Source organism: Muntiacus reevesi, chromosome 5, assembly GCF_963930625.1.
Source record: "Muntiacus reevesi chromosome 5, mMunRee1.1, whole genome shotgun sequence".
Taxonomy (NCBI): domain Eukaryota; kingdom Metazoa; phylum Chordata; class Mammalia; order Artiodactyla; family Cervidae; genus Muntiacus; species Muntiacus reevesi.
The window spans coordinates 70,458,366-70,580,261 of NC_089253.1; the positions used below are offsets into that span (position 1 = coordinate 70,458,366).

General features: G+C 40.1%; 3 protein-coding genes across 4 annotated transcripts; 1 reads left to right on the top strand and 2 right to left on the bottom strand.

Annotated features, from left to right (window-relative positions):
• Positions 1-14,427: 14,427 nt before the first annotated feature.
• Positions 14,428-48,816, bottom strand: SLC30A10 (solute carrier family 30 member 10). 2 transcript variants are annotated; one of them, XM_065938315.1, is made up of 4 exons: positions 48,366-48,816; positions 25,558-25,635; positions 17,326-17,565; positions 14,428-14,915 (listed from the first exon to the last, which is right to left on the bottom strand). In XM_065938315.1, exons 1-4 carry the CDS (start codon positions 48,814-48,816, stop codon positions 14,428-14,430), a joined length of 1,257 nt encoding a protein of 418 aa, XP_065794387.1. The 2 variants fall into 2 exon arrangements, with proteins under 2 accessions (XP_065794387.1, XP_065794386.1); XM_065938314.1 differs by lacking the exon at positions 48,366-48,816 and adding an exon at positions 26,283-26,937.
• On the top strand, positions 38,225-38,818 carry LOC136169518 (NTF2-related export protein 2-like). Its single transcript, XM_065937304.1, has one exon. The coding sequence runs from the start codon at positions 38,225-38,227 to the stop codon at positions 38,816-38,818; it is 594 nt and encodes a 197-aa protein (XP_065793376.1).
• Positions 48,817-58,898: 10,082 nt separating the features above from the next.
• On the bottom strand, positions 58,899-119,874 carry EPRS1 (glutamyl-prolyl-tRNA synthetase 1). The gene is made up of 32 exons (XM_065938349.1): positions 119,682-119,874; positions 115,617-115,701; positions 112,276-112,375; positions 111,278-111,434; positions 109,822-109,961; positions 108,459-108,553; positions 104,676-104,802; positions 103,770-103,962; positions 102,171-102,342; positions 101,536-101,769; positions 100,557-100,641; positions 100,093-100,152; positions 95,207-95,317; positions 91,911-92,047; positions 90,701-90,908; positions 90,131-90,243; positions 88,943-89,060; positions 87,592-87,948; positions 80,886-81,119; positions 76,277-76,539; positions 74,297-74,348; positions 73,617-73,826; positions 73,089-73,161; positions 71,771-71,850; positions 71,288-71,389; positions 70,094-70,249; positions 69,399-69,596; positions 68,767-68,940; positions 66,090-66,250; positions 63,395-63,473; positions 60,056-60,120; positions 58,899-59,261 (listed from the first exon to the last, which is right to left on the bottom strand). Exons 1-32 carry the CDS (start codon positions 119,725-119,727, stop codon positions 59,111-59,113), a joined length of 4,536 nt encoding a protein of 1,511 aa, XP_065794421.1. The 5' UTR covers positions 119,728-119,874; the 3' UTR covers positions 58,899-59,110.
• Positions 119,875-121,896: the final 2,022 nt, after the last annotated feature.

Consider the following 121,896-nt stretch of genomic DNA (forward strand, 5'->3'; position numbering starts at 1 on the left):
TTCATGCAAAATTGGGCTCAATAAAGGACAGAATTGGGCTCAATAAAGGACAGAAATGGTATGGACCTAACAGAAGCAGAAGATATTAAGAAGAGGTGGCAAGAATACACAGAAGAACTGTACAAAAAAAAGATCTTCATGACCCAGATAATCACGATGGTGTGATCACTCACCTAGAGCCAGACATCCTGGAATGTGAAGTCAAAGTGGGCCTTAGAAAGCATCACTACGAACAAAGCTAGTGGAGGTGATGGAATTCCAGTTGAGCTATTTCAAATCCTGAAAGATGATGCTGTGAAAGTGCTACACTCAATATGCCAGCAAATTTGGAAAAAAGCAGTGGCCACAGGAGTGGAAAAGGTCAGTTTTCATTCCAATCCCTAAGAAAGGCAATCCCAAAGAATGCTCAAACTACCGCACAATTGTACTCATCTCTCACGCTAGTAAAGTAATGCTCAAAATTCTCCAAGCCAGGCTTCAGCAATACATGAACCGAGAACTTCCAGATGTTCAAGCTGGTTTTAGAAAAGGCAGAGGAACCAGAGATCAAATTGCCAATATCCGCTGGATCATTGAAAAAGCAAGAGAATTCCAGAAAAACATCTATTTTTGCTTTATTGACTATGCAAAAGACTTCAACTATGTGGATCACAATAAACTGTGAAAAATTCTGAAAGAGATGGGAATACCAGACCACCTGACCTGCCTCTTGAGAAATCTGTATGCAGATCAGGAAGCAACAGTTAGAACTGGATATGGAACAACAGACTGGTTCCAAATAGGAAAAGGAGTACGTCAAGGCTGTGTATAGTCACCCTGCTTATTTAACTTATATGCAGAGTACATCATGAGAAATGCTGGACTGGAAGAAGCACAAGCTGGAATCAAGATTGCTGGGAGAAATATCAATAACCTCAGATATGCAGATGACACCACCCTTATGGCAGAAAGTGAAGAGGAACTAAAAAGCCTCTTGATGAAAGTGAAAGAGGAGAGTGAAAAAGTTGGCTTAGAGCTTAACATTCAGAAAACTAAGATCATGGCATCTGGTCCCATCACCTCATGGGAAATAGATGGGGAGACAGTGGAAACAGTGGCAGACTATTTTTTTGGGCTCCAAAATCACTGCAGATGGTGATTGCAGCCATGAAAATAAAAGACACTTACTCCTTGGAAGGAAAGTGATGACCAACCTGGATAGCATATTAAAAAGCAGAGACATTACTTTGCCAATAAAGGTCCATCTGGTCAAGGCTATGGTTTTTCTAGTGGTCATGTATGGATGTGAGAGTTGGACTGTGAAGAAAGCTGAGTGCCAAAAAATTGATGCTTTTGAACTGTGGTATTGAAGAAGACTCTCGAGAGTCCCTTGGACTGCAAGGAGATCCAACCAGTCCATCCTAAAGATCAGTCCCAGGTGTTCATTGGAAGGACTGATGCTGAAGCTGAAACGCCAGTACTTTGGCCACCTCATGCAAAGAGTTGACTCATTGGAAAAGACCCTGATGCTGGGAGGGATTGGGGGCAGGAGGAGAAGGGGATGAGAGAGGATGAGATGGCCGGATGGCATCACCCACCGACTCAATGGGCATGAGTTTGAGTAAACTCCGGGAGTTGGTGACGGACAGGGAGGCCTGGCATGCTGCGATTCATGGGGTCGCAAAGAGTCATACACGACTGAGAGACTGAACTGAACTGTATTGCACAAGGAACTCTACTCAGTACTCTGTAATAACCTATGCGGGAAAAGAATCTAAAAGAGCGTGGATATATGTGTACATGTAACTAATGCACCTTGCTATACAGCAGAAACTAATACAATTCTGTAAATCAACTCTTGGACAACAAATTTTTTTTAAAAAAAAAGAACCCCCAAATAACAAAGGACACTATCTTAGGATGTGAGCATTGAGGCTCCAAACATCTGTTTCAAACCTGATGGCCTGAAGTACGTGGGTGTGAAAGTGCAAGTTCAGAACACTGTAAGGAGGAGATAGGAGGCCAACACCGTTGACTCTTGGAAACCACAGATATCTCAGCCAGCTCATTCTTTGCCTGGAAGCACTGAGCACTGAAGTAACCTGCAAACTGTATAGCAGAACCTCATTTGAATGTTGGTGTCAAAGGATAAAGAAAATATCTGCTTGATGGGGTGAAAGGTGAACCACACTTCATCATGTACATCCTCTCATTCATTCATGTGTTGAGGATTGACAGATAGATAGATACCTGGGTTTTTTGATAATAGTCTGGCCACTCACAAGCCATGGGACCTTTAGGTCACACACGAGCCAGACGCTCTCTAGGCCCGATTATTTGATACCATGGTCTTGTTAACAGCGGAAGTGATGGTGCCAGTGACATGAGAGTATTTCCTAGCAGTAAACACAAAGGAAGAAATACCCGTAAACATCTGGCAAGTCTTCTAATCATGATTTTTAAAGAATCTTTTTTACAGTAGGTCCCTGTTGATTAACTATTTTAAATAAAACAGCGTGTACATGTCAATCCCAACCTCCCAATTTATCCCTTCCCCTCACCATTTGCCAGTAGTAATCAGATGTTCATTCCTAAGTCTGTGAGTCCGTTTTTTGCAAATAAGTTCATTTGTATCATTTTTATTAGACCCTGCATATAAGCAATATCATATGTTTGTCTTTGGTTTACTTCACTTACTATAATAATCTCTAGGTGCATTCACATTGGCACAAATGGCATCATTTCATTCTTTTCAATGAGTGTGTAATATTCCATTGTGTGTGTGTGTATGTATATATACATACATACAGACACAACATCTTCTTTATCCATTTTTCTGTTGATGGGCATTTAGGTTGCTTCCATGTCCTGGCTATTGTAAATAGTGCTGTAATGAGCATTGGGATGTGTGTATCTTTTTGAACCATGTTTTCTCTGGATATATGCCCAAGAGTGGGATTATTGGATCATATGGTAGCTCTATTTTTAGTTTTCTAAGAAATCTCTGTATTGTTCTCCTTAGTGGCTGTACCAGTTTACATTCCCACCAACAGTGTAGGAGGATTTTTTAATAGTCCCGTGATGCAAGGAAATAAAATGGTGCAAAAGGAGAAAGCGCATTTGACTCATGTCCTAAAATGAGGCAGTCTTGGAGGCAGACATAGAGGGGCTCAATAAAAACAACTAACATTTTAAAATGTTAGCCCAGTTCTTTGCTGGGCTTTCCAGGTGGCGCAGGTGTTAAGTATCTACCCCACAACAAAAGACACCAAGGTTCAATCCCTGGATTGGGAAGGAAATGGCAACCCACTCCAGTATTCTTGCCTGGAGAATCCCACAGACAGAGGAGCCTGGCGGGCTACAGTTCACGGGACCACAGAGGGATCACTTTTTGCCAGGAACACACAAGATCTCAATTAAGTTTCACAACTCCCATAGGAGTAGGTGTCACACCTCACATCAAAAAGTAGGGAGGATACTGACACTCCAAGAGGTGAATAACTTGCCCAGGGTCATACAGCGTCTCAAGGACCTGCTAACCGGGATTTAAAGGCTCACAACCTGCTTCATTAAAATGCACCAACAAATATACCAAGTACTGAAAACACGAAAAAGAGACAAGCAGGTCCCCTGACATCTGGAACTGACACAGCTCAGCCCTGGTGTTGCTAGGACTGGCCGGACCCTCCTCACAGCTAAGTTGGAGTGTTCTGCTGAACACCATCTCTCAGGATATCAGCACCAGACAAGGGGCCGCTCTGCACTCTTGTCTGGGTGCATGCTCAGATGCTGTCATGTCTGACTGTTTGCGACCCCGTGGACTATACCCCACCAGGCTCCTCTGTCCTTGGAATTCTCCAAGCAAGAATACTGGAGTGGATTGCCGTTCCCTCCTCCAGGGGATCTTTCAGACCCAGGATCAAACCCGAGTCTCCTGCATCGGCAGGCAGATTCTTTGCATTCTTGTTGTAGCTCAGATAAAAACAAGAACACTCTGCTGGCCATAGAGATACCATTCTTCCCCCTGCCCAGGATTATGAGTGGCTGCTCTTCTTTACCAATGAAACCTGAAGCCTGACTTCATTCCTCCCATCTTACAGACAGAATATATTGACAGCCAGTGATAGAATTATCCCCCTTGCTGGCAGCAAAGCCCCAATTCCTTGAATCCTTCCCCAGATCACCTAACAACCCAGGCGCTGTAACAAATCCTTGTGAACAGTCTCTTGCTAAGATGCCTCATTGTTTCCCCATGGTGGAAGTTCTCCCTGCACTGAGCATTAAAACCCATTTGTTTTATGATTTATCCCTAGGTGTGTCTATGGCTGAAAGGCAGTGACAGACCTGGAGAGGGAGTCCTCACTGCCTTTGAATGGAACCTGGACCCAAGACCCGCCATAATGTTCCTGCTGAAGATGCCGCCTTATTTGGGAGGTGAGGTCCTGTGGAACTGGGCCCCGGTATTCCACTGAAGTCCTTCAGCATTGGGTCAGTTTCGCTTTCTTAGGAATAATGTGCCTTGGGATTTTTCAGTCATGTAATCAAGTCTATATGGTTCTCTGGTGAAATAGTGGAATCTGGCCTCTGCCCTCGAGACATTTAACATCTAATTGGGTGCAGACACCCAAGGTCAGTCTACACTATACATTTTGGCATTTCCACTATGAACAGTGAGTTAAAATAGAACTAAATCTTGAAACCTTACTTATTAAAGTTGGTAGTTTAAGAAGGCCTAGCATTCCTAAGAGCATTTACAGATCTGGGCCCTGTGCCGGGCACTCCGCAGGGACCACCATCTCCTTTAATCCTCCCAACAATCTCATGAGGCAGGAATTATGACTTTCTCCACTTTTACGGTGCATGAGTGTGCACGTTCAGTCGTGTCCGACTCTTTGCAACCGCATGGTCTGTAGACCGCCAGGCTTCTCCTTCCACGGGATTTCCCAGGCAAGAATACTGGAGTGGGCTGCGGTGCTGCCCTCTTCCAGGGGCTCTTCCCGAGCCAGGAATCAAACCCCAGTTTCTTGTGTCTCCTGCTTTGGCCGTCAGATTCTTTACCACTGCCCCACCTGGGAAGCCCCAAAGAGAAGGGGGCGACTGAGGATGAGATGGTTAGATAGCATCATTGACTCAATGGACATGAATTTGAGCAAACTTTAGAAGATAGTGGAGCACAGAGGAGCCTGTCTTGCTGCAGTCCATCGGGTCACAAAGAGTCAGATATGACTTAGCAACTGAACAACAACAACTGCTATTACAGATGGTAAAAATGAGGCTCAGAACACTTTTTAAATTCACAGACCATGTGCTTTCTGAGGTTAAGCAGCTGGTGGAACAGGGTTTTGATAGCAGGCAGACCTCAGAGCCAGAATGCTCAAACTCCAAGCTATACTTCATAGTATACATTAATTTCTATAATAAAATCTCTCTGTAAAGCCCGTTTCTACAACCTAGATTGGGTCAGGCCATGGGCCAGATCGTGTTTCCACAGTTAGGGCTCTGTAGTGCAAGTTTTGAAGATAGAAACCAAAAGCTATAAAGCAAAGCTTCGTGCATCGCTCCTTCTAAAAGCATCATATTTGTTTTTTCTGAATACCTTTGACCACCAGATTGCAGTCATGCACTCATAGCCCAGCTCGGGTCCCAGTTTTCTGAGGCAGATAGGAGACCTGGTTATTATCACGGCTGCAAGACTCACCACTGGCCACTCTGAGAATTTACTCCTCCCTCCCTTGAGAAAACGCAGGCAAAAAACACCCAGCCGTGTGGTTATAAATCCCATGAAAAGTGACACTTACATCCTCAAGCCTAAAAGAATGGGTAAAACGTGCCAAATATTTTGGCTCTATATTGGAGCTTATTATTATGGCCTCTGTGACCTCTGTGACCATGTGGCTCAAGCGTGAGACAAAGGAAAGTCCACCACCTTTTGTGTCACCAAAAAATAAAAATAAGTGAGATCATGGCTGTACTTCCTCTACACAGGATATATTCATTCCAGAGTGTGCTCCTGAATCAGGAGACTAGGAATGGAAAGGTGGCCGTCTGCCATCCACAGAGAATCACTCTTTGGGGTAAAGTGACGAACTAATATAGCAAAGGGAGGAACCGGAAAAAAAGAGAGAGAGAAATCAAGGAGATAGCTTGACAGGCCTAATTCAAATCTCAAAAAAAGTGAAAATGTCTTTTTAGGATGAACAGAGCAGGCTACCGGGTGATATTCACTCCTCAACTCATACAGACTTCCATTTACTAGTCCACACGGAACCACCCTCACCCTCTCTCATGCTCTAACTTCCTTAGTTTATCTTGGTGCTCTTCTGGTCTGCTGAAGAAGATAAAGCTTGCCAGGGGCCCAGGGGATAGAGGGGCTTCAGTGACAAGCTAAGGAGTTGGTCCTCCTCCTGGAGCAGAGAGAAGGCGAGAGGGTCACGGGAAGTTCAAGGTGCCAGGAGGCTGGTCAAGAGCCTTTTCCACCAGCACAGGTGTGAAGGGATAAAGTCATATCCAAGAATCAGGACAGGAATACAAAAGGAGGGCTGTGTCGAGCCCTTTGAAGGGTACAGAAACTGAGCATATAGACTGGTTAGACACGGGGTGAAAGGGAGGGCAGCGTCCAATGCGGCAGCGAGGTTCCAGCTGGTTTAGGGGAAGGAGCATGGGGGAGGCAGGGATCGAGGGCAGAATGCTCCCGCTAAAACCAACAGAAGAGCTGACTGTAGAACTGGGATAAACTCGCAGATAAAGAAGCTGTGGTGGACTGCTACTCAGCCGTGAAAAAGAATGAGATAAGGCCATTTGCAGCAACATGGAGGCAACTAGAGATTATTATACTAAGTGAAGTCAGAGACAAGCATCATATGATGTCACTTATTTGTGGAATCTCAGATATGACACAATGGAACCAATCTATGAAACAGAAGCAGATTCACAAACATATAGAGAACAGACTTGAGGTTGCAGGGGGAGGGGGTTGGGGGAGGGGTGGAGTGGGAGGTTGGGGTCAGCAGATGCTAACTATCATATATAGAATGGATAAACAACAAGGTCCTACTGCATAGCACAGGGCACTATATTTAGTATTCCATGATAAACCATAATGGAAAAGAACATTTAAAAAAAAGTGTATATGGGTATATAACTGAATCACTTTGCTGTACTGCAGAAATTAACACAACATTGTAAATCAACTATACTTCATTAAGGAAAATAGAACTGAGATAAACTCCCAGTAAATGTGGAGCGTCTGCAGATTCCCAGAGAACATGCCCAGGGAGCCCTCAGCAACAGCTCCCAGGGCTTAAGATCCTGGCCGGGGCAGGAGATAAGGTAGCAGGCCCTTTGAACCCTGAACACAGAACAGTATTGAGCATGGTGGGGAAGATGTCTGCATAAAATCCCTTCTCCAAATTCTGTTCCTGTCGTTTCCCCAATCTGCCACCCTCAGCCTCCCTGCTGTAAAAGTTCAGAGCCAGTTGCCTAGAGAATAAAGTCTCAGTTCTCCAGATGTGTGGTCCTCTCCCTCTTTCTCTACGCGCTGAACTACTCCAAGGCCAATTTCAGGTGGACATCTTCTGAGCAGTTGCCCTGGACTCTTCATTCTCTCTTCTTCACTTTTATCCATGTTGATTGTACCACTGTTGAGTGCCATTTAGCTTTAAATGATGTTTAACTGACAAAATGGGATAACAGAGAAGAGAAGAGGTGGGATAAGAGAAGGAAGGGTATGAACTCCTACTTGAAAGCATAACAAAATAAAATCCATTGACATTTAACTCTGTTCTTACCCACTTGATCTCCTAGGACTCCTATAACAACCCTGTGAGGAAGGTAATACAGGCCTTCCTCATTAACCTCACTTATAGATAAGAAAACTGGAGGGCAGTGAAGCTAAATGATTTGTCCAAAGCCTCCAACCGGGAACACCAAGTGTTGAACCTATTCATTCAGATGCTTATTCACGTATTTATATATTTACTTATTTACTCATTCGTGTGCCAGGTACTGAGGCACTGTTCTAAGCACTGGCAAAAAGGGTGAAAAGCACAGTGGTGGGTTATACAAAGCCTTATTCTAGTTGGAGAGACAGAAAATAAAAAAGTAATATGATGTTACTAAGTGACAGTACTATGAAAAAGCATTAAGGAGGGTAAGAGAGACAGAGAGAGGTGGGGTCCTCTTTTAAACGGAGTGGTCAGACCTTAACCCTGGTGGCCCAGTGGTTAAGAATCCACATTCCAATGCAAGGGGGTACAGGTTGGATCCCTGGCTGGGGAGCTAAGATCCCACAGGCTATGCTGCCAAAACACTAATTTTTAAAAAAAGCTTTAATGAAGTAGTCAGAGATTCTATAGCCTGAGCCCTAGAGTACTGAGTACTCTCACCTCTGCTCCATACTGCAGACTCTTGTTGCTGAAGGAAGCTGATGGTCATGCAATGTTCTATAAGCCTCCCATTTTATAAATGTTGCCCAGGGCTTAGCATGTCCACATCTGAGTACCAGAACCCCTCCAGCACAAGATCCCCCCACCCCCCAGACATCCAGGCTATAAGGCAGCTCTCTTTAAAAGTCCACAAAGTTGGACTGCCTGTTTTGGCTTCACATATAGACTATAACCTCCTTAGAAGCAAGAAGAACTTACACATGGTTTATAATAAGTATATGCTGGTTAATCAGTTGATTGATTGATAACATAAAAGCAATTGAAAGAAGTGGAAGACTGCTTCCCTTATTCAACAGTCATATAGTTGTCAGTCAATTCACTGGAGAGATTTTCAGATCGATAAAGGTCTCTCCCCAGAAAGCCTAACCTCTCACCATTCCCTGAATCACAGGAGTCCCCCTCCTACACAAACCCATTGGGTGGTCAGGGTCAAATACTAAAAAACCAGATCAGTCCAGGTTACCAAACTAAGGTAGTTGGGTCAATTGGTGACATTTCTGCCAAGAGTGGAGGGTAGCAGAGGGGTGTGAAGAAGAGAACAGAGAAATGGAGACAAAGAACTAGTCCCAAATTATTGCAATCAATCCAACAAGCTACTGTGTGGGAAACGGACTTGGGTAAGTGACAAAGACAAAATGATTCAGGTACTTTGAGTTGTCTGCTTTTCACAAACATATCTCGGTCCTGTGTTTATTTTAAAACCTTTTTATTGACAGCACCATTGAACGTCTTTTGCTTTCAAAGGTCTGCACCTGTGCATACATCCCTGGGGGACTTCACATGCAATTAGCAATGACTTATTGAACCTGTATATCTTAGAGTTTTAATAACTCCCCCAAATGTGACAATTATACTTTGGCAAAATCACCTGTGAGGACAGAAGGAAGACTTCAAGCAACAGAACTCCACAATACTGTAACATAGTTTCAGACCTCTAGGAAGGAGTCATTCTCCCCTGAAAATCCATGTCCTTTCCGGATTATTCCCATCAGAATTCAGAGCAGGTTCAGTGTCTTGGCTTTGTACCGAAAGGAGACCACTGATCCATCTAGCAATATGCAAGAAAGTTCCATGTAAACAAAAAAAAGTCCAGAAAGAAATACCTGAAAAGTTCCACTAAAAAATGATACATCTTCATTAGCTAAATTCCAAATTCCTAAGAACATTCAGATGACAGTGAAGACTAGAGGCTGATGCAAGTTTCATTTGAGCAGCCAGTTTCCAGATTCAACAACTTCATTTCTGTTTTATTCCTGTGGCTAATCACATGCAAATACACTCAGAAGCACAGATAGGTGATAATTTATCAAGTCAACAACAGGGCTATACAATAGGCATGCTTACTCAGTCTTAAATAAAAACCCAAACTAGGTCATGTTTCATCATTGCTTTTAAACCAGTCTTTTTTCACAATCTTTAATTGCAAGAGTGTGAAGATACATTAGATCTGGGAAAATTTAAATCAGGAGATGTATTTTGTCCTCTTGGGGGAAAAAATGGATATGATTTGGCAAAGGAGTAAATGAGTCATGAACAACAAAACAAATTGTTTTTCGCCTGAATTTGTCATTAGCCCTAAGACGAGCTGTTTGTCAGGGACCAATAACAAAAAATATCAGGTTTAAAATCAGTGGAAAACTAAGCACGTTAACTGCAAGAATCAATCATGCTGATGTGCCCTTCTCATTTGGCAGTGAGTCCATCAAATTGAGGATAGTCAAAAGTTGAAGAGATCATCACAGAATAGTGAGCGCATTTTATTCACTGTTAAATGGTATGAACTGTATAATCAGATAGGTAAAGGCTTTATTTTTTCCAAGTTGTATTTTTCTTTAAATATCCAAATTCCTATATAAAAATGACTGTATTTTTACAGTTTGGTCTCATTTTTTAAAATTATTTTTTTAAAGAGCAAATTCTGTAGAGTGATTATATTAAAAGGATTGTTGGACCCTCGAAGGTCTTTCATCCACAATATCCCTCAAGAACCCTTAGGTTAAGTCAAAGGCTCGTAGAACTAGGGGCTATTCTGCTTCCTGGGAGGCCTGTGGCATTGTCTGGGAGCATTGTTGGTTGTCACAACTCAGGGGGACATTACTGGCATCTAGTGGGTAGAGGTCAAGGGATGTTGCTAAAAATCCTACAAGGCACCAGACAGCCCCACACAACACAAGAGTTATCCAGTTCAGAAGGTCAAGATTGGCACAGCTTAATAGGGACTTCCCTGGGAAGTCCAGTGGTTAACTCTGCATTCCCAGTGCAGGAAGCACGATTGGATCCCTGGTCCGGAAACTAAGATCTGGCATAAAAAAAATTAAAAAAAAAAAAAAAAAAACTCTTACTACCTCGAAAGGCAGCTGCCTTATTATAATCCAAATCTATCTCAGTGATCTCTTTGACATTCAAAGTACTCCTTCCAACTGAACTTTTCAGTTCCTGATTTACCTCCACTAAAGACTGGCCAGTTGGTGGCCAAAAAGAGAAGTAAGGAAAAAAAAAAAACAAAAAGTAGCTAAGTATGGAGAACATTCTAAGTTCTTCCTCAATGTCTCCTTATTTTATTGAACAAAAAATTAAAGGGATAATATTTTTTTCTGTCAACAATGGAGCCTGATAGCCCAATGAACATTCATAGTGGCCAAATACAAGAAAAAAATCAACCTGTTTTCAAAGAGTTGAAATTTGGGAAACAAAAGCAGACATGGTATTTCCTACAACTAGTGCTGAAATAATGTGGGAAGGACTCTTTCCATAGAAATAGGAGGCAATGGTTAAGTATTGCCTTGTGTCCCCAGGTTAGTGGGCCTGATCGCTGGTTCTGATCTGATACCCAAAGGATTCCTTAGACGCTTAAAAAGTTATTTTCAGTTCCTAGGGACAAAGAGGGAATTTTTCTGGAACTAACCTAAACACACAGCAATGCTAAACTGGGTAGCAGGATTTTTCTAATCTCAGAAAAAAAAGAGTGTTGTTTAAATTCACTGTTCCTCGGGCACCATGGCCAATAAGCAAAGGGAAAAAGAAAACTCTTGCATTGCCTTGGGAGAAGTTAAATGTAGGCTAAAAGGGAGAGTAAAGCCCAAGTAAAAATACCATAGAGCAAGCATCACATGCCTGAGGCGGCAAATGCTAACACTTAACCCAATACAAAAATATTGCACTTAATTAGCTTGTTTGGACATTATTAAACACACCAAGCCAAACTGTATTCCATAATTTGGTATGTTCGTAAGTGTCCATCAAGATAATTTCCTGAGGTTAGATTTAATTATGTTGGAATTAAGAGCCTTTTCCTTTGCAGACAAATACTTTAGAGATTAATTAAAGAATATTACTTGAATGTAAACTAACATGCATTCCTTTATCCAGCTGCACAAAAACTATAAAGTGATATTTTTCTCTTTTTCATGAAAGCAGAATGATATGAAATCAAATTAGACCTTCAAATCTGGAAGTGAAAGACAAATTTCTTCTTTGACTCCAATTAATGTATTCCAACCAACATTTACACGAGAGAATTTGATCCACATACTACTGTGGTGAGTTTCACAAAGAATCCTCGTTTTGTGTGAGTACATGCCATACTTTTAACATTAAAAATAAAGATGTCTTATATTTACTCTCGTTTTAGCTACTAAGTCTACATACACTACAATATATACTATGTGCGTGTGTATGTGCTATGTCACTTCAGTCGTGTCCAACTCATTGCAACCCTATAAACTGTAGCCTGCCAGGCTACTCTATATAATACCACTAAGTATATATGCTTAATAAACTTCTAGGGATAAAAACATATTTAGGCATTTTTATATTTATGTAATTCATGGCCAATTTAAACTCAGATAATGAATTTAACAGGAATAAAAAATTTCCTGTTCTACTGACCACAGTTGCTTCTTTACTTCACCTTTAGAATTTAAAACAAAGACAGATTTTTAATGGTGTTTGTGCTGAAAAATGTGGGGGCCTTTTCTGTTTCCAACCCATAACTTCTTACAAGAACTGTGCAGATTCCAGACCATGCAGACTCAACGCTTACAGTCTAAAGGATGATCTTTCTCAGTCAATTTTGCAACCCATCAAAGAAGATTCTAGTTCTCTAGTAAGGCACCTCCCATTTACTTATACCTATTTTGAGACTGTTGGTTAAAACACTGCTGCCTAAACAATTTGTTAAACATGTGACAGATGTTTCTCCAATACTAATATAGGTCGACTTCGGAAGCAAATCAGATTGTAATAAATGTATTTGAAGCTTGGTAATATGGGTCAGAGAAAGAAAGATGTATCCTCCTTGAAACACATTAAAGGCAGCAATTTAATAAATGCTTGTTTCTCCCTTGGACACACACTTTTTAATCAAATTGTTAGTTGACAACTATAATAAATATCCTAAAATATATCCAATTAGAAGAAAGTCAATCTAGCTTATTTGGGGGGTGAGAATGCACACTCAAGTGTCATATATTCTTCTATCCTGAGAATGCTCATTTTCTCATGATAAATGCTACATAGATCAATGTGATCATATAAAAGAAAACACAAGGGAAATTTGGGTAAATAAGCAAATCAACAAGCAATAAATATCAGTCCCCACTGGACTGACTCTAAAAGACAGTATTTAAGTATTGTGTCATACTTAAAGAAGTAGAGATATTCCCATACTTCCAAGTGAAAAACACAAGCATCTTATATACTTAAACATTTGAAGCAACCTATAGTTGTAGTTTATTTTCTCGGGCTCCAAAATCACTGCAGATGGTGCATGAAATTAAAAGACGCTTACTCCTTGGAAGAAAAGCTATGACCAACCTAGACAGCATATTAAAAAGCAGAGACATTACTTTGCCAACAAAGGTCCATCTAGTCAAAGCTATGGTTTTTCCAGTGGTCATGTATGGATGTGAGAGTTGGACCATGAAGAAAACTGAGTGCAGAAGAATTGATGCTTTTGAACTGTGGTGTTGGAGAAGACTTTTGAGAGTCCCTTGGACTGCAAGGAGATCAAACCAGTCAATCCTAAAAGAAATCAGTCCTGAATATTCATTGGAAGGACTGGTGTGAAGCTGAAGCTCCAATACTTTGGCCACCTGATGTGAGGAACTGACTCATTGGAAATAACTCTGATGCTGGGAAAGATTGAAGGCAGGAAAAGAAGGGGACAACAGAGGATGAGATGGTTGGACGGCATCACCGACTCGATGGACATGAGTTTGAGCAGGCTCCAGGAGTTGGTGATGCACAGGGAAGCCTGGCATGCTGCAGTCAATGGGGTCGCAAAGAGTCGGACATGACTGAGCGACTGAACTGAACTGAACTGAACTGAACTGAATAGTTGTAGTTCACAGCAGAAAGTCTTTTTCTCACCACTTCCTGAAATGAAGAAATCATCAAATTCATTTTCTTCCCGACTTTCCACATCCTCCGTAAACTCAACATATTCTAAAGCTCTGAGAATATTTTCTACCTTACTAGGTATTCATTTTACATTCATTCAAAAATGAGTCAAAGAAAAAAAACTTCTGCCATGACAGGATTACCTAACTTTTCTCTTTTATGGTCTCCCAGTGGAATGGAAAAGAATATAGCTGTTATGGTTCTTAAATTGTTTTTGACGTACTTGGCTATGAGCTCACCTGAGAGTCAGCTAGAAGTTCTAGTCAATTTAAAACAAAAAGCTAGTTTGAATCCTGCGTCCACAATCATTGAGTCCCAGCCTTCAATGTCCCTGATGTGTGCACTAGTTCATTTGCTTCAGAAAATAAATGTTCAAACAAAACTGTTGAAGAGCAGCATGAAACACCTAGGATAATGTAAAGGAGTTCTCGGTCACATAACAATTAACAGACCAGTTCAACTAGCATCCCAAACCACCAGCCGCTTACGGAGCGTGCTCACTTCGAGTCTGGCCAGTGCCTACAGCCGTCAAAGCTCTTCCTACAAGCCAAGCGAGTGGTTCCAAAGTGTCTCGTCTATATAGTCTTACTGATTGGGCACTAGATTAAAAATGTGTGCTGTTGACATAATGTGAGTCCTCCTGAGGTTTGCCAAGAGCTTGTCCATGATCTTCCAAAGATACTTCAATAGCCACTTCGGTGGTCTGTAGTCTACCAAGGCCATCACTCTGGGACATGTCCAACGGGGGACAGCCATTGTGCTCCGCACAGCCATTGACATGGGCCAGTGGCAGGGCCCCAGGGGGACAGCACAATTGCTTGGCGCAGCTGTTGGCGATGCAAGGGAAGCTGCAGAGCAACTGCAAGTCCTTCTGCTCCAAGGGCTCCTTCAGGTCCGCCTTCTCAAACTGCATGGTCACATTGTGGATTCCGGCATTGTGGAAGATTTCTCGAATTTTTCTGTTGGCATCATGATCTCCCCCATCCTGCTGATACTTGATGTGCAGAGTGGCAATGATCTTCCCACTTATAAGCTCCCAGATGTGGACTTCATGGACACTGCTAATTCCAGGCACAGCAGAGAGCTTACTCACTAGAATAAGGAAGAGAAAACAATAGCCTAGGTGAGGGCTGTAATTGGACATGGAACCACTGTGGGACAGGTAGGGTCCCTTTACAAAAGCCTTCTCACCAGCATGATGTCATTATTACGAATAAAGAAAGGAAAATAGCTGTACCTATATGAGTACATTTCCCCATAATCTTCTTCTTCCTCTCTTGAGTTCCTCCAACATACAGGGTTAGCCCATAAAAGGCAATTCAAGAAAATAAGTTTCACAACAGCCCTCCCAAAATGCCCAGGTTGTTGAGGGTACAAGGCATTAAGTGCTCTGATGGACTGGTATGGGAATATAAAATAGGATGCCTTTTTTAAAGGGAATTTGGCAATATAGATCAAAAACTTTTAGCAGCAATTCTAATACTAGGAACTTAACTGAAAGGAAACAACCAAATATTTACATATGAGAATGGTGTGGGCAATACTTTTTGTGTTAATGAAAAAAAAAATGGAAACAGCAAGGAAATAGTTAGCCAATTATGTGACAGATGGTGACATAGTTGTGAAAAAGTAAACTGCATATTTAAGGATATGAGGAAAGGTTTATAAGGTATTTTTAAGTGAAAAAGCCAATAGCTGGACTGTATATGTGGCATGATCTTTTCCCCTTTTTTTAATGAAACTGTGTATATACAAATACAAAAATTTTTAGACAGATAAAGTCTTGTTTCAGTGAATGACTGACACAAAAATATTGAGTGTTAATTTTTGGGTGGTAGGTTATGAACGATTTCTATTTTCTTATTTAGGCTCTTCTATATTTTTCATACTTTCTAGCAGTTAGAAACATGGTATTGAACAGTGAATCCAAGCAACCTATAGCCAGCTAGTCTGAATCCCAGTTTAGTCATTTACTACCTACAGAACCTGCATGACCTTACCCAGTCCCTCTGTGCCTCAGTTTCCTTATCCGGAAATTAAGATAATCACAGTACCTCATAGGATTATTTTAAGATTAAAATGAGTTAATATAAGCAAAGCACCTCGACAATATTACCTAGCATGTAATCAGTGCCATTAAAGTGTTGCTATTGTTATTACAGTCTAATTTTAATATTAATATCTGCTTTATATATATACATATATATGTGTATGTGTGTGAAAGTCGCTCAGTCACGTACAACTCTTTGTGATCCCATAGACTACATGGTCCATGGTATTCTGCAGGCCAGAATACTGGAGTGGGTAGCCTTTCCCTTCTCCAGGGATATATACAGACACATATACATATACATATACATATACATATATATATATACAACTTTGTTAAAAGGCAATAAAAGAATATATATCATAAATTGCCATTGAGTTGGCCAAAAGTTCGTTCAGGTTTTTCCAAGAGATGTTATGGAAGAACCCCAAAGAACTTTTTGGTCAACCCAATATAGGTTTATTTTGCTTTACCCATGAGGAAACAAGCCCCTGGAAAGAGCCTCCTTCACCTCTGTCCTCCCCAGCCTGCAGCACTGCGCGAAGATTAGGCATGCAGAACAGTCACACTGTAAATCATGCCTCTGGAGGGAAAGCCTAGCCATGGCAATACAGTGTATTAAGACCCATCAAATCTAATTTCAGCTAGTTGTCATGAAATAAGATCTTCCAATTCTCAGCCACATAGTGGGCCTGGGCTTTAGTTCATGTCCACTGTCTCACTGATGAAGTAATGATAGAAAAATAGCAAAGATTCATGAAAAAAAATTATTTTCCTATAAAAACATTCTTTCTATTTAGAAACACTAGAACTAAAGCTGTACATTCAGTTTCTCACCAACACCTGGAGAGCTCCCATTTAGACATTCTACAAGATCTCTAAAAATGTTATTCTCAGATGCACATAAACTGAAGTGAGAGCTTGACCTTCTGTTTGAGCAAAGCAAAGAAACATATTTCACTACTGAATGAGTGGATTGAAACATGATCCATTTTCCTGTGTTTTAAGACACACACTGACTTGCATGCCCACAAAAATCAACTAACTAGAAAGCAGGATCTAGAATATGAGGGAATGATTCATATTTTCAGAATAGGGGGAATAAAAACCAAGTCCTGGGCAGAGTGGCCTTATCTGAGTTAGAATAAATCCCGGACATGAAGGTCAATAAATAGCCCAGGAATGTTAATAGGGACTGCCCAAGGAACACGTTCTCAAAAACTCGTGGTAAGTTCAGAGAACGATGGGCTAAAAAGGACCTCTGGTTCTCAGAGCTGCGAGTCATCTTAGTAGCTGAAGTCACCTACGAAACATAGAAGGATATCTCAATTGCATAGTGATTTAAAATATTTCAAGATACATAAATCAAACACTGCTCTGAAATAATGCTGGCGCTTTGGCCTGAAGAACATTCAGTGGGCAGCAGTTTGAGATCAGAATGGCATGACTTACTCAGCTCTTCCATGTTGACGCCTTTGGGGACCATCTGCAACAGAATGGCAGCGGTCTCCTTGATGAGTGGGAAGGCAGATGATAAAATGATGATGACCATGACGACAGTCAGGCTGGGGTCAATGTAGCACTGCCAGTTACATGGGTCCTCACGTTTCAGGGGAAGCACATAGAATATGATGGCCGTGATCACCACCACCACTGACCCCAGGGCATCCCCCATCACATGCAAAAGTACCCCTGCGGGGAAGAAAGAAAGATCAGTCAAGCCCAGATCCACGTTTGGGAGCCTCGTGACACTCAGTGACTTGGCTTCCCAGCTCTATGAATACCTGTTGCTACTTTTTTTCTGTTCTGTTAGAACAGCAGGTTAGATTAGAAAGCAAACACAATGACCATTGCATCACAGAAAAACAAAACCCCAGACCACCTTCCCATGACCCAAAGAACCCGGAATAGCCTAGGAAGATTCTGAGCTGCAAACACCTGCGGGAAGACAGACTGGGTTAGTTCAAAGTGCCACATTCCCTTCCTTAAATGCATTTGCCTACTTTTCACTTAGCCTGTGGTCACTTAAACTGCATTGGGTCTAAGAGATCCTCCGGAATGTCCCCACTAAAGAACTCTTTATCTCAATAAAATAACATTTAAATTCTACAGATAACAAAAATTGGGGTTGCCTTTACTTAAGGGAACCACTAAGAAAAGCTTTAATTATGATACAGAAAACATGTCATCCCAGCAAAGAAGATCTAAGTGTCCAATCGTTTGTTGGACACCGACTAAATAAACTATGCTTAGTCACTCAGTCCTATCTGACTCTTTGCGACCCCATGGACTACAGCCTGCCAGGCACCTCTGTCCATGGGGATTCTCCAGGCAAGGAAACCAGAGTAGGCTGCCATACTTTCCTCCAGAGGATCTTCCCAACCCAGGGATCGAACCCAGGTCTCCCACATTGCAGGTGGATTCTTTACTGTCTGAGCGACCAGGGAAGCCCAGACCAAATTGGAATTTAGTGAATTAGGTGAAGATTTGTCAGAAGGATTATACAGTATAAACATAACATTTTTGGAGTTTGGGGTTTTTTTTTATTTTCTGTACATCAGAATCTCTCTCTTCAAAGTATGGTTGGCAGCTTCAGCATCACCTAGAAGCTCGTGAGACATATAGAATCTCAGGCCCCACTTCCAATCTTTTGAGTCCAATTCTGCATTTTAATAAGGTCCCCAGGTGATTCAAATGCAGATAAAAATTTTCAAAGCGCTTCTCTAGAAGAAAGCATATGAACTAAGATCTGCTCTGTCTCTCAGTGTCCCAGATTCACTCAATAGAATTAATAATGATCTAAAATACTAACAAACTCACTCATGACTGCGACTGAATCGTTCCACTTAGAAGAGGCTAACTCTTCCTCTTGGCAGTTTCTGAGTAGCATCATGGTGTCAAATGACATTTTGAAAACATACCAAATGTAAATTGTGGCAACTTCTCCCCCACCAAAGAAGTACAAGAATAAAAGGAATCCCCACATCTCCTTCAGGCTGAGTGTTTACTAATGGTAATAGGATCCTGATTCAATAAATACATTAAACAGTCCGATTTTTTAATTCTGTGCCCACTCTGTCCACCCCACCCCCACAGGGGTGTCTTACTTCCCAGTCCCTGTCCTCAGCCACCAAGAAAAACCCAAAATGTTCCCAAGAGTTGGGCTCGAGAAGAAACTGAAGATCAAAGCTTTAACTTACCCCAGGGCAGTACAAAACACTACCATAAAAATATGAAGACCAATTATTGCCTTTATGCACTCAACATCATTTTCATTGCCTGAGACTGTCATTCTCTTTTTCACTCTTCATTTAGACTATAAGTAACATAAGGGTGAGGGTTGTACCCTAAATTTCCTTTGTTTATATTTTAGCACTGGAGGCATACCATCTAGACACCTAAAAAGTATTTTCTGGTTAATTAGTCAGAACTCTCACAATACAAAGTAACTTCTGCCTCTTAGTAAGAATAACTGTAATGATAGCCAAGATATATACACCAGACATTGTTGTAAGTTGTCTGTATTGATATTTATACATTAAGTGCTTTTGAGGACTCTCTGAAGTGGTTAGTTTCTCCGTTTTACAAATGAGGAAACTGAGGCACAGAGTAGCTAAGTGACTTATCCAAGATCACACAGCTGAAACATGTTTGAGTGGGGATATAAGTCTGCATAGTCTGACTAGAGAACCATTACATATCCTGCTCCATCCAAGTCCCAGATTCCGGTTTCAGATTCTCCTTCTGAGAAGTCCCACTACCCGTTCCTAAGAAAAAAATGTTCAAACTTATTTTTCACATAATCCACAGTAAGAACCCTATTTTGCATCCTAGCCCAGGCACAAATGTACACTGAAACAAATATTTCTGGAAAAAAAAAAAAAAACCTGTCCTTACACAGGATTTATTACTATTTTTATATTTCATTCCATTCTAGTTCATTTTCTAAATGAGGATCATACTCTACTAAATTGATTTTATGACCCAAACTATTGTGACCTTCTGTTTGAAAAACTGCTGACAGCATCATGTCACTAAAATCCTGAGTGGTGTGTTTTCTGGCCTCCCACACAGATATGGTCTTTATCTTCTGGGGACCACAGTTCACTGGCAGGATTCTGAGATAAGTAGGTCAGTAACTTCTAGAGGGAGGACTATTTCCTATGATGGGAAATTTCAGGAAAGGCTTCTCAAGAGACCGGCAAGCCTCCAAAGAGGAGGCAGACTTCAAAAGGCAAAGATGTCCCAGGCAGGGAAACTCAGACAGAATGTGTTCCAAGCACAGAACTGGAATGAGGCTGCAGATGAAGACTTGTGAGGCAACGTGAGAGACAGACCTGACGATCTCCCTTTATGACTCATGGACCTTGTGAACATCAACCTCTTACAGCAGCAAGATTCTCACTGGTGAACAGGGGATGGGAATAACGTCCGCCTCACTTCCCAAAGAAGCTAGCTCTGAAGAGGACATCAAACAACATCTGAAAACCCACTGAGAAGTAAGTGCACTGAACCGATGGGGAGGCAATTCGTTAAGGGAATCCTCTGTGCTGTTCCAACCAGCACGTATTTCTCACAATAACACAGTGATGTCCACACTGCTATTATCCCCCTTACATAGATAAGGAAACTGAAACTCAAAGAGGATACTGGGCTTGCCCAAGGTCACCCAGCTAGTGAAAGGCAGAGACAGAACTCAAACCAGACCTCCCTGCCTAAACACTTTCCTCACCCACTCTATGAGTGAGGTGAGGTGTCCCACCATTAAATAATGGGACCGGCTGGGACCTGAAACCTGGCACTCCTTGTTGCAGTGCTTGCAACTGGACAAAGGCCTCCTCCAGCAACAGAATACAAAGAGACTATAAGGGACTAAAAATAGCTGGGTGTATGAGCAGTTGGGGCAAATTATGAATAGCAAGATACAAAAAGACCAAAAAGCCCAACTTCCACTTCTGAAGCGCCTGGAGCAAAAGCAAGGCGCTGAGCATGCCCCCAGCACACATCACTACCAAAGGGGTGGGCAAACCGCCTAAGGAAGCCACTTCTCCAACCCAGTCCCTGGCCTGGCCCTACCTTCACCCCATATGGGGAAACAGCTAAACTGTTACTTGTTCTCACTCACCTCCAACCCCCCAAAATGCAGGAGACATGGGTTCGATTCCTGGGTCCAGAAGATCCCCTGGAGGAGGAAATGGCAACCCACTCCAGTACTGTTGCCTGGAAAATTCCATGGACAGAGGGGCCTGGCAGACTATAGCTGCAGGGCTGCAAGAGTCAGACATGAATGAGCAACTAAACAACAGTAGGTTATCGGAGTGCCTGCAGTTTGCTGAGCACCCTTGAATTTCTTGTCTGGCCTCTGATCAATGTTTATTGATTAAGGAGGCCAAGAACCCCAGTCGCTAACAGTGGGGAAGTAGGGGAGACTGTTAAAGGGTAAGGGTGAGGCAGTAAATGAGTGAACAGACGGACAGAAACGTCTAGAAAGCAGCGTTGGCACCAGAACAGCAAGTCCTTGAATGTCTGCAGTGTTAGGGCCTCATTCTGGATGCAATAAAGGTTTCCGAGCAGATTCTGCTGAGACCTCGTCTGTGATTCAGATAGATAGATCAGGCAGTAAGTACTGTCTGAGGGGCAAAGATTGCCACTTAGTAGACAACCCAGTCACCTGATTAGTCACGGTGCTCACAGGCAGCTTTGCAAAACCAGGACCCTTAGCCCTCGCTTGCTGTCTTTAGATCAAAACAAAACCAAATCACTGGCGTATAGCCTGGAAACTTGATATAAGTTGATGTGAGTCCCAGCACATATCAGTGGTGCTGAATTTACTGAATGATTGGAAACACAGTACCTTGGCACTGGGCATTAGCAAGCGGCTGAGGAAAGATGGGAGATCTTTCTTGATGGGCAAAAAAAAAAGAAAAAACCACAAGAATTAAAAAGAAGCACCTCCTCAAGAGGGAGGGGATATATGTACACATAACAGCTGTTTCAGGTTGTACAACAGAAGTCAACACAACATTGTAAAGCAATTACACTCCAATTAAAAATAAAATAAAAGAAATACTTCATCCCAGGAGATTTCTTTTCAAATGATATCAAGATTGTTATTCATCCATTTATATTTATACTGAAATAAAAAGGGTTGATTGTCTTTCTGATACCCTGTTGCAGTTTTTCTTAACAGATCATGTTTGAGCCTAATAAATAAAATCAACCACAACAAAGGGCATTTGTTTCTCTGATGAGAATTTTTTAAAAATGTGCTTTTGCTGTGCTTTGCAGCAGAAGACGGGGTATGTTTTTTAGAAGGCAATTTTTATTCCATTGAAATAAGAAACTCAAGAGACAGCTTTTGCCATACTATTCTTAGAAATCAAAACCAGAAAGTTACCTAAATGTCCATTTACCAAGAATGGATAACTACATGGTAGAATACTCACACAACAGAATATTGTAATGAAAATAAATGATCTAGGACAACATTCAACAATATGGATGAATCATATGTAATGTAATGCTGAGTAGAAGAAGCTGGGAAAAAAACTGTACTGACTATAAGATTCCATTCATATAAAGTACAAACGCAGGTACAATGAACCCACGCTGTTACAAGTCAGAATAGTGGTGACCTGGGAGGGTAGCCAGTGACTAGACAGGAGCATGCGGGGGACCCCCTGGGGTGATGGTATCTTCTGTTTCTTGATCTGGGTGTTGTACATGGAAGTATTCAGTTCACTAAAATCCACTGATGGCATATTTATGATATGTGTACTTCTGAGTATGTATATTATACTTCAGTAAAATTTTTAAGTTAAAAAAAAGAAGTGGCTTTTGTTCACAAGACTTCCCATCAGCTGTTTGTTCCCCTGAGTGTCTGGGAAGGACAGTCTTGCTTTCTAAAGCAGTGACTAAAATGTCAGAAATCTAACCATTCAGTGGACTGTGGACACTGGAGGAGCCGGCCACCCTGGTGGAGTCCAGGCAGTGCGAGGTGACAGAAAGAGCCGGAAGCGTGAAGCGGAAACCCAAGATCCCAGCCCTCCCTCCACTGTTAGCTGGGGTGACTGAGAAGTCACCAGAATCTCTGGTCCCTTTTGCTCATCTGTAAAGTGAAGGCCCCAGCATCTACTTTCCCCAAGGCCTTTCCGGCTGTAACACGGATTCAAGGTGAGGCCAGCCTGCTCCTTGGCCTGAAATGCAGAGAGGCTCCTGTTAACCACAGCCAGGCACTGAGCTCACCTGGACCTGAAGCAGCTTGGATTGGAGCCCAGCAATTCCACTCACCGCCTGAAGCACAATAGAATCCCTCTCTTCAGGGTGTTCTGATGCTAAGTGACCCATTCATGAATGGTGCCTGAGAGCAAGTGTGCCCTCCATAAAAATGTTAGCTCCCAGATATCTCAGACCTCCCAGAGGTCTGGGCCCTTACACAATAACCCCATGAAATGGATACTACTGCCATCCTCATTTTAAAGATGAAGGATTGGGAGGTTGAGCGGGTTCAAAAGTTGCCTGAAGTCATCTGGTTCTTAAGCGGCAGAGCCCAGACCCAAACCCAGGCAGCTTGAGCCCAATCCCAATCTTTCTGCCTCTGAATTCTTTACCTCTATGGGAGCTATGGGTGCATTTTGTCAGCCCTTGTGGACCACGGGGCTCAGCTAGGTACGGCAAGGCACTTCACCACTGATGTTTTTCTACCCAGGAGTTCCAATAGCTATGGAGTGAAAATTAGCAGGATCATCCAAGTTTCCCTTACATATGCTTCTCAAACAAGGTCACAGTATCTACTGGGACCTACTCTTCATTCTTTGCTACTTTCCACCTACCCATTCTCTTTTTCAGTAACATAAGATGAGGATGAATAACCAACAAGCTCACATATGTGCCATCTTAAAAAGTTAAAAAACAAGCTCACAGATACAGAGAACAGATTGGTGGTTGACAGAGGTGGTGGTGGGGGGCGCAAAATGGGTAGATGGAGTCAAAAGGTACAGGCTTATTATAAGATAAATAAGTCCTAGAGATGCAATGTATGTCATGGTGATTATAATTCATAATACTGTATCCCATATTTGAAAGTTGCTAAGAGAGTATATCTTAAAATTTCTCATCAGGTGAAAATAAAAACTTACTATGTATAACGATGGACATTAACCATGCACTGCTATTAATCTGTTAATATTTATACTGTGGTGATCACTTCACAATATTATACAAAGATCAAATCATTATATTATATACCTGAAACTAATGTTATATGCCAACTACATAATTTAAAAAGAATAAAAACAGAATGTGCTTTGAAAAGGTAAAGTGCTATGATGGTGAACTCCATTTTAAAAATTCACTAAATTATATATATATATAAACCGAACCTAAAAAAATAGGATAAATTAAAGGATTATGAGTTTTCATCATAGATTCTCTTTCCAAAAAGAGTCACCACCACACTTTTTAGAAATTCCCCTACTGCAGTTAACTTTTTTTAAAAACTAATTCATTTAGAAATGTTTAAGAGCTCATGTGTTGCTGTTGTTCTTTTCTGCTTTTCCCACCAGATTCATTCTGGATATCACTTTATAAAACAGATGTGAGGAGTGAAATTAAAAAAAAAAAAAACAGATGTGAGATTCTCAGAACTGAAGGTGTTTTCTGTATTACTTGTTTTTCTTTGTAATATTTACTTCTAAGCCACTTCCAGCTTCCTCAAACCAACTAAAGATAAAGGGTTGCATAATCTTTGTTCTGGCTTCCCTGGTAACTCAGACTATAAAGAAACTGCCTGCAATGCAGGAGACCCGGGTTTGATCCCTGGGGTGGGAAGATCTCCTGGAGAAGTGAATGGCAACCCACTCCAGTCTTCTTGCCTGGAGAATTCCATGGACAGGGGAGCCTGGTGGGCTATAATCCATGGAGTTGCCAAGAGTCGAACAAAATTGATCGACTAACACTTTCACTTTCACTCTTTGTTGAAATTCTCCATCAGTTTGGGGACTGACCCTTCTTGAATCTCTCTGAAGAAAAACATGTGCTCAAGAAGTTGGAGAGGGGATATGTAGTATACCATGTTAGTGTTCGGTGAGAAAGGCACTTTTGAAGTCTCAGTGCTGACCTTCGCCCTGGGTCTATGACCTTGAGTTCATGGTAGAGAGATGCTAGTGATGTGCCTTCCTTCTATCTCCCCAGAACCCCCACTTTGGACATGGAGGTGGAGATTCAAGTGAACCAACAGACAGACCCATCACAGGAGCATATTTCTGGCCAAAATAAGTGAAGCAATGAGGGTCACTGAGCAAGTTCACTTGGGACATGACCTTGGATAGATCCCACCTACTCTCTTCCAACCTTTATCAAAATGATACTCAATTCAAACAGGCTGTGCTTTATGTTCATAATATCCATGGGCAGGCAAAATGGAGCAGTAGCAAGCCAGAGATCTGGGAGACCCTGGAGCTGGCAGCATGAGCATAAGCCTAAGTAGAGCAAGGATAAATCATTAGCAACCCTGTCTCCAGAGAATCGATGCCACCATTAGGCAAGAGACCAAGGTCATAGTCTCTACATGTAACCTGCGAACTTTCTAACACACCTATGAAAAGGCAAACAGAAATGAAGAGTTCAACGCAGTTCGTATGCAACAGTGAAAAAGACTTCAACTCAACCCCAAGTCAACCCTACCTCTGATATTCAGGGCTTCCGACTTTTTCTCCTTTTTCATCGTTTCTTCTGGCTCATTCTGGGTGTTCAGGGAATCACCTGCATTCAAAGAAGAAACCTCGTGTTGTGTATAAGTTCTACAAGCAAAAAGAACCAATGGACTCAAAATACAGTTTTGTTATTTTCAAATCCTACTACCTTCCCAGATTCCCGCCTCTCCAAACACGCAGCCCAGGGAAGCAATTTTGGCCTTCAAATGAGCCTTGGAACTGGCCGCTGGACTTCATTCACACTCCCATTAGAGTTAAAGTAAAAAAAAAAAAAAAAAAAAAAAGAGGCATGGGAACCCATCCTCATCCCCCCCAAACCTTTAACTCGCAAGAGGACTGAAGGATGCGTAAAGCGGAAGGACGAACAAGGTGCAGATAGCGTACAATGGAGGGGGAGGGGTGTTATCTGTTGCCCAATAATAATAACCGATCTCCAAGGAAATCAATACTCCTATACAAGGAGACTCCTATACGAGGAGACTCCTATACAAGGGGGAGGGGGGAAGAGGGGCCCAAGGATCCAGGAGGAAAAAAAGAAATTGTAGGAATATGTTCAGCTAGCGGCAGAGAACTAAAGCCGGCCTGCAGTGGAAATCGATTACTTTTAAGCAAGCAGGTATAAAAGAGGCGAGGAGGAAGGGACCGCGCGGGAGGAGGGAAGGGCAACGCGGGCCAGAGGATGCAACCGAAAGGCACCTGCTACGTTTGAGAACACGGTAGCCCCCTTCTCATCCTTCCTGTCCACCGAGGCCGCGCGGAGGGTCACGGCCGAGTCGCGGCCGGGGGCGGGCAGGGCCCCGGCGTGCCAGCCACACTCGGCGCCTTGAGGATCCCCGAAAGCGCCGCGGGTGCCGCCCCCGGCCGCGGGCTGCGGGTGCTGCTGCTGCTGCTGCTGCTGGCGGCGGCGGCGGCGGCGGCCGCAGCAGGCGAACCAGGCGGCGCAGTCCTGGAAGATGAGCAGCCCCACCACGTTGACCGCCAGCCCCAGGGCGCCCACGATGAGTACCAGCTCGGGGTCATCGATGCGCTCGGGCCGGGCCAGGCGCAGCACGGCCTCCACGAAGATGGTGAAGCAGAGCGCGGTGAGGAAGACGGCGTTGCTGAGCGCGCCCACCACCTCGGCGCGGGCGTAGCCGTAGGTGGCGCCCAGCCCCCCGCGGGGGCGCCGGGCGATGTAGCCGGCGCTCAGCCCCACGCACAGCGAGATCAGGTCCGAGAGCATGTTGAAGGAGTCGGACAGAAGCGCGATGGAATTGCCCAGGTAGCCCGACACCAGCTCCGCCACGAAGAAGGCGACGGTGAGCACGAGCATGAAGAGCAGGCGGCACGTCTTGCCGGAGTAGCGGCCCATCCCGGCCCGGCCGGACGCCCCCGCGCCGCCGCCGCCGCCGCCGCGACAGGTGGGGCGCGGCGTCCTGGACTCCGCGGTGCCCCGGTCCCCGCCTCCCGGGCCGCCCTGCCCGCCGGCGCCCGGGGCTTCTTATAAGGCGGAGGCGGAGGCCGGCGGCCCCAGTCCTTGCACGTCCAGAGTCTAAAGGAGGGGCCGGGCGGGACCTGCCCCTCCCTCGCGGCTCGGCCTCACTTGGCACGTGGCCACCGGCCAGTGTCTGTGCGCCTAAGAACGGAAGTGGGCAGAGAGGGGGGCTGCCCGAAAGAGGGGGCGTGCCTGCGCGGCACTCGTCACAGACACCCCCTAAGCAGCGGTGGGGTTCACCCGACGACCCGCTTCTGCAGCCCCTCGGGTCACCGGGGCCGTGACTGTTGACTCAGGGATAAGGACCTTGACTGCTGTGGGGTGTGTGGGCAGTGGTGGACGTGAACACCTTTGCGTACGTGCCCAGACACCAATTCATTCCCCCACTGACCCGGGAGCGCCGACCTGTCCCCCACTGCCCTGCTCGTGTTTCCTGCCTTGCATTGCTGAAGTCTGAGCTGACTCGGAGCTCCCACTCCACACCACCGTGGTAGAGCTATTTTATTCCTCTCTTCTTGTTCACAGCCCTCTTAGAGGGCACGTCGTCCCTTCTGTCACCCCTTCATGGCCCAGCATCGTCCCTGTCACCCTTGAGGATCTTGGCTCACAGAATGAGCAGCCCTGGGGGAGAGCGCAGATCAGGCTTCTGTGCCTCCCGCCCTCCCACCCAGCGCTCAGAAAGGCAGCTTCTTTGTCGTAGGTGCAGGTCCCTGGGCCACCAAAGAAGCCAAGGTCAGCCCCCTCTGTGTTCTTGTCTTGTTCTCCTTTGGAGAGAGTATCTCCTCACCCCGGTGGGTCCCTCCCAACATGACCTGATACTCAAGAGTTCAGTGACTGACCTACATGAAGACTTATTCCAAATAGAGCCTTTCTGTTGACAGCAGGCTGTGGTCCAAGTGAACAGAACCCAGAAGAGAGCTGTCTTCTGGACTCCGGGAGAAACCAAGGATAGGTGTCCTGGAAAAGGGGTGTTTGCTCCTGGTCAGTTCAGGGAGTGGGGTAGGGGAGCCCTTGCAGGTTTCTTTTGTTTCAATGTTACACCCTTCTCTCCTTCTGAAAATGATCTGAGGGTGAAGTCTGATGATCGCTCTTCTCCCTCCCCCATTCCCTAACTCCTGAACTTTAACCATTGATAAACACATGCACACACACACATCTGGTTTTGGCTTGGAAATGAATAAAAATGTCTCACTCCAAAAAAGCCACAGAATCCACTCATGGAACATTCTAATCCTAGTTCCATCCATTGCTTTAGCCTTATAAATCATGATTTTGTCTTTTAATGGTCCCTGAGGGTCCTTAAAAATCATGCAAAAACCTCCTGAATCTGAGCGTTCCACCTAATATCAAGTGAGCCTCGAAATTCTAAATTCAGGGAGACTATTATGCATTCCTTTCCCACCTCCAGGAAAATATCATTACATTGAGAACTGAGGAAATTGATCTTTCAAAGTCTTCTCTAAAAATTAATATTAAAATGATCAAAAACTTAAAAGCAGTAAGGAGATACAGGCCAATGAAAGTTTTGAAGCTGAGTGGCCTCACACAAGTTCTTTTACTGTCCCGGCTAGTTTTAACTAATGTAAAGAGGGAATAATAATAGTGTATTCTCATAGGGTTGTGAAGATTGAATGTGTTAGTAGGTATAAAGTGACTATAATAGTGATAATGTAACAGATTATAATAGCAAGCAGTCAATAAATGTTAGTTACTAATTTAAAAAAAAAAAAAGGAAGAAAAAGAAGGTGTGGAGTGAGGAAGAAGAGACTGGGCAAAGGATGCAAGAGTGAAATGATCCAGAGGGCCACACTAGTTCAGTCAGTTCAGTTGCTCAGTCCTCTCCAACTCTTTGTGACCCCATGGACTACAGTACACCAGGCTTCCCTGTCCATCACCAGCTCCCTGAGCATGCTCAAACGCATGTCCATCAAGTTGGTGATACCATCCAACCATCTTATCCTACCTATGCCGTCCCCTTCTCCTCCTGGCTTCAATCTTTCCCAGCATCAGGGTCATTTCCAATGAGTCAGTTCTTCACATCAGGTGGCCAAAGTATTGGAGTTTCAGCTTCAGCATCAGTCCTTCCAATGAATACTCAGGACTGATTTCCTTTAGGATTGACTGCTTGGATCTCCTTGCAGTCCAAAGGGCTCTCGAGAGTCTTGTCCAACACCATAGTTCAAAAGCATCAATTCTTCGGTGCTCAGTTTTCTTTATAGTCCCACTCTCACATCCATCACGATTCCTAGAAAAATCATAGCTTTGACTATATGGACCTTTGTCAACAAAGTAATGTCTCTGCTTTTTAATATGCTGTCTAGGTGTGTCATAGCTTTTCTTCCAAGCAAGTAAACTTTTCTTCCAAGTCTTTTAATTTCATGACTTGCAGTCACCATCTGCAGTGATTTTAGAGCCCAAAAATATAGTCTGTCACTGTTTCCACTGTTTCCCCATCTATTTGCCATGAAGTGATGGGACTGGATGCCATGATCTTAGTTTTTTGAATGTTGGGTTTTAAGCCAGCTTTTTCACTCTCTTCTTTCACTTTCATCAAGGGGTTCTTTAGTTCTTCTTCACTTTCTGCCATAAGGGTGGTGTCATCTATATATATGAGGTTATTGATATTTCTCCGGGCCATCTTGATTCTAGCTTGTGCTTCATCCAGCCCAGCATTTCACATGATGTACTCTTCATGTAAGTTAAATAAACAGGGGGACAATATACAGCCTTAACGTTCTCCTTTCCTTATTTGGAACCAGTCTGTTATTCCATGTCTGGTTCTAACTGCTGCTTCTTGACCTGCGTACAGATTTCCCAGGAGGCAGGTAAGGTGGTCTGGTATTTCCATCTCTTTAAAAACTTTCCACAGTTTGTTGTGATCCACATAGTCAAAGGCTTTGGCATAGTCAATAAAGCAGAAATAGATGTTTTTCTGGAACTCTGTTGCTTTTTAAATGATCCAGTGGATGTTGGCAATTTGATCTCTGGTTCCTCTGCCTTTCCTAAATCTAGCTTAAAGGAGTTCACGGTTCACGTACTGTTGAAGCCTGGCTTGGAGAATTTTGAGCATATTCTCATATGAGAATTGAGAGTATATTTGTATAGGTATTAGTAATACAGCACATGTAACAGAATTACTAACTGAGGCATACTTTAATGCGAGAAGAGTGATGCCCAAGTAGTGCAGACTATGAACCCCCTGAGACATGTAATCTATGAGAGCAAGCCAAGCAGTCACCACAAAAGAAAGCAGCCTTTTGGAGATAACTTGACAGTACTAACACAGACCCCAGTGACTGCACTCCTCTGTCATTCACAACTGCAAGAAAAACCTTAGAGCAACAGGACTATATCATTCGTGCCTATTGCCCAGTCATTCCCCTAACCAAAGGCAGATAAGAAGAATTATGTCATTGCCCCAGAGGGCAGTTGATGGAACCTGAAAGCCAGCGACTGAGTAAGCATAGGCGGGAACTGTAGTGCCCTGCCCAGGGCCTAGTTCCTGACTTGAAGAAAGGCTAAAGGCTAAGGGTATCAACCAAAAGCACTTAGGAAAATGTTTTGACTAAATAACCATAACTACATATGTATATGCATGCATTTGTATATATACACATATAGTTGTGTGTACATATATATATTGTGTTGTTGTTTAGTCGTTAAGTCATGTACAGCTCCTTGCAACCCCATGGACTGCAGCACTCCAGGCTTCCCTGTCCTTCACTAACTCCTGGAGTTTGCTCAAACTCACTTCCATTGAGTCAGTGACACTATTCAACCATTTCATAGTTGTGTGCATGTATACATATATAAGAGGCTTCCCAGGTGAAGCTAGTGGTAAAGAACCTGCCTGCCAATGCAGGAGATGCCAGAGACGTAGGTTCAATCCCTGGGTCAGGAAGATCCCCTGGAGGAGGGCACCAATTCACTCCAGTAATCTTGCCTAGAGAATTCTATGGACAGAGGAGCTTGGCGAGCTACAGTCCGTGGGTCACAAAGAGTCAGACATGACTGAAGTGACTTAGCATGCATGCATGCATACATATATATAGTTGGTATCTGTGTATATATACAAACACATCTGTATGTATATAGGTTGGATATAATCGAAGTTAATCACCAAAAATTTAAACTGTATCTTACAGTTATTATAAATTATGAGGTTTCCATAGTTTTGTTCATTGAGTTCTGATTCTCTGCCCAACCCTGTGCTGAGAACTTTATAGTCATTATCTCACTTCATCTTCATAAGAGCCCCATAAAATATGTACAGGCAGACTTCAGAGATACTGCAGATTTGGTTCCAGACCGCCTCAATAAAGTGAACATCACATAAAGTGAATCGCAGGAGGTTTGGGTTTCCCAGTGCATTTAAAAGTTATGTTTAAATTGTACTGTGGTCTGTAAAGTTTGCAATAGCATTATGTCTAAAAAAAATGTACATACCTTGATTTAAAATGTTTTATTGCTTAAAAAGTTATAATCGTCACCTGAGCCTTTACTGAGTCATGGTAGTAACGTAAAGATCATTTATGACAGATCACCAAAACAAATACAATAGTTATGAAAAAATTTGAAACACCTTGAGAATTTCCATAATGTGACACAAAGACAAAAAGTGAGCAAATGCCCTTGGAAAAATGGCACCAATAGACTTCCTTCAATGCAGGGTTGCCACAAACCTTTGGTTTGTAAAATATGCAATATCTGTCTTCCAAGCACAATTAACCAAAACACAGTAAAACAAGGAATATTCTATGCAAATACGTGTCTGCATTTACTTTTTAAGTCAGGAAGCTAAAGCCCTAGAGATTTTAAGATTTCTGTAGCATCTTATGGTAAAACACAATAATTTATTAGCCAGCCCAATAAATTGCCGAAGATCGCACAATCTGTAAATGATAGAATAGAAATACTGTCTAGGCATCACACTCTTCAGTGTACTTTCTTTGCCCCCACATTATACTAATTTGGTCATTCTTAACACTTCTTTTGTTCTAAACAAATGAAAGAACTTTTTTTAAAGTTCATCATCTACTGGTACAGAACTTGATGTGCTACAATTCATAAAGTTTGATTATGACACCGTAAATTCTTTTACATTGGTGTTTAGCTCAGATAAAAAGACTTTTTTTTAGAAATTGAAAAAGCAGCTGTTATAGTTTTCATTTTTCAGTTCTCCTTCACAAGAGAAGATGCTTCCTTCAGAGAAAAGAGCAGACATCTTGTCCAAGGTACCAAATTCTTACTCAAAAAAAGAGGTGGGTATGACAAAACCCACTGAAAAATAAAAAAGAAAAAAAAAAAAAAAAGAAGAGGTGGCTCCTTTTCTGCACAGCACCTGTCTTCAGACTGCAAATACACCATCAAAGGATGGCCCTTTCTCATCATCAGCCTGGCTCCAAACATGCTGAGCATATTACGAACATGATGACTTTTCAAAAGGAAATTGCTTCTCCAAGTAGCTGAGGAATCTTATGTACAAATCAGTTCTTCATTGATGAATTTATGTAATACGTGTATTTGTAACACTTTGTAACTCAACGGTATTTTTTGTACCGAAAAATATGTATTTCTCTTCCATGAAGATTTTTAGAATACACTAAAACGTAAAAGATGCTTTAATTGAGGTGACTTTTTTTTAAATGATAAAGGCATGACACAAAAAAAGATAAAAATTAGGTAGTGGTCCACATCACTTTGGGCTGTTGATAGGGAGAAACTGTCAACATCTGCGTTATAGCCCATGAGAAGGAGGCAGCTCTGATATGAATTTAGAGCTGTGTTATTAGCCTATTGTGAAGAAGGAAATGGCAACTCACTCCAGTATTCTTGCCTGGAGAATGGACAGAGGTGTCTGATGGGCTACAGTCCATGGATTGTAGTTGGAAACAACTACACAATTGGACACGCAAAAAGTTTGACATGACTCAGCAACTTAACACACACAAACACACACTGGCTCAAGAGTGAACCAGGCAAGGATTCTGACCTTGGCAAATCAAAGCTGCTTATCACCTACAGAAGAATGACTGTTGTTATAGGTGCAAGGATATTCTAATGGGCCTTCACAAGCATGAGTTTTTAAGACTGTTTTTACTTATGTTTCAGTCTTATTGTGCAAAGAAAGTGAGACAGAGAGGGTAGTTCGCTTTCAGAAACTGCAGGGAAATTGCTCTCTCACCAGAGAGAGCCTTTTTCAGGCTAGACAGATGCAAAGAAGAAAAGGAGATGCACATCTATCTAAATATACTTAGAGGGGATTAGATTAGATCAGACTGGGAACTAGAACCAAAGATATCTTTCAGAGACAGGAAGGCAAGACACCAGATGACTGACTGGCATTGAGGAATGCTCCTCACCAGCCCCAGAGGGAACCAGAAGCAGGGAGCTATTCAAAGTCATCCTTAGAACAGACTTATGGTTGCCAAGGCTGAGGAGGGGGATAGACTGGACGTTTGGGTTAGCCGATGCAAACTATTACATATGAGATGGATAAACGACAAGGTCCTACTGTGTAGCAAAGGGAACTATATCCGATATTCTGTGACAAGCCATCGTGGGAAAGAATATGAAAAAAGAATGTATGTATATGTATAACTAATCACTTTGCTGTACAGTAGAAATTAACACAATATTGTAAATCAACTGTACTTCAATAAAATACTTTTTATAAAAAATAAAAGTCTAGGTTTTTTTTGTTTGTTTTTTTTTTTAAGTCATCCTCTTAAAGCTACTGTACCATCTGAAATAAAAGCAACTGGGGAATCCAGCAATTATCCTATGTCTGTCCCATTGCCATGTGCTGGGGATGTGGCGGTCAAGCCCTTTCTTTATTTCTTTATTTCATAGATCTTCAGATGGAGAGGATACCTAAAAAGCCTGAGAAGCCTCACTTGCCCTCACCTTGAGTAAGAGCCTGAACATGAAGTGGATGCCCCATGGCATAAGACGGTAAGGCTCGCAGAAGTACAGAACAGACTTTTGAACTCTGTGGGAGAAGGTGAGGGTGGGATGTTTTGAAAGAACAGCATGTATATTATCTGTGGTGAAACAGACCACCAGCCCAGGTGGGATGCATGAGTCAAGTGCTCGGGCCTAGTGGGCTGGGAAGACCCAGAGAAATCGGGTGGAGAGGGAGGTGGGAGGGGGGATCGGGATGGGGAATACGTGTAGCTCTATGGCTGATTCATATCAATGTATGACAAAACCCACTGAAAAATAAAAAATAAAGAAAGAAAGAAAGAAAAAAAACTCAGTATTCAGAAAACTGGAAAAAAAAAAAAAAGACGGTAAGGCTCTGGGGAGCAGTAAGTGATTTTGCATAGAGAATGGATATGAACTGTAGTTGGAAGGCAGACTATGCAGAGCGTTTTTTCCAAAGATGGCCAGAACGTTATCTCCCATTCACCATGTTTTCTCACAGGCAGACCTTGATGCTCCTTCCATTCAGAAGCAGGTCTGAGGGCTTGACACGCTTTCCATCTTCTCCCTTGCTTATATCGCATACAATCTGAGTTTGGGCCAGAAGAGGCATTGAGACATCTACCTGGTTTGATGGGACACTCATGGTTGAAACCTGAGCCACCACAGACGATGTCTTGAGGCGATGCTCTGTGAGGAAACCACGCCACACAGTGAGGGCCTGTGTTGGTGGTCCAGTAAGCAGTCCTTTCAGCCCAAGAGCCAGACATACGGTGATGCAGTCTCCGGCCATCACCTCGCTACCCTCAGCCTTTGACTCCTCCCAGCTGAGGCCTCAGACAAGCTGTTCCCATTGTGTCCTTTCCCAGGTCCTGCCCAGAGAATCCTGAGTATCGTATCATCAGATGATTGTTGTTTTACGCCACTATTTGTGATGTTTTGTCACACAGTTAAGTAGAACAAGGAACCACCATGTAGAGATTGGCAGAGCTATACAAAATTTCTATACAATTTGGAGCTATTTGAGAGGAGAAACTAGGAAGACTAGCATAGAATATTTAAGGTGTTATTGGGTTTCCCTGGTGGCCCAGATGGTTAAGAATCTGCCTACAATGCAGGAGACCCAGGTTCGATCCCTGGGTTGGGAAGATCCCTGAGAGAAGGGAATGGCTACCGACTCCAATATTCTTGCCTGGAGAACTCCATGGCCAGAGGAGCCAGGCGGGCTACAGTCCATGGGGTCTATTATTAGACGTGATTCAAAGCAAAATGGTTATCATGGATGTGGGGGTTTGCCTGCGTCCTGCGGGACTGGTCAGGAACAGACAGAACTAGGACACGTAGGACAGGAAAAAGGAGGATGAGACACACTGGAGGGGATCAAGGCAAGAACACAACAGTGTGAGTCCACGCCCAACTTAGACTTTGGGCTTATTTGGAAAATGCTTTTCAGGTGAGATGATCCAACTCAAAGAGAGGTGAGAGTTGAAGAGGTTTGTTTGGAAAACAGCTGCTTTTGGCAGGCCCCTAAACACTGACTTCATTTCTCTCACTGTGATAAGGGGGAAAAAAACTATGTTGGAAAAATAAATGCCTGACCCAGAAAACAAGAACCAAATAAAAGGGGGGAAAGTCCAGCAAAAACACCAGCTTTATGTGGAGCAGAGAAAGAAAAGGAGCAACGTTAAGAACTTGATTAAACCATGAAACCATAAACAATTCGACTGAGCCTTCTGTGAGAAGAGCAGCAAGAGGGGTGGGAAAACCCTGGAAGCCCCTCCCACACTTAAGAACAGAAGATCAGTCAAGGGCTGTGGGAAGACAGACAGACGCTGGAGGGTCAGAAAGCAGGAACAGGGGCAACAGAACAAGCTTCCAACGTTCTGACAGCTTCAGCTCAGAAATCTACTGAGAGCGACCCTCAGGCTGAAGCCAACACAAGATCGAGGGAGAAGCTTCCTTAGGAAGCAAGTCACAGGCCCAGCAGCTCTGGAGACGGTGGTGGCAGCAGCCCCTGAGACAGGACTGAGAGTGCAGACAGAGCAGAAATAGGAGCTGGAGAGGGAAACGGAATCCAGGGGGTTGCTGGCTTGCATTCTCCATTCCCTCCTTCCCCCTCTTTCTCCCTCCCTCTCTCTTTCTCTCTGTCCCTCTCATGCCACCTGGAGCCTCAGAAGTCTTTAAAGCCTACTCCACAGGTAGGCAGGAATATTTTAAACATTGCTTCCTGGAAAAGGAGGCAATGTGTTTTCCAGATACAAAAATCTTGGTAGCATAACTAACCTCCTGTTGTGGGGTCTGCTGGCATAGCCAAGTCCGCTGGCACATGCTGACCCACCTCGGAGAGAAGCAGAAACCAAGAAGACTCCAAGGAAAGGAATGTCGATTCCAAAGGGCGAATGTCAGTCGCCCTTTCCTCTGACACTTGAGTCTCTGCTATGATCCTTGTAAATGGTAATGAAGGCCTGGCTTATATTAAGTGCTGAGTTCTGGGAACTGAAGTTTACCTATATTAAGTGCTCTAGCTCTGGGTTAATACTATGTGATTCTGTCAAGCTTTTTGAACTCTTTAAAAAGTGTGGCAGGACATTAGGAAAACACTTAGAGGTCAGACAATGAAGCAAAAGCCAACATCCAGAAAGGTAAGTTGAAGCCAGAACCTGACTTAAGGATATCTGCCCACCAAAGACAAAGGATCTCGCCTTGGATTTTTTTTTTTTTTAATGGTTTTTTGTTTTGTTTTGTTTTGTTTTATTTTTTATTTATTATTTTTTTTAAATATTATTTTATTAGTTGGAGGCCAATCACCCCACAACATTTCAGTGGGTCTTGTCATACATTGACACGAATCAGCCATATAGTTACACGTATTCCCCATCCTGATCCCCCCTCCCACCTCCCTCCCCACCTGACTCCTCTGGGTCCTCCCAGTGCACCAGGCCCGAGCACCTGACTCATGTATCCCACCTGGGCTGGTGGTCCGTTTCACCATAGATAATATACATGCTGTTCTTTCAAAACATCCCACCCTCACGTTCTCCCCCAGAGTTCAAAAGTCTGCTTTGTATTTCTGTGTCTCTTTCTCTGTTTTGCATATAGGGTTATCGCCACCATCTATCTAAATTCCGTATATATGTGTTAGTATACTGTAATGTTCTTTATCTTTCTGGCTTACTTCACTCTGTATAATGGGCTCCAGTTTCATCCATCTCATTAGAACTGATTCAAATGAATTCTTTTTAACGGCTGAGTAATATTCCATGGTGTATATGTACCACAGCTTCCTTATCCATTCATCTGCTGATGGGCATCTAGGTTGCTTCCATGTCCTGGCTATTATAAACAGTGCTGCGATGAGCATTGGGGTGCACGTGTCTCTTTCAGATCTGGATTCCTCAGTGTGTATGCCCAGAAGTGGTATTGCTGGGTCATATGGCAGTTCTATTTCCAGGCTGCTATCCAAAAGTCTACAAGCAATAAATGCTGGAGAGGGTGTGGAGAAAAGGGAACCCTCTTACACTGTTGGTGGGAATGCAAACTAGTACAGCCACTATGGAAAACAGTGTGGAGATTTCGCCTTGGATTTTAACAGCCGTGTGACGGGGTATGATGTAAGAGACAAAACTGAGATCCAGGCACGGTGAGATCAGAGATCCCCTCACAAAGCTCAATCCTTTGGTAAAAGGTTGAATCAAAACGAACAATAAAATAAACACACAAAAACTCACTGCCTCAAAGGAGACAGCATGAAAATTTGCATATTTCACACGTGGTTTTCCGTAGAGAGAAAAATATCCTCTGTGGAAAGTTGGAACTATCCCCTGGCCTTCATGTGGGAGTGCAGTCTAAATTCTCACTATAATTATCATCCTCAAGCAAAGAATTTTTTAACTGCTCCCCAGTTTCTAATGGCTTCAGGGACCCAATGAAAAGTAAATCTTCTATAGGAAAATGTATTTACAATCTTCCTCAAAAAATTCCCTCAAAGAACATTCTAATGAGTTCACAATAAAACATCATGAAATGCACAAAACATGAAGAAGCAAACTGCTTTGAGAGAGGCAGCAAAAATAATAAACAGCAGAATCGAGCATTCAGAAGTTGCAGATGTTAAGAGTATAAGATGCAGAAAATAAACTGAGCATATTTAATATGTGGGAATAAAGGAAAGTATGAAAAGTAAAAATAGAGTTAGAGACAGACTGAAGGGAGGAGAGACAGGAGAAAGGCGGATTGAAGTATGAGAAAATTCAGAAGTGAGTGGTCTCAGGGAGACAGAGAACGACACCAAAGAAGAAATTATTTTTCTGAGGAGCCACACACCAGCTATTCGTGGCGAGGGAACCAGCGACGAGAGGACGTAGTGACGCCGCCACTGCAGGAAAAGGGCAATTCGGACTCCCCGATGGCCATGGCTGTGGAATTTAAAACTTATGTAGATCAGGCGTGCAGAGCTGCTGAGGAATTTGTCAATATTTACTATGAGACAATGGACAAAAGAAGACGGGCACTAACCAGGCTGTATCGGGACAAGGCCACTTTAATATGGAATGGAAATGTTGTTACAGGGCTGGAAGCCCTAGCCAATTTTTTTGACATGTTGCCTTCCAGTGAATTCCAGGTCAATATGTTGGATTGCCAGCCAGTTCATGAGCAAGCTACTCAGGCCCAGACCACAGTTCTTGTTGTGACCAGTGGAACTGTGAAGTTTGATGGCAACAAGCAACACTACTTCAACCAGAACTTCCTGCTGACTGTGCAGACTACTGGTAACAATACCGTGTGGAAGATTGCAAGTGACTGCTTCCCCTTTCAGGATTGGGCTACTAGTTAAAGGGGGCAAAAGTCCATTCTTTTTTGGTCCATTAGTTCCAGCAACAGAAATTTATGTGAGTTATAATTCATTTCATTGTGGAAGCACTAAAAATTAGAATATGCTGAAACTAAATGTCTTTAATATTTTTTTATTCCTAGCAGCACCTTTTCTAGCAGCTGCCAATTTGAATCATTGCCCTTAAGAGCTTTAATGCTAGTTTCCTACATGCCTTATACATGTTTCACTAATGACATTCTTACAGTAACATATCCATGATCTCTGTATTAGCATACTCACTGTGAGCCCAGCATATCGCAAAAAGGAAATCTTTTTATAGTACTATCTATGGGATATCAGCACAATGTAACTTTCTGGGAGGAAGTGGAGTGTTTATTGTTGTTGTTATTAGATTAGGTTAATTTTGTAGTATAAAGTGTATCTTTTTTGTTTATCACTGGTAATGCAGTTTATATATAAGGCTTTTTCAAAGAAATTGAATGAACACATTGCTAGTTTAGGTTCACATAACTACTCTGACATACTAGAATCACATGTAGAGATGTTCATTAGTCTTTTTATGTTAAGTAATTTTTTTCATGTTGGCATGTTTTCTTAGGAAGTGAATTAATCTACTTGAGAGATGTTAAATGTTCTCAATTGATACCCGAGTGTTGGATATACTCAGTGGCTTAAAAGCAAGACTTCTTTAAAAGCTTTTTCTTGGCAGCTCCAGGTCTGCAACTTTAGATAGTAAATGGTAGTAGGACTAATAGCTTTAACGGGAGAATGAGGAGTGAGAAATGTATAGATCCGAGGTTGGCCACAACAAGTAAGAAAGGATGGCCAAGTGGTACCTTTGGGTATTTGTTTTCCACCTCCTAAAAAATGTAGCCTAATTTTAGGATTTAAGTCATTAAGGTAATAAGTATCTTTACCAAAAGGTCATGACTGTCACTTTTGTTCTAAGAATTATTTTTAAGTGTTTTTCTAGTTCACCTCATGCTTATCACCAGTATATGTTTCAATTTATTTAAGAACTTGTTGGGGGAAAATGTCAGCAATAAGCCTGACCCTGCAGCAGGGTCTGACAGAAAAGTTGGAAACAAAGCCATGGCTCTCTCTTTGGGACCCTTAACTTCTAAGTCTTCCATGTGAACTTCAGACCAAAAGTCTGCTACATACTACCCACCCCCAAAGTGAGTGATTTGTTCCCTGTGTTTACACTGTCAACTGCATGATCTCTTTACTACTTAAAGCTAAATTATTTAATCTCATGATGGTGTTCTTCCATACGGCATTGAGCAAATAGATCTGTTATAAAACATGTTCCTGTTGTGTAGCTCGCATTTTCTTTTTGGAAAAGATAGAGAACAGAAGATCTTCATAAGCCAATAAACTTCAGAAAAACCACTCTGATTCATTCTATGTCTCAGCATCTAAAGAGAAAGAAATCTTTGTTTTTTGGTTAAACTTTAAACATTTTTCCATTCTTGAATTCATTGTTCTCATGTTTTTACACTAGATGTGCCAGCTTTGTTTCCACATTCCAACTCAGTATTTCTTGTTACACTTAATTTGAAGATCAACAATTCATTTACTCTTTTCGCAAACTACACATCACACTTCTGATATATTCATAAAATAGAACTAAGTAGGAGAAAGGGATGGAACAGAAATTTAGACCACACCTTGTAGTACTGACTAAAGCTTACACATATTCTACTCAAACTGAGTTTATTCTAATTTTGGATTGACTTTTTAAAACCACAGCTTTAGTAGCAACAGCCAGATTGCCCAAATATTGCCTTTTCCCTAAAGAAGAACAGTCTCAAGTAAGAGTGGCATATAACTAGCAATAATTGAATTGACTGGTTGTATGTATACTGTTCGTTAATTGAATGTTTTGAGACTTGTGTATGAATTGCTGTTTCCAAACTCTGTATAACTTTTAAATGGCTGGAACTACTCTTATATGGAGTAGACTGTATTTTTGACATGCGCATATTTTTGTAACTTAAAAAAGTAAATAAAATTTGCCTTTACCAAGTTTTCTCAAGCTTGGTTTAAGGTCTTTTGATTAATAAAAATGGATATATAACAAAAATAAATAAATAAAAGTTTTTGTTACTTAAAAAAAAATAATAATAAAGGCTCCAGAACAAAAAAAAAAAAAAAGAAAGAAAGAAAAGTAAAAATAAAAATCAAGGCACTGTAAATGAAAAATACATTAGTTGAGATTAAAAACCCAATACAAGGCACCCCTACGCCTCCTAGCCAGAGAGTTATCTTGATGCTATCATTTCACATCACTCTGCAGTCTCTAATGAGCAATTCTTAAAATTTGTGGGGCCTCAGTATTCATTTAACTAATATACTTACTGAACTAATATACTTACTGTTCTAACCCATTTTAGTCATTGAGGAGATGGGTTTCAAAATTACCAAATACTGGATCCAAGGATTATACCCAAAGGAAAAAGTGGTTATTTTAGGAGGTACAGGCCTTGTGAATACCAGCATCAATACTCTCCTGATAACGGTCTATCTAGCCCGTCAAGGGAAGCCCCCATTGAAGGGCATGTAAAGTTGGAGAGTCCTGGGGGGAGGTGCTTCCTCTGGTCTTATGTTTCCTTGAGGGGACCGCCATATTGGCTCTGACTGACACCTCCATTCCCTCTCCATGAGAGAAGTTACTCCTAGGGTGAGAAGATCTCCTTTTATTGGTGGGTTTAGTGAAAGTCACTCAGTCGTGTCCAGCTCTTTGTGACCCCATGAACTACAACGTCCATGGAATACTCCAGATCAGAATACTGGAGAGGGGAGCCTTTCCCTTCTCCAGGGGATCTTCCCAAACCAGGAATCGAACCCAGGTCTCCCACACTGCAGGCGGATTCTTTACCAGCTGAGCCACCAGGGAAGCATTGGTGGGTTTAGCGGAAGGAATAGAAGCCTGGCTCAGACCCTCCTAGGCTTTATCCTCTGAGCAATCTGCCCCTCAGAGTGTCCGTCCTCTCTGCTCCTGGGTCCCCTCTATGCCTCCCACTGTTGAGCTGGGCCCTGAAGAAGATGATGGGTATGTTTACTGCTGAGATAAGTATTAGGAAGCTATTGGGACATCAAAGGTCCACCTTCCAATTCAGCCTTTATCAAAAACAGAGCTACAATTTTTACTGCCATCTGACTGTCTTTGCTCCCTTAGCTCTCAGTTAGTTCTAGGCTCATGAGTGGACATTATTTATTGGCCCCATAAAGTCCCAGCAATGTCATCAATCAACTGGTCAGGAGCTGTAGAGCTGGTTGCCAGCTGCCCTGTTTTCTCTCCTGCAAAATCTCAAGGTGGTTTCTTCAGGGTAAGAATTAGACAGAAAACAGATGGTCTGTCCAGATAGTTCCTCCTTCAACCTGACTTCTTGGCTGCTCTTCTATCTAAGGAGTCAACCACTAGTTCTCATTGGCCTGAGTCAAGGACTATTATTTTTTTTCTATTGTCTATTGGGCTGATACATTTTTAGAGTTGTCACAGCAGACAATGAACAAGAGCCCAGATATACTTTATCAAAAATTACTTCATTCAAAATTCTCTGGAGACAACTTCTCAGATATAGACAATAAATATCAGAACACACACTGTGGAAGACATTCTTCTAAGAAAAAGGAGCCTCCAGATACCATTGCCTCTTATAAAAAATGATGACAAGACTAGTATTTGTCATAAGCATCAGAGGCAGCTATACAGAATGTGATTTATATAAATCACAGTGACTACTGTCTCCACAAAAGAGCAAGAAGAAGGCAAAAACTAATATATTCTTTATATACTGTAAGCATCTGACCAAAAGAAAAAAAAATAATAAGCTTACTTTTACTCCACTTTGTTGGAAAAGAAAACTGAAAATGTTTAAAAGGCAAATCATCCTGAGTTATAGATACATATATACATGTAGATGGGCTTCCCAGGTGGCGCTAGTGATAAAGAACCTGCCTGCCAATGCAGGAGATGCAAGAGACACTGGTTTGATCCCTGAGTTGGGAAGATTCCCTGGAGAAAGGCATGGCAACCCACTCCAGCATTCTTGCCTGGAGAATCCCAGGGACAAAGGAGCCCAGTGAGCTACAATCCATGGGGTTTCAATGAGTCAGACACAACTGAGCACATGGCACATGGCCAGAAATGGTGATGGATCTGTAATGATCATAAGGATGAATAACAGCAATCCGCTGTGGGTGTTGGCCCAGGATGAGTGTGGCTGCCAGTCTATGGATATGGAGCAGGCAAGGACTTGTCCACCGAGGGACTAACTAAAATATGACCTTTATTCTTGTCTCTTCAGCCCTTGAACAATCACTGTCAACCACCGCCACCAAGTGCCATGTTGAGGAATTTACACACAGAATATACTTCCTTCACAATGTCCTGACGAGATAGATAATTCCCCACTTTACAGATGAAGAAACTGAGGTTTACTAAGTTGAAGTAACTTTCTGGAGATCATTCAGCTACTGGAATTAGGATTCTACCTCTGGAGGACTGATTTACACTTTTGTTTTGGTACCAAGTCCTAACCACTGGACCACCAGGGAATTCCCTGATTCGTTCTTTTTGACATGCCATTTTGTGATTATTTCCAAATAATTTTTCACTGTTCATTATTTTTTTTCTTTCTTTGGTCAAGTAGAGTAGGTTTATACTTAAAGCCCTAGATTTAGCCTTGTAATTCTTTGTCCGCGACCATTCACTCACTGCATGGTTGTGGTCCTGACTCTATATTTTTGTTTCCTTATCTGAAAAAGGCAAATACCAAGTATTCCTTCTTGCTAATTATTTCACAAAACATATAACTCTCCAAATGTATGTGATACACTGCTGGGCTTATCCTCCTTCACTTTCATGGCGCTTGACGACTCACAGATATCAAGAAAGAATTTGGTTTTCATTAAGATTTAACTCAGGAGTCAGTCAGAGTGGTCTATGCATGTTGAATGAATATGGTTGAGAACAAGGAACAGGTCTCTTTATCTTCTTTTTCTTTTCTTCAGTTGAATTTGATTTCACAAACGTGAAACAGCACATAGTTTTCAGTCTCCCTTTAATCTTTCTTACTCATTCCCTGTAACTGACCCAGAACCCCATCCCTGGGCAGCAAGAGAGGTGAGAGGCTAAGCAAGCTGGCCTGAATGTACAGAAAAAGACCTAATGTAATCTGGGAAGCATCTGCTCTAGGGGAGGTGCTGTGATCTGTGACAGGTGTGTATACACTGAGTGCTCCTGCGGAAGTGAATTGTTCAAAACACTTGGAAAACAATTATGTCAGATATAGACAAATGGCAAAGTAACAGCTTCTGGGAAAAGCATCACGCTTCCTAAAATCATTTAATAATTATTGTAAATGCCCGATCATTCCAATCTTGCCTCCAAAGTAGAAAGAGAACCAGGGAACCAATACCTGGAAAATCTTTCCCCTTCCAGTTTGAAAAGCCAGCTTCCCTTGTGCAGTTTCTGATCTCTGACTTATTCCGTGGTACCTGCTGCTGGGAGGGAGGCAGCCGATTCCTCCCTGCCCCTCCTACACCCTCAGAGCCCTGCCTACTTTGCTTGTCTCTGTATAAAATGTGCCCTTAAAGGAAAACAAACCCCATTTGCTTTCAGTGTCTACCGGACTGTCCGGGTGAAATGTTTCCATTAGGCTGTAGCACTCGGACTTAATGAGAAGCTTGGAAAAGCAGCCAATCAGCAGCCTGTTACAAGCCTCCCCGGCAACGAACTTTACCGATTACAGGCTGTCACTGCCCCTAGCAGGTTGGTTGGGGAATATAATGCCAGAAAGGTGATGAGAGAGAGTGACGAAGAGAGGATAAGAGAGAGAAAGAGCAGAGTTTGGAAATCAAAACAAAATTTAAGTAAATAAATTCACAGGGAAGGCATTTGCTTTAAAAAATGTTTAATAATAAGTACATATTTCAGACCTAAATGTGTCATTCATAAATTGTCTAAATGGCAAGCCTATCCTAGAAAGAGCTGCACAAAATCACCTTTGGTTTAAAATAAAAGCCAGTGTAAACCAAGTGTTGGTCGCTCAGTCATGTTCAGCTCTTTGCAACCCCATGGACTGTAGCCCGCCAGGCTCCTCGGTCCGTGGAATTCTCTAGGCAAGAATACTGGACTGGGTAGACATTCCCTTCTCCAGGGGATCGTCCCAACCCAGGGATCTAACCTTCATCTCCTGCACTGCAGGCAGATTCTTTACTTTCTGAGGCACCAACGTAAGGCAAAGTATGGTTCAAACACAAGTCAAGGAAAAGAGAGTTCTGTCTGTTAAATTTTAAAGAAAACTCAAACATGAAACATAATCGAAAAGAAAATGCAAACATAAAAGATAAGGTGAAAGTCAAGGAAAATCTAATAAACAAGGAGAAGGAAAAACTGCAAACAAAGCAAACTTCATCCCTAGGTCTAGAGAAAGAAAGTAGTGGGTGCCCTGTATTTCCTAGGATCTGAACTGACTTGTTTTCACTCCTCTTCCCTTTCTTCAAATACATTTATAACTCTCTTCCTCCTAATAATCTCACATATATAGCCATCCAAATTTGAACCTTAAACCTGTTTGTTTTTTTCTTTTGTGCTTGCAATTTTTACTTTTTTCATTTTCCTTTTTCTTTAGCTAAAGATATCTGCTCCACCATCATTTTTTCCTGTTGGGGATGGACTCCCATCTGGCTAGATACTGGTATAAGACTTCCACAATCCCAGTCTCAGCTTAGTTTTCTAGACATTCTTTAGTCCCAGGTGATTTTTTAAATTTCTGACTCCCTCTGTCTGTCCAATTCTTCAACGTATCTTACTCCATGAATACCAGAGAGGTTTTCAAGTCTTAACAATACATACATTCTGTTTTGTTCACATTTAGAATAAATTAGTGGTCTTCTTTTTACCTTTCTATGATCTTAGACATAAAATATAACTGGTATCAATTCCTACACCAGATAGATAAAACAAAGCAAGTAAAAGATCCACAGAACCGAAAGAGACTGAAGGCTTGCTAAGTAAAAAATTCTCTTTGGTCAACACATTCCACCAAAAAAAAGTGATGGATTATTTGATTCTGATCACTCAACCAGGAGATACCATAGTTCTTTAGTTTACAGGACTTCCAAACCCGTCAAGTTAGAATTTTGTATATAGAAAATCTTATTCCTGAATTTGGATTGAATCTTTTGAAATTAAGAATCATTTTTTCTTCATATTTTATACCAGGAGGTCCTGGTATAAATCTATATGTATGAATTAATTGCATTTTTTCTTAGACTAGGAGATAATTGGGTTGATGTCAGTTTATGAGATTTATCTAAGCCAAATATTGACTCTTGAAGTTTATTTAGCTAATTTGAATGATATTAAAATATATGTTTTAGGGAAAGTGATAAATATGTAACTCAAAACATAAATGCTATGACACTAAGTAGCTATCCTAAAATCACTAGGAGGATTTAAACACTTTAAAATTTCTAAGAGAAGAATTCAGCAATACCAAAAGCTACCCAAGTAATAATTCTAACATAGAACATGGACCTTAAAACATTAGCTACATGTGTGTGTAGTACCCAAAACAATAATTTAAATATAGAATATGAATCTTAAAGCATCATCCATACGTATGTATAGTACCTATCATTATTTAAAGAAGACTACTATACAGCATCAAACATTTCAAAAGGAGATAGATACTCTAGAATTAAGACAGTAGAAATCCATATGGTCAGGGTAAAATACTTGTCTTTAAGCCTCTTCTCATCTTAATATGAACATAACCATTAGAAATCACTGCTTCCCAAACAAGACCCAAACTAAGATCTACCTGATAATAATTCAGTTTATAAAAATAGAACAATAGTTATCTACCAATTTTCATGTTGGTCAAAGAGTCAAACTCTTTGCCTACATTGCTTTTACTCTATGCAGGTAAATGTCATATGTCAAAAGTAAAGAAAAAATTAGAATTAAAAACACAAGGTAAGTTTAGCAACGTCAATACTAACCATTGATTTGATCAGCTTCCTTGCCTTAAACTTATACTTAGCAATAAATATTGTTTTCTTATATCAAATATGTGAATTTTATGATCTTGAACCTCCAGTACGGGATGACTGATGTAAACAGGCATATGATCTCAAGTTAACTATTATATTTTACAAAAGATGAGGCCCTAACTGATTCATTAAATCAAATAAAGATACAGACTCTAGTTTCTTGTCTGTCCCCTTTTATACTTGACACACACTATAGGTGTTTTCAAGATTCATCTTCTACTAATAGGAAAATTTAGACAGAGATAGAATATAGGACTGCTCCCAGCTGGGAAAATTTACAATGTCAGAAAAGACAGGAGGAATACAATAAAAAATGCAAAGTCTTACTCTGAGGTCCCCTATTGAGTTACACGACCCTCTGACTAGTGAGAGAAAATTTTTCAGTGTCTAATAAGAAAAATCTTGAAATTTCTTAAAATCCAGATAAGCAATTAGAATTCAATTGCTGGAAGATCACATAATTCAGACTTGCATTGTGATTTCTTTAAAAAACAATAGTCTATATCAAGCACCTATTAAGTGCTAAACACTTAGAATCCCATTGAGTCCTTATTGATTCCAGATTACAGGTGGGCCCACAGCCAGGAGAAGTAATTTGACAGCTGCCCTGTAGGAGAACCATGATTTGGACCTGGTCTGTTCACACTATAGGACTTCTTAAAAAGCACTGAAAATTGCTCTTCTGCAAAAAGCTTTTAACATATATTTTTAAAATTCCTTTTGTGGCACTAAAGAAAGATGGTTCCATCTAATAATTTATCTTTTGGGTTTCATGTTTTTCAATGTATTGTTCTCTTCTGAGATTTAATTTGATCTTTTGACAGATAATCCAATGAGTTTGGTACCCACTCCTAAGTTCCTTCTAAATATTTACATGTAAATAGCTTTCCTTTTTCTCAAACAAGACAGATGCCTACGATAAATATAAATATTTCAACTCAGAAATAGAGCTAAGTTTACTAGATCATCTTTATTTTTCCTTTCTGCATTTTACATCACATTCCTTGAATATATTCTTAAGAGGCTATCTACGCATCCGATGGTTTTTGAGCCGTTGCTCCAAGTGGGCTGGTTATGAAGCCTAGTAGTTTTCGCACATTTGAGGAGGGAGAAAATTAAAATATTATTTTAAAATCCAAACACAGCCCTGTCACATCTGGATAAACAAAAGGGAGTCCCTAATTAAAGGAGACAGCTTTGCATGGCAAATCCACTTTCTGGCAAAGGACTCCCTCTATGGCCACGGTTTATCACTCTACCTGTCTGCACATTTTTCATCCCCTGTTACTAAAAAAGACCCCTAGGTGGTCAGCTGCCACCCGGCTTATAAGGGACTTTGGACTGGAAGTGACGCTTTGGAGAAAGACCTTTAGTAAAGTTCGGGGAATGAATGGGCCTCACTCCACAGCACCCCCAGGGGCCCCCAAGATAGCACCTGGCCGGACTCTGACCAAGCTACAACGTCTGAGGAGGCGTTTACCTGCTTCGGGGTCTCCCTGGGGCCCCCGCGCCGCGCAGTAACAGCAGTCCAAGAAGATGACATAGTTGAGAATATTGAAGAGAAGCCCGATGACTCCAGCGCTGAGCACCAGCAGCGGCGTCTCTGTCTTCTGCGGATCAATATACCTTTTGACAGCTTCCACCAGGATGCTGAACATCAGGGCCACAGCGAAGACGGAGTTGCCAAACGCGCCCACGACATCAGCCCGGAGAAAGCCAAACGTGCTCTTCCGGTGCTGCTGTATGCTGCTGGCCCTGACGCCGAAGAGCCCGATGATCATGGAGACCAGGTGCGAGAGCACCGCAAACGCATCGGAGGTCAGCGAGAGGGAGTTGCCTATGTGGGAGACCACGAGCTCCATCACGAAAAGGAGGATGCTCACCACGCACATGAGGATTAAACGGAAACTTCTCCCTGAGTATCGCCCCATGGCGCTCTGCTGTCCCTCTCCTTTTCCTGGGAAGGCTGAGCTCTTAGGGGAGCTGATGCAGAGATCACAGCTCCTGGGTAGCTCTCCCCTTCAGCCTTTCAGCGCCTGTCATATTTGAAAATCACTTTTTACAGGCTGCTATAAAGCCATAAAACAGTTTAAAGGGCAATTAAGCAAGAGATGTCACGTGAGCGGGGACTTAGGGAAGGAGAAGACACCGACTTCCAGATAAGAACTGGAGGGGCTCCTTTTGCTCATCTGTGTGTATCATCACAAAAGCCGAGTCTCTGTGTCTGAATCATGCACAAACTCACGCATGGCTATGGCCTTCCTAGATTCCACACTCCGTGTTTGCAATAACCGCTGTGGCATTTTACATAAACAATCATATCTTGTCAACCTGGTGTGTGAGTAGCTTTGAATTCTGTCTACTGCATGGAACAGGGAATATTCTAGGGGTCACTAATCCAGAGACTAGAGTTACAGTAAGTGAAAGACAAAAAACAGCTAAGGTGATTTTTTTTCTTCTGCCTTGCCCACTGATCTGGAATAAAAAAGCACCCCACTTCCAAACCCTTTCCACAAATAAGACAAGAAAAGCATTCTTCATGTTTAGGAAAGAGAGAATACCTTTAAAGGAGCTAAAGACATAATCCTAGTTAGTTTTAGGAAGAAAGTCAAATTATAATGTCTTGATTTAACTGAGGTAAGAAGACATTTTTACTTTTAATCTTATCTTCTGTCACTTATAAGCCTTAAAGGTTTACCAGTTCCCAAATATCTAAAAGAACAGTAGCTGCTATTGTTTTGAGTACAGTCAATCCTACAGTCAATCCTTTAAAGAAATACAGGTTGAAATGACTATACCCAATCCTAACTGAATTTGAAGTCTGACTGTGATGGCTAATTTTATGTGCCAACTTGACTGGGTTTGCAGGTGCCCACACATTTGTTCAGACATTATTGTGAGTGTTTCCATGAAGGTGTTTTTGAGTGGGACTAACAGTTGAATCAGTAGATAAAGTAAAACAGATTGTCATCCTTAATGAGGGTGGGCCTCATCCAATCAGTTGAAGGCTTGAACAGAACAAACTGGCTGACTCTCCTGCAAATAAGGGAAGATTCCTCTGACTGACTGCCTTCAAACTGGGGCACTGGCTTTTTTCCAGCTTTCAGGTTCAGACTGAAAGTTTGGCTCTTCCTGGGTCTAGAGCCAGTGGGCCTTTAGACTAAAACTACACCATAGGTTCTGCTGGGTCTCTGCTTGCCCTGTTGGCATTGGGACTTTCTCAGCCTTCATAATGGCAGGAACCAATTCCTTTTAATAAGTCTCTATTTATATACATATCCTACTGGTTCTATTTATCTGGAGAACTTAAGACTAATACACTGATTTTGACTAAAATATGACTACTTAAATGTAGCCCTAATAATTTCCTTGGCCTCTCATAAATCATTGCCAATTCAGCTGCTATTCTAACAGTGAGACTTCTGGACAACCAGATTGTGATAATCACTGCAGTCAAGGTGACATTAAGGTTTTTGGCCCAAAAGAATGACGCTGCAAAGTGAGATGAAGGTAAAACAAAGGTGACAGCTCTAGGAACAGCGTGGGAGCAAGAGGTGGAAATGTTGTCATTTGGTGAATCTACTAGACATCCAAGGTGAAACGCTAAGTAGAGAACTGAATAAGGGAGTCTGGAGTTCAGAGGAGATGGGGATAGGCTGGGAATACATGAACTTGAGAGTTGACAATACACAGATTTAGAAGTCATAAGACGCCCAGAGATAACCAAGGAAATGAGAGGAAATACAAAATGAAGATACAAGTAGATAAGAGAGAAGGACCAGAAAGATGAAAGGGAAGTCAGGAGAGTCCAGTATTCAGGACTACTGTATTCAAGAAAGAATGTGTATCAAAGAGGAGAGAACTAGCTGAGTCAAATGTTGAAAGGACTGGAAATGATGACTGGATTGAGTTCTATGGAGGCCCCTGGTGACCTCAGCTAGAGGGCAAACATGAAGTGGAAACAGTGACAGATTTTATTTTCCTGGGCTCCAAAATCACTGCAGATGGTGACTGCAGCCATGGAATTAAAAGATGCTTCTTGAAAGAAAAGCTATGACAAACAGACAGCGTATTAAAACACAGAGACATCACTTTGCCGACAAAGATCCGTCTATGGAAAGCCATGGCTTTTCCAGTAGTGATGTACGGATATGAGAGTTGGACCATAAAGAACACTGAGCCCCAAAGAGTTGATGCTTTTGAATTGTGGTGCTGGACAGGAGTCTTGAGAGTCCCTTGAACTACAAGATCAAACCAGTCAATCCTAAAGGAAATCAACCCAGAATTGGAAGGGATGATGCTGAAGCTGAAGCTCCAACACTTTGGCCACCTGATGCAAAAAGTGAACTCATTGGGAAAGACCCTGATGCTGAGAAAGACTGAAAAGGAGAAGGAGTAGCAGAGGCTGAGATGGTTAGATAGCATCACTGAACTCAATGGACGTGAATTTGAGCTAACTCTGAGAGATCGTGAAGGACAGGGGAACCTGGCGTGCTGCAGTCCATGGGGTCACAAAGAGTTGGACATGACTTGGTGGCTGAACAACAGTATGAATTGGGTTCAAGAGAACAGAGAAAAGAAACTGGAGATGGCAAGTACAGATAATCCTTTCGAGGAGTTTTATTGCAAAGCAAAAGGAATATGGAGACAAGAAAGGGTATTTTTAGGTTGGGGAATGTAACAGCACATTTTTAAGCTGATGGAAAGATCCAGTAGAGAAAGAAGATGTGATGATACATGGACAGAGCTGCTGAAGTGTCACCATCAAGGCGGCCAGAGGGGAGGAGTTTTAGGGCACATGTGGAGGGGCTGCCCTCTGCTACGAGAAGAATGTTCATCTGCCTAAATAGATATTTCTCCAAAGGCATCCAGATGGCCAACAGGCACATGAAAAGATGCTCAATATTGCTAATTATTAGAGAAATGCAAATCAAAACTACAATGAGATACCCCCTCGTACTAGTTCAGAGTGGCCATCGTTTAAAAATCTATAAATAATAAATGCTGAAGGGGGTGTGACTGTTGGTGGGAATATAAACTGGTGCAGCCACTATGGAACAGAGTGTGGAGGTTCCTCAAAAAGTTAAAAATAGAATTGCCATATGATCTAGCAATCCCATTCCTGGGCATATATCTGGACAAAACTATAATTCAAAAAGATACACACCCCCCTATGTTCACAGCAGCATTATTTACTATAGCCAAGACAGAGAAACATCCTAAATGTCCACTGACAGATGAATGGATAAAGAAAATGTAGTATATATTATACATACCATGGAATATTAGCCATAAAAAGGATGAAATGCCATTTGCACCAACATAGATGGATGTAGAGATTATCATATTAAGTGAAGTAAGTCAGAAAGAGAAAACCAGATACCAGGTATCACTTATATGTAGAATATAAGAAAATGATACAAATAAACTTATTTACAATACAGAAACAGACTCACAGACATAGAGAACAGACTTGTGGTGCCAAGGGGGAGAGAGTGGGTGAAGGAAGGATTGGGAGTTTGCGATGAGCAGATGTAAACACACTTAGGATGGATAAAAACAAAGTCTTACCGTATAGCACTGTATGGGCTACCCTGGTAACTCAGCTGGTGAAGAATCTGCCTGCAATGCAGGAGACCCCAGTTCACTTCCTGGGTTGGGAAGATCCCCTGGAGAAGGGCTAGGCTAGGCTACACACTCCAGTATTCTTGGGCTTCCCTGGTGGCTCATAGTAAAGAATCCGCCTGCAATGTGGGAGACCTAGGTTTGATCCCTGGGTTGGGAAGATCCCCTGGAAGAGGGCATGGCAACCCACTCCAGTATCCTTGCCACGGAGAATCCCCACTGACTGAGGAGCCTGGCAGGCTACAGTCCATGAGGTCACAAAGAGTCAGACATGACTGACTAAACACAGCACTGTATTGCACAAGGAACTATATTCCATATCCTGTGATAAACCATAATGGAAAAGAACGTGAAGAAATACATGTAACTGTCACTTTGCTATTAACATATAGTAGAAATTAATGCAATGTGCATGTTAGCCGCTCAGTCATGTCCAACTCTTTGTGATCCCATGGACTGTATGTAACCCCCTAGACTCCTCTGTCCATGGAATTCTCCAGGAAGAATACTGAAGTGGGTTGCCATTTCCTTCTCCAACATAATATTATAAATCAACTATACTTTAATAAAACAAATGATAAAATAAATTTTTAAAAAAGACAATGGTTCATCTGAAATAGCAGAGAAGGTGGAGATGTGGACACTTGAGTGGGGAAGATATGGTGGGGGTTCTCGTGGGTCTCTTTGTACTCTCTATCTTCTTAGTGAAACAGACAACATGATCAATCAAAAGTCAGAAAGGGGAAGAACTGAAAATCCAAAGGGAAAAAAGCTCTGAAATAATTGTTCAGAAGAGTGAGAAAATGAATGAAGGCAATACAGTACAATTACATATTTGTGTGCATGCAAGGTCATCCAACTCTTTGCGACCCCATGGACTATAGCTTGCCAGGCTCCTCTATCCATGAAAATTTCCAGGCAAGAATACTTGAGTACATTGCCATTTTCTACTCCAGGGGATCTTCTTGACCCAAGGATCAAAACTGCATCTCCCCTGTCTCCTGAATTGGCAGGTGGATTCTTTACTACTCTGCCACCTGAGAGGCCAGTTACATATTTAGCACATGTAAAGTAACGTCAGTGTTAACATTGTCACCAGTCTGTTAAACCCCAAGCTCCTCACTCATTCAACAGGTGTTTCTTCATCACAGAATTTGGTTTTGGTGACCCTATTACGTGAGACTTTGTTGTTGTTGTTCAGTTGCTAAGTTGTCTCCAACTCTTTGCAACCCCATGGGCTGCAGCACGCCAGGTTTCCTGGTCCTTCACTATATCCTGGTGTTTACTCAAAACCATGTCCATTGAGTCAGTGATGCCATCTAACCATCTCATTCTCTGTCGTCTTCTCCTCCTGCCCTCAATCTTTCCCAGCATCAGGGTCGTTTCCAGTGAGTTCACTCTTTGCATCAGGTGGCTGAAGTATTAGAGCTTCAGCTTCAACATCAGTCCTTCCAATGAATATTCAGGGTTGACTTCCTTTACGATTGACTGGTTTGATCTCTTTGCTGACCAAAGGATCTCAAGTCTTCTTCAGCACCACAATTCGAAAGCATCAACTCTTTGGTGCTCAGCCTTCTTTATGGTCCAACTCTCAAATCCATATGTGACTACTGGAAAAACCATAGCTTTGACTATACAGACCTTAATCAGCAAAATGATGTCTTACACTGTCTAGGTTTGTCATAGCTTTTCTTTCAAGTAGCATGTTTTAATTCCATGGCTGCAGTCACCATCTGCAGTGATTTTGGAGCCCAAGAAAACAAAATCTGTCACTGTTTCCACTTGTTCCCCATCTATTTCCCATGAAGTGATGGGACCAGATGCCATCATCTCAGTTTTTTGCATGTCGAGTTTTAAGTCAGCTTTCTTATTCTCTTTTTTCACACTGATTAAGAGGCTGTTCAGTTCCTCTTTACTTTCTGCCAAAAGAGTTGTATCATCTGAGACTTACTTAATAGAATCTTTTTATATCATTTCAGCACTATTGATGTTCCAAGCTCTTCAATTTTTCAGTCAGGTTGAACAAAGCCACTGGTTTAGCATCACCGACTGAGCCGCAGACACGTATTTGTGCTTGTTACTCTAAGCCCGATGGGATGGCAGAATGGGATGGACTTCATTCTCCAGCTGTTGTCATCTCAACAACAGGGTTGTTCTCTGTGCTACTGTTGGCAGGGATCATCTCATGATGTGTCTGTGTCACTGTCAGTAGGCAGTGGCCTCCCACTGTCAGTCCATCTCCTTGTCCACTTAATAGCCTGATTTTCCATCTAAAATAGAACAGTTTTGAGATGAAGCCAAGAAGAGGAAAAGACATGTTTGCTTTCACTCTCCATTGTCTGCTCTAACACTTTGTACATTGCAGGCACTCAATTTATTAAAGAAATAAATGGCTAGCACTTTGTAGACATAGTAAAAGTGACAAAGAGCCAAAGATATGTTTGAAAGTAACAGGGTAGGGGTAGCTGTCTCCCCAAATTCTTGATGCTCCTGACAGCCGCTGAACACCATAGTTATATGTTTTGGTTGTTTAGTTGCTACTTCGAGTCTGACTCTTTGGCAACCCCATGGACTGCAGACCTCCAGCGGATCTTCCCGACACAGGGATCGAACCTACATCTTCTGCATTGACAACCAGATTCTTACCACTGAACCATCAGGGAAGCCCTTCAGTGTAGGGAGAAAAAGATTTCTCCTTTTATTTACAGGGCAACAATGGAGAAACAGACATAGAGAAAAGACTTATGGATATGGGGAGAGGGGAGGAGAGGGTGAGATGTATGGAAAGAGTAACATGGAAACTTACATTACCATATGTAAAATAGAAAGCTGTATGGCTCAGCAAACTCAAACAGGAGCTCTGTATCAACCTAGAGGGGTGGAAAGGGGGTGGGGGAGATGGGAGGGAGGTTCAAAAGGGAGGGGATGTATGTATACCTATGACTGATTCATGTTGAGGTTTGACAGACAACGCAAAATTCTGTAAAGCAATTATCCTTCAATAAAAAATGTTTTTGCTTTCCGCAAACTAACATAGAAGACAATGACTGCAACTTAAATACAAAAGAATTCTACAGTTAAATCCACAGCTTTACACATTTATCTCATTCATGTATCAGTGAAAAATCACCAACTATAAAAAAAAAATAGAAGTTATATAGTTATATAACAGATGACTAATATTTATAACGAAAACCAGATATAAGTAGGGTGGTATATCCAGACTCTCAAATCATAATGCCTCTTTGCTTGTCTTATGGAGTGTTCCAATGCTGCTGACCTCGGCACTAGCAGCCAAATGAGTTGCTGTTATTGTCCAATTTTCATGAAGGCATCATGTGATTTACTGACATAATTAGGAACTATTCTAAACACACCATCATGGATGAGCTAGAGTTTACTAATATGGGATCTACACCAGAAATCACAGCGAGCAGTGCCTGCAGTAAATATACCTTGACCTCTTTCTTTTTTAAAACCATGAATATTAGGCACATGATCACTTTACTGTCAGTCATGTATCTAGCTAGTGACTGCAGTCTGCCAGTAAAAAATAGTGATCGTTTCTAAAAGGTTATTGTTTGTAGACAGGTTGACACACCTTCTTGAAAAGCACCACTGAGCTTAAGATATTTGGATGAGTTTTGATATTTCAGCTGAGCCTCAATTTAAGAAAACAGCCAATTTATCACCATAGATTTGGGGTTAAGGATTCCTTTCCTAATGTAACTACTTACTGGAGAGTTCCTTTAAATAGTGAGCATTTCTTTAAAACAGCGAAGGTCAAGCTTTTCTGTGATTGGTTTTGTGCATCTGAAGCTTCAAACAATAGCATGGGATCTACCTGTCTGTGTGTCAGATATGCCCATCGTCTCCAAAATAGCCAGGGGCCACAGAACAAAATGTGGTTACAGTCTTTGATCTACTTTTCAGGCTTTTGTCAGGGACTGGCAAAAACAAACAAAGTACCTTGCCCTTCAAAGCAACGGTCCCCAACCTCCCAGATCTAATGCTTGAAGATTTGAGATGGAGCTAATAATGTAATAACGAAAAGTGCACGATAAATATAATGCGCCTGAAGCATCCTGAAATCATCCCCCGTTCCTTGGTCCATGGAAGAATTGTCTTCCACCAGTCCCTGGTGCCAAAAAGGTTGAGGACTGCTGCTTTAAAGCATTTACTAATTTGCAGACAAAAATCAAACTCCTAGGCACCAAGGTAATTACTGTTAACGAAAGCTATATATCGCAGGAGCAACTTCCAAGTGACCCTGCCTCACTGTCGTAACTAACACTAGCTATTATTATGTGCCCAGTATTCCGAGTACTTTATGAGGTACAGTAACTCTGATATAGATATTAGACTTCTCTCCTTCAGCTGAAGGAATAGAAAGTTTACACAGCTACTAAGAGTAGAAAACCAAGATAAAACATCCTGAACTGCCATATATCAATAATAATTCTGAATCCAAAAGTATGGTTAAGACACCTATCTCATTAAGCAAGGCATCTGAAAGCATGTTCTATGTAATCTGCTTTCCTCTGGTAATTTCTTACTTCAGGATAGCTTTGCTGCGTTCTCATGCACAGTACTTTGAAAGGATTTGCATGTTTTTCCTTCTGCCTAGAATGTCCTTCCTCTTCTGTCTGTTAAAATTCTACTCACCCTTCAAAGCACAGCTCAAACTTCAAGTCCTTTTCAGAAACTTTTCGCTTTACATTTATCATCACCAAGTGGGATAACATTGGGTGGAGCAAGGCTCTGAAATAAGGAGATAAACCAAGTAGACGAGAAATGGGGAATGAAAGGCATTGCAGGCAAAGGGCCAGAAGAGAGAAATAGCATGTGGTTTATAGGGAATCCTAAATGGTTAGGTTGCAAAGGACTCTTGTTAGACTGGTTGAAAAGGAGACTAGACAGGTGGGCTGAACAGAAAGAGACTACATTTTATTATCCTGTTAGTGATGGTGAGCTAAGGATTTTAAGGGGGAAAAAAGGTCTCAACATACTGCAGTTCAGGAAAAAAAAAATAACCTGTGGGAATGTGGAATAGTCTGGCCTGGAGATGAAACTGGGGGCCAGCAGAGTGATCAGTGTAAGATGTAACAGGTAAAAAGGTGAACCTGATCTGTGAAAGGAGGGACCCAAGAGACATCAGAGGTAACAGGAATAGGTTTCACAGCCACCTGAGTGTGGCTGATGGGGTGCTGGAGAAGCCAACCAGGAGGACTCTCGGGGTTCTAGTTTAAGTATCCCTGGTAGGGGAGTGAAGATCCTACATGCCTCTCAGCCAAAGAAAACCAAAACACAAAACAGAAACAATATTGTAACAAGTTCAGCAAAGACTAAAAATGGTCCACATTAAAAAAAAAAATTCTTAAAAGAAAAAAAGGGCCAAGTATGGACACAGCACACCGATGTCTTAACAAGCAGGCCAAGGAAAGGAAGCCAGTGGAAGACACATGACTAAGAAAAAGACGGACTTTCCTGGTGGCACAGTGGATGGGAATCCGCCTGCCAATGCAGGGGACACGGGTTCCATCCCTGGTCCGGGAAGGTCCCACGTGCTGCCGGGCAACTAAGCCAGTGCACGACTTCTGAGCCAGTGCTCTAGAGCCCACGAGCCGCAACTAGTGAAGCCTGCACACCGCAGAGCCACACACCACGACTACTAAAGCCCACGCTCCACAAGAATAGCCCCCACAGTGAGAAACCTCAGCAATGCAACCAAGATCAGCCTCCATTCACTGCAACGAGAGAAAGCCTGAGCACAGCAACGAAGACCCAGCACAACCCCAAAATAATAACATACATTTTTAAAAGAAAAGAAAGAAAGAAGAGCCAAAAGCAAGAGGGCAAATCATGAGAGTGATTTTAGTGGGGAAAAAAAAACAACAGCAACGTTTTCTAGCAGCAGAGCTAGAGCAGTGAGACGTGGTAAGACAAGGAACTAAGAAGTCGGCTTTGGGCAGGGGCGGCAGTGTGACCTCTCTGAGAACAGAAGCGTGTGGGGGCGGTGGGCAGGAGCAGAAGCAGGGTGAGCGAGTAAAAGCGCAAAGCTGGAAGTAGAGGTCAGGAGGCCTCATCACTAGGAAGTCATGACTGGTGTTTTAGAGACCCCACAGTAACCAGGAAGAACAAGAGGAGACAGAAGTTCATGAGAAATCTCTTTTGGGACATCTGTGGTTGTAGTTCACTTTTTAAACAGAAAGATTAAGGGTAATTTTAAATTCTAAGGAGTTACGAACAGGAAGCACTCCAACAAGGAAGAAACGGGAAATTGGTGGTGCAAGGTGTGAAACAAGAGGGCTACACGGAGCAGAACAGTTAGAATAACTGTGGCACATAATTAAGGTATTGCAGAAACAAATGAATACATGAAACAGTATTAGTTCATGATATTTATTACTGGGGCTGGTTACAGAAAAATCTTTTATCCACTGTTGATTTAGGCATAAGAATAGGTATTTGTCTCGTGTGACTTCCTTTTAGAACTTCTATTTTTAAAAAAATCATAAAACTGTCTCTATCTGGGAAGATTAGTATCAATTCTTTTTTTAAAAAGTGAGGAGGGTAGGAGCTGGGGTTTTGTTTTATGCCTCAGTAACTACGACCGAACAAGGTGTAGTACTTGGCAGGGTTCTTTCCACACAAGCACTTGGCTCCCGGCGGCAGCTCACAGAGTGGTTTGAAGGGGATGCACAAGCTTTTAGCTCCCATCGACGGAGCACCAGGCTCAAGATCTTGATCCCTGAATTAAAAACAGATAAAAAATCCATTCGTTTATGCCATACATTTTTTTTGTTTTCCATTTATTTTTATTAGTTGGAGGCTAATTACTTTACAATATTGTAGTGGTTTCTGCCATACACTGACATAAATCAGCCATGGGTTTACATGTGTTCCCCATCTCAATCCCCCCCTCCCACCTCCCTCTCCACCTGATCCCTCTGGGTCTTCCCAGTGCATCAGGCCCGAGCACTTGTCTCATGCATCCGACCTGGGCTGGTGACCTGTTTCACCCTGGATAATATACATGTTTCGATGCTGTTCTCTCAAAACATCCCACCCTCGCCTTCTCCCAGAGTCCAAAAGTCTGTTCTGTACATCTGTGTCTCTTTTTCTGCTTTGCATATATGGTTACTGTTACCATCTTTCTAAATTCCATATATATGTGTTAGTATACTGTATTGGTCTTTATCTTTCTGGCTTACTTCACCCTGTATAATGGGCTCCAGGTTCATCCATCTCATTAGAACTGATTCAAATGAATTCTTTTTAATGGCTGAGTAATATTCCATGGTGTATATGTACCACAGCTTCCTTATCCATTCGTCTGCTGATGGGCATCTAGGTTGCTTCCATCTCCTGGCTATTATAAACAGTGCTGCGATGAACATTGGGGTGCACGTGTCTCTTTCAGATCTGGCTTCCTCGGTGTGTATGCCCAGAAGTGGGATTGCTGGGTCATATATGCCATACATTTCTATTCTTTTTCATTGCAATACCTCATAGGTTTTATCTGTTAAAACATAATTATCTTACCTAGCAGTGGTCCTTTTGATCCAATCTTCACAGTCCATTTCCCCACAGAATGGAATCTGAACAATCTAATAAGAAAAAAAGGTTCAGTATTTACAACTCCTTCTATTCTATAAAAGGAACATTTGAGCTCTGTATTAAACCTGCAAGCAAAAAGGACAGGCCTCCCAGCCCTTTTCAGGCCATGACACCTTGCAAACCTGCTAAGAATTTTGCTCAGAGATGCCCGAGATAGGAAAGAAATGTTTTCCACTATCCCAAACCCACACTTCATGTAACATCTGCACATAACAAAGACATCTTTGTAATATACTTAAACTTAAAAGACCAAATAAACTGGCTGCAATATAGTGCTAAAGAGAAGGAACAAAATGTGAATTTCAAATCATCCTCATCTCAAATCTGCACTGCCGCCTGCTCTACCTAGCTCCATGGTTATCCGGAGGATGGAGAGGACAAACAGTAAACTGATTTTCAGTGAAAGAAAGCGTCAGTCACTCAGTCCTGTCCAACTCTGTGTGACCCCATGGACTGCAGCCCACCAGGCTCCTCTGTCTATGGGAGTCTCCAGGCAAGACTACGGGAGTGGGCGGCCATTGTCTCCATGGGATCTTCCTGACCCAGAAACGGAAAGCCAGGTCTTCTGAATTGCAGGCAGATTCTTTACTGTCTGAGCCACCAAAGAAGTTCATATAATTAAGTACATAATTTTAATTTTATATAGAAATAATATAAAACTAATTATTGGATACATAAATTAATAATGTAAAATCTAAATGTAGAAACTGTGCAATGAAAACAGAAAAAACAAACCTACAGATATAAGAGCTGAACTAACAAAGTTAATTCCCTGTATTGAAACTTACTAAATCATTAGCATTTACACAGACAAAAAGCATGAAAGAACTGTACATTCTTAAAAGTATTATTTAAAATTTATTCTAAAAGACAGAATGGGGGGAGAACTTTAATCAGTCTCTAATTATGCAATGATATAAATACTAATCCAGTTACAAAGACTGCAATAATAAATTTAAATTTAGTTTCTTAGAAATTTTATTTTTCTTAATGTACAACACAAAAGCTATATTTTTTATAACATTAACAAATTTTACAGGAGTCTTATTTCTTTGCAGCAAGGGGAAAAAAAATCACTAAGACTTGAAAAGGTATTTCTAAAAAAAATTTTTTAATTTAAAATAGTAAAGTAAAGGATGTAAACAAATTCAACCGAAGTTGTCATTAGATGTATTTGGACTCATAAATGATAATTTTGTGAAAAACCAAAAGATTCAATTCTTTTTAGCCTCAAAGCTTTTGGTAAGATCTGAAATTTCTTATTATTTATGCACATAATTCATTAATGTGAAGGAGAATACACATTTTTAGGCTATTTATTCAGCCATAGAAAGGTTTTTACCTTTTTATCTTTCATTTTTTTCTACATCTATATTTTAAAAAGACAAAATCTTTTGCAATATATAGTGTCTGGAACTCTTCAGCAGAAATGTTACTGATGAGAAATAGTAATGTAACAATAGAAATAATGATCAACAGATTAATGATATATTTATGTCAATAGTAACAAGTATATGTTACATATAAACGACATCTATTTTTCATTCGATTAAGACTACCTCCTTGGAAAAACTTACTAAAATCAAGTCCTACATCAGATACATTAGAAAAAATTTTTTTCATTTATACCAACAAGGAAGGGTAGAAAATCAAACTCTCACTTACATTCAAGTTCCAAAGATCCCCTCCTCCTTCTCCCCTCCCAGTAAATCCAATTTTATTTACCACAGCTTCAAAGCTTGCTTGACAGTCAGTCAGCATAGCTAAGCTGACCAACAAGAGGTGAGATGGGAGATGAAACCGACTACTGAGTACCAGAAACCACAGCTGTTTTGGTCTCTGTGATCTTTGCACACACAACCAAAACGCTGTATTCTGGCCAGGACAGATGCTGAAATCTCTCCAACAGCTTATCTAATACTAGAATGTGATTCCACTAATATCTGCTGAGATTCACTTCTTTGAAAGCAACGGATTAACTGATAAGTTACTCTATTGATTTATTAACTCTTATGCAATGTCTTTAATAGACTTTACTGTAAGAATGACTACCATATTTCTATAATAAAGGAAATCATAAAATTCAATACTTTACGGAACAAAAAAATTATGAAAAAGTAAATAAATCACAGTGGAAGAAAAAATATACACAGTGTCCATTCTTAAGCAAAAAGGCTAGAAGAAACAGAAATCTGAAATATGTAGTTTGAAGTGAAGTGACAAATGGTGGAAATGAGAAAGGTGGAAGATTACCAAGGCAATAAACCAAGAATAATAGAAGGCTAAATACTGCAGAATTATAGATCAGAAGGGGATTTTGATACTATTCTGTACTTATTTTTCAGAGTAGTAAACTGACAGACATATTAAGAGGATAATGATCACAAGCAACTAAAATCCTGTTTTATACCCTCAGGATGAATTTTTTAAAAAGACACAGAGAAAAACTACATTAAGCTGAATCAGAAGAGAGACCCAAATTCTAATACTAGGCCTGCTGTTGTATGGCTTGGGGTAATTCATTTAGACTCTGGCCCGTGGCTTTCTCATTTATAATCTGGGGACACAGAACAGGCTGTATAAGTAAACATGTATACCAGAATACTAAAGTTCATAAGTGATTCATTCCAGTAATTGATAATTTTACAAACTGAAACTTCTTCTTTATGAAAACTAAGTTTTGGCTGGGAACATCTGCATATACAGAGCACACAAAACTGAGAAAATCTTCAAGAGTCATTAGGAAAACCCATGCAGTTTTATGGAATCCAGTAGTACCCACTCATTCTCAAAAACAGGCTTAGAAATGAGTAATATTTTTCACTTATTATTCAGAAAGATCAATCAATTAAGATCTGGGTAAGTATATACAGTGAGAGATCAGAAACAGGCATTCCTTATTTTAGGAATCTGCCCATTACATTTCTGAAACTAAAACAATGCTTACTTTAGGAACTTAAGTTGAGAACACGAAATGAAATTTTTCAATAACGAAAATATTAGGGGTCATACAGAATGAAACTCATTCAATGAGCCTAATGAACATGAGAGAAAGCTTTTATAAAATCAGTTCACAGTGTTGTCCAAAAATGACAGAATATTTTTTGCTGTAGGAAAGTCAATGGAAAACAGAGGCTGAATAATATATAAACCTTTTGTGTGACAGGCTTTGAAAAGGGATTAACATGATACATACATTCAATGAGTCTTAAAATACCACTCACTGAAATATGTTTATATTAAAATTTTTCAGAGTTCTCTTACCTTCCCAGAATCGAGCTCCTTCTGGAAGTCCTCCATCGTATTAGCCACAACCATGTGAGTCTTCAGGTCTTCAGAAGCCCTATCAAGTAATTAGAATACATATTTTTCTTACTAATAAACTCAAGCACGCGTTAGTTCAGTTGTGTCCCACTCTCTGCAACCCCATAGATGGTAGCCTGCCAGGCTCCTCTCTCCATGGGATTTCCCAGGCAAGAATACTGGAGTGGGTTGCCATTTCCTCCCCCAAGGGATCTTCCAGACCCAGGGATCAAACCCGCATCTCCTGCGTCTCCTGCACTGTCAGGCAGATTCTTCACCACTGAGCCAAAGGCTACCCAGAATTAGAAGTGAATGCGTATTTTCTCTTACTAATATGACAAAGTTTTTTTTAATGGCATAATTTAATGAAAGAATAACAACTTGGAATTTAAAAGAATTCAGCATGAACCTCAACTTTGTCTCCAGCAGTGACATTCAGTGAACTTCATCACTAGTTATTAGTTAGCTCATCACTGCATTATTGGAAACATTAACAAATTTGCCAAGCACACACAGGTAACAATTACTTTTGTCATAGTCATTAAATATCTACTGATCAATATTGTAACTCCTGGCTTTACCACTTATTACCTACCAGAGTCTAGGTTATCATTTAAACTTCTCTGGTCTTAGTTTTCCCTTCTACAAAACTGGAAAAATACTCATCTAACTACCCTATCAAATTGTTGTGAGAATCAAGCACAAAGGCATGAAAATGTTTAAAAAAGGAAAAAACACATAAATATACATTATTCAAGCTATTTTCACATACTCTGTAAGTCTTTTTTAAGAACCTCAGGTTTCAGAAATGAAATAAATATTATTCTCTTCCACAAAGTCACACATCACATGAGGAGCACTCACGGGTGGGGACCAATGAAGAGAAGGCATATTTTTCTTTTCTGAACCTCAGGGCTAGACTGTGGGAACCCTGACCATGACTGTTCACTGTCCACCAAATCTGTTTCCCTTTCTTCTGACTTTTTTGCAGTGAGGTGGGTGGGCCCAAGTAACTAAGTTACAGCCAATAAGATACAGAAAGGAGTATGCCACTTTCAAGGGTGAAGCCTTAAGGAGGGGAAAAAATGCACTATTAATGCAAGCAACTTACATTAATAAATTTACTGAATTAAAATATCAATACACAGATATAAAGAACAGACTGTTGGACTCTGTGGGAGAAGGCGAGGGTGGGATGATTTGAGAGAATAGCACTGAAATATGTACATTATCATATGTGAAACAGATCGCCAGTCCAGGTTCAATGCATGAGACAGGGTGCTCAGGGCTGGTGCACTGGGATGACCCTGAGGGATGGGATGGGGAAGGAGGTGGGAGAGGGGTTCAGAATGGGGGACACATGTACACCCATGGGGGATTCATGTGAATGTATGGCAAAAACCACGACAGTATTATAAAGAAATTAGCCTCCAATTAAAATTTTCTTTAAAGTCAATAAAGTCCTGTTTAGCCATTAAAGCAGTGTTTTTTTCCCACCAGGGGTGAACATCTGGATCACACAGAGCATTTTAACAATACAGGTGACCAGAATCTACCTTAAAACTAGTGAATCAGAGTCCCCAGGACAAGGCCCAGGTATCCTTCTGTTCCCAAAGCCCCCAGGTGACTCTGAGGAGACTCTCTGGAGAAGAGTCACTGTGCTGACAGCACTATTCAGGCGACAGCAACAAGGACAGGCAGCTTTCTAATCTTGCATCTCTGACAGTATCTCCTGCTCTGAGTGCAGATGAACTTCACAAGAATTATGCATTTGTTGGCCAAAAAATTCATGAAAGTCATCCTCAAGAGACGTATTATCATTCGCATTTTAAGGCAAGCCAGCCAACAAAAGCAAGTTCATTTGCCTACTACCATCACATAAAAGCACCAAAGCCAAGGCTAAAACTAGTTCACTCCTTATGTGCAAGATTTACTGAAGATGAACATAAATCAGACACAGGTATTAGAAGATAAATGAGCAAGGTGCAGGTACGATTCCCACCCCCCCCAAACAAACTGAGCCTCTATCCCCAGTGGCCACAGGTCCACCTTCAGGTGGACAGAAAAGAAAATAATGTGCCACCCATAGGCCACCCATCTTCTAATGCCTCTGCCTTGAGATCTGTGACTCTAGAAGTCCCCTCTCCAGAGGTCAGGGCAGCCTCAAGCCTTCCCATCACCCCCAACCCCCTTCAGGAGGTTCTTAGCCTTGGTGACATATCATCACCACCAGGGGGTGTATACTACTCAAGGTGCCAGGTGCCCTAGGCCAGTTAAATTAACACCTCTCCAGGAGGGTCCCAGGCACAGGTAGTTTGAAAAGCTCCCCAGGTGCTGCTAATGTGTACCCAACAAGTGAGAACCAGTGCCTCTGTCCCTCAAATCTGATGTATCATAAAAGCCTGGATCTAAAATGAACCCAAATCAGTCGAAGGGACAGATAGTTCATCACTCCAAACCCAATAGGGAGCAGAATGCATACATGAAATAATCACAATACAAGTCAAAAAACCAAAGTGAAAGGCCAATTAAGAACTATGGGAGTTCGGAGGGAAAGATGACTTCCCAAGGGGGCAATCAAGGATTCTGTGGTAGAGATCTCAAAGGCTGAGCACAATGAGAAGACAAGAGACACAAGCAACTTTAAGGAACTGACCGGGTAAAGAGGTTAACGTGGATGTCTTCCAAAATAGCATGAAGCTTCGTCTCAGCCTCATTTTCAGCAATTGTCAGCTTTTCTCCAGTGTCTCGTCTGACAGCTACAAACTGACAGTTCTTCATATCACGTGGCCCAACCTCAAGTCTAATCGGGACTCCCTAGAAAACAAAAAAGCAGTGAAAAATGACACATGCACATCTCCAATTGAATAAACAGACTGATGTCATGGCTTTACCTACTATAGATCATAAATACCTGAAACACAAAGGCAGATGCAAGCCATTTTAAAGAGAAGGTAATATTCCTGATATATTTCAGAAGCCTATTCCAATGAGAAGGTATAAACCTAAGGAAAGAAGGTGGGCCCAAGGGGCTCTGAGCTGGGCAAGTTTAATGGGGAAACACAAGGGCAGCTGTCCAGCTCGCAGTTCCTAACTGCTCTCACGTAACAGTACACGTGGAAAATCCCACTCGCATGGCACATGGGGGTAACACAGTAGGCTCCTTGGCACACCCCCGACTCATTCACGGCACATGGCGTGCTTTGGTGGCAAGGCCCTGGCTCTGGCTGCTCTACCTTGAGCATCAGAATTACTGAAGGACTTGTCAAAGCACACACTGCTGGGCTCTGCCACCCGAGTTTCTGATCACCGTAGGTCCAGCAATGGGGCCCGAGAATTTGTAATCCTATCAAGTTCTAAGATGGTAAAGAATCCATCTACAATGCGGGAGACGCGGGTTCTATCCCTGGGTTGGGAAGACCCCCTGGAGAAGGGAACTGGCTGCCCACTTCAGTATTCTTGCCTGGAGAATTCTATGGACAGAGGCGCAAACATGGGATCACTGACAGGCTACAGTACATGGATCACAGAAGAGTCGGACATGACTAAGTGACTTCTCACTTCACTTTCATCAAGTTCTCCCGTGATGCTGAGCTGCTGGTCCTGGGACTGCACTCTGAGAACCACTCCCCAGGAGCCCAGGGTTTTTACAAAGGAGCTTAAGGCGCATATGCAAGTTTAAGCCTTGTGGATGTTCAATCCTTGTGAATCCACATAATAAGTTTGCTCTGAGAGGATTAAGACTTAAGAGAGATCCCACTTTTAGGGACTAGAAACTTCCCGACAAAACTTTAACACACTTTTCTTTTTTGAGTGAAGGATCCTCTATAATCGTTTTGAATTTAAGTTAGGAGCCTCTCTACACAGTTCAGCTGATTAGTCATTCCCCCAAACCACAGCCAAAGGAAAACATGTAAATGTTACTCTAGAAAAAAATGATTTACCCCCTAGAGAAGATTTACTTTATAAAATAACAACACTCTGGAACAAAATACTGTATACTTTCACATTATTTTATTGTTTCCCTTTATTCATCCAATGTATACATGTGTTAAGAAACAGTGTTAAGTGCAATGAGATTTAAAAAGATGAATAAGAGAGATCCTATCCTTCATGTTTTGCAGGGTAATTAAGAATTGCATACAAATAATAAAAATCAGTGCAGAAAATCAGAAAATCAAAAGTGGGAGACTATCCTCAGCAGGAAGAGAGAAGAAAAGTCACTGAAGAAGGCAAAAATTAATGAGTAATCATCAAAACAGAAGAACGTTCTATAAAATAACTGACCTGTATTTACAAAAATGTAAATACCATGGACGACAATGAAAAGCTGAGGAACCACTCCTGATTAAAAGAAACTAAAAAGAGATGAAAATAAAAATGCACTAAGACTACATTCTATCCTGGGCAAAGGAGAGCCAGGACAGCTCAGAGGAATGTAGAGGAAAGGCCCCCAAGTGTGGATGACTATTTTTTACCTTTCAGTCCAGTTAGTAGCAAGGGATAGGTTTCTTTTTGGTACCATGGGCAAGTACAAATGGGTTTAGACAAGGTATTACTGCAATCACACACTTGCTATTTCCAAGTAAATAAAAAAGACTGCAATTAAAGGGAAATTTACACAACTTTAAAGTCTTTATTAAATATAGGAGAGTATGTAAAGGAAAAAATATACCACAAAGGAAAGCAACATCAATATAACTACTATCTTTCAGCACAGATTTATCTGAGGGGCCATTTAAAACAAACAAACAGCTAAAAGATGAGCAACTCTGGGGACATGCGTTGTTAATACTGAATAACCCCAGTATGGCTAAGCTTGCATATTTGAAAACTTGAACCTGCAACCTCACTACCTCTTCCCATCCACTGCCTGTAATGTGAGTTTATAAATTCTTGACTCCCAACTGCTAGTTTTAACAAGATTTCCTGTTTCATCATTAAGAAAAAAATCCCAGAAGTTTGAAAAATGGAATAAAGAATACAGATCACCTATTAATAACTGTGCAATAAATAAAAGTTAAATAAAAAACATTAAATCAGAATTTATACTAGACTTGAATATACAAAGTAAAAATTAACAAACCACTGTGAAACAACGTGGTGTGAAATTACTCTCTGATTAGCTGCACCAATGACAGCTGTTAACAGCTGACGTCCATGCACCACGATTCTGATAGTCTTACTATTGAAATAATCCTTGATATAAATGTTTTAGTAACAACCATAGGGGGGTTGTTAACCATAAACAAGGTCTTCAAGATCATTTTTATTCAAAACACAAAAATGCAAATTGGGAGAGTGGGAGTAAAATATGCAACTTAAGACTTTACCTTGAGTTCCCAGTGATTGAATTTCCAACCTGGTGAGTAATTATCTCGCAAATCAACTCGAACTCGAATATTGACACTGAGTAACCGCCTTCGATAATCATTGCATTTTGCAATTAGAGCATCTCTGTCTTCTTCAGAAAGTGCATTTGTGATGCCACAGGGAATAACCATCACCTAGAATCCAGCACATCACAAATTTATACAAAGCAGCATTATACAGAAGTAATGAAGTCACAATCACCACCTACTACTCACAAAGCAAAACCTCCTAGTGACTATCAATCTTCACAGAAGTCAACTTCTGCGGTTTCTAATCTACACAGAACATCTAGCAATGAGCTGCATATTATTTGTCCATAATAAATGCGTTTTTGTTTCTCATTTAACCTATCATAAATCATTTCAAAAAATAATTTCTAGAAGTTTTATAAAGGAGGTAGAAAATTTTAAAGGGTAGAAAACAATAACATGAATAATACACATAGTTGAACAACACCGAAATCTAGATTGTATTCTGTGTTGTTTCAGTATTAGCAAAACCTACCTGAATGACATTCAGAAAAGCACACTTTTAAATTTTCTTTACTAAATAAGGCTATGAAAGAAATAATGAACAGGAATACTTCCCTTACCTGAACACAGGCTACACGGGGTGGTAACACTAACCCCACATTGTCCCCATGAACCATGGTCATCACACCGATAGTTCGAGTGGTCAGGCCCCAGGAGTTCTGATAGGCAAACTGCTTCTCTCCTGCTGTCTTTGGATCTTCAAAAACGATTTCAAACATTTTAGAGAAATTCTGTCCTAAATGATGTGATGTTGCTGCCTAAAATAGAGAAACATAACCTATTTCGCCTTTGAAAATTACTATTAAGACCACACACCTTAGCATGGTACTAGATCTGATTCATCTTCCCTGATTTTTTTATGTTAAATGAGTTTTTAAAGCATAACTGATACAAAAAAACTAAGATTAGGAAAAAAAAAAAAAAGAAAAGAAAAAATTCTACAAAATTAATACAGAAGACAACTATTATACCTCTTTTGCTGTGGGCAGACCCTTTCATAGGAGTAACTTTAATTACAAAGGTTTAAAAAAATATATCCATGCTCTGATAATTCTGGATACAAGCTTGACTTAACCAACTTCTGAGATTTGGGGAAATGGGACAGATTGGCCTGAAATTATAATACGACCTAGAAGCATGTGATATATTGATTTTTGTTTTTAGAGTCTACTTCTCTGATGGCAGAAGAAACTTATCAGATCGGCCCACGGCTATGCTTTCAGTCACCTAGGAGTCCTTTGTGGTAGTCTGATACCTGGATAGCTCTTCCACTGGCAGATATAAATGCTTCCAAGGTAGTGGTGTAATCCCCTCCTGCAAATTTCTCCTTTTCAGTCTTTCTTCCCTTTACAACAGGAATTGCCAGGAGTTCTTCATATACCTGAGCATATAAGTCAAGTATCTGCAAAACCTGTAACATGTTAAATGTAAAAGTGTTTAAATTTATGCTATGTTTATTGGTTATAGATCAATAAAAACTATACTATTTAAAACTAACTGTGATGGGGAAAGCACTTCAAACAACAAAAATCTTTTTTCTTGGAAGGGTTAAAGCAGCCAGTGTGAATTCATTAAGAGAGACAAAGCAGAACTCAAAGAAATGGAGCATTTTTCTAAATTAATTTTTATTGGAGTATAATTGCTTTTCAATGTTGCATTAGCTTCTACTGTACAGCAAAGAGAATCAGATATACTATTCCCTCTTTTTCCTTCCCATTTAGATCACCACAGAGCACTGAATAAGGTCCCCTGAGATATACAGTAGGTTCTCATTAGCTATCTGTTTGAGAATAATTTTTAATGTACATAAAGTTAGAATATAAGAGAAAAATTAATGCTTATGAAAGATACACAGTAACCTGGGTGAAGACATCCTGAAGAATAATTAATTTCACCCATGATATTATAATAATTTCTTCTATACACTGAAGTCCAAAATTGTTTTCATCTGAAAATTTAAAGCAGTACATTTTCTAATAAAATTTCAATAAGCAGTTCCTTAAGTTCATGCTCAGACAGTAAACAATCTGCCTGCAATGCAGAAGATCCAGGTTCAGTCCCTTGATCGGGAAGATTCCTCTGGACAAGGAAACGGCAACCAACTCCAATATTCTTGCCACGAGAATACCATGGACAGAGGAGCCTGGAGAGCTAGTCCAAGGGGTCACATAGAGTCAGACGTGACTGAGCAACTAACATTAACACGTATGAATTAACCTGTTTTTAATTTTAAGAGGTGATATGTAAATTTTAAGGAACAAAACAATTTATACCAGAAAGCTGTCTTATAATGTCACTTTGAGATCAGACCAAATTTCAACTTTGTTATTTACTGAATGATTACTACTGTGTAGCTAGCACTGCATTACTTACAGCTGGGGTGGGGGTGGGAATGTATAGTCTGGACAAAAAATCAGAACAGAATTAACATGGAATACAACTTTTATACCTCTTCTGCTGCCTCTTCAAATGTAGCGAAGGCACTGTGCCCCTCCTGCCAGAGGAATTCGCGAGTACGTAAGAAAGGCTGAGGGTGCTTGAACTCCCAACGCTGGAAGAGGCAATAACACAGTTTGATTGTTAGAGCTTTTCAATTTTTAGTGACAACTTTATGTGGTAAGTAATGAGAAATCCCAATTGTGATCCAAAATAACAGTATTTCAAAAATGCTTTCGTATTCCCAATCCTTTGAATATAAAAGTAAGAAAAAAAAAGGTGTGTGTGTGCGTTTTGGCTAAGAAAAAGAAGAATGGCTAAGAATGGCTAAGAAGAATGGCTAAGAAGAATGGCTAAGAATGGCTAAGAATGGCTAAGAAGAATGGCTAAGAAGAATGGCTAAGAATGGCTAAGAATGGCTAAGAAGAATGGCTAAGAAGAATGGCTAAGAATGGCTAAGAAGAAGAACGGCGGCCTGCAGTGGGTGTGCACTTACCACCACGCTGCACCACTGGTTGAGCTTTATGGGCAGGTCTCTGTGGGACTGCACCCACTTGGCATATGCAGGATACATCACTGAAAAGACACAGGGACGCACGGGCAGTTAGTCATTCCCCTCGGAGGCTGGTACTATTAAACCAGCAACGTAACAGGAACTAAAGCACTGTATCTGTGCAGGTGAGGGGATGGTATTGTATTTCATAAAATGGATTAGTGAAGGAAAAACTTGACCGTATTTTATGTTCTTCACAATGAGATTTACATTTAATTTGACACCTTCCCAGTGTTTTGTTTCTAAAGACTAAGTGAAGACCTTACAGTAAATACTATGTTCTATATTAAGTTCTTTGCATTCATTACCCTGTTCAATCCTCACATTCAACCCACAAAATAAATATCATCTCAATACTGAAAATGTGAGCTTAGAGAAGTTAAATAACCTGCTAAATGCAGCAGCTACCAGACATTACATTAAATCTATCTGATGTGCCCACCCAGAGTCTGAAAGTTAGTGCCATCAACTACTAATTTAAGTGAAGACACTTGTCTTATCATAGCCTATTCAGGATTATCTACAATTAGTAAAACAAAAAGAAAACTTTGCCAATCTGTCATGTGAAAAAAAAAAGTTGCTGTCATAATTTTAATAATGCATCATTATTAAGAGTATCACTAAGAATATCAAATAAAGAGCAAATAATCCCTAGCTCTAAAGATGGATAACCACTTTGGAAGACACTGACAGGCCAAAAGGCTTGAACTTTCCAAGTGATATTCCCATTTGTTACGTGTAGTTTTAGGAAAACTATTTAACCCATCAGAGAGTTTTTTTCTTTAATCTGCAAAATGGAGATAACAGTAGCTGTCTCTACTTTCCTAACTACACCATTGTGATAATAAGACAAAGTATAAATGAAGTCACTTATCAACCTATAAAAACCCTATATAAAAGTAACATGAAAATGACTAAGTTAAGTCAGTATAGCATAAAACACTAGTGTTTGCAATTTTATAATCAATTCCAAGAATAAAACTCCATGGGAAGTTCTGAAAAATTATAGCATGAAATTAAAAATGATACAAGTGGTTTAAAAAAAAAACTTATCTGGATGACAAAGAGCTCCAGAAAGCATACTGTCAGAGAACAAAATTCTATGCCACTCAAATCTGCACTCATCTTTATCAACATTCATTACACTTTGTATCATCAACAGGAATTATAAATATCACAAAATAAAAGGTGAAACTCAACTCTGGAAGCTGTCTCTAATGTTCAATGAGCTTTTCTCCTGTGTTCCAAGGCCCACCCTCACCTGTTTCACTGGTAGGACGAATGGCAATTGGTTCTGCCAACTCTGTTTTGCCAGATCTTGTCACCCAAGCAACCTAGCAACATAAAATCATTTTTCAAACATTTTTTTTAAACAGCACTTTAGAAAAAGAACCCACAGATGTAGGCAAATTTCTATTTCAAATTTTGCTATATCAATTAAGCAAGTTAAAATAACCACTACTGTTCACTGTGAGAAAAGGTAGATATTTACTGTCTTTATAATTTTTTATATTTTGTAATATAAAATCATAATATTTTATAATTTATAAAATATAATTTATACTGTATTTGTAATTTTTACTGAAAGGTAAAAGCCGCTTAATTAATGTAACAAAAAGAATCATGATTTACACTGATGAAAGAAATATAACTTTTTAAAATGGCTTCACATTTCTCTAAGTTGACTGCTGTAACCTGTCTTTTAAATTACTATTCAAGTGTGAATTGAAAATATACTTCTGACTTTACAAGAGAAAGCTGCAAAAAGAGAGAAAGCGGGCTAATTTACCTCAGGGGCAAAGTCAGCAATATGATTCTTCTCTGTCTCTAATGCACCTTGAGACACAAACATGGGGAAATAGCAGTTTTCAACACCGAGTTTCTTGATCTCAGCATCAAAAAAGTCCTTGATGGATTCCCAAATGGAATGTGCCCAGGGACGAAGGATATAGCAGCCACTTACATCATAGTATTCAATCATTTCTGACTTTGTGATGACCTTTTTAAAAGAAAAATACATTCTATGAAGCCTAAACTGAACTAAAATTACAGTGTAAGTGCCACGAGTATGACAGTCTAGCTTCAAGTCTGGAGGCTTTCCCTGCTGGTGCATCCTCTTCATGTGCATGTAAGATGGATCTTTCTAGATCCTTCTAAGAAACACGAGTGCTCTAAATTCATAAGACTTGAATTCTAAACTTGCTTCTGCTGTTTTACTGTTTTGTTACTTTGGACTAATACTTTCACCTCACCAAAAAACAAAAAAAAATAAGATAATGACTATCTCATAGATCCACTTCTCAGTTCAATACTTTCTGTGAGCATGCTTTGAAAACTGACATATTTCATGACTGTACTATGGATTACTAAAGGCATTATACATTATTACTCTGTATCTGGATTTTAGAATCTAAATGTAAGTGGCCTTTGAGGAATTTAAAAGAAGTAACCAACTGAGCCCATACTCACTTGAGAATACCAATCTGCAAGATTGTCTTCTTTTCTGGCCTCAAGACCCAACCTGTAAATATAAAAAATAAAATATAAATCTCTTCATCCAGCAACTGCTTTGAGGCTAAACAGAAATAAACCTTGAAACTTCAAAATGGCTTGTTTTTCTTCAGTATGAGTTATTTCTATGTTTGTATCTCTTCTGTATTCATCCCTATATTTTTATCCTAGAAAATAGTTCAATCATTTCTTCTTAAAGGGTAGTGTGATACTGTCCACAAAAATTAGGAAAGCTAAACCTAACAAAAGGCTATGATTTTAATGCAGACGTTTCTTTTACAAAGTTCTTTATAAGTTACCTTGTAAGTTCTTTATAAATTACTACTAATTTGTAGTAAAGACAGGACTTATTCTCACTAAAAAATAAAAAGAAGTTTTTGCCAATCTCAATGCAGATAAATTAGAGTAACATCAGTGTCTCACTGTAAATAACTTGTAAATAGTAAAAAAACAATGGCTACATGTATATACATATGTCAATACATAAATGTGTATATGTGTGTATGTGTGTATGTCTTTACATGTGCTATAAGTTTTTCTTTTAACTTCAGTCAATAAAAGTCACAGAGATAGATGCTTCCAAAATAAATTAAGTCTACAATAAAAAACTATTCTAGGCAATAATCTTTTTATTGAAACACTGACAATTATTCAGCAAACTGCAGTCTTAAAATTCACACAGAAAGTCTACCCAGGAGTTATGTCTTATAAATGGTCCATCTTTTTAGAGTTTATTGGCTTACTGGCTTAAAAGCTGAATGTATTTACATTTGAATTCTCCATTTTTCACTTTGACACATTCAGCATAATGTCTACATGAAGTCTGGCCCTTTCACAAGCAGTCAGAAGGTAAAAGGTGAAATATTCTGTTCTCGCCTCTACTATTCTATAATTCTGATCAACCAGTCGATGGGCAAGAAAAGTCACAGTTGTATTCTCTTGTTTAAAGAGACCTTCTGTGTATGCCATGAGAGACGAGAGGCAGGATTTGAAATTCAGCTAAAAAAATCTTAACACCAAAGTATCTCTAAGTAGCAGCTGCTAACACCAGCTTAGCTCAGGTTTAGCTTCGAGAGAACCTCACATAGAGTTCACTCTAATTCTAGGACAGGGATAATGGAGGAATCTTATTGTTCACATGGATTGGAAATATCGAAACACCGTCTATTCCCCAGTGGGTGTCATCTTTAAACCAGGTTTGTTTCATATTTAACCAACCATTTTAAAAACCTATTTCATGTGAAGTTCTCATTTAGTCCTCACAAAAGATTTCCATTTGAAAAATCTGCTGCAGTACAAAACAGTATGTATAATTAGGTTAACAATTGTGTTAAAGGGAGGAAAAAGAGGAAAAAATAACATTTTTGCTGTTCAGTCGCTGTTACGGATAGCCCACTCTGCAATTCCGCAGACCACAGTATACCAGGCTTCCCTGTCCTCCACTGTCTACTGGAGCTTGCTCAAACTCATATTCATTGAGTCTGTGACGCTACCCAACCATCTCATCTGTCGCCCCCTTCTCCTTTGGCCTTCAATCTTTCCCAGCATCAGGGTCTTTTCCCAAAATACATACACATGTATGTATTTGTTTTTACTTGTGTAAGCAAATGAAAATCTCTTGATGGATAGAGAAGAAACTAGTGACAGTGGTGACCACTTCATTATGGTGGTAGGAGGAACTGGGAAAATAGGAAAAAGCATAGGAGTGAGACTTCACTGAATTTTTTATACTCTAAGATTCTTGAACCAAGCAAATGAATGTGTTACCATTTAAATATACAGAAAATGAACAGAATCTATCTGCTGACATTATACATTTAGCATTCTCCAATTTAATGTGATAGTCAAACTAACCAAAAAAGAAGTTTTTTTCAATAATTAAGAGTTGAAATCGTCTAAAACCCTGCTTCCCTTCAACTGAAGCTTCTGTTTCATTACCTGGTCTGCTTCTTCGGCCCCTGTCCTTCACCTGCTCCGTCTGGTGACTGCCCACTTCCCTGGTTTTTAGAGGGGTCTTTCTTTTGGCTGTCATTTTGCTTCTGGGGCTTATTCTGCTTTTCAGATTTATTTTCTTTTTCTTTCTTTTTCTTATCTTTCTCCTCAGTCCCAGTGGCAGAGACAGGCTTATAGTCTACTCCTGTCAGAGACCTGTACTGTGCTTTCAGCTGAAGGAGTTCTTGTACGGCTGTATCTACTTGATCCTTTAACAGAAGAGGAAAAAGAGAAGAGAGCATTTAATTCCAATCGCTATCTAAGCACCGATGTCCAATGCTTTACAAGCATTGTAAAAACACAAAGAAAGAGGGGTATGGGCTAGAGGTGAAGGATGTTAAATATACTAACTACTGAAATGAATACGAGAACATGATAAGAAGGGACAGAACTGGAAAACAGTTACTAAAAAACTGTACTATAATTGCTCTGTTTAAAGAATATATAGTCGCTAGCCACATGCAGCTACTTACATTTAAATTTAAGTAAATAAAACTTAAAATTCAGTTCCTCAGTCACAACAGCCCCATTTCAACTGCTCAACAGTTGCAGAGGCTAGTGACTAGGGTACTGGACAGAATTGTTAGAGGACATTTCTATCATCTCAGAAAGTTCTACTGGAAAGCACTAGATATAAAATGTATTCTGCAATTTAATAAGAGTCTTTAAATGACATAAGTTGAACATTTCACCATTATAAAAATGACAGTAATCAAGCTTCTATATTACTGGTTAAACTTTAAAACCTGTAACGACTGTTTTCCACACATGTGAATTTGTACCAAAAAATCCTCCTTCTATAGAATAATACGACGAGCACAAACCACACCAAAAGTTCAAAGTAAGAGTTGCCATCTGAGACTGACAGAGCTCTAGGAGCACGAGTCACACAAAGAGTGCGCATCAAGGGTCTCCACGGTGCCGGACACCGCCAGACACAGGTCTCTAGTCTTACAGCCCAGAGAGACAATAATTAAAATATAGAGCATTTAAGTTGTGGATGTGATGGGTGATGAAAGTGAAGTCCAATATTGCAAAGGAACCTGGAATGTTAGGTCCGTGAAACAAGGTAAATTGGAAGTGGTCAAACAGGAGATGGGAAGAGTGAACATGGACATTTTAGGAATCAGTGAACTAAAATGGACTAGAATGGGTGAATTTAACTCGGGTGACAATTTTATCTAATACTGTGGGCAAGAATCCTTTAGAAGAAATGGAGTAGCCATCATAGTCAACAAAAGGGTACAAAATGCAGTACTTGGATGCAATCTCAAAAATGACAGGATCTCTGTTCATTTCCAAGGCAAACCAATCAACATCAAAGAAATCCAAGTCTATGCCTCGACCAGTAATGCTGAAGTAGCTGAGGTTGAACAGTTCTATGAAGACCTATAAGACTTTCTAGAACTAACACCCAAAAAAGATGTCCTCTTCATTATACGGGACTGGAATGCAAAAGTAGGAAGTCAAGAGCTACCTGGAATAACAGGCTAATGTGGCCTTGGAACAAAATGAAGCAGGTCAAGGGCTAACACAGTTTTGCCAAGAGAACACACTGGTCATAGCAAACACCCTCTTCCAACAACAGAAGAGAAAACTCTACACATGGACATCACCAGATGGTCAATACTGAAATCAGACTGATTATATTCTTTGCAGTCAAAGATGGAGAGATTCTATACAGTCAGCAAAAGCAAGACCAGGAAATGACTGTGGCTCATATCACGAACTCCTTACAGCCAAATTCAGACTTAAATTGAAGAAAGTAGGGAAAACCACTAGACCATTTAGGTATGACCTAAATCAAATCCCTTATGATTATACAGTGGAAGTGACAAATAGATTCAAGGGATTAGATCTGAGAGAGTGCCTGAAGACTATGGACGGAGGTTCGTGACACTGTACAGAAGGCAGTGATCAAGATCATTCCCAAAAGAAAGAAATGCAAAAAGGCAAAATGGTTGTCTGACAAGGCCTTACAAATAAAGAAGAGAACCTAAAGACAAAGGAGAAAAGGAAAAATATACCCATTTGAACACAGAGTTCCAAAGAATAGCCAGGAGAGATAAGAAAGGCTTCCTCAGCAATCAATGCAAAGAAATAGAGGAAAACAATAGAATGGGAAAGACTAGAGATCTCTTCAAGAAAATTAGAGATACCAAGGTAACATTTCACGCAAAGATGGGTTCGATAAAGGACAGAAATGGTATGGACCTAACAGAAGCAGAAGATATTAAGAAGAGGTGGCAAGAATACACAGAAGAACTATACAAAAAAGATCTTCATGACCCAAATAATCACAATGGTACGATCACTCACCTAGAGCCAGATATCCTGGAATGCGAAGTCAAGTGGACCTTAGGAAGCATCACTCTGAACAAAGCTAGTGGAGGTGACGGAATTCCAGTTGAGCTATTTCAAATCCTAAAAGATGAAGCTGTGGAAGTGCTGCACTCAATACGCCAGCAAATCTGGAAAACTGAGCAGTGGCCACAGGACTGGAAAAGATCAGTTTTCATTCCAATCCCAAAGAATGTTCAAACTACCGTACAATTGCATTCATCTCAGACACTAGCAAAGTAATGCTCAAAATTCTCCAAATTAGGCTTCAACAGTATGTGAACCATGAAGTTCCAGATGTTCAAGCTGGATTTTGAAAAGGCAGAGGAACCAGAGATCAAATTGCCAACATCCATTGGATCATCAAAAAAACAAAAGAGTTCCAGAAAAACACCTACTTTTGCTTTATTGACTGTGACTAAGCCTTTGACTGTGTGGATCATAACAAACTATGGAAAATTCTTAAAGAGATGGGAATACCAAACCACCTGACCTGACTCCTGAGAAACCTGTATGCAGGTCAAGCAGCAAAAGTTAGAAATGGAAATGGAACAACAGACTGGTTCCAAATCGGGAAAGGAGGACATCAAGGCCGCACATTGTCACCCTGCTTATTTAACTTCTATGCAGAGTACATCATGCGAAATGCCCGACTGGATGAAGTACAAGCTGGAATCAAGATTGCCGGGAGAAATAGCAATAACCTCAGATATGCAGATGACACCACCCTTATGGCAGAAAGTGAAAAGGAACTAAAGAGCCTCTTGATGAAAGTGAAAGAGGAGAGTGGAAAAAGTTGGCTTGAAGCTCAACATTCAGAAAACTAAGATCATGGCAACTAGTCCCATCACTTCATGGCAAATAGATGGGGAAACAGTGGAAACAGTGAGAGACTTTATTTTGGGGGGCTCCAAAGTCACTGCAAATGGTGACTGCAGCCATGAAATTAAAAAACGCTTGCTCCTTGGAAGAAAAGCTATGACCAACCTAGACAGCATTTTAAGAAGAGACACAACTTTGTCAACAAAGGTTCCTCTAGTCAAGGCTATGGTTTTTCCAGTACTCGTGTATGGATGTGAGAGTTGGACTATAAACAAAGCTGAGTGCCGAAGAATTGATGCTTTTGAACTGTGGTGTTAGAGAAGACTTTTGAGAGTCCCTTGGACTACAGGGAGATCCAACTAGTCCATTCTAAAGGAGATCAGTCCTGGTGTTCATTGGAAGGACCGATGTTGAAGCTGAAACTCCAATATTTTGGCCAACTGATGTGAAGAGCTGATTCACTGGAAAAGACCCTGATGCTGGGAAAGATTGAGGGTAGGAGGAGAAGGGGACAACAGAGGATGAGATGGTTGGATGCCATCACCGACTCAATGGATATGAGTTTGGGTCAACTCCAGGAGTTGGTGATGGACAAGGAGGCCTGGTGTGCTGCAGTCCATGGAGTCTTAAACAGTTCGACACGACTGAGAGACTGAACTGAACCTAGACAGCATATTAAAAAGCAGAGGCAGTACTTTACCAACAAAGGTCCACCTATTCAAAGCTAAACGGTTTTTCCAGTAGTCATTGTATGGATGTAAGAGTTGGATTATAAAGAAAGTTGAGTGCCGAAGAATTGATGCTTTTGAACTATGGTGTTGGAGAAGACTCTTGAGAGTCCCTTGGACTGCAAGGAGATCAAACCATTCCATCCTAAAGGAAATCAGTCCTGAATATTCACTGGAAGGACTGACGCTGAAGCTGAAACTCCAATCCTTTAGCCACCTGATGCAAAGAACCGACTCACTGGAAAAGACCCTGATGCTAGGAAAGATTGAAGGTGGGAAAAGAAGGGGACGATGGAGGATGAGACATTGGATAGCATCACCAACACAATAGACATGAGTTTGTGCAGGCTCCGGGAGTTAGTGATGGACAGGGGAGCCTGGTGTGCTGTAGTCAATGGGGTCGCAAAGAATCAGACACAACTGAGCGACTGAACTGAACTGAAGTGTTATGTCAGAGAACAGAAGAGTTCCACGAGCACGTCCAGTCAACCCTAGTTGGTGGGAAAAGGATCAATAAACGACTCCCTAAAAGGTAAGATTAAAAAGTTGAGAACTGACATTAAGAGTAGAGGCTAACCGAATTTGATGAGCAGAAAGCGTTGTAGACAAAGAAAGTAGCCTGTAATGTACAAAACAAAACACACAAACGTTAATATCACACCAACCTTAGAAGCTTTTTCAGCTTTAAGTTTTCGAACTACTTCTCCTTGAGAAGCTACTTTGTCAAAAAGTAGTTTGGCTTCTGGTGTTTCTGGACCACTAGGCTCAGAGCTTCTGGGTGGACTTGAATCTGAACTTTGAGATGATGGGGGCTGACCAGGCACGTACTCCTTCCCAGTTTTTTCTTTATACTGAGCTTTTAGGGACAGTAAGCATTCTACAGCTTCATTTACTTTAGCCTGTGAGAAAAGAGGAAAAAAAGATAAATATTTAATGCTTTCTGAAATTTCTGAAAATTTCAATTAGCATTAAAAATCATTAATTACTGCCAAAATATCCCTGTAAACAGTCATCATGAAGAAACTCAAGCACAAAGGAGTCAAGTAATCAACCTAAAATAACACATCAAAGCTAAAGAAAAGTTAAAAATATAAGTAACATAAATCTATATACAAATCATAAAAATAAGCATAAATGTACATACACGTATAATACTGTAACTTTTTATTTCATATATGTAAATAGACAACGTATAGAACATCCAAGCAAATTGTCAGTTTCCAAGTCCTGGGACTGTAAATAGTGGAGTCAGAATTTACAAAATCAGAATTTAACTGTACAAATTCTTATTTTCTTCAGCCCATTAAACAGACACAAAATATACCATTAGAGAAAACCCACAGTATGAGCTCACCTAAAGAATAACTGCATCACTCTTAAAAATTTACAATGAAATAGAAAGTATATGTTGAGGTTTTAGATACTCACTTCATATATATATCAGCCTCTGATACTTCAACTTAATTATGATGAAAAAGAATGAAACACTCAGCCAAAATAAAGATTCTTGTGACTTCAGCAGAGGACATCAACACAGGCCAAGCTGGACACCTCACCTGAATAGAGAGACCATCTAACCACAGACTATACTACATACTTATACTGTATACTCTACACTGGAAAGCTGAAGTATCAATCAAAATAGAGGGAAAGTGCCTCCCAACTAGCTTATGCAAGTTTTACTGCTATATTCTAACAATGCTCCAAATAGCTAAGAAGAACCCTAGAGAAACAGAAAGAATGCTAAGATGGGGTCAAAGGGATGCAGGAAGAACCCATATATCTTCAAAGAATTTGCATCAACGAAATAGCAAATGACATTTCCTTGTCCAGCTATTTATAATAAAATTTTGCCGCCTGTTACAGCACCAGGCATCACAGAGGAAGATAAAAGGAGAAAATGCAAAGAGTAGGTTGTCTGATTTGTATTTCTGACCTGTCTCTTGTTTATACTATCCTTAGAACTGAAAGTGTTTTCAAAGCAAAGTCTATCTATCCTAAGAAAAAAGACAGAGTTAATGAGACACACAAGAATCGAGAAAAAAAGAATCTTCCATCAGCTAAATGAAAGAATGTAGACAAAAAGTTAAGGGACTTCCATGCAACCATTTCTACAAAAAGACACCTGTTTGACAGAAGTTCCATTTTACACTATACGCAGGTGACTACAGTTTGAAGTCAGATGGCACACATTTCACAAAGGAAAAAACCCTTGTGTGGCAAAGGAGAAAATCAGTATGGGTAAACCACTTCATTACTGAATGAAATATTCTATAAGAGCAAAATTATATATACTTAGATCCTTTCCAATTGGGAAATGGAACATTCTAGATATCTAAATAATCTATTCAGGTTATTTTTCAAAACAGGGTGAAATCATACTACTTGCTATGCAGTCTTTTCTGATGATTTAGAAAGTAACCAAGGATTCTTAAGAGATACAAAATTAATAGCATAAAACATAGGTTACCATCATTTTATGGCCTATTTACTCTGTGCCAGATAACGATGCTAAGCACTTTTCATGGACCATCTTATTAATTCTCCAAATAATCCTTATCCATTTTATGGGGGAAAAAAAAAAAAAAAAGCTTATTAGAAAGATGAGGGACCATACCCAAAGTTACACAATAAATGGGAGAGTGAAAATTTTAATCTAGGGTTTATTCTAGACACAGGGATCCCGAAACTCCAGAATCTAATGCCTGATGATTTGAGGTGGAACTGATGTAATAAAGAGCACAATAAATGTAATGTGCTTGAATCATCCTGAAACCATCCCCTCGACCCCCTAGTTCATGGAAAAATTGTCTTCCATGAAACCAGTCCCTGGTGCCAAAAAGGTTGGTGACTGCTGTTTCAGAGTCTTGACCTTAAGCACTATAGTACACATCACATTACAGAAAATAAGACAGGGATCTAAATTGAAAAGGCAATTTTAATCCTGCTAACATGCCACAAAAACTGCTTTTTTAAAAGCGATCCATGATTGTTACTTGAGTATGTCTCACAGAATGAGAAAAAAATAATTTCTTTTAATATTTTAGTTTTCTGTATTTAAAGACATTTACAAAGCAAACTTGGATGATACTACTCAGTACACGACTACACAACAGCAGAATGTAATAAGCACCTGTTAATAGATTTTAAGTCTTTAATGAACAAAGACTGTTCTAAACTTACCTAATGTGCCAATACAGACAAAAAAAAGTTTTCAATAAATAACTGCTGGTGGGAATAAATGAGAATGAAAACAGCATACTGAAAAACCTTCTGTAAAGACTTAAGATGGGAATTTGAGGAAGTAAAAATGACCCTGAGAGTAGGATATTAAGATATGACTGAAAATGGACAAAGGGGATGAGAACACAGCTGGCTGGAACATATGAGAAGTACACAAAATGTTTTTGCAGGGGCCACTAGATGGAAACATTCCCCCATGGGAAAAGGGGGGAACTTTAATAAAAAGCTAACCAATTTTAAAATAGTAAGAACAACAACAAAAATTAGCAAGAACAGAACCTTTCAAAATGGCCTTAGCACCTCAATGATCAGTGGGAAAAAAGGTTTAAAAACTACTTTTTAAATACAAGATACTAAAAATAAATAAATAAATACAAGGTACTGTGACTCAAAATGCTGCAACTGCAGAAGTGAAAGGTGGCCAGCACCTCCACCACACAGGCGAGGTTTGACAAGACCGGACAATTATGAATTACTTTTAAGAATTTTTTTTTATGAGAACCATTTTTTAGGCCTTTATTGAATCTGTTACAATTTGCTTCTGTTTTTTATGCTCTGTTTTTATTAACCCCGAAGCATATGAGATCTTAGTTCCCCGACAGGGGATCAAACCCACAAATGCTGCATAGAAGGTCAAGTCTTTTAACCACTGGACTGTCACAGAAGTCCTATGAATCATTATTTATATTTAATGTAGTAATCATCTGATTTTGCTGCCATTTATTACTCCAGTTTTAAAAATCCCCAACTATAAAGGTTCTGAAAACTTCTAAGGCATAGATCAGAAAACTTTTTCAAGTAAAGGGCATGGGCCAGAGAGTAAATATTTTAGGTTTTGCAAATCTGTTGCAACTCTTCAAATCTGGAATTATAGCACAAAAACGACCGTAGACAAAATAGGTAAACTAGTCAGTGTGGTTGTGTTCCAGTGACATTTCACTCACAAAACACAGGCGTAGGTCAGTTTGGCAAGCTCAAGTGTCACAAGTATTCCATAAAAACTTTGATTTACCAGTTCCATTTCAAATACTGGGTTGGCCAAAAGATTTGTTCAAATTTTTCCATAAGATGTTGTTTAATGTTCAAAACATTTCACTCAGATTTCAGACCAGAGATATCTGTTCAAAATCAAAACTTTATTTTTTGGACCTGCAGCTTTAAAACTTTTAAAAGTTAATACGTAAAATGTGAAAAGTGACCTTAACTATAAAGTAACTCAGTAGTCAGAGCTGTGAAATCTTGGGTGTATTCGTGAATTTCACCTCTCACGCTATCTGCTCGACCCACCGCTTTAACACAGACGCCTACTGGGCAGGAAGAAGAGCAAAGAGGAGAATGGGGTGGACGGGAAGGGGCACCGAGGGTGGACGGGAAGGTGTCTATTCTTTGCCCACGCTATGCTAATATTCTGCCTCCACGCCTAAAGGTTCTTCTACAGAATCACCAATCTGGTCGTGAAGCAGAAAAGGGGGTGGGAGAAACAGAGAAAGAAACTCTCATGGAAACATGTAACTGTAAACCCTCAGCCGACCACATTCCTTACTTTAGTGGTAATACAACATGGTTAAAAAACTACTTCTGTGGGAAGTGGAATGATTAAGAGGCTTAGACAAATCAATGTAAAACCAGCACAGGCTTGCTTAATAAATAGTAACAAACTAGTTAAACCATGACCCCCCTCTGATGCGTAGAAGCCTCTAACTGGAAATAACTTGGAATCTAGGCCTTGCAAACTTCACAAAGTTACTTTTATATTCACAGTCACTGCAGGAAGCAGTTTCTCATTGGTTACTAAAACCAACAAATAAAAAAAAGGAGTATTATTTGAATATTATTGGACAAGGTTGTTGTGAGGATTAAAGGCAAAAATAGCATCAACGCAGAGTGTGCTGTGCCAGATGGAGTCTATACAACATTTCCATTCCCAGTAACTGAGATGCTAGGAAAAAGAGCAATTTACTACTTTCAGCATTTAGCGAAAAATATATATATATAAAAGTAACATTTTGAAACAGATACGGTACACTGTAGGCATTCAACAAATGCAAACTAAACTACAGTGAAGTAAGATGCAATACCACACTTACCATTATCGAAAAATACGTAGTCAAAGTACCTCCCCGATTTCCAAAGAGACTTAGGTGTTTTTTTGCCCCATAGGCTGACTTTTCATAAAGAGCTGTTCAATGGATGTAGTCCACTAACCCAACAAGATGGGAGACACAGTTGGCTGTGACGCTAAGTACTGAGTTGGCCAAAAAGTTCATTTGGATGGTATGGACCACCTCGAATGAACTTTTTGGCTAACCCAATATACTTGCTGCTGTTGTTACTACCCCATACACAAGCAGTTGACTAAAAATCAGCCCAGGATATCAATGTATTCTACTAAGAATGAAGGAGTTTAAAGATCAAAGCCCTTCCCCTCAACTTACATCTAGAAAGGGGACCGTGCTTAGTAAATGAGATATACAAAGAGTACAAAATGCTCCTAACCTCACCACAGGACAGGAAACAGCAAGAATTTTTTTTTTTAATAGCAAGGATTTATATCCCCAACCATACACCTAGCAGCCTTTACTCCTTGAAGCAAAGCTGTTTCAGAGCATCACAGCTCTGCAGAGCTTCAACAGGCTAATTAAAGGGAAAAGCTTTCTCACACTTCACAGTGAGAGAGACAGGAAAATATCAGTAATAACTGCTGGCGCAAAGCCCCAAGATCTCCCAAAAGCATTTTCTCTCCTCACCAGAAGGCAACGGTCCACAGATGAAAGACTCCTAGGGTACAGGGTCTCCAGTCAGAGGCAGAAAAACTTGTTAATCAGGTGAGGAATTTACAACCTCAAATCACTCAATCATTCTCCAACCCAAGCCCAGGACGCTGATGAGAAAATAGATCCCCAGGAACACTTTAGAACAAATCCCCTCCAGTCAACGTAAGTCAGGCCCAGTGGTTCATCACATCTCTCCATATTCATGCCACAGCCCAGATTCTACAATTTTTGGTAGCTTATCCAGTTACAGCACTATTAATTTGATCACGTTTTAGATCTCATTACTTTCTGAGTATAGAACTACATATCCTGATTGTTAAACAAGATTTTTCTCTATCATAGATGCTATTCCTTTGTCTCTTCTATAGAGCAAGCAATCCTGTTCCAGAATCAGTGCTACCACCCACTTGGCTAAACATTTTGCCTAAAGATATCATTGAAATAAAATGAAATGTATTGCTGCTGTTTAGTCGCTCAGTGGTGTCCAACTCTTTTTCAAGTGCAGACTGTAGCCTGCGAGGTCCCTCTGTCTATGGGATTTCCCAGGCAAGAATACTGCAGTGGGTTGCCATTTCCTTCTCCAGGGGATCTTCCTGACCTGGGGATCAAACTCAGGTCTCCTGCATTGGCAGGTGGATTCTTAACTACTAAGCCACCATGGAAGCCCAGTGAAATGTATACTTCAGTCAAAATGTGGTATCACTTGAGGGCTCCCCTACAAAAAATCTGAAATAGTCACCAACAATTCCTTATTCCCTGCATGCACCCTGAACTTTTGCTTGTGTTATCTTCTATATCCAGTCCCAGGACAGCAGCATCAATATCACTTGGACAACTTTTTACAAATGCATAACCTCTGCACACTGGACTTACTGGAGCTGACACTCAAGAGGCTGAGCCCAGCAACCTGTGTTTGAGTGAGCTTCCAGTCATTCTGACGTACAATAAAGCTTGAGAACCACAGACCTAGACTTAGGAGTACCTCCTCTGAAAGTCATTCATCTTAAAGGGCTGCTTCTACTTCAGGACTGGTTTCAATATTCTTTCTGACTCTTTCTTCCTTCCCTGCCACTTACAGTCACAGACTCTTCGGAGAGCAATTTACACATACCACCCAAGATCACAGTCTGTGTACAGTTCTTCCTCAGCCCCGCTCCGCCTCTAGATGGTCAGCTGTGTCTCATCAACACTTCCAGAGCCTGGCACAGGCATGCATCAGTAAACGTTGACTGTTACATCAAAATTCTGAATCGGACAGTCTATACACAATACATCTTATGAGAAAATGGGACTGGCCAGATTGCTGGACCTCATAAGGTTACTGACGTGTCTAAACTCCTTCCAGGATACTGACCTTAGGGGCTTTCTCGGCTTTCAGTTTACGAACCACTTCTCCTTGCGCAGCAACTTCATCATACAGAGATTTACTTTCCAGAATATTTGATGATGATTTAGAAGAAACATTCTGTCCTACTGCAGCGGGAGGATTTCCAGGCTTATATTCCTGGCCAGTTTTCTCCTTATATTCAGCCTTCAAAGCCAAAAGCTGTTTTACTGCTGCATCTATATCTTCCTTTGTGGCTTTCTTGGCTTTTAATTCACGAACCACATCCCCTTGGGCAGCGACTCTGTTGTAAAGGACCAAGGAATCCTCAGACATAGCACAAGTACTCAAAGAAGGAGCCGATTTTGTCTTAAGAGGTGTAGATGCCTACAGACACAGAAAACCAAAAATAAAATTATTAATTTGTGTTAAATATCTTTACACAAAATTTTATCAAACTATTTTATAATATTTTAAGCTAAACACAAAATTTTTAAATGCTAATCTCTTTAAAAAGTTTAGGGAATTCCCTGATGGTCCAGTGGTTAGGACTCTTGTGTTTCCACTGCAGGGGACTTGAACTCAATCCCTGATCAGGGAACTTAGATCCTGCAAGCCACGTGATGCAGTCAAAAATTTTTTTTCTGAAAGTTCAAATGAACAATCTCATTCCTTAAAAAAACAAAAGTATCCTAATAAAAAGTAACAATAATAAACAAAGGCAGAGATACACAGACATTCATGAGGCGCTTTTCTCACAGTAAAAAACTGAACCTGAATCCTTACCATTAGGAGTCTGTTTAAAGAAATGAGAAAGTGAAAGCGAAAGTCGCCCAGTCGTGTCTGAGTATTTGCAACCCCATGGACTACACAGCTCATGGAATTCTCCAGGTCAGAATACTGGAGTGGGTAGCCATTCCCTTCTCCAAGGGATCCTCCCAGCCCAGGGATTGAACCCAAGTCTCCTACATTGTAGGCAGATTCTTTACCAGCTGAGCCACAAGGGAAGCCCAAGAATACTGGAGTGGGTAGCCCATCCCTTCTCCAGCAGATCTGCTCAACCCAGGAATCAAACTGGGGACTCCTGCATTGCAGGCAGATTCTTTACCAACTGAGGTATCAGGGAAGCCCAAGAATTTATAACACACCTACCAAATCTGAGAATAAACCACTGCTAGTATCAACATACTAGCAGTATAATCCTGAATTAGTTATTAACACTTAAGGCTTTTACTTTTTAAAAAGGTTAACATTTACAATTTGCATACTTTTCTATATATAAACACTTTATTTAAAAGCAAAGAAAAAGAAAAATAAAGTCTAAATCCCAGGACAGAAAGATCACTGATTAGAGACATATCCACAGAAGTCAATTACTTGCCTCATTCTTTGTTGTTTCTACTTTGGTCTTTTCCTTTGACCCAGATGTTGGCATTTCCTTCGTATGTCCATCAGGAATGTATATCAGAATGCATGGGGCTTCTATGCAACTATATGGACTAAAAAGAAAATGAAGGGACAAAAAACTTTATCTTAACAGCAACTTCATTCCTGGATTAATTCAATGGCACTGTTAATGCTTTTCAAAGTGTAAGTAAATAGTCTATTCTCTTATTCACATCAGAGTTTCTTCAGAGTAGTTTAAAAACAAATATATATATATAAATTGACAGGGCTAATCATAAAATTTCAATTTATGAACTTTCATGGATATAAACCTGCTAAATAAGTCCAGGACAAAGGTATATCTACTTTGGCCACCAGAAATGGCATTAGTGGATATTTATGCCTCACTCTTGATTTAAAGGAAATGCATCCACATACCACAATAATCTGCTTATAAACAGAAGAATTTCTATAAAACATTTATTTTATTAAAATTTTTCAATTCTAAAGGGTACAGTAATTAGCAGAATCCACCACTCCTAGGACTATTCATATGTAAAAAAAAAGAATTTCAAATTTTGTAGTAAAGGCCACAGAGTAAAAATAAGAGAATTTGGTAACAATAGAATCCTATATATCTCTTCAGTATATTTTAATATGGCCTTACTGAGACATAATTCACATACCAAAAAATCCACCCTTTGAAAATATACAATTCAATGGCTACATATGTGCAACCATCACTGCTATCTAATTTTAAAACATTTACATCACCCTAAAAAGAAACTTTGTACTCTTTATCATTTTCCAGTTTCCCACTCCTCTGGGCCCTGTTGCACTATTTATATTCTACAATATACCTAATCAAAATATACAATAAAGAAAAGATAGTTAAGTTATAATTTAATCCAAAGATAACACTAGAATTTTTTTTTACTTGGACCACACAAAGATGTATTATAAGATGGTTTAGTTTTAGAAGTAAAAGTTGTTAATATTACACTATTTCAACGTCAACACTTGTTACAATAAAGTCTGAAAAAATAAATACAGAGTAACAAATGAAACAGGAACAGAGAATAACGTCCGTTACATTATTTTAGTGGCATTTAAACTTCTGAAATATTTTTTACTCTAAGAACTTAAAGCATTTTCATTTAAATGTCTGGTTACATTGATTTACCTAACGGGTTCATAAGGTTGATCACATATGAAGAAGCCTCTTCTCTGGAGTTGTATAATGTCTCCTTTTTTCAAATCCTTAAGGCAGGGATCCCCCAGCATTAGTTCTTCATGCTGTAAAGATGATAATAGGTCAAAATACACTGCCTTAAAATTATGAGAACAGTGGGCTTTTTCCTGGTGGTACAGTGGGTAAGAACCTGCCTGCCAATGCTGGAGACACAAGAGCAATTCTTGGTCCGGAAGATTACACATGCCCTGGAGCAACTAGGCCCAGGTACCCGACTGCTGAGTCGAGGGCCTGGGAGCCGCAGCTGCTGAGGCCACGCGGCACAGCTACTGAAGCCTGTGTGCCCCAGGGCCCGTGCCCCACAACACGAGAAGCTGCCGCAGCGCGAAGCCCACGCTCCGCGACTTGAGGGCGGCCCCGGCTCACACTCGCTGCAACTAGGGAAAAGCCCTCACAGCAATGAACACCAAGGACGGCCAAAAAGAAATAGTTTTTTTTTTTTTTTAATTCTCAAGAAAAGTTAACACAGAGTGAGATGAAATAGGGTTTCTTTTAGGTTACCTTACTGTTTTTGTTGACATACTGCTTAAAGTCCTCATCTTTTCCCAGCACGGGCTTCGTGATCAAGTGCTCATAAGTAACACAGATCGCTGGGACAGGAAGAGCATGTTCGGTCTCTGCAAGCCAAGTGATCTTAGTGGTTTTCTTGTAGTCTTTGTTCTCTAAATTCAATTTTGCATCAAGAGATACAATTTTGCCTTCTGCATTTCTAAAAATAAGATTTAAAAGCAGTTTCAGAAAACAAATCTTCACTGTCGTAAGTGCATTATTTTGTTCTATGCCTGTAATAAATAAGGAATTTTCTTTGGAAAAATTTCAATCAAACACTTTTTGAGTTCTGGTAGGTGCCAGACATGAACTAGTTAAGAGATGAATAAAGTATAACCCCTGCTGTCAAGACAGTAGTATACGCCAGACCCACGTACATCCAATAAAGAACATGAACATGTTTATGAATCTTAAAGTCACCTAAAGTAAAGCATTAAAAAAGCCAAAATACTGTTTTCAAAATATTTAATAATTACTCGAAATATATGTAATGATGGGACAACTGAGATTTCAGAGTCTACTAAATTAATATTAGCATACTATGTCCCACTATAATAACTGGCAAGCTAGTTAAATTTAAAGTAGATTTTAGGATAAAGAATGCTATATATACAAATTCTGTCCCAAGGATGTCTCCTATCATGCAATTGTATACTGAGAATTAGATAATAAAAGGAGGGCCCTAAATAGTAGAACTATTTTTCATATCTACATGTAGTCATTTTCAGGCTTCCCTGGTGGCTCAAATGGTAAAGAATCTGCCTGCAATTCAGGAGACCTGGGTTTGATCCCTGGATTGGTGAGATCCCCTGGGGGACAGCATGGCAACCCACTCCAGTATTCTTGCCTGGAGAATCCCCATGGACAGAGAAGCCTGGCAGGCTACAGTCTACAGCATTGCAAAGAACTGGACACGACTGAGTGACTAAGCACAGTGGTCATTTCCAACATCACAAGCAAAAGATACCCTGATACTCTATAAATATACTGAAACATATACGGGGAAAACAACTTAATGTGTCCAGAATTTGCAGCATCTATGCATGGGGAGATTTAACAGCCTGCTTCATGAATGGGCCTGAATTAGGTAATTTTCAATAAATTGATAAACATCACAGACTTCTCTCCCATATTTATTTGAAAGCAAACAAAAAGTTCTTACTTGTGTATTTTAGTAATGTTGATGTTGCCCCAGTTTATAAATGTAACCATCTCACCCTCTGACAATGTCTCTGCGTCAGCACCTTCGATGAAAACTTTAGAACTATACCACACAGGCTTCAAGCCAACATCAGGATTCTGATTAATAAAAAAAAAAGAGAGTGTGTTGGTTGAAACATTTAACTATTGAACTCAGTGTGCAAATTTATATTCATTCATTTTATTTCTTCATACAAACAGAGGTCCTCTGTATCAATCTGATTCTCAGTTAAATGACCCTCGGGCAGATGCCTATGCAATAAAGTAATTGAGTCAGATGAGGTGGTCTGCCCCAAGATTACTTCCAGTCTAAAACACTCATTCTTTTGTTTTTAGGGCTGAAGCAGTACTTTTCTGTGTCCCTCCAACCAGAATCTGCTTGGCTAGACTCAAAAATCTCACTGCATTTGCAGCAAAGGGGAAAATAAAGTCATTTCTCATCAGTGGCTGCAGAACATTATAGGAACAGATGTCATCCTAGCAGGAAACAACAGATGTTTCACATTTTAGGAGACAAATTTTAAGGGCAGCAGTATACATGTTAAGAAAGACAAACTTTCTGCCATTTCGGTATATATTATATGAAGAAAAGAGACATGGGGAATAAAAAGAATGCTACATTGGTTAAATTTCAGATTCTTGTTTGAGCAAAATCAAAAGAAAAAAGTATAAGAAGATCCTTCAAATAAATCTTAAAAAACCAGTGTTTAATAACTGTTCATTGAATGAACCAATGCCCTTGAGGAAAATCAGTATGCTGTAACAACTTATGCTATTCTGGGCTCTGAACAGAATACTGATAGGCTAAATATAGAACATTTTGTGAGGAAAATGATAATGAAAATTCCACAGGTCAAACTGGGTGGTACACTCATCAATGCTTCCTAATCAATTACTTAACTATTACCTATTCTTTATTATTACTTCTTCTGTAACTATTAACCAAGCTATCTGACTATAACTACCATTTTAACAAACGAGCACCCTTAAAAGCTTTATTATCACCATTTTGACTTTAAAACATTAAGTTAGCTCCACATTTAAGCTAACTGTAGTGGGCGATATGACCTATCAGGAACCACCATTCACCTGGTTGAACCAATCAGATAAAAAAGGCAAAGGTAAAGCCAAATCAATCAATCACACACAGAGAGACACACATTCCCCAAGTCTTATTAGGCGTATATCATTAAACAAAGTCTTCAAAATTAAAAGCTAATGTCATACAGAGAAAGGCAATCGTAAAGCTACAACTTAGAACATTTATAGCTCTTCATGAAGCATATTCCCTGGAGTAGGAAATGGCAACACACTCCAATATTCTCGACTGGGAAATCCCATGGACAGAGGAGTCTGGCGGGCCACAGTCCAGGAGGTCCCAAAGAATTGGACGCAACTGAGTGACTAAACAGCAACAATGAAGCATATCATCTTGTATGTGAGTTAGTCTAAGAGCATAACATTGTTATGAGTAGATTAGTGTATGACTGAGTTAGTCTACAGACATAAGCTTCATTATATAACAAGGATATTTATAGACAACTCACAAAACTGGAACAAAAGTATCTATTTTTGCTTCAAGATTATCAACCGAGCAGTCATGACCAGGTGAGACAATAACATGGCTCAACCAGGAGAGACTGTCTGCTACTTGTATGTTAGGTTTACAGTCACAATTTAGACAAACAGGCACCATTTTCACTTCACTGATATTTTCAAAATCAGAGCCAATGGTTGTGTGATAGACTCTGGACACAGCTGTGATTCAATACTACTAGGTCAAATGTTTTGGCTTAAAGGCAAAGGTAATAGTGAGCAACCCAGTTAATAAAAACTGTATCTCAGCTTTCACACAGAGATAAGAGCAGGGATTATGTAACATCTCCAGGAAGAAATAAATTCTTAATATATGCTAATGTGCTATTTCTACAAAATAAAAAATAGGCACCAACTGAGTGCAACGGTTCTACGTGATGTGCTGTGGACAGGATTAACTCTACTACTAGAATAAACTTCCTCAGTGAGAAATCCACAAAATCATTTACTTTTCAATTAGTGTCAAATTCTTAAACAGCCCATACAGTCCAACATCAAGAAAACAAAAACGCCAATTTAAAAATGGACAGAAGAAGCAAACAGATGTTGTGCCAAAGAGAAAATGCAAATGGCCAAGAGGTATATGAAAAGACACTCAATATCACTAATCATCAGGGAAATACAAATCAAAACCACAATGAGATATCACCTTACACCTTTGAGAATGGCCATCATCAAAAAAAGAACACAGATAGCGAATGTTGGCAAATATGTGGAAAAAAAGAGAACCCCTGCACACTGTTGACGGGAATGTGAATTGGTTCAGTCACTGTGGAAAACAGTATGGAGGGTTCTCAAAAAATTAAACACAGAACTACCATATAACCCAGCAATACTCCTGGGTATATCCAAAAAAACCCAAAACACTAACTTGAAAAGATACACACACCCCAATGTGCATAGCAGCATTACTTACAATTGCAGAGATATGGAAGCAACTTAAATGCCATCAACAGATGAATGGATAAGAAATGTGGTGTGTACATGTACACGCACGCACGCACGCACACACACACACACACACACACACACACAGGAATACTATTCAGTCATAAAAAAAAAAAGATTTTGTCATCTGCAGCAACATGGATGGACATGAGGGGCATCATGCTAAGCAAAATAAGTCAGATAAACAGGTCCGGGACAGGACAACACAGGGGTGAGGGAGTGAAAGGTACAAATTAATAGGTGTTAGAGAAGCTCAGGGATGTACAACATGGGGAATACAGCCAATATTCTCTAGTAACTATAAACAAAAAAATGTTAGTCACTCAGTCATGTCTGACTCTTTGCGACCCTATGGATTATAGCCCACCAGGCTCCTCTGTCCATGGGGATTCTCCAGATAAGAATACTGGAGTGGGTAACCACTCCCTTCTCTAGGGGATCTTTGCAACCCAAAGATCAAACTCGGGTCTCCTGCACCGTAGGCAGATTTTTTTTACCATCTGAGACACCAGGGAAGCCTATAAATAGAAAGCAACCTTTAAAAATTGAATAAAAAATCGAAAAAAACTTAAAAATTAGTGTGAAATCCTGACAAATGATGCTGGATAGAAATTATCCCCAAGTCACACTATTGCCACCTCAGCACATTTTCCCTGTGATTATCCTGCTCCTTTTTTAACAGACAGGACATCACTGGTGAAACTGTAGGGAGACCTTTGGGTGTTTGGCGACTTCCTTCATCTCCTCCTGGGCCTCGGGGACGTTCACTGGGACCACCTCTTTCTTCAGTAATGCAACGTATCGTGGAGCCACTGGGTCAATAACCTGCAACAAAGGCATCCTTGTGTTAAAACAGTCACACATTTTTTTAAAACTTAATAAAATAAGAAATAGCACAAGACTACTAACTGGTATTCTTTGTTACTGCATTTACTAATTTTTGGTTTACCTGCTAACTGTTATCTAATGTTTAAGCTGTCAAGAAGGGAAAAAAAAATAATCATAAGCAAAGACTACCTGAAGGATTTAGAGTTCCTCTCCAAGAAAAACTACTGACAAGTGAAAAAAAAACCAAAAGTTAAAGCATAATATGAGAAGAAAAGTTTCAAATATAACTTTTTAACTCTGGTATCAGAAAGCAAAATTATCCTGTGGGATGATATAGCAATCTACAGGTAAATGTGATACTCCATTTTGTATTGTTAGAAAAGACTGTTGTGAAGGAATAGAGATATTTTCTATAAGCAGTGTTATGTAACACACTATCATCAAAAGCAAATTGCATTAGGTCACTATAATAAGGCAATTATAGATTAAAAGTAAACACGATATTTCTCCTGGTATGCATGCTATATACATATATATATATATACACACACACACATATATATATGTATATATACACACACACATATATAGGGACCGCTGTGTTCCCAGTACCTAGCAAGGGCCTGAACATACAAGAAATGGATAAGTATTTACAGGTGAAATGAATGAATGGTGGTAACCACTACATTCTAACTTCCTCTACCACCAAAACAGTAGCAGCATCCCCTTCTGGATCTGATGCATCTATCTCACTTCCCTATTCAATTTAAAATTATCGATGATGACCAATCACAACAGCAGTACTTAGATAAAGCATTTGCAAGAAAAATGTAGACAGAAGCACACGACAAGTCAAATAGCTAAATAAAGTAATAAAAGTCGCTTTTCTCCCATTAAAAAGAGGCAGGAAATAGTGGTATGGCTAATTAAACCTGGTTCTGTTTGGGTTTATATTGGGTTTTTTGTTGTTGCTATTGTTTAGCTGGTATTGTGCTGTTGTCGATTGCTTTGAGAGCATTTTTCTGCTTCTCTGTAAAACTCTGATGTACTTAGAGAAAAAACCATGTGCAGAGGGTCAGAAAGAGAAGTCTGAAAAGCCATCTAACTTCACCTTGATTGCGACCCCTTACCTGCTTATGTTACCACTTCATGCAGGACTTTACCAGCATCAGCCTCCTTCTAAACTTACTGCTTCCTTCTACCCTCCCCTGAGGTTTTCAAGCTACCCTGTGGGTTACGGGCTCCTTCCTTCAGCATCCACCGGGTTACAATGATCACAGGCTTAATTTGTGACTACTCAGTTTAGTACTTAAGCCGGTAAGATACAATTTCTCCTTTTAAAGATGTTAAATCTAGCTGACCCGACCTGAGAAACTCACTTCAGTTCAGTTCCCTCAACTGACAGAGAGCAGAAGACTGTTTCTCACACTTGACTAACAACGATCACTTAGGTAGGGCCCTGGCTGGCATGCATGCATGCATGCATGAATGTATGTACGTATGCATGCATGTATGTATGTATGTATGCATGTATGCATACAAGTATGTATGTATGTATGTATGTATTTACTGGCTGTGCTGGTCTTGATTGCCGCACAGACTTTTTCCCTACTTGCAGCAAGCGGGGGCTGCTCTCTAGCTGTGGTGCATGGGCTTCTCACTGTCACAGCTTCTCTTCTCGCTGGGCACGGGCTCTAGGGCACGCAGGCTTCAGTGGTTGCGGATCTCAGCCTCTAGAGCAGGGCCTCAATAGTTGTGACACAGGGGCTTGGCTTCTCCACACGTGTGGGATCTTCCCAGACCAGGGAGGGATCAAACCTGTGTCTCCTGCATCAGCAGGCAGATTCTTTACCACTGAGCAGCCAAGGAAGCCTGCTGGCACAGATTTTTAGGCCATTTAACCCCGAAGGACTATGATTCTAATAATTTGAAGTAAAGTCTAGAAATCTGTTTTTAAACAAGCATTTCACGGGATGGTTAGGATCAGACAAGTTTGAGAAGTCTTGACTAGCAAATTTTAAAGTCTTAGGATTTCTCTGGCAGTACGGTGGTTGTGCTGGACTCTATCCTCCCAATGTAGGGCATACAAGTTCCATCCCTGGGTGGGAGACTAAGATCTTGTATGTCACACAGCATGGCCAAAAATAAAAAATATTTTAAGTCTTTTTCAGTCTAAAATTGTATACAATTCTCAAAATCTCTGGATCAGTGGTTTCAAATTACTCCAAAGAGTCAAGTCTCTTCCTCTGAAGGTGAGGGTTCTGCACTAAGATCAGGGTATTAAGAAAAGGTGTGATATTAGGTATCAAGGCCCCAGAGTCTTCCCCCGGTCAGCTCCAAAACCTTGGCAGTCAGGCCTTCACACTTCTGGCAGCTTAACTGAAAGAAATTCTTCTGGAAAAACTGCCTAGTCCAAGAGATAAGATAGAAAGTTACTGAAATGGAGACTTTTCAACTAACTGGCCCCACCAGACTAGCTTACAGTGAGGTACAGCTGACAAGCCTAGTCTTCTCTTATGGCTTCCAAACCCTCTCTCAGTCAATGTGTTAAAGATGAGCAGATAACCAAGTCTCACCAGATATCTGAGAAATGCCTTTAATATCAAAGAAAAGCCAAAATAAACAACCTGGAGAAAAGAGATGTTACATGGGGAAAAAATGCCATTTGATAATATTACAACCATGAAATAGGAACAGGAAGTAGTTATTCTGAAAATTCAGAGCACAAAAGAGAAATCTTCGAAATAGGAGAACATGAATGAAAACCTCAACAGAAGCTGATAAGACAGGGCTGAGTACAACTACCAGAAAGGAGAGCCAAAAGATGAGATGGAAAATAAGAGAGAAAAGAAACTACAGAAATAGTCCAAGAGGCCCATCATGTGCTCAAGAAACATTTCAGAGAGAAAACAGACAAAACAGTAGAGAAGAAAAAACAGACTTCAAGAAAATTTCCCGGAACTGAAAGAATGAGTTTCAGTCTGGAAGCCACATGTTCTTCCAATGCATATGAATGAAAACAGACCCAGCCCAAGGCACATCACTGTGAAATTTCCAAGTGAAGAGGCTGATCCTGTATATTATCTCAACAATCTTCATCCCATGCTCCCCTTCCCAGGGAGCCACAGAGGATATAGTACAGCAAAGCAAAAAGTCAATCAAACGAAAAGGAAGACCCATGAACCAGGCGACCCAGCTTAGAACAAAAGCCCAGGGAATTTCCAGGGTGAGGAGGAAGAAGGACCTGTGAAGATGGCGGGGCTTCAGAAGTTAGCAGTTCTCTCATCGGGGTCAGATGTGCGCAGCCCCGAAGGCCCTGGCAGAGAAGTCTCCAGGGTGAAAAAATACCTGAGGTGTGTGAACATTCTGGCAGAAAACTTAGACAGCTTGTGGAGAGTTGAAGACAGGATGAGAAAATGAAATAAATGAGGGAAACAAAATGAAACAATCAGCCACAAGAAAGCCAACAAGTTATGAGAAAAAGCAGACCACTTAAATTCTCATCTTCCATTGTGATGATGCCTAAAACGAACAAACAAAAATCAAGACGGAGCCACACACACATCATTTAGAGATACGGGCAATCAATACCAAAATAAAATTGTCTGAAAGAGCTGAATGTGATTTATCTAAAGAGAGAAAATAAAAGGAAAGATAGGGGAATATGGTGTTCACTTAACAGACCCTACAGAATTATTGGCCTGTAGTGAAATGTATTTCTCATATTTGAACCCAAGTGGACATGGGTTATTAATGTAACGAATACCAATGTTAACTTTGCCTGTTAATTTTGAGTGTATTTATTAGTAACTGCAGCAACAGAGAGAACCAATTAATAATTCCCTTATGTATCCAAAAACTGACTAAACACAAAAGACTAAATAAAATAAATTCAAGACACATGCGAGACAAGCATCTATTTTTTGAAGCAAGGCATCAGCACAATCAAGCAGCAATACAAATTAAAAAAAAAAAAGAATTTACAGAACACAATCACAGAAACCATAGTTTAAAACATGGCACTTTAATGATTTGCCTTATTATAGTGTCTAAGCATCTGCTTCCAATTAACAATGTCAATATGCAGTATTCCTCATTTGACTTTTATTCAACAGTTTTTTTCTTAAAGCTAGATTCAATGATACACAGGAATTATAATTAACAAACCTTTTAATATAATTCAACGAAACATGTAACTTTAAAACTATGTCCTCTAAGCACACAAGGGAACAGAATAGAGTTAGCCAAGTCTTCCCTTTGCCACTAAGAAAACTAGAGGACATGTTTTTTCACTAGGAATAATGCCATTTTCAGTGGGTTTGTATAAGCAAGTCCCTTATATAAATGTGATTGTGCTTCAAAGCTGTATAACATCTCAAGTTATAACAGGTAATATGCTAAAAGCTATGTGCTAAATAAGTAAGGCAAATAAAAGCATTAAGTAATACCTTCTTACAGAGAGCTCGCAGCTTGAAAGCAGAAAAATGAAATGCAAAGTGTTCAAAAAAGATTCAAGGAAAAAACTATTACCATTCCCTAATACTCCAAGTTTGTTCGTTTTGATCATTGTTACTTGTTTGGTATAGTTTATAAGCTTAATGCACGTTACATGTTTAAAAAAGTAAAAACATTCCATTTTCCTGAAAATCTGCAAAATTACAATATTCTTCACAAAGTTTTCACTACTATGAGCACACGAATGAATTCTACATGTATTCTATTATTTAGCAGTTAGACAAGAGAAAAAGAGGACCAAGAGTCAAAACATGTACCTTTTTGTTAAATGCCCAAATTTTGTCCCATTCCATGTTCACAACTGAACGTGAAGAACCCTAGAAAACCAATTTAAAAAATGGTTTGAAGGGCAAGAAGTAGTAACTAGAATATTTACGGTAAGCAAGCTAGAAAATAAACCCAATCAATAATTACAAGTTTACGTGCACTGGAATATAAAACTGAAGCGTGTACAAACCAACCCGGATACCCTGAACAGTTAAGCGTCAACAGTCACATATGGTAGAAACACCATAGCTGCCTCTGTCCAACCTTAGCATAGGAGTTTAGGACATTATCAGTTTTCCCCTATTATTGGTGTTTATTTTTTTCAAAAACACTCTGCTCTTGCATTGTAAGGAACAAGCAAGGAATAGAAAGAACAACAGGAATAAAGACCAAAAAGATATTAAACCCTCTAGGAAATCCAAACAGAGAGGCTGGAAAAGAAACCCTAACTCACCTGGGCAGCAATGAACTGCTTCAGCCCTTCGACCGTCATCCCTCTTCTCAGCACACCACGAACCGTAGGAAACCGGGGGTCATCCCTGGGAAACAGGCACATTTTAAGAGCCCAGGAGATGTTTTCAACATGTAGGTGCAGAGAGTATAAAATACCTTTCTGAATATTATATTCAATTTGTTAAATATCTGAACTAAGAGCTGGTTATGATAATTAGGCAGAGCACTAATTACTAGTCAATTACTACTAAGTAAAATAAATGGTACTACTGGAAACAGCAAAAGCACATTTGAAAAAAGACACACAGGTGACATCTTCAAATACAGAAAACCCAAGCATTACAACATTCTTATTTGCTTTTCATTTAGCAAACATTCAAGGTCTCTATTCTACATATGACTGTGAGACACAGATAAGAGATGGTTATTTTGGCATTCATGTCCAAATGCAATTTATTATGTCTTCTGGGCTGTAAAAAATATACATGTTGGTTAATTAATATTCTGCAGAGATTTGCAATTTTCAGTAAGTTTGCAATATCACCCTTTGTATGGGGCCCAAGGTAAACTTGCCCTTTAACAAATTCTGCTCCAGAGTAATTATCTAAAATTACACATTATTCAATATATACTTAATATGTGTCACTTTACATGATGCTAATAAAAATACACACATTCTAGCTGATTCGGGTTAAAAAAATATTCTTAGGCTTGTAAGTATGTTGACTCAACTGAACAGACTTCACTCAGAGATTTTCAAATTTTTTCTAGTCCCCAACATGGGCACTCCATGTTTGCAGCATTAAAACAAAAGGGAAAAGTACCTGAGAAACTGGATAAAAGAAAGAGAAGGACCAGAAACCCAACAGGTATACCCATTTCAACCCTCCCATTCATCCTCCCCAAACCTCCAAGCAGTTTAAAATGAGTGACACACCACGTCCTTACTTCCTCTCAATTCTAGGTAATAGCAAACATACCATCCATCTACTAGTCCTTCATTGACAAACCACGTGAGTTTTCTTTTGGACAGTACTGTGTTGTTGAGATTCAGCCGACTGTATTCCCAAATAAATGGTTTTCTTATGCCTAAAGCCTCAATAATCCAATAGAACTGTTCGTCTCTGTCGTGGTATTCTGTTGTTCTCAGAGCATGTGTAACACCTTCAATGCTGTCAACTATGGGGCAGGCAAAATCATATGTCGGATAAACGCTAGAAAAAGAGTATTTTTGAAAATCAGTAAAGAATTTTACCCTTTTCATCTTAGACATTATAAGCAACAATACTAAAACATAATTCTTTACAAAATAAGAATTTCTTAAAACAACAGGCATTATGAGTCATAATACTCAAAGTACATCAAAACTTTTTATCAGACTTTGAGGACAATGAATCAGTTACTCAACATTCAAACCAAAAAACAAACAAAAAAGCTAATTTGCAATTTAAAGAACAACTGGATATTGGTGCAGTGAATTCTATAATCATATTTCTGTAATAGCAAATGTATACCATGGAAGGAACGTAATGCGTACATTACATCTCCGTGTTTACAGAGAGCCTCAAAGCAAAAGCACAAAAGCCACTGAGCATAATGAAAGCAATACACCTACTTGTATTTATTTCCAGTTCTCGGGTGTGGCTGAATCTTGCAGCGGTAAAGTGTCGGGTCCCTCATGCACCCATTGTTACTACTCATGTCAATTTTTGCTCGCAAACAACAGGACTGACCAAACTGGCTTCCTTTTTTCATTTCTTCCCACATTTGCAGATTCTTCTCCACAGCTATAAAATGAGAGTTATACTACAGTTTACCTCATTAGCATTGCTAATCTGGTTGAAAATAAATTAACAGTCTTCTAATTTGATACAAAATTTTCACATTCTGATTTTATAAGCACACCCCACTAGTTTAAAAGTACTTAATGGTTCCAGTATCTGACCAAGTGAAAACATTTTTTTTTTTTTTAGTAAAGAAGTCCCACAAAACACATGAATATGCTCTATTTCAGAAGCCAACACATTCCACTAATATAGTACTGGTGAAGGGTAAGAGTGGATGGCTGACACCTGAAGGTTCTCTTATCCAGTTCTCCCACGTCCCCATCATGGCATAGCTGGCCAGCCCCTCCTCAAATTGAACACTGGGTGTTTGAGGCAGAAGCATTCTGTTCCTTTGCCACCTCATGCCCTGCGGACACACTGGTCTGACCCAGACCAGGCACTGGTGCTGCAGCCCATGTCCATCTAAAGAACACAATTTGGGCCAAGAGCCTGAGCTAGTGGGCTTCCCAAAAGCACCTTTGGCCATTCCACTGGAAAGCAGGCTACTCTAAGATTCAGAAAAAAAAAAAAAAGAGATGACAGAAAACAGAATGACAGAAGTTTATCCTAGGGGGGAAAAAATCTCTACATATCCTCAGTGACTACAGTCTTATCTATATTAGGACTCATATGCTTCACATGAGTAAGAACAGTTATACAATGATTCTTCTGTGGAAACTACTGAAGATACAAGGGACACTTTATCAGCTCTCAAAGAATCAAGTTAGGTCTAAAAGTCCAGTTGCTAATTATTTTTGAAAATGTAAAGAAATGTAAAATGGGGAGGTGGGAGAGACAGACAGACTTCTGTAACAATTTGAGTTTACTACTATACTTCCTAAATGTAACACTCAAGATGTTCTGCAACATAATTACAGAATAAAAATAACCAGACTCAGAAGCTCAGGAATAAGTAATAACAAAGACAAACTTTTTTTGTCAAGTGGTATTTCAGACACAGGGTAGCATGAGGCTTACACAGAATCTTCACACTTACAGGCTGACAGGAAGATTTGGGAATGGCTAACATTACCATCAAACATTCTAATTAGAAAGACTAAATATTTAAATTAAGAGAGCCACAAAAAGTTGCAGAAGAAATCATTCACATGGACTGAACAGCAATGCAAAAGACTACAAAAAAAAAAAGATACAGGTAACAAGGGAGACCCTGAGACCACACACACTTCACATGCACTTGTGATGCTAATAATTAACAATGTAAAGATGGCAGAGAAAGGGAAAAGAGTTCTAAAAGATGAATTAATGTATGAAACTTATTCCCAAATGTGTTTCAAAATCTTTCATTAGAAAAAAAAATTTTGTATTGATGAAGTGGAATACAAGAAGAATATCAATTAAAATATACAACACTAAATATGCCTTACAGTTTTTTCTATGTTTGGATTCTATCCTCTGCTCACGCTCTGCTTTCATCTGCTCAGCAGGAGTATCATCGACATAAGCCTTCCCTTCCTGAATTAGCTTCTCTGCATATTTCATTATAGTTTCAAAATGATCCGAGGTGTAAGTAAATTGATCTGGTTTGATATGCAACATTGCAACATCCTCCAATATAACCTGCAGTAGAATCCAAAATAATCATCAGTTTATCTTTTGTTATTTTCTTGTGTATTTTCAATCCTTGATACTGCATTTGGACAAATGTAATAATACACCATCAGTCTTACAGAGCCTGAAAATGGTTGTGGAAGTTGTATGATATTAGACCAGAAAAGAAAAAGAAAAAAAAAAAGAGAGAGAGGGAGAGAGAAATTCGTTATACTAGCCTCCAAGTTCTCAGCTGAGAAAGCTGATCTCATGGTGCTTTCCATTTATTCTGGAAAAGCTGATTATTATTGGCAGTGCTGACAATTATTCGCCCTCTCTGAATATAATACAGTGCTTCTAAATAGACTATACAAGAGGCTAGGAAACCATCACGTTTTCCAATACCTACTTAGTGTTTGCTTCATTTATAAAACTATATGACAAAAAGGAAATCTGACTCTAGAAACCAATTCATTTAAGAAAGTGATACTTGTAAGAAAATGTAGCACTTAAATAAACTTTATAACAGTTGAAGAGAAAAAAGATAAATTGAAGTTTGAAGTTTATTCATATGGGAACTGAATAATTCTTGGTTTAAATCTCAGACAAATATATATTCTAACAGAAGAGCAAAAGAAGAACTTATGAGAACAAAATTTATTTTCACACCATGAAGGTATCAGGTCACCCTCTAATTTTCATTAACTTTACTGACAAAGGGTCATCACTACACCTTTAATTACCTTCTCAAAATCTTCCTTTTCTTTTTCAGGATTTGTGTCATCAAATCTCATGATCAGTTTCCCTTTAAAGTTAACCTGGTAGTGCTGGTTCAGAAGAGCAGCTTTTGCATGCCCAATGTGTAAGTAACTAAAACAAAAACATTTTACAAAGAAACTCATTAACATGTTTTAGCTAAATACTTAAAACTTAACCTTTTCGAGGAGATGAGAACTAAACAAAAATCCTTCTAGTTGGTATTCCAGTCTTATGTTAGTTGCTAACAAGAAATACTGTAATAGAAAATCTGACCCTGAGGAAGGGAAAAAAAAAAACTACAACATTTAGTAAATTACTGTAAGAAACAACTTCATATGTAAAAAATCACAAAGGAGCAAGTTATTTACAAACATTAAACCTTAAGGCTAATTTCCATTTTCCTTTTTTACTGAGGAACGAAAGGTAATTGAGTTACAGGAAAACTGCTTCCAAAAGTACTGCAGCGCTACCCGGCAGTATGTCTCTTTAGTAAGACCAGATGAGGTTGAAAACTGGACACCTGCTCTCCACACAGAAGACAGAGGCCCCTCTGAGGATGCCACCATTGCTGTGATAATTAAATAAAAAAGCACATGAGAATTAGGAAGCCTCAGGAAAGCCAATTCACTTTTTTCTAGGCTTCTGTTTTCTCAGAAGCCAAAACAAAAAGATTTTAACTAAATGATCTCGAAGGTTTCATCCAGTACCAACATTCCACGGATCACAATCTATGAAAACAGTATTCTGTTCTACGGGCAGTTGACCATCACATAGAATGAAACAAATTAGAGGCATGGTTAATAATATCACATATCAACATCCTCCTCTATCAGTCAAGTAGGCAGTAGCAACATTCTATACCACTACTTTTGAAAATACTTTTCATCAGTAACAGCAACAACTGCACCATTCCAAGTCACCTAATTTCATGGACACCTCTGATCTCAGCTGATGGCAAGAGAGGAGGGAAAAGTACAACTCCGTGTATGTCTTTATATCATTTCTAAAATCAATCATTTTTAAAGATACTCATGCAGCCTTCTAGATCAATGATTCAATGATAAAGGGTTTATATGCATAGGTTAATGCAGACAAGGACAATGCAATGCATTTAGGATTATTCAAAACTTTCTGCATAAAATAAAGCACCAAAAGTGGCAGCCCAGATAAGACCCTAGAAGAGAAAAAGGACATTAGGGAAAAACTAATGAAATCCAACAAAGTATGGAGTTTAGGTTAGCAATATATCAAAATTGGTTCATTAATTTTGACAAAGGTAATGAGAGATGTTAACATTAGAGAAACTCAGTACAGATACAAGGGGACTTTTTTTTAAAACTATTTTTGTAATATTTCTATAAATCTAAAATTATTCCAAAATTTAAAGTTTATTTAAAAGCAAAACAAAGGAACATGAGTTCTGAAAATGAAACAGAAATACTTTGTGCAGTTTTCACTGAAAGTGTTACACCCCATAACATGTTATGAAGAGGAAAAAAAAGACTAATAATTACATATAATCTTAAGAGGAGTAATAAATCAAACTATTTTCTTAAAGATACTGTTTCTGAATCTGAAATGTGTACAATTCTAACCTGCAAAAAAGCAAACAGGACTATGAAATATTCATAAGACAACTAACTGGCTCAACAGACAACCTGAGACCTAAAGAAAATAAGTTCCACAATGCATTTAGTGAGTACTGATGCTATATTGGGCTTTTCCCACATAAAACAGACATAGGCATATAATTTTAGTCATATGGAGTCTAGAGTCAGACAGCGTAGGTTTGGATTTGGCAAGCTGCTAAAATCTCGTATGAATCAGTTTCTTAAACCATTTGTAAAACTGGAGATAATAACTGCCTCTCTCACAGGGCTGATATGATTAAATAAGCTACTACATGTAAAGTGTTTGCTAAGTATCTGCACATAACAGGTGCTATCTATCTATGTGTTAGATAGGAATACAAATAAAAGGCAAAATTTAAGCCTTCTGGCCTTTCATGAATGACACAGGAAAAAAAAAAGATGAAAAAACGAATTAAAGACAATCTGTTTTGCAGTATGAGGGGATATAATCAAGATTTTGAGTGTTTCTAAGCCTGAATACTGACTTGTATTCCAAATTCCCAAACTGTATTCAGCCAAGAACATGGACTCTGAAGCTGATATAATTCAGAATAAATGTATTTTATACAGTAAATGACAAAATGCAGAGCTCACTAATCTAAGAAGTGACAGTGACAGAAAATATTAAAAAACTCAAAAGGTAGAAATGTTCAAATAGTGTAATTATGGCTAAAAAACTAACTTTTATCAAACCGTTCAAGTCACCACCCAACAGGACAACCGTGACCTCTCACATCAAGAACACCAGGGCAGGATACTGCATGGTAGGGACCCAGGACGTCTGCGGGAATTCAACAATGCAAAATAAGGACTATTTATGACTGACTCCATCGGTCAGTCATTTAATGATCCAGTCTGTGTATTTTCCAGAACCATTATTTGCCTTTCATCTCCTTCTGACTTATCCTTTATTCACCACCTAACTCAGCAAAGAGAAACTGTGGAATTCTAAAACTGGTTTTGCTATTAATGACACTTATGAAATAGTTTGGGAAGAACTGCAGTAAGAACAGCTAAAATAGAACTGTTTCCTTATCTGCCACTTCCCTTTTTTCTACATACTCCATTTAGCACAGATGGGTAAGAATTAGGCTATAGAATGCAAAATCTCAAATTCAACAAAATGTGGGGGAAAAAACCCATCTGATTTATAAAATACGGCACAATACTTTCTCAAGGGCTAAGCTTCTGAGGCTAACTGCTTCGGTTGTGTGTGTGTGCTTAGTCACTCAGTTGTGTCCGACTCTTTGCAACCCTTTGGACAGTAGCCTACCAGGCTCCTCTGTCCATGGGATTTTCCAGCCAAGAATACTGGAGTGGGCTGTCATTTCCTTCTCCAGGGGATCTTCCTGACCCAGGGATCGAACCCGAGTCCCTGTGTCTCCTGCACTGCAGGCAGATTCTTCAACCGCTGAGCCATTGGAGACTCCCAACTGCTTTAATAAAAGGCGTTTTATTCTATCAGCATCACTGGCGATGTTCTTTCATAAAGCTTGTCCAGCATGATTCACAGAGGCTGACGCACGTGCAAAGGCAGACACCCTTCAGCCGTAGGGGGTGCTGGGCAAGGACCCAGGCAGACCCACACCAGTGGCTCCAGTCAGAACAGCCCTTTGCCCTAACCAGCTAGCCATGTATTATTTTCTATGACTGCCAAGAGTGAAAAGGGTTTTGCCTACTAATAGTAGAAAGAAATGAGTAAGACTGGGCTTTTCAGGACTCTGCCTGCTTTATTTGGGAAAAAAATAACTTAAATCTACCATAACATCTGAAAACTGAAAGGAATGCTGAGAGTACAAATACAAACCCTTGTTAAAGGACACCCCCAAAAATCTCAAAATGTAAATAAAACTTCCCTTTCTATTAACAGATATTTTTCTACTTAAAATTAAAACTCTGCCTGGAATGAAATTAAAATGCTATCTCTCCTACTGATTTAATAAGCTGAAACTACAAATTTTTATAAATTAAGTATCAATAATTGAACAACTATGAAGATATTTAGAATTTTAACTCTGAAAATTAAAATCTTATTAATTTCCTTCTATATATTAACCTATTGATTTATAAAATACTTGGTAATTGTCTTAAAGCTTTTCTACTAGATGAATCCAATTGTAACTTATATTTGCTTACCCACTAGCCTCTGGAGGAAATCTGACTGTAACCTTCCCCATCTCAGCACCTGGAAGCTCAACAAATTTCCCAACATCTTGCTTTTTCTCAGGAACCTGAAAAGCAAAACAACAACAAAAATAGTTACATGATTACATGTTTAAGAATAAATTCACTGAATAAATACTCAGTACCCACTATGCACCAAGCACAGTTATGAGGAAAAACTGACTAGATTATTGTCCCTGCACTTGGAGACTCAAAATCAGTTGAAGTCAACCAACAGCATTTAAAGTCATCAGGAAAATGCTTAAAAGGAGGCATGAACCAAGCTGGACCTCAAAAAAATAAGTGGAAGTGTATCAGATGGAGAGTGTACAAGGGAAGTCATTCTAAGGGATGGAGTAACAGCGCAGCTAAGACTCGAAGGCGGGAGAGCTGTGCCCTGTTAGAACGCATGTTGGGTGGGCAGGCAAGACCCTAGAGAGGTGATTAAGTCCAAACATGAAGGTCCTTATAATGCTGACTTTTATGTTTTAGGCAGGGGAATCCTCAGGGCTATGGAGCTACTTATCTGTATTTTCTAAAACAGTCCCTGGGACAGTGCAAAGGCTCAACTAGAAAAAAGAGGCCAAAGAAGAAGTTCAGTGATGAGCCTATGGTCTTAAAACAAGCAGGGGGCAATGAGGTGTCAATAAAAACCAACAGCAGTGGAGACAGAAAATAAATCTCTAAATACGAGAAGTAATAACAGAACTTGCTGACTAATTAGAGGTGGACAGTGGTGAAAGCAGAGTGAGGATTTTTAGCAGAACAACTGACATGACTCTAGTGTCTTCATATAAGCAGACAGTAGTTTTCAAATTTTACAGCATCAGAAAACCTTGAAAAATTAACTTGACTACACATGCATAGTATGTAAAACAGATCAAACCAGAGCAACTCTAGCTGGAGAAGAGGACCTTTTTCTACTGCTCTCTATGTTACATCTTCCTACAGAATCAACAAAAAGGCTCTACAGAAGCCCAGGACTCAATGGTCATAATGGCTCAAAAACCAGAAAACAGGAAGATCTGCGAGGAAGAAAAAATGATATAGCTAAAAAATAGTGAGATTTTAGTAACATGGACTTTGGATTTCCTAAGGGATTTCCTAGGGGACACACACTGGATGATCACAATCTTGTAGAAATATAATTATGAAGATTAAGGCTTAATATAGTCAAGCAGGTGAAGACAAGGCAAGATTCAACAACAGCAGATTCTTCCAAGAAGATCCCTTTTAACTGATGGGGGAGGAAAAACTACGAACATAATTTTCTTCTCAGATTTAGGATCTCAGGCAGACAAGATGTCAGCATTAAAAAAAAAATTTAAAGGCTTACCACTTTAGCTTTGGTCGCTGAAACATTCCACTTGGTACCTACTGACTGGAAGGCCTGCTGGGCTTCGAGAAAGCCAAACCAGCGTTTTACATGAACTGGGGCTTTGTTCTGTCCCAACTGTTCCTGCCACGCAGCATTTCCTATGAGCAAACGTAATTTTAAAAGCACTCAATATATCAGAAAAATCAAAAGCAAAATTCTAGTCATGGTTAACTTAAGTAAATGAGATGGCTTAAAGCTGTGCTTCTATAATGAAATTTTAAAAATCTGGGTCTATATGGCAATGATTTCTAATACTTGACATATTTTAAGAATTCACAAAAATTAATTTAAAATATTTTTTCATTTTAGTTCCTTAGGATGAATCCTAAATCTTGCCTTCACCACCGCCACACACACTAGGCCACATTCCATTCCATAATTAAGAAAAGCTTGAAGTGTATCAAGATCAAGAAGTAGCTCTTTTCTTCAGATGTAGTATCAAAAATGGTACTGAAGGAGTTTATGCAACTCTTTAGCATCACAAAGCTACCTCCACAAGATACTACCTTCCGTTTATGAGTATTAATTCAAAAAGCAAACTAGATAAAAACGTCATAAACCTACAGATGAAAAGTTGTAACTAAAAAAGTCCTTCATTCTAAGTTGGTTGTTATTGTAACAGTTTAATTTAGAGAAAAGTTTAAGCCACCAAAAAAGTACGGAGAGGGAGCTACCTGGCAGTCTGCACATTTACTGCCAAGGGCTCAGGGTCGGTATCCCCGGTCGGGGAACTGAGAGCCCACCAGTAACACGGCACCGTCAATAAAACTTAGGGAATACTAAAAAAAAAACCCTCATATAACCCAAATTTGAAAAGTGAAACTGAAAGTGAAGTCGCTCAGTCACCTCGGACTCGTTAAAGAGAAACATTCTAGCATATTTGTCTGACTCGTTAAAGAGAAACATTCTAGCATATTTGTTGCAGATTTTTTTTTCTTTTAAATAAACTAACAAAATTCAAGCCCTCTTACTATCTCTCAATCAACTCCACATTCTGATCTGTTGCGAACGACTCATAGAGGATGGAAAAGGTGACCTCTCAAGAGAGACAACTCCAGCTCACCCCCCTCACCCACATACTGAGCAACCAGAGACAAAGTAACTGGAGTCAAGCAATGGCTGAGGCAGGAGAGATGCTGACATAAACGATGAGGAGCAAGGACAGTTCCAAAGGCAAGAGAGGAGCTGCAGGCAGCTAGACAGGGTCAGCCTCCACGGACAGCAGAGGATGGGGAATTCTTGTGACTGGCTAGGAAGAAAGTAGCCAGGGAGGTCACTCCTTCATCAGAAAATCCTAAGTGACTGCCACCAGGTAGACAGACAGATGTTCATACACACAGAAATATGTGTACTCCTGACCCAGCAAAATATTAAATAATTAAAATAGAAATTCTTCAAGAAGAATTACTGATACCTTTTAGGGTGGCCCAAACACATAAATCTGCTAAGCTCAAGGAGTTTCCAACTAAGTATGTTCTCAGAGACAGACAATGATTGAGCTCGTTGACTGCAGAAGTAAACAAATCACATGAAGACAATTTTGTGGCACTGAACTCCAACCAGTGATCAATCTGTGAAAAGAAATGCATCCCAGGGTTTAGACTTAAACAAACAAACGACTTCAGTGAGAACCGTGCCTATCTTCTATCAATCAAAGAATTTATCATTACGTGGATTTGATTATGATTGTCTGGAGGCATCTAAACTGGCACTTAAATACATATTGTGCTATTTTTCTATGTTTTCTCTTTTTTCCCCCAGGAGTGTGAAGAGGCACTTTAGAGAAGAGAAAGGAAAATATGAGAACTGGAAGCAGGAAGGAATAACAAGCCTGACTGAACCCAACAAATGGTGGTACCCAGCCAAACATATTTATCCACTGGCAGAATTTAAAAGTAAATACTAGGAAACTATTCTTTGTATTTTGAATTCTACAAGATTCAGGAAAGTCAGAGCTGAATGCAAACAGGAAAAAAAAAAAAGGCATCTCAAGTGCCATATTGAAAGATAATCCACTATTGCTAGAGTTAATTAAATAAGGCATATACTTAAAAAGGAAACTGTGTATGACCCTGGGCCCATGTAACTTTTTAAGGCCTGCTGCCCCATTTGTAAAGTAAGAAAGCTGCATAAGATAACCTATGCAGTCACATCCAGCTATGAAATTCTAGGACTCCAGGAAGAGGAAGACAGAACTAAATGACCCAAAAGGACAGTTGGTATGGGTGTGAAAGTAGAAACTTAGGAGCAAAGACTTTCTGAAAATAAAGTCAGATGAGAACGCCTAACGAGGTCTATGATTAATACTGTTACTATCCTATACCCTTAAATAGAATAACAGTCCAAAAGAGCGAAAGCCTAAACCAAACCAAACCAAACCAAACCACACCCAAGAAAATGTTCCTTCCTTACCTCAGTATGTTCCAACAAGTTAGAGCCATAGAGCCCTGCTGTAGCTGCAATTCTAGCCAAGTAGCGAAGTATGGAGTTTATGTCCGTGAACACCACATTTCTGGAATATAAGCATGAGACAAAATATCACCGTGGCTCTAGCAAATCAGTGTCATGAGACATGTGAAAAGTGTAAAAACAGAAATCTTATATATATAATAAGTATTTTCTACTATAGTGAAAAAAATAGATTTAGTTGGTTCTAAATTCTATCAAACACTAATTTGTTTTGAGATGTTCAGCTAAATCCAACAATTCACTTCAGTGAATTCACTCTCTATATGGTGTTTTGTTGGGTTTTTTTAATTAATCATTTATTCTATTTTTGGTTACACTGGGTCTTCGTTGCTGTCAGCGGACTTTCTCTAGCTGCTGTGAGCAGGAACTGCTCTTCGTTGTGGTGTGGTCTTCCCAACGTGGCGGCCTCTCTTGCAGAGCACAGGTCCCAGGCATGTGGGTTCCAGTACTTGTCACATTCAGACTCAGCAGTTGTGGAGCACGGGCTTAGCTGCTCCTCAGCATGTGGAATCTTCCCAGACCAGAGACTGAACCCGAGTCTCCTGCATTGGCAGGCAGATTCTTGTCCATTGTACCCAGGGATGTCCTCTATAGGATGTTTGATCCTTCTCACTGTTAGTTTCTACATGTCTATTCAGTGGTGAAAATATAAAAATATAATTGGGCTATCAAGAATAAAGTGATTTAAAATAAATAAAGGCAATAAAGCCAAGGATATGCTGTCATAAGGAAGCTAGTTTTATCAAATTCCAGGTAAACACAGCAGATCAAACCTCACCAAAACTGTTGTGTAAAATGTTTAAAAAGACACAAACCCCCCCCCCCCAAAAAAAGAGAGAGACTAGGGAGAAGAGACAACAGCAATAAAATTTCAGAAGCTAGAAAGCAGATGGAGTTAACAGGCCTGAAAAAACTGAATCTTAACTGGACAATGGACAAAGCTGAAAACCAATCCAATTTAAATTTCAGGATCTTCAAAAGACTTACAAATCAATAAAACCAGGGACTAAAATGAGGAGGCTTGGTTAAAAGTCTATTTAAAAATAAGCCAGAAATACAGATAGCTCCAACCCCTATTCTCTACAGTTGGGCTACTCTTCTTGCCCAGTCCTGGCAAAAACCGAAGCTTTATTCTCTAAAGATGAAAACAGAGGGTCTCTCGACTTGGGGGCAATGTGGCACAGTGGCAAGCTGGGCGACAGAGGTGACAAGAGAATAAACGTACACTGGATGCTGAGATTCTCAGCCTTCGTGCTAGCCTCAGCTTCCAAAATATGCTGGTCCCAGCCCGTCCTCACCTTCCAAACAGGACACTGGAAGTCTTCTCTGGACAATCTGATCTACCCAGGAGGAAAAGAACCAAGGATACTAACACCAGAAGCTCCTTCAAACGAACAGATGTTCAGTCAGATTACCCAGAGTGAAGCTCACAAACGACCAGCCCACCTTGGGAGGTCAGAACTTAAGAGTCTGAAACTCCCAGTCAAAATCTTGGAAAACCATCAAGAGTTACCAAATATTTAAAGAAAGCCTGTAACTCAAAAGATAGAGACCAAAATAGACAGATGTAAAGTGAACAAATCAAGGAAAAGAAAAGTTTAAAAGTGGAACACAAAAATTTCCTCTGAGCAGTGAATAAAACATGATTATGTTTGTAATCATAAAATAAGAACAGGATACTTTACCTAGATAGTAAGTAGCAGTACTCTCAGATATGAAAAATACAACAGCAAAAAGGAAAACTCAATAGAAAAATGGGATGATAAAGTTGAAGACCTCTCTAGAAAGTGAAGGAAAATGGGGGAAAAAAATGGAAAATGAAGATGATCCTTAAAGAAAATCAGAATACTAATCCCAACATTACACATAAAGAGAAAATAGAAAGTTATCAAAGAAAAAATTTTCTAATCCCCAAAAGAGTATTTCTAAGTTTCCATATGAGAGGGAGTAGCCAAGTACCCAGTAGAACAGATGACAAATGGACTCAGACTAAAGCATATTATCGTGAAATTTCTGAATACTGGATCCTAAGGGAAGATGCCCACAAGCTTCCTGAGGTCCCACAGAAAACACAGGGATCAGAAAGATTTCAGAAGAAAACAAAGCAAATAACTATTCCATGGAAAAGTAAAAACTGTACATGAAAAGCAATCATGATATGTAGCTCAGCAGTGACTCCAACTTACAGGATCCTCATAGTGTAAACACTACAGAGTGATCTAATCAAGATTCTGATGCAACCACAATGCGAGGAAGGAGGACAGGGGGAGGAGGAGGGTGTGTGAGTGTGTTCTGTATGCTGCCTCTTCTCCAATACAAGTCTTTCTGTCAGTTTACTACAGACCATTTAAACCATTTCCATATCTGCACCCTGCTTGAGGATACCTTTGAAGCCTGCTTTCAACCTGGTTCAAGTTCCACGTCTGGCAAAGATTCCTTAAAAAGAATCAAACCTGGTTGTGTCTATGCCTCAGTTTTGCTAACAAAAGAATTGTTTCCCTTCCTTTTCTTTTTTATTTTTTTCAGTGAGTTCCAAAAAAAGAGGTAAATCCAAGGGCATGCCATCTTCCATATACCTAAGATGCAAATAATCCATCTCAATCAAGAATATACAATATTTTTTAAAAAAGAATGTTGAATATACAATATTTAAAAAAAAGAATGTACAGTATACCTTCATTATAAAAAATTTTGAAAACACAGAGAAGTAAAAAGGAAAACACACACCACAACTCCAAAACTCAGAAATACTATTAAAGGTGTTGCATACTTTTCAGTTTTTTTCTTTGGAGATATGCACTTTCACATTTATTTCTTGCTTTTTTATTAACATTATATTATGAACATATCCACGTTAGAAATTCTTCATAAGTCTTTTTTCACAGATGTCTAATACTCTATGCTGTGGACTTACCAAATTTATTTCCTCTTATTATTAATTTTATTAAACTTCCAATTTTCCACCAGAATTACAAAAGAATTAAAGCACATGCACATAAATCTTTCTGTACATTTCCAGTTTCTTTTAGACAGATTATACATGTGATTAGATACTTTGCTGACAAATATAAGCCTCTGGATATTAATTTTTTTTAATTTATTTAATTGGAGGATAATTGCTTTACAATGCTGTGCTGGTTGGATATAATTCTTTCAGAATAAGAAAGAAAAGTTTATTTCTTTTTAGGGATATTCTACCCGTTACCAAGTAAAACAAGCATACAACATTTAACTCTAAATATTTAAAAAATGCTGCTGAGTACTGAAAGCAAAGATACACTTACTCAGATACATGAAGAATATTCTCTTTCCCTTCTTCAACAGAAATGCTGACATTGTCTTTCACATGTTCCACTGCCAACAAAGCTCCTAAAAATAATGAGATGAAAAGACTTCTCTCTTTATAAACAATGCAGTATTTAAAACCTGAATCATAAAGCAATAAGGATGAGTCAACAAAACAATGTTAAGTACTGTGAAGAGTAAATTTTTTTCCCGGTAGTCTGCAGATGCAAACTGCATTCTGGTCTTAGAGAAGTAACAAACCAGAAACCATTCCCTGGCATAATCCAACTGCTTTTGAAAATGCTCAGTGTCCAGCTGGGGACATGGAAATGAACCTTTCCCTCCCTCAGGAGAAAAGAAAAAATTAGAATAGTACCTTGTATAAAAGCTATCGTTGACAGCATTAGAAGTTACTATGTGGCAAGGACTGTACTACATGCCTTACCTTCATCAATATTTTTAATCTTTGGAGTAACCTTAAGAGATAGGCAACTTTATCTCTGTTTTATAGACAAGGAAACTGAGGAGTGGAGGGGTTAAATAACTAGCTTAAAGCCCTTGAGTAAATATGTAGCTGTCAAGCTTTGAATGCAGGTCTAACGCAGGTCAGAACTCAAATTTAAGAACGGGGTCATCTGTCTCTCAAAATATCATAAAGTTTACTAAATATTCATTAATCCTTTGTCTTTATCGAAGACAGACAACTAGCACCCAGATACTGGTTTCTAAATACCATGGTCCACCGGGGACAGGGCTGTGCTAGAGAAGGTATAAAACAAACCTGGAAAATTTCACCGTGCTGGAAACCAAGAAGTACTCAAAGAATGGTAAGAGATATGCCAAAAGGACCCCCTGGCCAGCTCAGAGGGGCTCCCACTGGCAAACAGGGCCAATTTAACCACTAAAGTAAGTAATCTAAGTTTTAGAGTATCCATAGCAAAGAATCCTACACAGTAGATTTTTTAAATGAACTCCTATTACAAGCAACAAGATAGATGAATCTCAAAAAATTATCCTATGCACAAAATAATTTGACATGACCCAATGTATATGAACTCTGGAGAAGGGAATGACACCCACTCCAGGACTCTTGCCTGGAGAATCCCATGCACAGAGGAGCCTGGCGGGCTACAGCCCAAGGGGTCGCAAAGAATCGGAGACAACCGAGTGACTCACACACACAATGTCTATGAAGTTCTATGAGGAAATTTTCTGAAGTGAGGGAAATATTTTACTTCATAACTGTGGTGGCTACACATTATACATATCTGTCAATCAATTTACAACTTAAAACTGGTGAACTTCAGGCATGTTCACCCAAAAATAAAAAAGAACTCAATAAAACTAATTTTGAAAATAAATATGCTTAATTTTAAGAACAGAAAATGATGCAAAGCTAGCCAATTGTACAAAGATAATTTTGAGACAGCCAGGGGAAACTGAAAAAGAACTGAATGTTACATAATAAAAAGAAATGATTATTTAAAAAAAAGAAATTGCTAATGTGAAAAAAACTGAAAATGAAAAATAACACAGAGTATAACCTATTGAGTATATTTTCCTATAAATTTTTTTAAACGGGAAAAAAAATCTTCTCACACACAAAAAAAAATTCCAAGTAATACGTGAAGGAGTGGCAGATTGGAAGGTCACCATCCAGCATCATCTTACTAATAATCAAGTTGGGCAGGAAGCACCAGTGGATGCTGAAACCAGCGGGTGAAGGTTTGATGAGGAGTGGAATGCTTACGTGATCCCAGAGCATCTCCCCACAAAGAGCTTGTTAAACGCACAAGGGAAAACTCTATAATGAAGAAAGCAGTCAGAAACCACCTTAAGTACTCAAGATTAGATTACCAGTAATGGGAAAAAACTCAGGCACCAATCAATGGGCTGCAGTGAAGAACAACAAATCATTTTTGTGCTACTTCTGCCAAAGACATGAGCCTGAATCTAGTCATGAGGTGCCACGAGAAACAACCTTGACATTCTTCAAGTCAGTAATCTCCACGGAGGTCAAACCTATGAAAGCAAGACTAGAAAACCATTCCAGATTGAAAGAAACTGGGCAGACCTGACAAGTAGGCACGAAGCATGACCCTAGATTTTGATCCTTGAGTTACAGAGGTAATATAGGAACAATCAGTGTAGGATTCTGAACGGGATCTGGGCATTATATGGGAGAATTGTATCGATGAGTATTTCCTGATTTGTATGCTCTTGTGAGGTCGTATAGAGTTTTCTTACTTGAGAGAGATGTATATTGGTGTATTCTGGGGTGTTGAAGCATTATTATCTGCAGTATGTTCTTCAAAGGCATTGGAGGAAAAAAAGGTTCCTTGTTTTATTCTTGTGCTTTTTTAAGTCTAAAATTATATTAACATTGAAAAAAAATGGTAAATGCATATAAAATGGGGAAATTCTCACAATGCAATGTTTTTCTAAATGTTTCATCTAATGTTATTGACTGAAGACAGAATGTATTCGAATTAAACAACTAGGAACAATAAAATCAAAAACAAAAAAAGAGGAAGGAAAGCAAATAGAACTATATATCCTATAATAGGTCTATAATTCATAAGGACAACAAAATTTTTTAAGACCCTCCTTTCAGAATACTGAAGATATGGTTCTCAATTTCACAGTTTACTAAGGAAACAGGTCTATCATCTTCATGCTGCTTTTCTAAGTAACATTAGTAAAAACCAGCTAATTCTCGAAAATCTACAGTGGGTCAGGAACTTGACCTACAGTTATCACTGATTCTGGCCATCAACGGTATGTAGATATTATTCCTTGTTTCTTAAACAAGGAAGCTGTGAAGATGCCAAACAAGGAACTTGCCAAGGTTCCATAACTAGTAAATGGCAAGCAGGATGGACCCAGATCTCCATGAACCAAATGTCTTTGCTCTTAACCATGAGGTCACATTGTCTAGCGCCTTCCAACTGCAGAATCAAACCCATTTCTTTTATTAGAGTTTATTGATTTTTGTGTAAGGCTAGCCCATAACTATTGGATGGACTAACAATATGGTAAAACACCATCATTTTAAAAATATTTTAAACAGCATTCAATTGTGCTTTTTGTCCCAAAAGGCTCAAAACACCCTGTAATGAGAATGTACTGAGTAATTTCATCAGCACGATGTGGCCAACTATATCTGGACCTTTCAAATATTAGAAAAGTACTTGCGTGTCTATATTAAGAAATGCATTAACAATAAGACCTCAATAAACTGATCAAATTATTTTGCGTAATTCCTCAAAGCAATAAAAAAGAAGAAATAGCTGAAAGTCTAAGCTATCTATCCACAGTAACCTTGGCCACGTTGAATAAGCAATTGCAAATCCAATTTAAGATGTGTCAGGAAGATGACAAGTCCCACCTTTACTCTGACATTTACTACATCCATCGGATGTGTAGTAAAGAACCCCATCAGTCCGCAGTGTACTTGGGTGTTCCAGCAATTACCCTGCCACCTTTAATTAACATAAGCGCAACCTCGGTTAAAATTTTACATGCTTCTATGATCATCTTCCTCGTTTCCTTTGAACCCAATGAAACGTGAAGAAAACTTGAGTCAAGGGAACTGACAAGCTTTTCTGAGGACGAAGGAAGGGAGATAAATAAAGATAAGCAGAGTTGGAGGAAAGCGCTAAAAGAGGGGCAACGAAGTACTGGGATTTTAAGTTTTAAAAATGTTATTTCTACGTCCAGCTCTTGGTCTCCAGGGGACATCATTGCTAAAAGGGAGAGAAGAGTAAGCTAGGAGTCATCTTTCTGGGGGAGAAGGTTCAAAGCTGAGCCTCATGCCGCTCTGCCCGGGCTCACACCGCGCCCACCTCCACGCCCAGAAGCGTCTTCAGGAGCAAATCCACCTGCCAGGGACCGAGAGCAAGGGGCACGGAGCCCACCGCATGTACATTTCCGGGGAGAGAAGCAGGCCTAACCTCCCAGACCAGGACCGCCACTGCGCCAAGTCCGGGCGCGGCGACCTTCCCCGCCCCGCTTCCTCCCCCGGCTGATGCAACCCACACAGGTCTGCGGCCGCGGCCCCTTACCCAGAGGAGGGTCTCCCGAATTCACAGTAAGACAGAGTGTCGCCATCTGCACCGGTCCGCCGGTCTACCTCTCTGCGCGCCTGCTGGGCCTCCTGAAACACAACCGACTGGCCCAGAGAGAAGCTGCAACGTGGTACGCGCCGGCTTGACGCTGCAGCAACCTTCACCCCTCCCCCGCGCCGCGGCCGGCGTCTTGCCGCACAGCGCAGTGCGTCATCACCGCGCGCCCCTCCCTCCGGCAGAGGGAGCTGGGGGCCTTCTAGGGTCAGGAGGGCCAACGTGGCCAACGTGTTCCAAGCCGGTGACCGAGGAGAGACACTGAAGCGGACGATGTTTTACGACACCTCGTAAAGTGAGGAAGTGAAGTCGCTCTGTCATGACTGACTCGTTGCTACCCTGTGGACTGTAGCCCGCCAGGCTCCCCCTATCCACGGGATTTTCCAGGCAAGAATACTAGAGCGGATTGCCATTTTCTTATCCAGGGGATCTTCCTGACCTAGGGATCGAACTCAGGTCTCCCGCATTGCGGGCAGACTACCGTGGGTCACCAGGAAATCCCAAAGTGAGAAAAGTAAGTGGTGAGATGGTTTCTGCAGTGTGATGGGTGGTCACCAGAAGCCAGAATTGAAATAAACGGGCTCGTATACCGCCCCCCCCCCCCCCCCCCACACACACACACACAGACATTCCAAGATGTCAATAGCAGGATGATTGAGAGAGGAGGCTGGGCCCTGATCAGATAAAAGCCTAGAGACCACGAATTTATCATGCTCAAAATCGGGGAGACCTTCCCCTATAGCTCCTTGGAGGTTAGAAGGAGAGTGATGTCAAGCTACCCATAGGCCTCTTGACTGGAATCCATCTTTGCTGATAGATGCACTTGCACTCGTGGGAGGATCCTGAGTTAAAGCGAACACAGGCTCAGGACCAGACGAATGGAAATGATTAGCCAAAGGAAACCTGGAAGAAATGCCTCACATGAATGATTCAAACTACCAAGCGGGTGCAACTCTCTGCGTCCGCCCGTGTATCCACTCATACTGTATGCTTTTCCTGCTAATAAACGTGTTCTTTGTTTCACTACTTTATGTCTTCATGGGAATTCATTTCTGCAGAGCTGAAGGGCCAGGGCCTTGTCACTGACCATTGGTCTAATGGCTAGGATTCAGTACTCTCACCGCGGAGACCCGACCTCAATCTCTGGCCGGGAAAGGAAGCCCCACTTCAAGCTGCTGCAGGTCAAAGCCACACAAGATCATATTTGGTGCTAAAACCCAGGAATTCAAGGTAAACCTTGGGCTTCACCCAGCTGCGCAGCTTGAGGCCACTGACTTTCGCTCCTGCTTTCTTTTTCTCACTCTCCGTTTCACTTTCTTTTCAAGACCCACAGGGCATAATTTCTGCCTGTTCAACATCGAGGATGGCAGAGGAATCCCCCAGGCTGTGCAGATTCAAATAACACTTGGGTGACAGTTGACTCTGTCCTTTGGGACATGGTGGAAACGTGATTTCCAAACGTGCAGGAGCTCAAGGGGTCTCTCTCACCCACTCTCCCTCTGTCGTTGTCCAGTATGGAACCTTCCACTACGCTTTTCCTTCCCACCTTACTTGTACAACAGGGTCTCTTTCTCACTTCGTATGTCCACAACCTTTTAGGGAACGATTTCCTGGATATTATTCCTAAACTGTGTCCCCGCCACTGCCAAACCCAGTGCTGCCTATGTGAGACAAAGTCATCAGCCGAAGCCCGGTTCTTTTACACTTGCCAGGATGAAAGGGCAAAGGATTTTGGGTTTTTCTGCTGTCTAGTGTCTCACCTCACTCAATGCCCAGAAATTTACTGTGAGAATTTCTCTGCCTCCCAGCCCTTGAGCCTTCAACCCCGTGCCATCTTTCATAGCGCCCAACTCCATTTCCTTCAAGGGTTCTATTTTGCAACTGATGGACCCTCTTCACTCCAGGCCTTGGCAGCATACACACTGCTACAGACAGCTTATCAGGCTGGCTGCTACCCAGAAGCCCGAATTATAAACTTTGTAGATGCTCAGTCACAAGGAGTACACCCCAGCGTAGGAAGACTTATCATAGGACATAAGCTGTATAGACGAGGGATCCCTCCTAAGGAAAGTCCTAGCAGCTGGTCGGCAGTGGTTCAAATGTCCTCACCTGGCCATCTGGGGAGGACACATAAAGGTACTAAGGGAGACCAGAGGTG

Bases quoted from the DNA above. Each gene is read 5' to 3' on its own strand.
- SLC30A10 (XM_065938314.1), bottom strand. From the start codon at position 26,937: ATGGGCCGCTACTCCGGCAAGACGTGCCGCCTGCTCTTCATGCTCGTG. The intron at 25,636-26,282 runs GTGCCTTTCGGT...CTTTGAATGCAG, and splicing joins CGTGTTCTCAAACGTAGCAG to GTGATTCCCTGAACACCCAG. The intron at 14,916-17,325 runs GTAAGTCATGCC...TCCTTATTCTAG, and splicing joins CGTCAACATGGAAGAGCTGA to TGAGTAAGCTCTCTGCTGTG.
- LOC136169518 (XM_065937304.1), top strand. From the start codon at position 38,225: ATGAGAAAATTCAGAAGTGAGTGGTCTCAGGGAGACAGAGAACGACAC.
- EPRS1 (XM_065938349.1), bottom strand. From the start codon at position 119,727: ATGGCGACACTCTGTCTTACTGTGAATTCGGGAGACCCTCCTCTGG. The intron at 100,153-100,556 runs GTGAGTTAGGGT...TTGGTTTTCTAG, and splicing joins AGCAGTTCATTGCTGCCCAG to GGTTCTTCACGTTCAGTTGT. The intron at 69,597-70,093 runs GTATCAGACTAC...TCTCTATTTTAG, and splicing joins CCAGTGGAAGAGCTATCCAG to GCAGCAACATCACATCATTT.